Source organism: Puntigrus tetrazona, chromosome 3, assembly GCF_018831695.1.
Source record: "Puntigrus tetrazona isolate hp1 chromosome 3, ASM1883169v1, whole genome shotgun sequence".
NCBI classification, from domain to species: Eukaryota; Metazoa; Chordata; class Actinopteri; order Cypriniformes; family Cyprinidae; genus Puntigrus; species Puntigrus tetrazona.
In genome coordinates, this window is record NC_056701.1 from 13017994 (window position 1) to 13162172 (window position 144179).

At 36.5% G+C, this 144179-nt stretch overlaps 8 protein-coding genes, 2 long non-coding RNA genes and 6 gene segments (V, D, J or C); 6 read left to right on the plus strand and 10 right to left on the minus strand.

The window, feature by feature from the left end:
- Positions 1-32292: 32292 nt before the first annotated feature.
- On the minus strand, positions 32293-32868 carry LOC122332129. The segment is given in 2 exon segments: positions 32293-32649; positions 32757-32868. Coding segments are annotated over 2 exon segments (387 nt in total).
- Positions 32869-54566: 21698 nt separating this feature from the next.
- Positions 54567-54835, minus strand: LOC122332187. The gene is made up of 2 exons (XR_006248461.1): positions 54717-54835; positions 54567-54605 (listed from the first exon to the last, which is right to left on the minus strand). It is a non-coding gene; the product is annotated as an uncharacterized LOC122332187 (long non-coding RNA).
- A 7241-nt stretch (positions 54836-62076) lies between these two features.
- Positions 62077-62628, minus strand: LOC122332138. The segment is given in 2 exon segments: positions 62077-62457; positions 62571-62628. Coding segments are annotated over 2 exon segments (366 nt in total).
- Positions 62629-65215: 2587 nt separating this feature from the next.
- On the minus strand, positions 65216-65741 carry LOC122332149 (Ig heavy chain V region 914). The gene is made up of 2 exons (XM_043229457.1): positions 65616-65741; positions 65216-65532 (listed from the first exon to the last, which is right to left on the minus strand). Exons 1-2 carry the CDS (start codon positions 65659-65661, stop codon positions 65216-65218), a joined length of 363 nt encoding a protein of 120 aa, XP_043085392.1. The 5' UTR covers positions 65662-65741.
- A 291-nt stretch (positions 65742-66032) lies between these two features.
- LOC122341303 lies at positions 66033-66973 on the minus strand. The segment is given in 3 exon segments: positions 66033-66050; positions 66421-66746; positions 66849-66973. Coding segments are annotated over 3 exon segments (387 nt in total).
- A 1408-nt stretch (positions 66974-68381) lies between these two features.
- LOC122332140 lies at positions 68382-69274 on the minus strand. The segment is given in 2 exon segments: positions 68382-69101; positions 69219-69274. Coding segments are annotated over 2 exon segments (366 nt in total).
- A 4942-nt stretch (positions 69275-74216) lies between these two features.
- Positions 74217-74853, minus strand: LOC122341304. The segment is given in 2 exon segments: positions 74217-74581; positions 74702-74853. Coding segments are annotated over 2 exon segments (408 nt in total).
- A 4282-nt stretch (positions 74854-79135) lies between these two features.
- Positions 79136-82651, minus strand: LOC122341774. The segment is given in 2 exon segments: positions 79136-79732; positions 82507-82651. Coding segments are annotated over 2 exon segments (408 nt in total).
- A 2631-nt stretch (positions 82652-85282) lies between these two features.
- On the plus strand, positions 85283-89854 carry aldh3b1 (aldehyde dehydrogenase 3 family, member B1). Its single transcript, XM_043234624.1, has 10 exons — positions 85283-85417; positions 86303-86475; positions 86562-86672; positions 86866-86986; positions 87440-87525; positions 87657-87738; positions 87822-88214; positions 88694-88860; positions 88966-89065; positions 89147-89854. Exons 2-10 carry the CDS (start codon positions 86314-86316, stop codon positions 89344-89346), a joined length of 1422 nt encoding a protein of 473 aa, XP_043090559.1. The 5' UTR covers positions 85283-85417; positions 86303-86313; the 3' UTR covers positions 89347-89854.
- Positions 89838-93386, minus strand: LOC122341259 (caseinolytic mitochondrial matrix peptidase proteolytic subunit). Its single transcript, XM_043234627.1, has 7 exons — positions 93275-93386; positions 92817-92918; positions 92594-92665; positions 92417-92513; positions 91426-91613; positions 91244-91349; positions 89838-91137 (listed from the first exon to the last, which is right to left on the minus strand). The coding sequence occupies exons 1-7, from the start codon at positions 93284-93286 to the stop codon at positions 90911-90913; spliced, it is 804 nt and encodes a 267-aa protein (XP_043090562.1). The 5' UTR covers positions 93287-93386; the 3' UTR covers positions 89838-90910.
- A 1097-nt stretch (positions 93387-94483) lies between these two features.
- si:dkey-204f11.64 (uncharacterized protein LOC100537752 homolog) lies at positions 94484-96863 on the plus strand. The gene is made up of 3 exons (XM_043234628.1): positions 94484-94660; positions 95502-95628; positions 95732-96863. Exons 1-2 carry the CDS (start codon positions 94574-94576, stop codon positions 95625-95627), a joined length of 213 nt encoding a protein of 70 aa, XP_043090563.1. The 5' UTR covers positions 94484-94573; the 3' UTR covers position 95628; positions 95732-96863.
- A 1174-nt stretch (positions 96864-98037) lies between these two features.
- On the plus strand, positions 98038-111615 carry carm1 (coactivator-associated arginine methyltransferase 1). Of its 2 annotated transcripts, none has more exons than XM_043234772.1 (16): positions 98038-98290; positions 100389-100514; positions 100778-100884; positions 101062-101166; positions 101518-101628; positions 102210-102387; positions 102492-102582; positions 102777-102858; positions 103860-103945; positions 104068-104157; positions 105773-105910; positions 105998-106087; positions 106167-106279; positions 106407-106487; positions 107972-108040; positions 109874-111615. In XM_043234772.1, exons 1-16 carry the CDS (start codon positions 98149-98151, stop codon positions 110011-110013), a joined length of 1749 nt encoding a protein of 582 aa, XP_043090707.1. In that variant the 5' UTR covers positions 98038-98148; the 3' UTR covers positions 110014-111615. The 2 variants fall into 2 exon arrangements, with proteins under 2 accessions (XP_043090707.1, XP_043090706.1); XM_043234771.1 differs by having other exon boundaries at positions 98040-98290; positions 106407-106505.
- A 1327-nt stretch (positions 111616-112942) lies between these two features.
- On the minus strand, positions 112943-116645 carry yipf2 (Yip1 domain family, member 2). 2 transcript variants are annotated; one of them, XM_043234774.1, is made up of 9 exons: positions 116504-116645; positions 116344-116416; positions 116127-116269; positions 115935-116015; positions 114830-114917; positions 114578-114694; positions 114164-114330; positions 113900-114082; positions 112943-113544 (listed from the first exon to the last, which is right to left on the minus strand). In XM_043234774.1, exons 2-9 carry the CDS (start codon positions 116372-116374, stop codon positions 113431-113433), a joined length of 924 nt encoding a protein of 307 aa, XP_043090709.1. In that variant the 5' UTR covers positions 116375-116416; positions 116504-116645; the 3' UTR covers positions 112943-113430. The 2 variants fall into 2 exon arrangements, with proteins under 2 accessions (XP_043090709.1, XP_043090708.1); XM_043234773.1 differs by having other exon boundaries at positions 116344-116420.
- A 31-nt stretch (positions 116646-116676) lies between these two features.
- timm29 (translocase of inner mitochondrial membrane 29) lies at positions 116677-118757 on the plus strand. Of its 2 annotated transcripts, XM_043234775.1 has the most exons (3): positions 116677-116811; positions 117303-117526; positions 117861-118757. In XM_043234775.1, exons 2-3 carry the CDS (start codon positions 117430-117432, stop codon positions 118535-118537), a joined length of 774 nt encoding a protein of 257 aa, XP_043090710.1. In that variant the 5' UTR covers positions 116677-116811; positions 117303-117429; the 3' UTR covers positions 118538-118757. The 2 variants fall into 2 exon arrangements, with proteins under 2 accessions (XP_043090710.1, XP_043090711.1); XM_043234776.1 differs by lacking the exon at positions 116677-116811 and having other exon boundaries at positions 116887-117526.
- A 3531-nt stretch (positions 118758-122288) lies between these two features.
- On the plus strand, positions 122289-134326 carry LOC122330830. The gene is made up of 4 exons (XR_006248092.1): positions 122289-122489; positions 130180-130296; positions 131667-131735; positions 134105-134326. It is a non-coding gene; the product is annotated as an uncharacterized LOC122330830 (long non-coding RNA).
- Positions 134327-136513: 2187 nt separating this feature from the next.
- Positions 136514-144179, plus strand: part of slc25a23b (solute carrier family 25 member 23b) — a 7801-nt gene continuing 135 nt past the window's right edge. Inside the window, exons 1-11 of one of the 2 annotated variants that reach the window (XM_043229869.1) lie at positions 136514-137013; positions 137182-137391; positions 139048-139171; positions 139790-139877; positions 140083-140194; positions 140302-140460; positions 140598-140744; positions 140842-140955; positions 141873-142040; positions 142901-143051; positions 143202-144179. The exon at positions 143202-144179 is cut by the window's right edge and continues 135 nt beyond it. In XM_043229869.1, coding sequence (XP_043085804.1) covers positions 137191-137391; positions 139048-139171; positions 139790-139877; positions 140083-140194; positions 140302-140460; positions 140598-140744; positions 140842-140955; positions 141873-142040; positions 142901-143051; positions 143202-143383 — 1446 coding nt within the window. In that variant the 5' untranslated portion in view covers positions 136514-137013; positions 137182-137190 and the 3' untranslated portion in view covers positions 143384-144179. Of the gene's footprint in view, positions 137392-139047; positions 139172-139789; positions 139878-140082; positions 140195-140301; positions 140461-140597; positions 140745-140841; positions 140956-141872; positions 142041-142900; positions 143052-143201 lie in introns of both variants that reach the window. The other variant, XM_043229861.1, reaches the window with a different exon arrangement.

A 144179-nucleotide genomic window follows, 5' to 3' on the forward strand; every position in this document is an offset into this window, starting at 1 on the left:
AATTTTGGTGCAATTCTTCAGGAGGAAGTAATATATCAATCAGCTCAGCTGCCTGGATTATTCAAAGCTGTAATAGCTGCTAATGGTGGATATTTTGCTTAATTGAAAATGTAAGTATTTTCTATGTATAAACTATTTATGGAATAAAATATGTTTTTGTAGTTTGTGTTGCCCCTCAGTGCAAAATTATCACGAATTATAAAATAAGATAAAACGATTGAGTCACATTACACGGTTTTTACACAAGAATAAAGACACTGCTGACGATTCATTTTGCCATGAAGTCCCAGTCATCCAGACAAACAGACTTAGTACGAGTGGTCATCTCAGCAGCCTATGCTGTGCTGCACACAAGCTATTTAACATAATAAGTATCTGCTACATGTATATTAAAAATTGATTTGAAATTGTGAGGACCGGAGAGACAGAACACAAGCACAGCTATTTTAAAACAGGATGGATCCACCTAGCGTTGCCTTGGATATGTTGTTTTATTACTTTATTTATTTAAAACAGCTTATTAGTAATAAGCGGTGTAATTTATTATTTTAGAAATTGCCAAGTGATGGCCGTATCAGTTTAGAAAGTTTAAACAAACAAGACACATTGCAGTCTAGTTATTTAGTCTTATATTTTGTCTTTTAAGTGTCTATTGGAGTAGATTAAGACAACATGCATGACAAAAAATTAACAACGCATATATACATCATAACAATATTATAAAATGATGTAAAGTTTTTTAAAAATCAAATTACTCATTTGACAACATTTGGAATTTTCTATGAATATATTCATTTTTGTCATATTTTACAGTACAACTGTGCATTGGATAATAAAAGAAATTCAGTTTGATACAGTGACTTTGGGGCTGTTTCCTCAGTAGACTTAGACTGTTACAATGAACACATGCAGTCTGAGAAAATGAGAAAATGCAGTCTGTTACATGACTTAAAGCCAACCTGATGTTTTATTTGAATAAAATTATTTTCAATGTAATTATTTGTAATCAATGTTCATTTTCAATGTTTTTTTAGCAATGTCAGTTGTGCTGACTTTCTTTGTCCAAATCATAGAATCATAGAATCATTAATCACCAATGAAGTGTTAAATGCAAAAACAACTTTTTGACAAATTGCCAAAAAAATCCTAACCTTTTTTTACTTAATCATATTATGTTTAGTAGGTTTTTCTTACCTAAAGAGATTGTGACTATAGTTCCTTTCCCAAGTAGTCAAAGGCATTGTCAAACTGACAGTTTTAACAAAAATAGTTAGCCAATGAATGACTAGTTTCTTAATTTATTATCCTACCTCACAAATTTGACCAGTTTCGATAATAAGCGGTCTATAAATTTAGCATGCCTTTATATTTATTTCATGCCAACATTTATGAAAAACATGAATTTTACTTCTTACCCGATGTCACTTTGACGTGCCTGTTCCCCAGTAATTAAAGGTAACGTAGTCACAGTGGTAATTTTCATTTTAGTGCACAAAAAGTAGCTAAATGTATTATTGTTCATTTTCTTTTTTCTTCTTTTTTTTTCTATTGGACTAAAACGTAAATATGCTTTTTCTGGATGATTTATACCTACATAAAAATAGCACTTCTTCTTACTAACTCCGCAGGAATATGGAGCACAGCATAACTCTATAGTATAGACTACATTATCAAAACTAATGCTTTTGAGTGCACACTTTCTGTAATCTGAGAGTTTAACGTGACAGTATTCATTACTGACGCCCACTTTCCACAAGCCAAAATTAAAACCAAAAAAAAAGTACGAACATCTGCATGTTATTCTGTCACAAAAGGTACCTGATATTTACAAATGGAATAAAAGGAAATAGTATCAATATCTTACCTGAGGTAACGGTGACTTTGGTTCCTTTCCCCCAGTAGTCGAAGTAACACAGTGACTGGTGCCTATGAGTTACTGGCCAAAAACCCACGAGAAGCAGCAACGTTCATGTGATCAAAACTCAAACCTTGCATTTGTTATTTTACCTTTCTTTTAGATTCAGTGAAAACGTCTCTTCAGCATGCTTTTCTCTAGCTGCTCTTGAGATTAGAGCAGAAATAGGATGTGCGGTAAAGTTTTGTCACTAGTGTTCTATAATATCTAAACATGAGGACAATGATAGAAGGAGTTTTTAGAAGGTTATGGCAAAGCAAGTTTGTTTATATTGCACAAATGTGCTTTACTTAAAATATTTACAACAGTAAAAGCAGAGAATACATATTTTAAAATATGGAGATAAAAGACTTTATCTGCAGCCAGTACTAACTCAGTTAAAAAAATCTTTAGTTTTACTTTAAAGTTCTTTAATGAAATCTATGTGGTGTCCTGATTTATCTACATGTTTTTTCTGCACTTGCGTCATAGGAGAAAACATGTAAGAAGTTTGAAACCATGCTTTATCTTGCTTTATCTTGAATACCATGCTTGGTATTGAATGCTGACATACTTATCCAAGTGCACATAAAAACGTATCCTATATAACATATGCATGTTTTATTGATTAAAAGCTCAATAGAATTAAATAAATGTCTTTACTAGAGACAGAGACAAAAAAAGACAAAAACAGAAGAAGAAAAAAACAGGAGCAGAAAGTGAAGCACAGAAAGTTTCTGATTAGGAAAACCACATGAAAGCTGGACTAAATCATGCAAACACAAATATTTATTGCTTCTAAAACAACACAAAATGCCATGTTATATTAAAGAGGAGAGATAAGACTAACAGCAATACAGTAGGCACATAACAAAACACGAACAAGTTCTATGATAATGTTCTGGCAATGTTTCATGTGAATATAATGACTTGCATGCACATGTAAGTAAATATCAAATTAAACAAATAGTACTGAGTGTAATCTGACTTTGATGTTTGACCAATGCAGTAAAGTGATACAGACGTCCAGACAAACATATGCACAAAAAACAACACACAAAGATACATAATCAACTATATATATATATATATATGTATGTATATATGCATATGTATATGTATAAATTACTTTACCTTTCTTTTTTAAAATGAATTTAGTAAAAACCTCTCTTCAGTCTGCCTTTCTTCAGCTGCCCACCAGTTTAGGTCAGAAATACGATTTGCATTAAAGATATATCACATGTTCTCTATAATATCCAAAACATGAGAATGCAAATATTAGAAGGCATTTTTAGTAGGCTTGGCAAGGCAAGTTTATTTATATAACACATTATATACACAATGGTACATCATTTTAAGTGCTTTACTCAAAAGAATGCTGAAGCGTGAAACCTGCAGGATTTAAGATCTCCTGGAGATACCTGTTCTAGCTGCTCAACATATTAAGGTCTACATGGTGGTGCGAAACTCTGTTCCTGTTTGCCGTTAAAAGGCAAACCTGCAACCTATAGCTAAAAAATGCTTCCGCTTCAGTTGTATACAGGGAAGGAGACCAGAGGTTGTTCTGTTTAAAAGATATCAATGGAGGAGAGGCTTCACTAACCTGAATAAACAGCTTTTGTGAGAAAACAGCTTATTATATAATGGATCGACCGCTTAAACCTTTTCTTTTACACTAAACAATATATTTTTTATTTCTTTTTATTTAATTTTACACCAAAAACATTTTGTTTTACAAAAGAAAAATCACAGACTTGTGGTATTCAACTTATGGCATTTCTCATCAATTTCTATGTTTTATGGTAAACAACAATTCAGTGTTGCACAACTTTGACTCAAATTCAGTGAAATCAAGGCTGCTATGTGATTGGCTTGAATGCACGTGATCCAAGTTGTCCGTTATGCTTTCTCCAGTGGTAAGTATACAGACCCTCTCATCTCCCAATAGCAAGACAATCTCTGGTTAAGCTTCAATCCTGTATAACAAACTTGATCCAACTAATCTAGGCTCATCAGGCGTATTTGAAAACGACATGGTATGGATGCATCTCAGTCAGCTCCCTAGTTCAGCAGTCAAGGCACCGATTAGGTAGCCAGTCATTTTAAGAGATTTTTCAATCGCAAAATCCTTCCAGCGCACTGGAACTTTCACTCCCTAAAAAAATCCTACAGAGTACTGGAAACACCATGAGCATTGATGCTCACTATGCTTCCTTTCCAGAAATTACATCACATTTCTGAATTTGTAATAAAACATACATCATGTCAATTTAATAATTACTGTTGAAATGTAAAGTCATCCAGGTTTCTTACCAGTGCCTGGTTTAATGAATGATATTTTGATTCACAAGCTTTGGAGCTGATCGGCACAAACCTGTGTGTTAAAACAGGGATGGAACCAGACTCTGCAGAGCAGTGGCCCTCAAGTAACAGAGCTTTGCACCACAGCATATACTTTGGTTCATCACTGTCCATGACTAAATCAAGTCATAGTTTTATTAGTTATTATTATTAATTAAAATGAATAAATAAATAGTTGTATCTTGGCCAAATATTGTCCTATCCTAACAAACAATGCAATAACAGAAAGCATGTTTATTCAGCTTAATTTTGAAAAACTGACAGTTATTATGACTGGTTTAATGGTCCATAGTCACATAAGTTAGTTAAACGAAAAATTTGGTATATTTTACAGATCGTCTGTAAATAGATAGCAGTTTTCTGTTTTCAGACCACTAAATTTGTAATACAGAATCGTACTGTAAATGCATTGCATTGATTGTCTTTCGTGCTCAATTTAGATGTTGTGTGATGTAATGTAAACATACGCTAGTGTTAGTGTAATGAGGAGTCAGAGACGATCGAATCCATTTGCATGCTCTTTAATAGGGGTAGTCAAACAGGCAAAGACAGAATCATAAGTCAGGCAGCAGTTCGAGGCAGGCGGACAGAATCAGAGTCGGGGTACACAGGCAAAGGGACAACAGGTAGGCAGCAAACAATCAAGATGAACGAGGAACAGATAAGGGTCGCAACAGAAAGACAATGAAACATAAGTGAGAGTACGACGGATCTCTTGTAGCAGTAGGTCGAGAGAATTTGTTGCTGACCAACAGAAAATTACTGGGTTTGAAAGTGGGTTGATCACACACAGATCTGAGCTTCGTTAAACTTTGTTTTTAAACTGTAGCTGTCCATGTGAATGGACAAAGCTGAGAAGACATATTTTCCATTCATATACACTATATTGCCCAAAGGATTGGGTCACCTCCTTTCGATGAACAGATCTGACTGCTTTAGTCATTTTCATAAGTGCAAGCCTTAATATTTATGAATATAATGATATTCTAGGGAATTGAATGCCTCTAATTTTATAGCAACAGTCTTGACAGGATCCTTTTCCATTCTAACATGACAATGCCTCTGTGTATAAGCAAAAGAAATGATTAATTCAGTTAGTGTGGAGGAACTTGACTTTTCTGCAAAGAGCAAAAAGTCATAATGTCGGCTAGACACCTGGTGTGACTTTAAATACAGACCATGAGCCAAAAACTCATCACCAAACACCAATGACTTGTATATACACTACATGGACAAAAGAATTGGGACACCTCCTTCTTTAGAACAGAAAAAAGCACATCCAAAACTGTGGCAACTAAGATGGAAACATAATTTGTGACCCATTACTTACAATAATGTTAGAGTTACAATAATGTTAGAGTCAGTTTATGTTAGAGTGAATTGTCTCACTAACCTTGTATTGACAGTATTTATAAAGAACTTCACAAATAATTTATACAATTGATTGTAGCCCTAAAATATATACTACATATATGAAGTTTCATATAATGTAGGCATGTAAGCACACTGTGTTTACACAAGTGTTACAATTAAATGAATGTATGATAGCCACAAAGGTTTGGACTAAATACAGAATATTCTTTGTGAGAAGCGCAATGTGTATTGATATTGCATTTCTATTGTTACTGTGATCTGACCTGATTCATGGGTGACAAAGAAACAATATTGTTCTTAAATTATGTGATAAGCAGAAAACAAAGATGTAAAACTTTAAATCTGGCAACTCCACTTCCAAAAAAAAATGCATTTAAAATACATAATGATACCATAATGACATATTTGGTTGGTTTTCAACTGTAAATTGCATTTTAGGTTTCTTTTTGTTTATTATAAAAATAGAAATTCTAAACTACTTCAGTATCTGGGTCACTTTAACAATGCAGTCTTATAACACTGCGGTTTAACAAACAATTAATGATAGGATTTTTTTTCTTCAGAAATATATTTTCATGAAGAGCTGTTTGTTAACTGTTGAATGCATTTTACAAGTTTTAGATACAGATGGCATTTCGGCTCATATGTTCACATTAAGCAATTTTCTTGTGTTTGCTTAAAGAAAAAAAAACCTAAAAAGAAGAATGATGTATTGTTGTGACCACCGTTAGAGATGAAAGTAAAATATTTTGAATGTACATTATTAAGTTTAAGAGAATAAAAAGCACTACTTACAGTATTTCTGTACTGTAGGAAGATAACAGGTACATAACAGTTTTCTGTAAAACAAAAAAGATGTATATGTATATATATATATATATATATATGTGTGTGTGTATGTATAACAGTAGGATACTGTATTTGGTAATTACAATAATAGACTGTAAATGCTGTTTACAGTAGTAGTCCTGTAAAAACATAGTAAGTGGCTGGCAACCCAGCTGCCAGTTTTTACTGTAAATTTACAATGAAAAGTTTTACAGTGTATTTTTAACGTGCTTTTTGATCATTTTATTATTTCAAACATTATGTCGAAGAAAAATATATTTAGATTGCATAATATTAATTCACTTTTCATATACAGGTCCTTCTGACCTTTTTGTAATGGGTTGAAATACTGTGCCCCACCCGATATAATACACAGACAGACAGTCCATAACAAAAAGACACACACATTTATCTGACTTCACAATCAGTGATCACAGTTTCATAAAAACATCTTAATGCCACTATTTAGTAATATGCCTAAAAACAATGTGATTATCATTTTTAAATAAAACTAAACAAAATATACACCATTCATTATATTCTGCACTGTTTGAGGACTGCTTTAAGATTTCAGTGTTATAAGCCTTGACAAAGTACAAAAGAAAGAAAGAAAGCTGTTGTACTGAATTTTCTAAAATAAGAAAAATTAATTATTTAAATCAGACACACAGACATTTGTCAAATGGCATTTATTATACATGAACATTTGAATGCTCTTTAAGTTACTTCATTAAAACAACTAATTGAACACAATTCTACCTTTAAATTGTGACAAATGTTTTGTGAAGTTTTGTGCTATTATTATTAATTTGCTATCATCTAGTTAACAAATATTTTATGATAGGATGCTCACAACCTTCATGAATAGCAGTAAAACCCAGGTTTATTGAAAATATGTGTTCTCTCCATACATTTCTGCCACCCCATAATTATGTACTTTACTGCATGTTTCACAAAAACTCACCCTTCATCTCATTGTGCACACTATTCATCCTATCTGCTTTAAACAGCTTTGAATATTATAACTACCGCACAGAATTCAGAAAGGATTTGGACATTGGGACGCAGGCCAACTGAATTAGAAAACTCATATAAGTTCATAAACCATGTCGGATGTTACAATAGTTTTCAAATCATAACATAAAATTAATCTTTATATAAAAACTGCAAGAGTTTTACTGCATTTAGTGTTCATTTCAACTGAAACTGCAGCGATTTATTATATATATATATATATATATATATATATATATATATATATATATATATATATATATATAGGGATGCACCGATACCGATATCGGTATCTGGTATCGGCCTCGATACCACATTTTCTAAAGTACTCGTACTCGTTAAAAGTCCCCCGATACCGGGGACCGATACCACAGTCTGAGAATTGTCTATGTTTGAGCGGCGTGTATGTTAATCACAGGCGCCGAGTGCCCCGCCCCCAGGCCCCGGCTGCAGCTCAGAGCGGGTAGAAGGCGAGGCGAAACATGTCAGCCGTGTGGAACTATTTCAAAGTGAATGAAGACGACAAAACAAAGGCGGACTGCAAATTGTGCTCAGCGAAATTGTCCAGAGGAGGCTCAAAAGGTAGCGCATTTAACAATTATCGAGTACATTGCACTGAGTGACCAGCCACTCTCGGAGGTAGAAAATGTGGGATTCCTGCGTCTCCTTCATGTTCTGGAGCCGCCGCTACATGACTGACACGGAGCTGCCTAAACTACACGACTCCGTGAAAAAAAACATATCCACAGCCTACTGCAAACCTCCTCTGCGTTTAGTTTCACCACGGATATTTGGACAAGCAGTGTTAGCCCCGTGTCGCTAATTAGCCTAACCTCCCAGTGGATAGACGAGAGTTTCACGCCGCAACGAGCCATATTACATGCGAAACAATTCCGCGGCTCGCACACCAGCCAGGCTATAGCGCATGTGTTTGAGGAAATGCTCCAGACATGGGGTATACCTAAAACATCAGTACATGTTGTACATGTACATATATTAATTCCTACCGCAGTTGCACTGACTGCCACAGTTCTATGTGGCATACAACATGCTTTTCATTTTAAATAAATGTTCTTAATTTCAAACTAGTCCCTTGTTTTTTTTTGTTTTTTTTTTTTTGTTAAATTATATGACTAAAGCTGTTACCTGTAAATTTAAATCATGTTTTTATTAAGTACTGAATGCAAGTACTCGTACTGTACTCGTTTTCCAAAAAAGTGGTATCGGTGCATCCCTAATATATATATATATATATATATATATATATATATATATATATATATATATATATATTTTTTTTTTTTTTTTTTTTTTCAATTTTGCATAAATGTATGAAGAGGCAGATATTTCCAACAAGCCTAAAATGCTTAAAATGGTTATTTGATCCTGGAGTGCCAAAGTGCTGCAGAGTTTAGTTCCATGTCAAATTAAATATCTAAAACAGCTGCCCAGAATGTTTTAGATGTTGCACTAATTGAAATATCTGATTAAACTCGGATTTAAATCAGCTTATAATGTGTTAAACAAATTGTGGGATGATGGGGGTCCCGAAGATTGGAGATGAGAAACACTGATGGGTCTTTTTTATACTATTTTTTAAAAGCTGATTGTTTTATTGAAAATAAAATAGAACAATAACAGCCTAAAGTATTAAAACTGAACAAAGATAATGATGAAAAGAAAGTAGAATGCATACAAATAACACAAATTTAGCATGTTTCAAAAAAGTTAACTTGACTGAAATGTATTTTTAAAACCTATGGGCTACTTTTTACTTAATTAAAAATATATGATTAACACAAAATACTTAATTTAAACTATGTGTTACTGAGAAAAGGGTAGTGTGCAGATATACATAGTATACAGAACCAGTGGTGAGAATTTAATTCAATAACAACAACAACAATGTTTCCATGTTTTATGGAGGTTTATAAAGTGAACTGTTTCACTGTGGCCATCCCAGTCACAGTGATACATGCTTCCTCAAATATTATAACAGGCTTCACAAACTTTTGATAGACACACAGCACATTTTCCTTTCTGCTCCAAGTTTGTGTAGAACAATTAAAATGTAAATAATAATAATATATATGGATTTTAGCTGCACAGTTTCATGAATTAACTTATAACAATGGCAAATGAAATATTTTTAAATATGTTTTTTTCCCTATTGAACAAAAGAATGGAGCGACAAAGAATATAGATCTGGAACAATGTAATGAGGGTGAGTAAATGAACATTTGTTATTTATTTATTTGTACATTTTAAAAGTCTTTATTGTTAGCATTCATAATTTGGATGATATGGTCAAAATTTGCCTAAATGGGCATGTATGTAGTTTAAGGTGAGTTTGTTTCTTCCATTATAAGGACTTTTAGCATGCTGGCTTTACTCCCACTACTTGTGACCCTGGACCACAAAAACTTGGGGTGTATTTGTAGCAATAGCCACAAATAAAAAAAAACATTGTATGGGTTAAAAATAATAGATTTTTCTTATGCCAAAATGTATGTATTTTTCTTTATTTTTACCTTTATTCCAAAGTAAAGATCGTGTTACATTAAAATATTTGTACAAATTTCCAATAAGAAATTTTCATGTATAAAAACATTTATTCCACTTTCAGGTAATGTATAAATCTCAATTTTGAAAAATTAACACTTCTTTCTTTGGTCCAGGGTCACAATTTATATAGTTTTGTTTAGATAGTAATTTATAATAATAAACAACTTTGCAAACAATAATATTAAACAACTTTGCAAACATCAAAAATATTTTTGTCAGATGACACACAAACCTAATAAATACACACATTTCCTTCCTATATAGATACATCTAGTGTGATCAATTTAAAACAATATCTATTTGGAAAACAGGGGACCTTTAGCAAGTCAATGTATGTTCCAGTATAAATAGAAGGGAGCTACAGTAAAATTCCAAAAAAAAAGCAGGAAAAACAACGTACAAAAAAATCAAACATCACTGCATCACTCCATCGATCTGTGCTTTATGACAACGTGGCAAAACTCAATCGTCTCCTTAGTGAATACACCTGAAAACATTATAAAAAAAGCACCTAAAGAACCCTCAGACTTTGAGAAACAATATTATCAGGTTAGATGAACCTCAATTTTAAGCATTGTGTTAAGGAAGGAAACCTCTGCTGGTAGTGCCTCATGCTGTGGGGCTTTCTTCAGTGGCATGGACACTTCAAAGCAGAAGAAAAGCTCAATGCACCAAAATACTGAAATAGCATTGATGATCAGAATTAATATTAGAACCTCAGACTGTGCAGAAATTTCATCTTCCAACAGGACAATGTAGCATTTAATCAGAAAAACTTTATAACCTAAAAGTGTGTGGAGATATTAGTGCTCTAAGAATTTACTAGTTGTCTATCAACCTCTAATCCAGAGCATATGCAAATTACCATACTTAGAGACAAAGTGCCATAAAACTCTCTCTCCAAAAGTTCAAGATGATTGGCTCTTTGACCCACAAGAGGTGTGACCTTAACAGTCTTCAAAAGGCCTCCTCTGCCCCAATATTCTATTTTTCTTGTCTCCTGAAACTGGTGCCCTCCGCTCCTGCCGGGCCTGGGGACAGCACAGCTGCTGTTCTGTTGGACAAGATGAGAAAATGTGAATTTGAGCACCTATGCAACTCTTACGTTTTTGGACCAGGCCATGTGACCTTGACTTTTTATTCAACCAAAGATCCTCAGATCTCAGCAGATCACTCACTTTGCTCTGTTCACCTTCTACCTGGGAAGAAACTTCTAATCATCAGAGTCAGGACATCTTTGGAATTCATCACTCTTCAAAACCAGTAGAAAAACTGAAACAATTGAAACATCAAGACTTTCATCCGAGACTGCATCTGGACCCTCACAAACAAGGCAACACAAGTATCGTACATTTAACTAAATGAAACAGTGGTTTAGTAATAGTATTAACACCTGTTATAAATGGTGCTGATGGCTGACAACTTCACTCCTTGCTTTTCCTGATGTTTTATCATCATGCTTTCTTTGCACTTTCCCCATGTACAGCATGGGTGTATTTATGTTTGTGTGTTCAGTGATGGGAGTTAGCATTTACTTTTGTGCACAAATTACATGAATCTTTACGATTTTGACTCTTGCTACGTGTGTTGATACTGTAAGTAGGCATTTTCTGTGGCCACAAAGATCTTTCCTTAGAGTTTATATGAACATATAAAGTATATATTAAAGAATAGTAACAAAAGTACTAAAAAAACCCCAAAAAACAATACCAGCAAAACAAACAAACAAACAGATATTTATGAGAATAGAACAAAAAAAAAGTCTATAAAATGTTCCAGTACACTTCCCAAGTTACAGTACATATCCCAAGTACACTTTCATAGAAGGCCATGTGTCTATCCAGCCTTCTCACAAGAAGTTCCTGAGGTTGAAGTGTACTCAATTATACCAACGACTGGCTGATTCTAGCACAGTCAATGAGCGAAACGACCAAGATGTCATGTTCACTTATGACACATTTGGGGTTGAGACTGAATGCCAAAAATAGTGTGCTTTCTCTAGCTTAGAGAACCACACGGTGTGGGATTCGACTATAATGCAGGGTGGTATGACCCCCCTTCTCGGATTGTGTCCTCTCTGGTTTTCTGTAGTTCATCTAGCGCTACTGAGACTGGATGTCATTTGACCAAGGATGTATGCATTTACCCTGATCGCTCTGTTCCCCAAAGTTCTAGAGAGATTGCGCTGGGACTCAGTCAGTCTACTGATTGTAGCAGCCTCCAAGGCCTTGCTATGTGGGGTCTCAATGGTCGAGATCTGTGACGCTGCAGGATGGTGATTTAGAAACACAAGCCTTCAATATTGTTCAATCAAGTCTGCAAGGTTCAATTAGTACAGAATTAACCAGGTGATACATTAGGAGTCAAAATTGATCACACGCTAATCAGAACTTTTAATGGAAAGATGAAAGTGACAAAATCAGCTTATAGTTTTTCCTCAGTGGCTTAGGTGCATTTTTCAGATCAGATCTGCACAGTTCTATTAGATTTTGCCATAAATTGTCCAAGTAAATCTTAACTTTCACCAATGACAATAATATAGATAAACCAATTTTTTTGGCTTTTCTGTCTTCTGCATCCTCAACACTTGCACCCCATAGCTTCATTGTATAGCTCATCAATTTTATCCCCATATAGTTGTAGCAACTCTACACATCAACCTTATTCATAAAGATCTGCACTAATTCACTTCTCCATTCCTCAGGCAACTTCTCATTCTCTTAAACCCTGTTGAAAAATCTAGTTAAAATTCTATTGCTGCCTGTGAATTATATACAGCAACTGTATTCAGGTTTGAGACAATGGATCCAGAGAGACATGAAGGAAGAAGTCAAGGACGCCACAGAGGAGGAGGAATAAGAAGGAAGACAAAGATTGGGAGGAGGAGAGGGATTACAGATAGGAAATAGAGGAAGAGAAGAACGAGAAAGGGGAAGATAAGGGAGGAGAGAAAGGACAAGAAGGAGAAGGAGATCGTCAAAATTAAAAGAAGCGTTTATGTATGTTTTTCTGAGATTTTCTGTGTTCACAGTCAGGACTCTGCATAAAAATCTTGTTGTGTGTGGTGTGCTTTCTTGTCACAATACGGCACACCACATACCATAGAATAAATTTTCTGTCCTCATGTTTGTGGTCTCTCACATTTTTTAAATCTTAAAAACATTTTTAGTGTGTATCCCAATTTTGACCTAAATATAGTTTGGGCAACAAAGTTATGGATTTTTGTTTAGAGTTGCTAAAGAGGCATTATTTCAAGAAATGTGTTTAAGCCAGGGGTGGCCAGTCCTTCTTCTGGTGATCAACTTTCCTGCAAAGTCCAACTATGACTTGACGTATGATGCAAATTATGTCATACATCAAGTCAGAAGTCAGCCTAGAAGCTGCAACTCAGTGCTCTCAAGAAAGAAAGTCATATACAACTATGGCTTGGGGGTGAGTAAAATATGCCGTAATTTTCGTTTTGGGGTAAACTATTACTTTAATAAAATAATTATTTAATTGTGGCAGACTTTGGTTTTAAACTGGAACATTACAACCTTTCTAAGAATTGTTAGTCATTAACATGATTACGGCTTCACTTCAAGCAGGTGTGAGAAAAATACCTAAGAAAGTAAGGACTGTCAGACCACAGCAAGTTGTTTTGAATTCTTTACAGCTCATCATGCTTGACTGAAGCTTAGCATTGAATGTTCAGTTTATTACGGTTTAGCTATTGTAGAAAAAAACAAATCCCTGAGTGCTCAACAAGTTGCAGCTGTTGAATGCGATTTGCTCATCTGCACCGGTGCATCCCAGGAGATGAAAACAGAGAAAAATACACAGTGAAACATGACATACTCTTTCTCTACTTTTTACTTTTACATAACCTTTATTTTTTTCTGAGGATACACAGCAGTTTAAAAGGAGCCTAACTCAGAAGGAAAAAATGTCAGATTTGACTGATCACGGGTAAAAAGGTCTGTTAAAAAGAACAGACATTCCTCTGGTTGATAGCTTAGCAGCAGATCGAGTAAGAGCTTGATGGGGTGACGCAGAATGAAAGCGCTTTCCAGGATTCACTGCAGTAGAGGTGGCATAACTATAACTACATGCGAGAATACCGTAAACTCGAATCTCAAATCTCCATTTTCTGTCAAAGATACTAGAAAAGGTTGCATCCTATATTCCTTCTTAGAGAAAATTGGTATCTGTGAGGATTTCCAATCAGGATTTAGAACATACCATAGTACTTAGACTGCTCTTACAAATCACTAGCTTCTATCATCTGATCATGGTTGTATCTTGATATTAGTGCTACTGGATCTCAGTGTTGCGTTTGACACTATCAACCACAGCATTCTCTTGAATAGACTAAGAAACTACGTTGGCATTAGTGGAAGTGCCTTAGCAAGGTTCAAATTGTATTTTGTATCTGACTGCCATCAGTTTGTAGCACTATATAGGGAGGTATCATATCGTTCACAAATCAATTAAGGAGTACCTCAAGCCTTAGTACTAAGGCCATTACTTTTCACACTTTACATGCTACCTCTAGGAGATAAAACCATGTTTCTAGCATCTGTAAAACTGCATTGTTCCATCTCAAATGTCGAATGTAGAAATGTTAATTAATGCGTTTATTACCTTGATGTTAGACTATTGCAAAGCTTTATTGGGTAGTTGTTCTGCAAGCTTGATAAACTTCAGCTGTCTTCACTTGTCTGCCTGCAGTATTATTGTTTTGCTCTTTAGTAGAAGATTAAAACTGTTAAAGTTACATTCTCGTCAAGTGCTCCTCTCCTGAACCACAGTTTCTCAGTTCGTATCCAGATCAGATAGTGGATGAGCACGAAGAGATGAGCTTCATCGGAGACCAGAACACCTAGATGAGTCCTGTCTGACAAATCACCAGAACCAGACGCACACACACACACACTCTATAAGTCTTTTGAACAATCTGACATGAGCTTAAAATTTAACTGGAAATTAAGTGCTGGAGAGGAGAACCGGTCCCAACTAAGCCTGGTTTCTCCCAAGGCTTTTTTTCTCCATTCTATCACGGATGGGGTTCTGGTTCCTTGAAACTGTTGCCTCTGACTTGCTTAGCTAATAGTGAATATCACAAATTTGATTACAAAGACTGTCTCTGCATTTAATTTAAAAAAAAAAAAAAAAAAAAATGAAGTGTTTAATCTTGTCATTATATTTTACTATCACTCTTTTTTCCTGTTTTATATTGTCTGTATTGTTAAAAGTACTATATAAATAAAAGTGATTGACTGTGCTGCAACCAGATTTCATAATTGGTTAGGATTTTAAAACTCCTGTGGAATGAGCCGAGCTTTTTTGCCTTAATATTGGAGTTAAATTAAAATTAATAATACACAACAACCTACAAACTAACTGAAGTATGGCAATGTCTTTCACTCTTTTACTGTTAACAGCATATTAACATTTTTGTTAGACCTTAAGGATTTAAAAAAAAAAAAAAAAACAATAGAGCCCCAGGAATAGACAATATTGACTTACAGCGACAGGAAGTAGTGTAAATCTGTGAATGAATGTTCAATGTTAGTCAGAGCAGTGTATTCATGGCGAGATTATGACATGCAAAACGTGGGACAGGTTATCAGGCCAGGAGTTGAGAACAGCTTATTGATTATTGACATGTAGGGTTTTAAACCTACGCTTCAATTTTAACAGAACTTCACAAAAATGTTTATTTTAGTCATTTTATCTTTCAGGGAAGACTAGAGAAGCACGCATCTTGGTTGACGGGAACACAGGAGACACAGAGAATTGGAAGGAGCACAGAAGACAGGGACCGACACTTGGAACAGGACAGACACAGGAGGTAAGTATAGCATGCTTAGCAATGCTAGGTTAGAGAGTACACTTTCATATTCATAACACCAGACAAAGACTGAAGTTGAGGTGCTTAAGTAGTTAGAGTTTGATTGCTGATTGGATTGATAACAGGTGCAGGTGCTCAGTACTCAGGTGATGGTGCTCGCTGTGATTGGGTGTTGGTGGAGTATAACTGATCCCTGACATAAGTATGGCATGTGCCCATTTCAAACCCTGCAGTACTTTTCAAAAACTTGACATTTCCACATGTCTACCAGAGATGTCCATCAATTGGATTTATTTGGGAAAAACGTTCAGGGGGTGTATCAGCTGCATGTTCTTGAGCTGGAATAGAATTAAACTTTTATTAATAAAACAACTAAATATATATAGATTAATAAATATAAATAATAAATCAACACATCTTCATGCATAAGCTGTACGAGAGACTGCTCCTGCTCTGCTTTACCGGAGGCTGGCAGATGCATCGGGCAAATGCAGATATTATGCGCAAATACTTTTCGAGTATGTGCGCATAATATCTTCGAGGTTTCCCTCATTTTGGCGATCGGCTATTCACTACTTGAATGAAGTGTCCAATTGCTTTCAATGTTCAGTAGACGACTGTTGGCGCCCCAGACCTCTCATCCTTATGCCCTCCGTCACCCTTTTCCCCTACTAACGACGCCCCTGGGTGGGTGAGTATCATATGCATGGCAGCAAATTTCTTATCATATGCACATGAGAACTGCGTATTATATGCATGCCAAACACATGCGTCTCGTATATAAGCAAAAGTCCATTTAACATTTTGTTTTTATTTGGCATACTATTTATATACTATTTATATGAGATCAGGTTTGTTAATACATCATTAAAACGTACCATATCTTTTTTGTGTGAGGAAGCGGCCAATAAAGCTGACAGAATCCTCAAAGAGAGCATCTCTTTAATTCCCCAGTGGTATGAATGTTCTGGTCACGTCTGACTGACTTCACAAACACCATCCATGCAGGTTTTTGATGAGTGCTGCAGTCTTTTGTGTAACTGTGACTCTTTTGCGCAGTAATAAACAGCTGTGTCTTCAGTTTTCAAACTTTTTATTTCCAAGTACACCATGTTTTTGCTGGTGTCTTTTGTGATGGAAAACTGGCCTTGTAGAGACTGAGCAAAAATAGTGCCAGTGCCACTGTCAATACGCCCAATCCACTCCAGTCCTTTCCCTGGTTTCTGACGGATCCAGTGCAACCAGCTAAGAGAGAGTCCAGAAACCACACAAGACAGTGTGACTGATTCTTCAGGGTTCTTTACCTCAGAGCCAGAGGAGGTCAGTGATTGACCATGTGTATCTAGAACAGAAACAGAGTATGTTCGTGTAATTACAAATTTTAATAGAAATATTCACATTCAAAAGCTTTTAAATAACATTTTGATACATGATTCGATAATATTTTAAAACAGTTATAATAGTAAACAGTTTTCAACTTACATGAAACGAGTACGAGCAGAGTAAAACAACTCAGATTCATCTTTAGATCAATGCAGTTCCATGTAAAAATGATGCTGATGGTGTTTGACAAAGCTTTTAAATGCAAGTATTCATTAGAGAGAACTGACTCTACTGTATATTTTAGAATTAATTTGAATATGGGAGGGTCTTTAAACAATATATGCTGCTCTGCCCCCAGGCTCAAGCACAAAATTTCACCATATGTATATGTATAACCCTGACTATTTTATTTCCATCATTTAATCTTCACTAAATCTCAAACAGTACGATTAGATATTGTTGATACAATGTGCATTTTCTGTACCTAGCTGACCACTTTGCACATTTTTCTAAATTATACAGAAGGTTTCAGTCTTATGAAATATGATAATTTTTAAAGGACAGACTAAAGATCATAAACATCACGTTTTGTGGTCAAAAAATTAAAAGAATCTATGCAGTGTTATATGGACAGGGGAAAGTGAAATTCTTGCCCCTAAAATAGACTTTGTTCAATATTTTAACTGTACAAAAACATTTCCCATATGAACAAACCACTATACATGAAAATCATGAATTAGTTGTGAAGTAATTTAATGTTTTTCAACTGTCCATATGTTTAAACTGCAGTCATTCCCTTTAATGACTAATAATGTCATAACAATACAGTTGCTTTACTAGTGTGTGACGTGTCTGAATATGATCATGAACAATAAGCAGCTCATTCACTGTGTGTTCAAAACTGTATTGATGAGCAACATATGTGTTTTTGTCAGTTTCTCACACTGAACTGAGACACTGTGGTATGTCTTTGCACAGTAATACACAGCTGTGTCTTCAGTCTGCAGGATGCTGATGTCTAAGTACAGCTCATTTCTGCCCGTGTCTCTGGAAATAGTGAAGCGACTCTCGAAGGAATTCCCAGAGTCTATCGATCCACCACCCCATATGATCCCGATCTACTCCAAGGCTTTTCCAGGAGGCTGCCTGATCCAAGCTGTGCCCCAGTCTGTCAGTTTATATCCAGAGATCTGACAGGACAACCTCACCGACTCACCAGGAGCTTTAGTCTGTGCAGGAGACGAGGTCAAGGAGATGCCAGAAACATCTGTAAAAGAGAACAACACACCGAGAGTCACTTTGTTCCTAACTATATATACATTTAGATAAATACAGTCAAATACAGTCTTTCTAATACAATTAAAAGATTCACACTGATGTAACTAAATGAATTCACTCACATGGCAGAAAGACAAATAAAATGAGCAGAATATGACTCATAATTGATTTGAGAATCAGAGAGTGATTACAAACAGCTTTATCCTCGTGTTCATGGACTGCCCCTCTGACTCTTATTCTCTCATGTGGAGGTGAACATTTGCATGTCATTTACATGAGTTAAATAAAGATGTGGTTTTGATGCTTGAATTTCAGTGAGCTAAAATGCTTTCAATCAGGGTTTGCATCTTTGCTTTTCATAGGTCATTCTGAGGAATTTACAAATACATTAAAGTGCTAAAATGACACATATTCAGGCAATAACTTATTGCATAAATCCTAATAGTAATCTAGTTTATATGCATCTTGATTTATGTCTTTTGTTTATGGCTTAAAATGCTAAAAAAAGAACTGGACAAGTTCACTCATAACATTTTAGGCATCATTAAAGGGACAGTACACAAAATGATGTCCTTCCCATCATGTATAACTTTTTTCTTCTGAGAAACACAAAATTATTTGCTTAAAAGAATAAAAACAAGTATAAATACTTCATAATAACAACTTGTCTGTTTCTATAGGGAGATGTTTCATAAAAGTTAGTCCAACTTATTTTGAACCAAGTCAACTGACAGTTAATCAGGCTAACTAAAATGAACATGACTTGTTTGGTAAATTTGTTTTTATGAAACAGGCACCAGGTCATACAGTTTTGGTAAGATGTTTCTACACACAGTGGCAGTTCATGTACAGAGCTTGTGCTGTTTTCTCATGTTGTTGTCGTCTGGCACAGTAATACACGGCTGTGTCTTCAATCTGTAGAGCTTGTCCTTTAAGTGTCACTGTGTTGCTGGAGTCACTTTTGGAGATGCTGAACTTTTTTGACAGTGAGTCTTTTTTTGTTATGCCTCCACCTCCCCAGATGTGCACAATCCACTCCAGAGCTTTTCCCGCAGGATGTCGTATCCAGGCTGTTGCGTAGCTATCATCAGTAACAGAGTATCCAGACACTTCACATGTGAGAGTGAGAGAGTCTCCCGGCTGCAGAACTACAGAGTTTATCTGCGTCAGGACAATATTACACTCCACACCTATTAAAGAGAAAATACATAACATGATTTGTGTTGGTTTCTCTCAGCTCTACTGGGATTTAAACAATTCAAACAGCTCTCTTTAAAACACCCTGAGAGGCAGAATCTCTGAGCAGTTTTGCATAGAGTAAAATGAGCGTGTATAAAATGCTCATTGTCGGTCACTCAAAATAATAAGCTTTTGTATTGTTCAGCTTTCTAAACAGAATTTTATGTTTATTTGTTTCTTGTTCTTATATTAACACTCTTGTAGGTTTTGTTAACATTTACAACACTCCTTATAAAGAATAAATATATTTAATAAATTAATTAATTAAAATATATAAAATAAATAAATATAAAGATATAATTTTTTATTGGCTGTTTGATATTTGTTAGATTTAGCTTTATTTGCTGAGCAGTAGTTTGGGTTGCTTGCCAATGTACTGGATTTCTCTAAGATAAGAAAGCTTGACCAAAGTTCTTGTGGGAGGAAGAATGTATTGATACACTACAATGATAGTGTAACCTTATGATGACCTGATACGATCTCTTCCATGGAGAGCCCATGATGCACTGACCTAATTCTGACCTAATGGGCAAAATTATACGGGTCATTCGGGCCACACTTTTTCAGATGATCTGAGGCACAGTCACAATGTAAATGCATCTGAATTGAAATACACAATCGTTCATAGTCCATAACAATAATATTTAATTATGCAACAATATGTAAAAAGTTATTTGTGAATTGTAAGATAAAATTGAATATGTAAAGTTGTAGAGCTTCAGTGGGTTGTATTTTGGTAAAAACAGGCACATACAAAGAGTTATTTTGTGCAGTACCGTAGCTGTATTCATCACTGTGTCTCTCTTGCACAATAATATACAGCAGAGTCTTCGTTCTTCATGTTATTCATCTGCAGATACATCTGTTTCTTGCTGTTGTCTCTGGAGATGGTGAAGCGTCCCCTGAACAGACTGAGAGTAGTGTATAGAACCACTACCAGATGAGATGTATGCCAGCCACTCCAGACCTCCTCCTGCAGGCTGTCTAATCCAAGCTAAGTGTGGGTCACCACTAAACCCAGAGAATGTACAGGTGAGTCTGTGAGATCCTCCAGGTTTAATGACAACTGACTCGGACTCAGTCAGTGTTTGACACCAACAGACTGAAAACAAACAGTTTAACGTTAACATTTACAACAGTACACATAAATAGGTCTGAATAAGAACAGGTAAGAGTTCTTCTTACATTCTGTGAAAGCAAACATGAAAATAAAACCCAGTTTAAACACATTATTCGTTGCCATGTTATGAAAAGAGCAAGCTGGTGCATCAAAGTCACAAACAAGTTTTCTTTCTGAAGATTAATAGCATGGAGACTTTTGAGGAAGACAAAAAGTTGGTTTGCATAGGGTGCCCTCTAAAGGTACATTTGCATTTCTGTGCCTTTATTAACCTCTGTAACCATGTCTGCCTTTAAATGTATTGCTTGTTTCTTCTTGCCTATGATAGCAAATGAATTGCACATATTTGAATCCAAAATATACAAATTTGTCCTCAAAATATATGATATATACTGTTTCACAGACAAAGGTAAACATAGAGGATCCTTTATTTGTATTGATATGTTTTGAGATTGAACTGTAATGAGTTGGAGTATTTCTACATGCTTGATATATGTCACGTACATGTCATATCTTGTTTTATACTACGCTTTTATACTATGCTTGAATCTGATTGGCTGATGAACGTTTTAAGGTGTGCAATTATTTTTTGAAGGGAACTGCACAACGAACACAGTTCCTAGCCGTTCTTTGCCCGCATTACAGTTCCATATTACTTTGCCAAATTATTTTTTATTATTTCAAAGGTCTTACAACAGCAAAATAACCAAAACTGAACATCAACTTAAACATTAACAAATTGATTTCTCACAAGTGGGGTAACAATGGCGCTGTAAGTGAAAAAAATTAACGTAAAGTTTTACTTTTTAGCCCGAACACTTTTGAGAGATGCACAGATTCAGAGGTAATTTACATACACGCATGCTTGCTCGCTCTCTCTCTCTCTCTCTCTCTCTCTCCTCAAACACACACACATACACACTCATAACTTAGCTATTAACTGCATTAGTCTGTTATCAAGGTGGCACTGGATGAGATGCAAAACAATCCTACTTACAATAGTACAAAAAACAGATGTATACATTGAAATATATCATCTGATCAATGTCTTGCCTCATCAGGTGTGCATTATTTTTCTGATAATTCAAAGGCCAATTCAATTATTCAATTATCATTTACATATATTTCATTCAATGTTTTTGATCATATCTGGCATAAGCAGTGCATACTTTCTCCAAGGGATTAAGTTTATGTACTGCATAGGAGTCTCTTGTGTTACTGTGTTTTTCGGGCACAGTAATATACAGCAGTGTCTTCAGTCTGCAGATTTTCCATGTGCAGATACACCTGCAGTTTGCTGTTGTCTCTGGAGATGGTGAATCGTCCTTCAACAGTTTTAGAGTAATACTTGCTACTGCCACTTGGAGCAGAAATATGTGAGATCCATTCGAGAGCTTTTCCTTCAGCCTGTCTTATCCATGAAATATCTGCAGCTCCAACATCAATCCCAGAGAAGGTACAGGTCAGTTTATGATTGTTCCCAGGTTTGATGACAGCTGACTCAGACTCAGTCAGTATTTGACCTTTGCACTCTGTTAAAATAAAAGATTTTTGTTTACATTAGTCAATAACAATGTAGCATAAAAGTGTATTCTTAAATCATGCTTACCATCCATAAATATGATTATTGCTATTAAAAATATATTTCTGAGGATCATGTTTGCAGTTATGTTTTTTTCTTCACTGATAAAATACTGAGGAGTTAATTATGGAGGGTTTATAAGACAGAAGGTAGGATTAATTTGCATAGTCCATCCCCAGATGACTTTACATCAGTATAAAGCAAGTCAGCCCAAAATTAAAAATAAAACCACAAGCATGGCATTATATTGCTTATTTTGTTTGCAAACTTGTAAATATTAGCGTATTACTGTAACTTTATTTTATGTATTTATTTTATTTCTTCTTGCTCATGATCATGTTCACAGTAAAACTGTAAATTAAAAAAAAAAAAAAAAAAAAAAAAAATATATATATATATATATATATATATATATATACACTGTATACAGGTTCATAATTAATGTGAATTATGCATAATAAACAGTTAAGATAATGGTAACCTACTTGTAATGACTCAAGTATGCAAGTATGACCAAATCCTTCTAAAGAAACTATTAATTACTTGGATCAGTGAAAGTCATTATAACTCCCTGATATCAGCTGACGTCATTGTAAGCTTTTGAGATGTATGTAAGGTTTTGAATAGTAATAACTCTAAGTGTTGCTACATCCTTCTGAAGAAGCTACTAGTTATATGGATCTGTATTATAAAGTGAAGATCATGGTAACCCACTACTAATGATTTAAATCTAGCAAAGTTAATTACTGACCAGAACCTTACAAAAACCTCAAAAGTTTACAATGACTTCAGTAATTACTAGAGAGATATCACAGTACTCACTTTAGAATCCTGATCCAAATAATCAGTGAGTACTATTACTTACTAATTCACTAATCAGAGTGTCTTTTTAGTTAATAGTAGGTACTAAAGTGCTAATATTGCATTACTCATGTGTTATTGTGTAGATATTCATTAACGATTGATCCGTATTGTAAAGTGTAACCACTTTCCTTTTTGGGGATGTTTGCGGAACATCTGTAGAACAGCCGTCATTGTCTGATGTATGAGCATGTGCATGTAGTACCTGCTTTTATTTCCCTTTCTTTCTTTCTTTTTATATCTTTATTGCTTTAAAATTTGACAAAATGTGGTTCCACAGGGATAGTGACACTAATTATTTTATCTATGATACTCTTCACATATTGTAGTAATTTCATTCTTTTGTTAACTTGTGTCTTGGCTTCTCTCTGGCCTCTCTCCAATCATCTAATGAAATTTCCTTCATTTTTCTAAATGAGAGTTTGCTGACTCCTGCGATTCTTCTACAAACATGCTATATAGAAGGGATATCAGCCCCTTATTAGAACAGTTTTTAGTGACTTCCTTTTCCAGACTGGGTAAAAGTGGTATAGTTGTAGACTTGACATCATAAAATTTCATATTTGCAAATACCTATAAAAGTGGTTTCTGGGTATGTCAAACTTATTATTCAATTCTTGAACCAAAGAATAACCAAATATTTCTATATCTCATGCCACACCCTTACTACTTTAACAGAAGCAGACTCACACAGGAGGTAGGTAAAGTGATAGCGGAGTTTATTTATTCAGAATGAGCATGGAAAGTCTATGGCAGAGGAATCGGGTGAGTATATAATCCTTTGAAAGTCTTTAACTGGAACACAGCGATGCCGAGCACAGTTCTTATCTTTTCCAGGAACTCAGAATACGGGGAAGACGAAGGGAGACTCTTTCCCCTGACATTGCAAAATATATAGTACCTTTCTAACATTGTGGCATCCTTGTCTGTTCAACAGGTTTAGGCAGTAAAATTATTATAGCCTCACAATCTTAATGATCTAAACTATTCGTTATTTTGTTACTCAGTGTTTGACACCAACAATCTGCAAAAATAAAACATTATCACTGTACATTTATGTACATTTAGATTCAGCCATTTATTTTTATTTATTCATTTACTTAATTAGTTTATTAGTGGTAAATGGATAAACCATATTAACAATATTTTTAGTATAATTTATAATTAAGTAAATTAATTGAACCATTTAATTGTCACATTTTGTTCTCAATAATAAATGTACATTTTTAAATCTTATTGTGTTGATGCGGTCAATATCCAAACTAAGTCATGCATGTTAAAATTAGACCAAAGTGTTTGTGCACATGGTTTTGCACAAGCATTAAACTGCTGTTCATCACAGTGGCTGTATACCGAACACAATAATACACAGCCGTGTCCTCAACTTGCAGATTTTGTCCTTTAAGATATACTGTGCTTGTAGATGTGTCTCTGGAGATGGTGAACTTATTTTTAATGAATCCTTGTAGTCTATTCCACCACTAGCATGGATCATGCCAATTAACTCAAGGATCTTCCCTGAGTGTGTCTAATCCTTAGAGCCATCACTGAGAGCGTAACCAGATATTTTACAGGAAATTGTAAAAGATTCTCCAGGTTTTACCAAAAGGCTGCTTGGCTGGTTGTGTTCTACACTGCTGTACACAGCTTCAAATTAACGCACACACACACACACACACACACACACACACACACACACACACAAAAGAAGGTCACTTTAAAGCAGTCTTTTTGTGGTTATTAATGATTTGTACTCACAAGGTGTGACTGACATCAACAGAAGTGCAAAAAGATAAAACATGATTTTATGAGTGGTTCTTCTCAGCTTTGTGGCAACACAAGCAGTGGTGGGGTTGGCTATATAAACACTGGAGAATTTGCATTGAGTATTGGTAATGTGTTTGTACAGCCTGAATACTGAAGGGTGGTTCACCAAGAAATATACATCATAGGTCTGAAGATTTGGTCAAAACTAAAATTTTGGAATAAATGTTGATCCATGGGCATTAAAATATGTTGACTTAGCACCTCGACCAAAATCAGGACGTGTATATACACCCTCACATTTCAGCAATCATTTTAGTATATATGTTCTCAAAGGACAATAATATGGAAATTATACTTGGATATGTTTTATATTGGCTAACTCGACATATGACCATTATTGTGAAAAATCTGCCAACCAAACTGAGGTTACACTCTAATTGATAACAGCTAGGGTGTAACAATTTGACTAAATAGTGACACGCACATGCTCTTCTCATTCAAGTTTCCACTAACGAGGGGATAGGAATGATCACTATGATTTGGAAAATGACCATGAATCATATGATACTGAATTGTTACACCCCTATAACAGCTGTACTTCATTTAACCATGTAAAGCCTCTTATTCCTTGAGTTATGCTGAGTAAATTGGACACCAACATTTTAGGTTTACTAAAAGGTTTAGATTTTTTTAGCTGTTTTTAATTGTTAAGTAAAAACCTACTTTTTCAAACTTGTACTAGACCGTTCCAACAATTGTCCCAAAAATTTCATCAGATCATCTTCAGACAATACTAGCAAAAAGTTATGGAATTCAAGCTGATTCCTTCAACCTTTCTCCAGTAAAATGTGAAAAATTCTACAAAAAGAATGCAAAACTCAATGTGAGGCTATATCTCCGCTGCGGTTTGGGGCGTATTGACACCAGACTTGGTGTGTGTTATAGCAAGCATGACCTGAGGTGACCTGCAGTGTGTCAGCACTGTAGCCCTCGAGTGGTCAGGCAATACAAAAAATGGCAATTTTTGCTTATAACTTCTGAAAGGTTTGTCAAAAATAACACAACTTTAGTCAAACCATATCCATTTTGGGTGTCGGACATTTTTAATTTTGTCTTAAAATTATATTTTTAATTATATTTTTGTTATATTTTATGAACACATTGACTTTTCCTTACAAAACTAAGAACATTTCTTGGGCACCATGTGCTGATGGTACTAAACTGTTTTGTAGCAGCGCCACCTTGTAGTCAAGAGTTGTAATGAAATTTCCAAAAATGCTAATAACTTTTGTTTGCATTTGCTTATTGTAATGAAATTGGTAATGAAAGATGTCATCATGAAACTGAAGGTAAGGGTGATGGAGTGGCAAAACGTCTCCAGACCTGAACCCTACTGAGCACCTGTGGGTCATCCTCAAGCAGAAGAGAAGCACCGTGCATCCAGCTGTTTCAGAGAGGTGGAGGAGGATGCCAACTACAACCTGTGTAGCTCTGGTAAATGCCATGCTCAGGAGTACTAGTGCTAAATAAAAATGGTGCCCCTAAAAAATATTGACATTTTGGACACAATTTTGACATGTTCACATAGGGTTTACTTATTTTCAGGGACTCAAAATAAGCAGGTTATTAACTGTGTGTTTGTAACTGTGATGTAGATATGTTTTTGTCAGTTTCTCACACTGAAGTGAGACACTGTGGTATGTCTTTGCACAGTAATACACAGCTGTGTCTTCAGTCTGCAGGATGCTGATGTCTAAGTACAGCTCATTTCTGCCCGTGTCTCTGGAAATAGTGAAGCGACTCTTGAAGGAATTCCCAGAGACTATCGATCCACCACCCCATATGATCCCGATCCACTCCAAGGCTTTTCCAGGAGGCTGCCTGTGCCCAAGTCTGTCAGTCTATATCCAGAGATCTGACAGGACAACCTCACCGACTCACCAGGAGCTTTAGTCTGTGCAGGAGACGAGGTCAAGGAGATGCCAGAAACATCTGTAAAAGAGAACAACACACCGAGAGTCACTTTGTTCCTAACTATATAGACACTTTGATAAATACAGTCAGCAACAAGAAGATTCACACTGATGTAACTGAATGAATTCACTCACATGGCAGAAAGACAAATAAAATGAGCAGAATGCGACTCATGATTGATTTGAGAATCAGAGAGTGATTACAAACAGCTTTATCCTCGTGTTCATGGACTGCCCCTCTGATACTCTTATTCTCTCATGTGGAGGTGAACATTTGCATGTCATTACCTTAATGCTATGCAAATGTTAAATAAATAAATTAAATAGTTAAATAAAGAAGCTTGAATTTCAGTGAGCTGAAATGCTTTCATACATTGCTTTCATACATTTAATTTACAAATTAAAATATGTGAATGATTCATTCCTCAATTAAACGCTAGGCATTGTGTTATAGTAATAATTATTAATTTACAGAAATAAAACAAAATATGTTCAATTCAAAAATCCAGTCAGTATAATCAAAGCTTAATGGCATTTGGAAAATTATGTAAAGATGTCAAAATGAAAGGGGAAAAAACAAATATAAAAATATATTTATAATAATGATGATGATGAATACAAATATTACAAAAAAAAAGAAGATCAGTTTGTCACGTATTTGGACTCCTTGTTGTTGTTTATTTGTCCCATGTGCTCTGTGTGCCCTACTTTCTGTTGATTGTCTCATTGTGTTCAGGTGTGTTTATTTAATTTAGTAACTTCCTGTGTGTTTATAAGTTCCAGTTTGTTTCAGTTCTGATGGTCCGGTGTCGTCTATGTATGTGTGTGGTTCTAGTCAACCTGCCTGCCCGTCAGTAGTGCTATTTACTCTTTTGTGGAAGTTTTAATCTCGTTGAGTGCTCCTTCCCGCAAACGCACTGTGAGACAGTTAATGGACACACACAACTAGCAAGACTGTGGGATGGATAAAATGTTTTCTTGTAGGTCTATTTTATTTACATTATGTAACATTTATCCGGTAGGCTACAGATATAATAATTTAATTTATAAAACAATGAAGTGAAACAAATGATGTCATAATTATAATTTATTAATTCAAAATAATCAAGAATAAAACTCTGATAATCACAGATTGGCCACGAGAGAAAAACATGTCATTCCTTCAACATAAGAAGTCCTGGCCATGAGAATAGATGTTGTTAACTCAGCCTATCAAACAGATCTCATAGCAACATCATAATATCACTTTCCCACGAGTTAATATGTCGTGGCCATGGCGAAACTAAGTGAACCAGCGTGATTGTAAGGCAAAACGTGTTTGGTTGGAACGAGAACATATAAAGATTGGTCAGGACCACATTGCTGGTATCTGATTGGCTTAAGTAAAACGTGGGTGGAGTCCATCCATTTGTGGATTAGTGTGCATCTTGATGCTTGAAATGTTTTACAAATGCACATAGAGATGAAATCAACAAATACACAGGACACGATTTACATATAAATGCCAGGCAAAGTTGTTATTGTTATTAGTGAATATGTTTTTATTTTATTTTATTTTTATTAAGTCTAATTTTACTTATTTGTGAATTTATTTATTTGTAGAACACTGAGATTTATTTCTGGATCTTATTCTATTTAGTTTGTTAATACGCTTGGTTTTGTCAATCTTTTTACATTTATTTGTGGATCATAATTTTGCAATTCTATCTCCGTAATAGGCCATTTTCGGATATTCAGGCAATATCAGGATAAGATTACAGAAGTCCAAATAATAATGCAATTTATATCCATCTTGTTTTATCATTATGCATCATTAAAGGGATAGTTCATTAAAAGAAAATGTCATTCCAATCATGTATACATTTTTTTTTTTCAAATCAACTGACAGTTAATCAGGCTAACTGAAATAAACATGACTTGTTTGGTAAATTTGTTTTTATGAAACAGGCACCAGGTCATACAGTTTTAGTAAGATGTTTCTACACACAGTGGCAGTTCATGTACAGAGCTTGTGCTGTTTTCTCATGTTGTTGTCGTCTGGCACAGTAATACACGGCTGTGTCTTCAATCTGTAGAGCTTGTCCTTTAAGTGTCACTGTGTTGCTGGAGTCACTTTTGGAGATGCTGAACTTTTTTGACAGTGAGTCTTTTTTTGTTATGCCTCCACCTCCCCAGATGTGCACAATCCACTCCAGAGCTTTTCCCGCAGGATGTCGTATCCAGGCTGTTGCGTAGCTATCATCAGTAACAGAGTATCCAGACACTTCACATGTGAGAGTGAGAGAGTCTCCCGGCTGCAGAACTACAGAGTTTATCTGCGTCAGGACAATATTACACTCCACACCTATTAAAGAGAAAATAACAATACACACAGTGAGGAAATGACACAGTTCTGTCCACATATCTGCTTCGTATTACTTGCTGATAAAAACACTCACAGGTCATTGCTGATAAAAACAGCAGTAAAGATGTCGGTAACATGATTTGTGTTGGTTTCTCTCAGCTCTACTGGGATTTAAACAATTCAAACAGCTCTCTTTAAAACACCCTGAGAGGCAGAATCTCTGAGCAGTTTTGCATAGAGTAAAATGAACAAGTATGAAATGCTCATTATCGGTCACTCAAAATACTGAGCTATTTATTTTTGTTTATTGTGGTTAGAAGGAAATAAAACACTGAATACAAATATAAATTCATTTGGTCTCTAAACACAATTATTTTCAGTTTATTTGTTTCTTGTTCTTATGTTAACACTCTTGAAGGGTTTTTTGTTTTCTTGTTTATTTGTTTTTTAAAATTTACAATATTCATTATAAGGAGGGTAGCCTGTTTGGTCATTAATGTATATAAATGTTTATTTTATTGGCTTATTGATATTTGTTAGATTTTGCTATATTTGGCTGAGCGGTAGTTCGGGTGGCTTGCCAATGTACTGGATTTGTCTAATATGTAAAATAAGTAAGCTTGACCAAAGTTCTTGTGGGAGGAAGAATTTATTGAAGGAAGCAGTGATGTTAGCCTGTCAGTTGCTGTCTGTGAGATCAGACCTTTTATAAATGGCAACTCAACCCATGGAGAGCCAGTTAACCTCATGAAGACCTGATAGGATTTGTTTTATGGAGAGCCCATGATGCATTGAACTAATGCTGACCTGATGGGCTAATTATATCGGCCATTTGGGCCCCCCTTTTGTAAAATTATCTTTTTGTAACTATTTTCAAGTATTTTCAGTTGATCTGAGGCACAATCGCAACGTAAATGCATCTTAATTTAAGTACACAATCTTTAATAGTCCATTACAATGATATGTAATTATGTAAATAATATGTAATATGAAGTTAGACTTTTAAGGAAGACAGATAAAATTAAGGAAGACGGTGCCCTCTAAAGGTTAATTTGCTTTTCTGTGCTCCAGTTAACCCTTGTAACCATGTCTGCCTTTAAATATATTGTTTGTTACTTCTTCTATGCTAGGCTATTATAGTTGATAACCAATTAATTGCATATGTTATTATTTAATCCCAGTTTTATCAAATCATACAAAACATAAAAATTGTTTAACAAATATATATAGTTTAAACTAATCAGAAATTAACTCAGTTTGAAGCCTAAATTAGTTATTACTTAATGACTAGTTATTTTTGTTTCCAGAGTAGTTAGTAGTTGAAGTGTTTCTGTATTACGACTCATTTGCCCTGAATTTTCTCCTGCATATTTGCCTGTTAATGATGGACAATTATTTTTAAAAGTGACCAAATAATTGCCTAGGTGTGTAAATAACATCTTAAAACAAGTAATTTTTTTCATTATTATTACTTTGGAGCTGTTTGCAGTAAAACTACTATTGTGATCTGACGCATTAGAAGTTTTTGTTGGGTCCTGCTATCTTTTGTGTGACTGTGACCCTCTAGCACAGTAATAAACAGCTGTGTCTTCAGTCTTCAGGTTATTCACTGCTAAATACAGCATGTTTTTACTGGTGTCTTTTGTGATGGAGAACTGTCCCTGTAGAGACTGAGCATAATATACAGTTGTGCCAGTATCTATAAATCCAATCCACTCCAGTCCTTTCCCTGGTTTCTGACGGATCCAGTGCATCCAGTAGCTGCTCATTGAGAATCCAGACACAGAGCAGGACAGAGTCACTGAATCTCTAGGCTTTTTCACCACAGAGTCTGAGGAGGTCAAAGACTGACCACTAACAGCTGAAAAACATGGAGTAATGTTAAAAACATTTAGAACAGTGGGATGTTCTCAACAATTCAGAAAAATTTAGTTTCTCACATGAAATGATCAACAGCGAAACTAAATGCAGTAACAATTCCATCATCACAATAAAACTATGAACCGTAGAGTAAAATATTTAGCTTCACTGCAGCTGGAGACAAACACCGCTGGGACTTTTGAAGTCTTTTGACTCACTGACCCTCCCGACTACATCAGAACATTTGCATATATTGAGCAAAACAAGGCAACTCTGATTAACTCTTTTAATTCTGATATAATACATAATTCATATTATTTTGTTTTGAGGGCAGTACATGGTTTTGCCAGCATACAATTTTTGTATGTTTAGAAAAATACATTTCAAATTCCATTAACTCATCAAATGAACTTAAACATATATAAATAATTATGGCAAAACAATGTACCCTTTTGTTATTTCGCAGCAGTGCTTCAAATTGTACCCCTCTAATTATTAATTCTGGCATAGTGAAGAAATCAAACTGTCACTGTATATGTTTTTATTATTGGTGTTTTGGTAGTAGTCTGTTTACAGTGATTTTAAAGGATTGATGGTTTAATAATAAAATAATCCAACACAAGAAAAAACAAAAAGAAAAACCAAGAATCACAAACACAGGGTGAATTCAACCATACAGACAGATAACCATGGACTGAAACATTGGTGTTTAAATAGGCAGGATGTCAGGTATCAGGAGGGAGGAGCTAATCAATTACCAGGGAAACAAGATGGGCAAAAGAAGAAGGGAAAACTAAGATACGAATAATAGTCCAAAAAAACAAAATAGGGGAACATAGACCGGAATCATGACAGTTCTTTAGGTTGGAATCTCATCTGCTATGCTAGAAACAATTTATAATAGTTAAAAAATGGGAGAATAATAAAGAAAATAATTTAGTAATTTATAATTAGAAAGCAGAAGACCACTTAAATCAAGGTTAAACTCTTAGTGATATGATGTACATGTGGATTTTGAGTGTGAATGGTATCAAGCTAATAATACACATCCTCTCACTTCAGTTACTGTGAGTTCTTGTAGAGCTGCTTCATCAGATGGAGTCAGTGTGTCTGTCGAGCACAGTAATATACAGCAGAGTCCTCTTCTCTCAGACGTTCAGCTTGAAGATACTGAATACTTTGAGACACATCCTCACTCATAGTGAAGTGATTTTTCATGGAGTCTGCATAAATAAGATAATTAGAGCTAGAACTACTGCCAGAGTTAACTCTCCCAATCCACTCCAGAGCTTTCCCTGGTTTCTGTCGTATCCAGTGCATGTAGTAGCTTGTCATTGTAAAACCAGATATTTTACAGGAGATCTTCACTGTTTCTCCAAGTTTCTTTATCTCAGCAGATGACTGATCCAACCGGATTTCATCACCACTGATACCTGTGGAACAGGAATAAATAAATTACACTGATGTAAGAGCCATTAGTTTATCAAATACACAGAAAAAACAACAACAACAACAACAACAAAAAAACAGAAAACCTCACCTTGTTGAGTTAAAATCACTACAATAATCAACAGCCAAATGCTTTTCAACCCCATTGTTAAAAAGCTGTCTCACAATATGGGTGTATTTTTAATTATTATGTTATGTTTGATGATTGTTGAACTGAATTATGTGTGTGGTAACATTATATACAGGTGAAGTGAAGAGTGAATTTGCATAGGGCACATTTTTGGGCTATAAAGTAATGTGGGTGGAAAAAGTGAGGAGGTGTTACTGAAATGGCACTGTTGAAGAATTACACATGGACTGCAGTTTAACCACATTTAAGTGATTTAAATATCTCTTTTCATTTGAAGTTAGGGGCTCCCTCTTGTGGAAGCAATGAATTATTGCTGCAGTGTACTAAACAATATTTAATATTGTACTCATTATAACATAGCAAAAAAAAGCATATATATGTTTTTTTTGCTATGTTAGTTTAGAGCTACTTTAGAGCTTGTAATTCAAACATGACCTCATTTCCCATGATGAGTTATTTGTGCTTTCACAGTATCACTTGCACAGTAATACACGGCAGTGTCTTCAGGCTTTAACTGATTCATGTGCAGATAGAGATTAGAGCTGCCTTTAGATGCTGTGAATCTGTCCTGCACCGACTGAGCTGAGCTCTTATCAGAATCTAAATAATAAAAAATAATCCATTCCAGTCCTTTTCCAGGTGCCTGACGGATCCAGAACATGCTAGTGCTACTAACAGTAAACCCACTGCAGGCACAGGTCAGTTTGTAGGAAGAACCCGGAGACACAACCACTGACTGTTTAGACTGTGTGAGCACAACCTGACAGTCTATACCTGTGGAAAAACACTAAATTTAGAATTATGAAAATTAATATTTACACTTTGTTCAATTCTGGGAATTTACAACTGTGGAAGTAAACATGGTTTATATGAAGACTGAACTGATGATAAGTCGTCCTCTCAACAGTGTAGCTGTTTAAATACGAAACAGACATTAGTTCATTTGCATCATTTGCAGCTTGACATTGAGGTGCATTGTATGGACAATTGTATCACCTTGATTTGGAAATAATATTAAACTGATGAATGGTGAATAAATTAGATTATTTTTCATAGCATATGCAGTACAGTTTTTGTCTTCATTGCGATGCATTATATATCAATATTTAGCCATATATTATATTTTTATTATATTTAGTGCATATTTCAGGGTATTGAAATATATAAAGAAATGTGGGTAACACTTTATTTTAAGGTGTCCATATACAAAGTAATTACCTAGTAAGTACCTAGTATTTATTTACATATCAATCACTTTTATTTATATAGCACTTTTAACGGATTTTGTCAAAGCAATGAACAGTATTAAGTGATGGTGATGGATCATGATGAGATTAACACTTAATTATTTTATTAGTTATTCAAATCGACAATAATCGCTAGAAATGAAGTGTCCCCAACTAAGCAAGCCAAAGGTGACAGTGGCAAGGAACCAAATCCCCATCCTTGACAGAATGGAGAAAAAAAATAACCAGGAAACCAGGCTCAGTTGGGGTCCAGTTCTCCTTACGCCATACGCCCAGCAATTAATTTCCAGTTCAAATTTAAATGCAGCTAGGTCAGTTTGTGCAAAGGACTTAATCAATAATCTGTCCACGCAGCTCATCTAGGTGTTCTGGTCTCCAATAAAGGTCATCTGATCTGGGTACAAACTGATAAACAAAAGAAATAAAAAAATAAAATACAATAAAATAAACTAATATCAGCATGGATGCCATTCTTTTTAGAATGTAAACGAGTACATTGTGTGTTACGGGGAGTGTTCCCGGTTCTGGATGATCTAATTAAAGCAGCCTAACAATCCATAGAACCAACAGGAACTTATATAGCACAACAGTCCAAACACGTGACAGACACATCAAAGTAGTGTCATTTAAAATAGACTGCATTATATCTTCTGATATATTTCCGTATTTTTGTTTCATAATGTTATGTATAGATAATGTAAAAGCTTTGTATCTTGCTGATTGATCAACCTTCCAGGCTTTGAATCTATGACCTTTATGATGTACCTGAATTAGTCCAGGCCATTATTCACTAATTTAGTATATAATATATAGAAGCTGTTTATGAGAACGTTCTTAAATTTTTCAAATATATTTCTAAACAAGTATTTGTTGAATTGTGGAGAAGTTTGCAATTGCTACAGTGATTTTATGCATGAATAGTTTTTGTTCAGCTCTTGTATCTTTTGTGTGACTGTGACCCTCTAGCACAGTAATAAACAGCTGTGTCTTCAGTCTTCAGGCTTTTCACCTCTAAATACAGCATGTTTCTGCTGGTGTCCACGGTAATGGAGAACTGTGCCTGTAGAGACTGAGCATAATATACAGTTGAGCCAGATATCTGTCCAATCCACTCCAGTCCTTTCTCTGGTTTCTGACGGATCCAGCCCATCCAGTAGCTGCTCATTGAGAATCCAGACCCAGAGCAGGACAGAGTCACTGAATCTGCAGGCTTTTTCACCACAGAGTCTGAGGAGGTCAAAGATTGACCACTGACAGCTGAAAAACATGGAACAAAACATGTTAGATGATATAGATCAGCGATTACCAACAGACGGACCCAGAAACCATCCCATATGGACCCAGAGCAAACACACAGAGTTGTAAATGTGAACGTGTGATTGATTGACTAGATGATAAAGTGTTAACATGTAAACAATAAAGGCAGTGAAATATAAAAATATAGTTATTTAATGAATATAATACTTGATTGTTTTTGTGAAAACCTGCAATTTGCTTCTTACGAAATCATGCTTTTTATGGTCTTTTTACAAAAAAAGTGAAATCATTCTCACCTGACATAATCATCAGCAGAACTCCATACTGTAACATTTTCATTGACACCCTAAAACTGTCATAGGAAGAAAATCTAAAAAATATTTGTCTGCTCGGCAGCAAAACAGACCAGTTCAATATATATCACAGTCTTTAAAGAGTTTGAGTGCCGCTGATCCTCTCGACTAAATCATGTCATTTGCATACACTGTATCTGCCCTATAAAAACACAAAATGTAGTAAGTACTGAATCACTGGCTACGGGAAAATGAAAACATTCTTGAATTCTGATCAATCTGTAGCAATATTCTCTTTGAATGCCACTTATAGAGATTGTATGATTTTATTTGCAATATACATTTTATTACAAATGACCTTAAATCACCCTAACAGATTAAAAAAAAAAAAAAAAAGTATACTTTTGTAGCATTTCTCTGCAATGTTGCTTTTTTCTTTTCAACTGTCCTATTCCTATTGGGCATGGTTAAAGTTCAACATACAATGGCATACACACAGACAATTTATATGTATTTACTCTTTCTGAAAAGCAATTATTAATCAGTTTAGAGAAAAATTTGATATATAAATGGTGACAGAAAAAAAAAAACCCTTAAGAACAAAATTATTTTTATTCTCAGTTCCAAATAACATTAGGTAGCTTTATGTTAGTTTGTTTTTGGTTATGTTTTTTTTTTTTTTTTTGATATTTTTGATATACAACTGACGAATATGAAATCATCTGAAGATGGAAGACATTAAATCTCTCAAGATCTGATTAAATTAAATTGACAGAGGTTTAGATGCTTTATTGTTTCACCATCAAAGAGATGAGTGTGATTTTCTTTTTTTTTTCAGGTTTATATGGCTGTTGTATTATTAAAATTGTGTTTTTTATTTATTATTCAAAAACACCCAGCAGTGTCATGCCAGTTAAATGTGTAGGGTTCTAAAAACACTTTACAGAAATACTTTATCTACAGTATCAGCAGACACTACACACTCAAACATTGAGAATCAGTGTATGACTCTCAACAGTGAGGACATAAAAAACAATATTCTGATAAAACTCTGAGCATTACAAAACAAGCTACTAAAAATTCACAGCAAAACCAGCAAACGTAAAAAGCTATGTAATGTAGTGCCGTGGCCTATATTAAGTTTTTTCTCTGTTACACTGTAAAAAACGCTGTCTTATCTTTTTAAGCCAGTGTATTTGTTACTCTAGTCCCCAAAGTTTTGACCCAGTCACTACAAAGCGCTCTTGTATATACTAGCATTGTCTCCTAGACCTGTCTCGTTTCCCATTCGTTGTTTCTGTGTTCCGACCTCTGCCTTGTTTTTGGATTTGTTCTCTGTCTCGCCCTTTTTTGGATTTTGTTTGCTTCTCGACCGACCCTCGCTTGCTTTCAGACTATTCCTGTGGTTTTCACCTCCGATGTACCAGTGAAAGATCCACTCCAGTCCTTTTATAGGTGCCTGACAGATGCAGTGCATCCTATAGCTACTAAAAGTGAATCCACTGCAGGCACAGGTCAGTTTGTAGGAAGCACCTGGAAACACAATTACTGACTGTTCAGACTGTGTGAGCACAACCTGACAGTAAACACCTAAACAGAGAGACAAAACACACACACACACACACACACACACATTTAAAGAATCATAGTACATATGAAATCGGATTTGGTGTTATATTATTACTCCCTAAAACTGCATAAACTTCTCCTCTTCAGATCAAATACTCATTTACTAGGTTATATAAGAATTATAGCATTTGGGTTTGCATTATTTGGTCATACATGGGACACACATAATGTTCAAAATCTAGTGTTTTGTTTTTTTTCATTTATTATGGAAGGGTGACCTCTTCTGGCATCTAAATTATTCTTACAATGGGTCAGCTGAACATTCAAGGTTATTACATGCATTTTTTTAAAATGAATTTGATCAAAAATATTTACAAATATTAAACATCAAGCTAAAACAAGTGACTCGTGCGGTGTTGTATATTTATGTATTTTCCTATTACCTTTCAATACTTTGAGTATGGTGTGAAAATATGTACTTTATATTATGAAAAGGGATTGTTTATTAAAAATGTGTTGAGTTGAGTTTAGTTTTTGTACAGGTCCTGTGGCAGTTTGTGGCATAGTGCATTGCGGGCACAGTAATACACAGCTGTGTCCTCAGTGATAAAGTCTTTTCCTGTTAAAATAACTGCATTGCTGGAGGATTCAGAAGAGAAACTGATCTTATTTTTCAGAGAATCTGCGACACCATTGCTACTAGAAGTGTGGAACCAGCCGATCCATTCCATCGCTTTTCCACTCGAATGTCTGATCCAGTTTGTGTAGCCTCCTCCTGAGGCTGAATATCCAGTGATTTTACAGGCGATGCTAAATGTTTCCCCTGGTTTTACTACCTTTACAGGAGGCTGATCCAGCTCAATGCAGAAAAGACCTATACAAACAATCATTAAAACACTTAATTCATCTGTGGTTTTCTACACATTTAACACATTTATTTTTCTCGAAATGTTTATTATTGGGCTGAAGATACTCACAGTGTGCAGATGCCAAAATCAGTAGTACTGAAATGCAATGCATGATGCTGGATGTCTTTTCATTCTGCTCTGTAAAAGTAAGAGCATTTATTGTTCATGTGTGCTTGTTTACATGAGGGATGGGCAGAGATTTGCATTGACGTAACCATCTATCAAACTGTAGTTCTTATGATATTTACTAACGATAATGCAAAAATTGCCCAATTTTATATTCTTGATTTATAAAAAAATATTCACATTTTGTGTAAATATGATGATGATGATGAGTCATCCACTTAACAGTGTAGCTGTTAAAATACGAAAGAGACATCATATCATTTGCATTAAAACCTTGAGAGAGAGAAAAAAATACATGGAATTCATGGTTAAATTCATGGACAATAGCACAGTTTTTGTATTGCTATAAATATGGACACTTTAGGCGATGCTAAACGTTTCCCCTGGTTTTACTACCTTTACAGGAGGCTGATCCAGCCCAATGCAGAAAAGACCTACAATCAAAAAAGTTGTTTTCAGTAATGTTTGACATTCAGTAATGCAAACTAACTCAACATCAGTTTTTTTTTGTCTTCTAGGAATATTTATTTGCTTATATAGTGCCGGGAGGAGCCAACGACAGACACAGTGGGTGTGGTCAGGCCTCGGGGAGGCTTTTTATTAACAAAATAAAGTGTCCAGGGGAAAAATTGTCCAAATAACAAGCTGGTCCGGGGCGCGAGGGGCGGCGGCTTCTTCCTGCGGGTTCTCCGTCGCTTCTAACTCCTGTCAGCGGATTTGAAGGGATAAAAAGACCCGGCCTCCTGGCCCGTCAACGGTACAGGTGTGCAGTCATCGCCTCGACTACGGAGTCCAACAGCACGCTTCTCTGGCGGCCTGTGGAGTCCCTTCACGCGCCCTCACTGGACCCACGAGGACACCCGCGTGCATGCACCGAGGAGAGGCGCGCTCGGTATTTAACGGCGGCGGTGATACACTTCAGGTGTGCCTCGTCACACGCCGCCAGACCTGTCCAATACCACGCCCCTCCTCTCGGACACGCCCACTCCCGTCGAGTATATATATATATATATATATATATATATATATATATATATATATATATATATATATATATATATATATTGCAGCTGCTAATATTACCAGTGCTGCTATAACGTACATGATGCTGGTTGTATATGTGGACTGTGCTGGCCACAAAGAGCTTTGATTAAAGAGCTTTTATTACTCCTGTTAAAGGCGGAGATTTGCACTGATGCAAACATCTGATATTAGTTGTTATGGCAATTATTAATTATAATGCAATGTTATTTGTCTGAATTTGTATGCTGCTTTATTTATTAAAAGAAAGTCTTGAAAGCCTGTCAGTGATTTTGGGATAATAATGGTTAAATCATGTTTCAGTGGAAAACTGTTTAAGGTGTAGTATAAGGTGTTGCATAAATTAATAAGATGGTAAGTACATTTTGTTTTATGTAAGCACAATGGCTTCTACAAAGTACTTACTAGGTAACTAATCTCCATTATGGACACCTTAAAGTGTTACTGAATTATTTATATCTGATCTTAACCATAAAAAATATGTCTGTTGGTATAGTCATGTTTTCAGTAATGGTAAATAATATTTTGAGTTGAATAAAAACACTGATGTACATTTGTTTAACGTGGTTAGCCTTGTTTTTGTACGGAGCTGTGGTTTGTTTAGTCACTGTGACTGTCTCGCACAGTAATACACAGCTGAGTCCTCGGTCTGAAAATTGTTCCCCTGTAGAAACACTGTGTTTTTGGACGTGTCCTGGGTGAAACTGATCTTGTTTTTTACGGAGTCTGCTGTTTCAGTGCTACCACTGCTACAAAGATATCCTAGCCATTCCAGTGCTTTTCCAGTGGGTTGACGGATCCAGTGAATGCAATAGCTAGATTCTGAAATCCTGCAGGAGATGGAGAAGGATTCTTGAGGTTTCACAACCATAGAGGAAGGCTGATCGAGTTCAACACAGAAAACACCACCTGAAAATAAATGATGTATTATTATTATGTCTCAAAACTTCTGTTAACAGTTATAAAGCTTATTGCAATGCTTTAGAGTCTAAATGAAGCGTCAGTGAATCTCACAGGATGCAGCTGCTGCCAGCAGGAGTAGAGATGATGAGAAGATCATGATAAGAAATGAATGCAGCTTTTTTACTCCTACTGACCCACAAACCAGACAGTCCTCTTTTGTACAAAGAGCGAGTGGAGATTTGCATACAGCTCTTCAGTTGTTGTTTATTTGGTATAGTACAATAAGGCAGGATCTGTGATCAAATAAACATGAAGAAAACAGAAATAAACAGATCTTTAACTCTCTGTCAGGTCCATCTGATTTCGGTGTTTCATAGAAATACTTTTTTGCTGACATGTCTTTTTATTTAGTTGACATTTAATTTCACTTGAAATTATTTGCTTGATATTTGCTTCTTATTCTTTTCACTGGTGGATTTAATTATCAGGACTCTGTCACTCACAGCTGTTCACCTGTGCAGCCATACAAGGGCACAACTACACCAACACTGAGAAGAAGAAAATCCATGCAGCTTTTGATGTTGTGATACATTTTCTATATAAATGTTAAACGGTCAGCCACATGCTTTGCGAGTGCAAATTCCATGTGATGCCAGATGACTCTTGCAGTGATAAAAAGGTGAAAAGTATAAAGATTTATAAACCTTTTGCCTGTTTGATTAAATAATTTATACTGTTTAGTGAGGTAAAATACATAAAAATAAACGAAAGATCAAATAAATCGAAGAAGCCAATAAATAATGGAGCAGTCATACAACAGTAATAATACAATGTTAATAAATTCAATTCTAGGCACTTTTTATATGTCTAAAATACTTTTGCATTGTGCTTCTGTCGCAGTCTCAGTCACCAGCCCAAAACTACATCTCCCAGCAGCCTGTCTGATTCACACCTGCACCCTGTTCTCAGTCAGCACACCTGTGAAACTGTGCATTGTGTGTAAAATTATACACAGCTATGTTTTCAGTTTGAAAACTTTGACCTCCATATGAAAACGGTGTTGCTGGAGGTTTCAGCTCTGAAACTGCTCTAATTCATTTGTGTCGCTGGTGTCTCCTGAGGCTGAATATCCAGTAGTCTTACAGCCGATAGAAAATGATTCCCCAGGTTTTATCACTATCAGGGCAGGCTGATTCAGCTCAGTAAAACTAACACCTGAAAACACTGCCATTGACTGAAATGATTCATGCACATTATAAACCTCTGAAAATTAGAATGAACTATGTTAAAAGTAGCAGCAGTTACAAAACCAGCTAATAAACTCATATTATAGCCTAGTGTTGGTTCTGTCTCTCACGTGGGACTTCCTCCACCTCAAGATGCATTTCAGGATATAAAGAGCACTTTAATGTGAGATTTGCTTTTTTTTTTTTTTTTTTTTTTAGCAAACCAATAAAATCAAATGACAATTACACAAAATTAAATGTCCCTAAATTAAAATAGCAACACTGAAATCTTTGCTTTTTGTAAATATGCCATTAAAAATCAATATCTTCAGTTTGTTTCTTCTTTACTATTTTGCTAAAAATCTAATTATTTTAAAGTCTTTATAGTGATTGCATGAAAAATGTAGACATCTCAAAGCAGCACAATACAGAAATATGTTGTTTCTCACATTAAATGTACTTGGGCGTATTCATGATCTTTTTTCCTTCTTAAATGAAATGTATACTATTGCACATCAAAACTGATAATTTATGTATGTTTAACAAAACTAAACAACTAAACAAAAAATATTTTTTTGCAAACATGAGAATGTAATTTATGATGAAGTTAGGCTTATTTGTGTTTCTTCCGAAATTCAAAATTACATTCTATTTCTCTGTCAAGAAAACAAACATTCACAGAAGACTGCCTGACAAGAACGCCACCTTTTGAAATGGAACAGTGCGTAAATGAAAGAATAAATGAATTCCACAGTAAAAGTGTTGTTTTTGTATTGCTTTGACATTGAACTCATTCACTGTGACTCTAGCACAGTAATACACAGCAGTGTCTTCAGTCTTCAGGCTGTTCATCTGAAGGTACAGTTGACTGCTGGAATCATCTCTGGACACGGTGAACCTGTCCTGGACTGACTGGGAATAGAGGATTGGAGAACTGGATGTGCCGATAGTTGTAACCCACTCCAGTCCTTTACCAGGTGCCTGTCTTACTACAGCAGCATTCCTGCTTCTGAAAGAGAATCCAGAGGCAGTACAGACCAGACGAAAAGATTCACTTGGTTTTTTTACCACATCTTGAGACTGAGTGTAGGTCTGACAGTGAATATCTGTGGAAGAGAACTGAAAAGTCAGTAAACATATTACAAACAAAAAGCTGTTGCAGTGTTCTTGATAAATGTATTTATGCTGTAATTTTGTTGTTATTATTATTTAAAAATGAACAAACCATGTAAAAATAGTAATATCAGGACTAAATTAATCATTGTCATTGCTGATGAAGCTCTTCTGCAAGAACCACATGAAACACAGGTACCTTTCAGTAACAATGTAACTTATTAGACAGGAACATCACAGTTTTGCATGAACTCCTCCTCCAGCTTGTCAATTCTTGTTTCTACTTATGAGTATGAAAAACAGAAATGAGTAAACAAATTAATAATACACTAAAATATTACATTTATGGAATGGTGAAGAGCATAAATGCCCTAGAAAAGAACTCAAAATAACCATAATAATTTGTTTATGTGAAATAATTAAAAATTAACGTATTTCAGTGACTATGTAGTATTTTTAAAGTATTTTTGGTTAGATGAACAGTGAGGATGGATAGAAGTGTGTACAACAGCTTCATCATAAAATTTGTTTGTTTTTGTACAAAACATTTTTGCTAAAAAAAAAAAAAATGATAAAAATATTTTCAATTAAAGAGAAATTCAGAAACGCATGCATTTTACATACAAAATAACACATTTCATGTTTCTTCAGGCTTACAAATGTGCACTATTGATTTCTTTGTCAAGAAAACAAACATTTATGAGGTGAATCAGTCTAAGACTGCTTGGCAAGAGCACCACCTCTTGGTAATAGAAGAGTACATCTGGAGCATAATTAAATTAAAGTAAAGGTGGTGTTTTTGTATTGTTTTGACACTGAACTCATTCACTGTGACTCTACAGCACAGTAATACACAGCAGTGTCTTCAGTCTTCAGGCTGTTCATCTGAAGGTACAGTTTACTGCTGGAATCATCTCTGGACACGGTGAACCTGCCCTGGACTGACTGGGAATAGTATGGTGTATTGAATGTGGTGATAGTTGTAACCCACTCCAGTCCTTTACCAGGTGCCTGTCTTACTACAGCTGCCCAGTAGCTGCTGAAAGAGAATCCAGAGGCAGTACAGACCAGACGAAAAGATTCACTTGGTTTTTACCTCATCTTGAGACTGAGTGAAGGTCTGACAGTGAATATCTGTGGAAGAGAAACAAATATAATAAATTGGGAAATCAGCAAAATAGTAGTAAACTCAATCAATAAATCATTAATATTTTTTAATAATGAGTTACACACCATGTAAAAATAGTAATAACAGGAATAAATTGCTAATTATTTTCATTGCTGGTTTATTCTCTTCTACAAGAAACATAGTCAGTGAATACGCTTATGGAACAATGCAACTTAAGGCAATTCAACATAACAGTTTTGCATGAACTCCTCCTCCAATCTGTCATTTCTCTTTTCTACGTGTGTATAGAAAAAAATGGATACAATTTTTTTTTTTTTGATTGATGGGTGTATATGATGAGAGATGGTAGTATGTATGATTCATGTGTTCAGGTGTTTGTACAGAGCTGTGTTTTGATTGGTCACTGTGAAAACACTGTTATCAGTTGTGTAACTGATCTTGGTTTTAGGATAATTTTTCTATGGTTAGAAACATAGATGGAAGCTGACTGAGCTCAATAAACACAACCTGAAAATAACAATAAATGAAAGTATTATCGTTAGTTATGTCTCAAAACTTCTGCTAACAGTTATGAAGATTATTTCTGATGGTGACTGAGGTGTGTGCAAATCTGTTTCACTTACCACCTGTGTCACACCACTTCTGTTACAGTTTTATTGCTTAGTTTAAATAAAGCATCGGTGAATCTCACAGGAAGCAGCTGCTGCCAGCACTAGTGGAGATGATGAGAAGGTCAGGATTTGGTGCTGAAGTGAGTTTTATTTCTCCTACTGATCCTCAGACTCCAGTTTGGGGAAGATTTAAATAAAGAAAAATAATATGTTTGTCATTATAGATTTGGGAAAGCATTTCTACTCCTTTAAAAACTTTCTGGCAGAGAAAATCTCACTAGATAGTAACTGGTTAGTTGGCCAGATAATAATTGTAGGCTTTGAATTAGATTATTCAACATGTTGCAGTGCCATTTCTCTCTTTCTCTCTCTCTCTTTCTTCCTAAAGAAAAATGTAACTAAAATCAACTAATGGTGGTAAAAGACAGACCAAGTAACTGGCCATTGAAGTGTAAGTACCCTAATAGTGTTGTTCACAGTTGCAGTATTCTTGTTTGTTTGAATATCAGCATCATTGTCCAGCAAATAATTATCTGCTCACTCATGAGGTATTGCTTAAATGAATCACATTATTCAAGAAATAATTGATCTTAACATTGATTATCTATCATTAATTTTAATAATACTTTAAAAATGTCCTTCAGGCACAAAATAATAACTGTTTGTAAAATATGATATAATATAATATATTTTTTACCAGCTTATAATTTATTCATTTTTACCAAGTTTGATGCTGATGTTTAAGCACCAAACACTGACTGTAAGCCTAAATTTCACAAAAACTATAAACTTCAAATCTGAATGCAGACACAACTGGAAGAAACATTAATAGAAGCCCTTAGTTTTATTGAAATGTCATAATAATGTCATAAGTTTAGTTTGATTAGCATAATTTGAAATTTTAACTTTTACTAAAATCTAAAAATACTCTAAAATTAAATTAGAGTCATCAGAGTTAGTATTTTATATATGCTTTAAGTCGTTTGAAATAATCCATTCATATTCACTTATTTTTTTATAGGCAATAATGAAACAGATGTTTCCTAAAGCTCACATATCAGTAAACATTTAACTTTTTTTCTAGACACTCTCTCGTCTCCATGTCTGCTGCTTCAATAATGTTATAGTTATGAATGTTTTTTATTAGTCTTGCTAATAAATCACTTTGGTAAGGCATAGAATGTGAATGAGAATGGATCTACAAATAAAGGATTCAATCATGAGCTTATCAGCAATGATGTATTCTGCGGTATTCATTTTATCTAATATGTCGTAACCATTTATTTTTTTGTCCCGAAATTATATTACAGCAATCATAGACTTCAAAGATAGCTTTTTTATCTGAGGCTGATATTTCACTTTTTTTTTTTTTTTGGTTTTGTTTTTAATTTTTCTTTCAGTGTAAGGCTGAGAATGTCCTAAACTGTGCACCGTATCAGTATCTTATCAAATGTGCCAGGAATACACTTGTATTTATTTTTAAAGGTTTTTGTATTAATTTTATATTTGTGTGCTGAGTGGTAATCTGGTTTTTGATCAAGAGAGTATCTGCTCTGTGTCACTGTGACTCTCTGGCACAGTAATACACAGCTGTGTCCTCAGTCTGCATTTTCTGTCCTTGAAGAGTCACTGTGTTTCTGGAAGAGTCTCTGGTAACTTGAAATCTACTTTTCAGTTTATCACTGTAATATGTGTCACCGCGACCACATATCTCTCCAACCCATTCCAGAGCTTTTCCTGCAGGCTGCCGAATGAAGTGAGTGCAGTAGCTGCTGTCAGTCACTGAATATCCAGAGATTGTACAGGATAGAGTCAAAACCTGACCAGGACTTAAGACAAGAGAATCAGTCTGGGTCAGTTCAACACAGTGGACACCTGAGGAGAAAAATATGGTCAGACATGTTAGAGACATGACAGCATTACATATAACTATATGTGTTTTTCATATGGATCTCAATAAAATGAATATGTAGTTAATGAAGACTTACGAGGAACAGCTGCCAGCAGCAGCAACAACCAGAGAGACGAGGAGTTCATGGTTTGAGACGTGTGAAAACAAGCTGCTTCTTTTCATCTTTATACTCAAATATTAAGTGGTAGGAGGAAGAATATTTGCATAATTCATTACATCCGATTACATTTACATTATCACAATGCTTATTTAAAAATATTTTTTATGAACTGCAAAATTTGATTGTTTAGTTTTATTTATTTTGATGAAAATTGTATTTGTTATATTATGCATTTAAATGTATTAGGCATAACTTGTTTCCTTTAGTTTTACCAGCTGAATGAATGCTTATAATTTTTTGATAACTTCAAACAATTTCTGTGCATCTGTATGAGTCAGACTTAGACTCATCAAATCAAAAAATGAACACCTAGGTTGACCTTGGAACAACATTGTGATTATTCAATCAGATTTGAATAACCAGTTTATAGTTTTTGTGAAATTTAGGCTTACAATCAGTGTTTTTGTATGTAAATCAATGTCATTCATCTATCATTCTCTCTGATTTTAGGCATTACTCAAAAAAATATGTTGACTCAGGAACATATAGAACTCAGCAATATCAGGATATGTGTGTATGCATTGTGTCGTGTGTTTTTTTTCTTTTCTCTTGCATACTTTCACTTTCTTAGTTACTGGTCATTGGTTCCTGTCACCTGTACATCTTCATCAGTGCAGCCTGAGCAGACAGGTAATAACGTAACGTGACATACACTACACCACGTAGGATATGCCGTTATATAGTGCATTAGGTTAGTGCCACCGCTTTACTCCTCTACTCTAGTTAGTTATGGTGTTTTGAAAGTCCTTTTTCTTTTCATTTTTTCTAGATAGATTTTCCCGTTCCCTCTGTCTTGTGTAATTGTTAGTCTCACAGCGGTCCTCTCGTTTCGGATGGTGCACCGAGGGAGGACCAGATGTCAACGGCAGCATCGGGAGATGGGCTATCATCATCATGTGGGATTTAAAGTGTTGAGTTTTGAATTTGTTTCCACAAAGAGTTTCCCTTGTCTTTTGCCTAGCCCTCTGTTCATAGTTTTTGTATTTAGTCTACCCCGTGTACCTCCACCTTGTTTTTTGGATTGTTGCTCTGTCTTTCCCTAATTGGACTCTGTTTACCAATCGCTCGACCCTTGCTCATTTTGTGGACCATCACCCGACCCTGCCTGTTCTGACTATGTGTCTACTAATAAAGCCTTGCACATGGACGCCTCAGACCTTTTTGTCACAGCGGGGGTGTCAGAATTTTTGGAAATAGTATACCGTCTCTCAGCCTTTTAGAACTTTTTCCCCTCAAACGAAGAATGAAAATTAACTTTGTTTGAAGTATATCCGGGCCTTAAGTCTAAAAATACATGAAAAAGTGAAGAAAATGAGGCATGTCACTTTTCTTTATGACTTTTATATTTAAACACACCTGATTCATCTTATCGTCTCATTAGTAAAGATTCAAAGACCTAAAATGTTTGGGTCTCAGGGACTCTTCAGGACCAGGAGCTCAGCGTTATAATTCTGCCAGACAAACTCAAAAAGAGTTGAACATTTACATGCTACTTATTCCGGAAAAAGATATACCAGGTGGTAGCGAGCTACAATGATTCATGTCTAGCTGTATGGAAAAGTTGTTATTGGGCATATGCCCTGTGCTTAGTTTAAATCCTAGGGAAACAGATTCTGCTGGTCCTGTCTGAAGATGAAACATGTATATCATATTGCTGCTGGTTAATATTTTGCTTTTAGTTTCTGTTATCTGCTAGTTTATAGATGGTTATTGAAAGACTGGTGCTGGAATGTTCAACATTACACCCGTAGGGTTACATCATTCCCTCCACTCAATTATTGTTTTAGAAATGAGAAATGCAATGGAGAGATTTTTGATCTTAGATTTTGTGCAGTACCATAGCTGTATTCATCACTGTGTTTCTCTTGCACAATAATATACAGCAGAGTCTTCGTTCTTCATGTTATTCATCTGCAGATACATCTGTTTCTTGCTGTTGTCTCTGGAGATGGTGAAGCGTCCCTGAACAGACTGAGAGTAGTGTATATAACTACTACCAGATGAGATGTATGCCAGCCACTCCAGACCTCCTCCTGCAGGCTGTCTGATCCAAGCTAAGGGTGGGTCACCACTAAACCCAGAGAATGTACAGGTGAGTCTGTGAGATCCTCCAGGTTTAATGACAACTGACTCGGACTCAGTCAGTGTTTGACACCAACAGACTGAAAACAAACAGGTTAACGTTAACATTTACAACAGTACACATAAATAAGTCTGAATAAGAACAGGTTTTTAAGAGGAGTTCTTACATTCTGTGAAAGCAAGCATGAAAATAAAACCCAGTTTAGACATAATATCCATGTCATGTAAAAAGAGGAAGCACATGCATCAGAGTCACAAAAATGTTTGTCTGGAGATGAATAGCATGGAGACTTTTTAAAGAAGTGCGTTTGCATAGGGTGCCCTCTAATGGTATATTTGCATTTCTCTGCCCTCATAAACCTCTGTAAAAAAATATTCAGCATAGTGTTTGTTTTTCATTTTTATTGACACCTTGTATCACTGCCATTGTATTAATCTATGTGTTGTCCACAGTGACACCTTTAAAAAAATTGTAGAAACTCTTTGGTCCCACTTTATATTAAAATTATATTAACTACTATGCACTTACATTTAAATTTAAGTTTAGTACAACGCACTTATTGTTAATATTCAAGTTTTTACATTTTACTTATATTTTTAAACATTTGTGCATGTAATTACATCTGCAATTAATTTTAGTATTACATTTATAATTACACTGTTGATTCATCCCTTAACCCTTGACCCTCCCTCAAAGCCAATTTTTTTCATTTTTTAAAGGTTCTTTGGGGTTATTTGTGGTGAAAAAAAAGGTTATTTTTGGTGAAAAAAGGTTCAAGTACATTGTACTTATTTAATTTGTAAGTAGTAGTTAAGGCCACTTAATATAAAGTGTGACAAACTTTGGCAGATATGCATTAAAACTATTTAATCCACAGGATTAATTTTATGCCAAGTCAATTTAATCCTTGTTCTTTATTAATCTGCTGCTTTATGCACACAAACCCAGCACGTCCCGATATTGCTGAGTTCTACGTGTTCCTGGGTCAGCATGTTTTGTTGACGATGGAACAACATTTTAATCCCAAAGTAAAAATTTGACCATACAGATGAATGACAATGATGTACAAACTGCAAACCCTGATTGTAAGCCTAAACTTCACAAAAACTAAAAACTTCATATTCTTTAAATCTGATCAGTTAATCACAATGTTGTTCCAGGGTCAACAAAGATGTCTGAACTCAACAAAATCAGGTTCTGACACAAACCCACACACATCACTCATACATAGACAGAGAGCGAAAGAAGGAGAGAGAGAGTCGGAGATGACAGACTGTGTATGATATATACCAGTACAAACGTTTTTTGTTCAGCCCTGCTATCTTTTGTGTGACTGTGACCCTCTAGCACAGTAATAAACAGCTGTGTCTTCAGTCTTCAGGTTATTCACCTCTAAATACAGCATGTTTTTACTGGTGTCTTTTGTGATGGAGAACTGTCCTTGTAGAGACTGAGCATAATATGCAGTTGTGCCAGTATCTATATATCCAATCCACTCCAGTCCTTTCCCTGGTTTCTGACGGATCCAGTGCATCCAGTAGCTGCTCATTGAGAATCCAGACACAGAGCAGGACAGAGTCACTGAATCTCTAGGCTTTTTCACCACAGAGTCTGAGGAGGTCAAAGACTGACCACTGACAGCTGAAAAACATGGAACAAAACATGTTAAATGATTTTGAACATTGTAATCACAACTGTAATTACAACAGTATTAATGGGAATTTCTCACATGAAATAATCATAAGTAGGAATCCATAGAGTAGCTTCTCCATGACCACAGTAAAATACTTTTAATCACTGACACACACTGACCGAAAGTTCAGCTTATAACAAAGTCTTTCAGTAGTCTGGGAGACACTGACCCTTCCCACAAAATCATTTGCATCTTTGCAGGTTTGCATACAGTGATCAGAAAACTATTAGAGTAGGCGACAGGAAAATCTTTACTTTTGGTTTGATAACTGTGCAAAGCTTTTCTCATGGTGTATCAACTGACAAAAGATTAGCAGTCACTTTTCTTAGAGTTTTTAGCAGGGACGTTTTTTTTCTTCCTTGATTAATCCTTTTTTTCTTTTTCTTTGTGGTGAAAGAATGCTCTACAGATTATGAAAAGGTGATTTTTTAAAGAACCTTTGACCGAGTTCGTTGTGGAACCAAAAAGAGTTATTTTACATACCATAGTTTACTGTGCTCCTAGCTCAACATATTTTGTTATCCCTGGAACATTTTGAAATGTAGTCTTGACCATATCTCTACACTTAAACCTAACCCTACCCATGAGTAATGCCTAAAATCAGAGGAAATGATAAATGATTGACACTGTTGTACAAACACCAAATACTGATTAACTCCACAAAACCATAAACAAGACGATGACCTAAGGAACACGTTAAAAACTCTTTAAGGCTCATTTCATTGACAATAGTACCAACTATTGATATGAAAACGTTACCTCAGTTTAATAAAAAAAATACTCAAGTACAGAAATGATGTTAGCTAGTTTCCAGTCTTGTCAGTTTTTGTGTATAGCACTGCTGTCATTTCAGACACTGTGTCTCTCTTGCACAATAATACACAGCAGTGTCTTCATTCTTCAGGCTGTTCATCTGAAGATACACCTGTTTCCTGCTGTTGTCTCTGGAGATGGTGAACCGTCCCTGGACAGACTGAGAGTAATATATTTCTTGACTATCATATCTGATCAATGCCAGCCATTCCAGCTCTTTTCCCTGCTTCTGTCTGATCCAAGCCATCCAGTCGCTAGCAATATCTAAACCAGAGGCAGTACATGTAAGTTTATGGGATTCTCCAGGTTTCAGGACTACAGCCTCAGACTCGATCAGTGTTTGACACCAACAATCTGCAAAAATAAAACAAGATCACTGTAAATTTATATAAAAACACACCATTATTTTCTGAACAATAAAGACTAGAATCATACATTGAGAAGCAAGTAACAGCATCGAAAATACCAATATTTTATGATCCATGTTTATCCACTGAATATTGAGCTATACAGTGATGGAGAAATGATTATGAAGAGTTCAAGAGAATTATGAATTTGCATAATCTAAAATTTAAATAATTAAATATTCAGTCAGGGATATCTTGTGTTTAGATAGGAGCATCATATTAAAAGGTCACATACATATGCATGTTATGGGTCGATACAAGGCATGCAAAGTAATGAATTCAAATCTTTGTATACTGAACCTTTTGGTGTTTTTAATGTACTTAATGTAAATTAAAATAAATAATTACCAGTTCTCTAAGAAATGGACATAGTAATTAACTACTAATTTCTTATTGTTTCAAACCCATATGACAAAATCAAATATTCTGGCTGCTTTTTTTCTTTTTAAAATAAAACAGTTTGAGTCTGTCAAAATCCAAAATTATAAATCAAATGTATCATTATTTTAGTAATTTAACTACTGCACTTCACCTATTGTTTTTTAGAAATACAATCATACAGGTTTGGAAATTTTCAACAGGTTTGGTTTGTTTTGTTATTGTTTTCGTTATGGGAATTATTGGTGTTACCTTTTGAGAACTCCATCATTAAAAGAATAGTTCACCCAAAAAATTACTACACAGATTACAAACATCCAACATTTTTAATGTAAATTGATGGGCTAGCGTTGTGTTGTGGATTACATGTGATTATTGTGATTGTGATTATCTACATTTTGGGTGAGTGTGACTACATGTTTAGCTAATTGCAATTGTTAGGTAACATATTCCTTTAAAAAAAATATAGAGTCAGCTGCAGTTGTTGTTTTAGCCTGAATTAGAAAAGCAGTTCAAAATGGTATAGTAATTTATTATTTTACATTTAAAAAATGAAAATAATTATTACATATAAAAAGTAAAATACAGGTATCTGCATGAAAATGAATAAAATGAATCTTTTGCACAGTAATACGCTCCAGTGTCTTCAGTCTTTTACTGACTTGTGTGTAGAAAGAATCATGGAGAATGATTCTAGAGGTTCACAACCATAGATGAAGGCTGATCGAGCTCAACACAGAAAACACCACCTGGAAATAACAATAAAAGGATGTATTATTATTATTATGTCTCAAAACTTCTGTTAACAGTTATAAAGCTTATTGCAATGCTTTAGAGTCTAAATGAAGCGTCAGTGAATCTCACAGGATGCAGCTGCTGCCAGCAGGAGTAGAGATGATGAGTAGAGATGATGAGAAGATCATGATAAGAAATGAATGCAGCTTTTTTACTCCTACTGACCCACAAACCAGACAGTCCTCTTTTGTACAAAGAGCGAGTGGAGATTTGCATACAGCTCTTCAGTTGTTGTTTATTTGGTATAGTACAATAAGGCAGGATCTGTGATCAAATAAACATGAAGAAAACAGAAATAAACAGATCTTTAACTGTCTGTCAGGTCCATCTGATTTCGGTGTTTCATAGAAGTATTGATATAAATACTTTTTTGCTTTTATATGCTTTTTTTAGGACTTTCAGTGACTTACAGCTGTTCACCTGTGCAGCCATACAAGGGCACAACTACACCAACACTGAGAAGAAGAAAATCCAGATGAGTGCAGTTAAAACTGTCTGCAACCTTAGATGTTGTGTTAAAAATGGGAAATAACATAGACTTTGTTCTTGGTTTTTCTTAGAAGAAAAATATATTAACACATGCAGTTCTGTCAGCACTGATGCCTTTACACTGCTTTTTTTTTAACACAATTTTTGCAGTATACTTTAGACTGCACTGCCTGTGTGTATTTTATATTGTATAAGTGGGTAGGTTTAGGAAGGGTGGAGTTAGGTGCCAATGAAAGTATTAAATTATCTAAAATTATGTAGCAGTGTGGGATGGGTTTTCCTTCTCAGTGTGATTTTTTTTTTTTTTAAACAAACGCACACACATCATTAAATTAACACAAACAATTTAAAACAACCTTTATGTCGAAAAATGTCAAATAGTGAAGAAAAAGGATCCTGATCAAGCAGCAGTATGTGATGACTTGGGAATGAGCATGTGTATGTCTTGAGGACTGGAGTTAAGTTTGAGTGTCTCTCATATGGGACTTAATGAACTCTTTATTGTGTCTGTATATGTACCTGTTTATATAAGGAATGGGATTTGCATTAAAAACTTTTATGCAAACAAATGAAATTTAAATGAAATGTTGTGTTTTCTTCCCCAGTGTGTCCTCTTTGCCCTTATTTGGTCCTTCTTGTTCCTGTTCTTGTTATGTGATTATTAGTTAGTTTAGATCCACCTGTGTTTTGTCTTTAGTTCATTCCCTACACCTGTCAGTCCTCATCATTTTATGTGTATTTAAGTCTTGTCTGCCCCATTCACGTTTGCATATTGTGATGTGCATTTCTGTCAAGTTTATATGTGGTTTAAACTCTTGCAATCAATAAAACTCCCTAATTAGTATTCGTCACCTCTGTCTCGTTTTGCAAGACACGACACGTTACACCGCTTATACAAAATGAAATTTTCCTAAATTAAAAATAACAACACTGAAGTCTTTGCTTTTGTCAATGGGCCATTAAAGTCATTAATATCTTGTTTGTTTCTTCTTGACACCTGTTTTACAGCAATGATAGAAAGAAAAATCTAATTTTACAGAGTGAATGAAAAGTGGACAGATTCCAAAGCAGAAAAAAAGACATCCAGACAAAAATAAAAATACATTTTTATAAACAATCAAACTTGAGAATGTAATTAATGATGAAGTTAGGCTTATTTGTGTTTCTTCCGAAATTCTAAATTGCAGTCTATTTCTCTGTCGAGAAAACAAACATTCATAAGGTGAATCAGTCTAAGACTGCGTGACAAGAGCACCACCTCTTGGAAATGGAACAGTACATCTGGAGCATAAATAAATTAAAGTAAAAGTGTTGTTTCTGTATTGCTTTGAAATTGAACTCATTCACTGTGGCTCTGCAGCGCAGTAATACACAGCAGTGTCTTCAGTCTTCAGGCTGTTCATCTGAAGGTACAGTTGACTGCTGGAATCATCTCTGGACACGGTGAACCTGCCCTGGACTGACTGGGAATAGAAGATTGGAGAACTGGATGTGCCGATAGTTGTAACCCACTCCAGTCCTTTACCAGGTGCCTGTCTTACTACAGCTGCATACCAGCTGCTGAAAGAGAATCCAGAGGCAGTACAGACCAGACGAAAAGATTCACTTGGTTTTTTTACCACATCTTCAGACTGAGTGAAGGTCTGACAGTGAATATCTGTGGAAAAGAGAGAGAAATAAACTAAAAAGTCAGAAGAAGAAAAAAACACAACTATGTGCTTACTAAAAGCATTTATACAGTAGTATTATTTTTTAGTAAATGACAAACCATTTAAAAATAGTAATATCAAGATTGAATTAATTAATGTTGTCATTGCTGCTCTTCAATATACAGTCAGTGAATAAAAACAGTTTACTGGCACAACAGCTTATGAAAGATAAGCATCACAGTTTTGCATGAACTCCTCCTTCAACCTCAGTTCTTCTTTGTACCTATGTGTACGAAAATGTTATATTTGTACGTAAATAAATTCATATGTAACATTAAACTTGCGACAATAGATATGAATACGTGGCATTTATGAGAACATATTTTGTATTTTTAAAGCATTTTCAGTTTGGATGAAAAGTGTGAATGAATCAATAAATCCAACCCAGGCTAACTGGAAATATGTGCCTCTACATGCATTTCTGAAACCTTGTAATTATGTACTTTACTGCACGTTTTCAAGTGAAATATCTGGAGAGTGGCTTTAAAATGCATGTTTAATACGTGATCATTGAAAGCTTTTATTACGTGGGTACAGGTACCTATTGCATCGTTTTACTCTGCTGCTTGAGTTACGTTTTGTGGCCATTCAGGATTCAAACCTCCAGTGATTGTTGCTAAAGATTAATGTTCTATCGTGTGTTGGAAATATATATACACCAAACCCAAAACTAAACTTACCCCACCAATAGAGTTAACAATGGGAAAAGTCATTTTAAAACATAATTGCTGATGCAGCCGTGTTTTTTTTTTACTTCCTTATGCAGATTTTTGCTGTTTTGTTGAACTGTAGTTTCCCTGATAGCACACGTACCTCTAGGAGACATCTTTTTGATGTCTGCATTGACATTTGCAAGATGTATTATTTAGGTTGTTTGCTCATCTGCAATACGTTTATTGGACATCTTCCTTTTCTGAATTAGAATGCATGTAAAACTGACATCTGTCTGCCAGATGTTTGTAGACAGCAGATGCTTTCCAGATCAAGAGATCTTTAACAGACATCTTGCAGACGCACGTGTGCTATCTGGGTTCACAAGTTACAACCAATGCAGTATCACGTAAGCCCTACCGAGTAAACCTAATGGACTGGAAAACACATACATGACACTGTATATACAACAACAACACTCAAAAGTATCACTTTTCAAATCATGTTAAAATAGTTTTGAATCCATAACTAAGGCCGGATTTACACCATAGGCATTCTAGGGAGGGACGTGCCTATGTTTGCTCGTCCAGGTTCTCTCTCTCTCTCTCTCTCTCTCTCTCTCTCTCTCTAATAACTGCGTTAGCCTGCATATCCATAGTTTAAGCATTTGTTATTAGATATGGAAACATGATAAATGATGTCTTGAAATAAATCATCAGCACAACTGATGTGTAATTGTGAGAATGCACTCCCGAAGTGGCAATGTGGATACAAGGCCGCGTGGAAGGTTTTTTTTTTTTTGCAGTTTTCAAACAAATTAATACATTTGATCTTTACTGACTAAACACAAGTGCTTATTGCGATAGAAAAAGGCTGTAACGGTTTCCACTGATTAAAAAGTATTTTTGTTTGATTGGGTGGTAATATTAGGCCTGTTATATTAATAGGGAATGGGGACCCAAAAATAGTTTTGCCTGTGTCACAAAAAGAGGAAAATCCGGCCCTGGTCATAACATAACTTTCTGCAAGTCATCGTGGTGGTAAGTGCTGATGAAAGGCTAATAATTCTCCAGGTGTTGTGCATCTCTGATTCGTGTGTTTAGGTTTTTGTACGGAGCTGTGGTTTGTTTAGTCACTGTGACTGTCTCGCACAGTAATACACAGCTGAGTCCTCGGTCTGAAAATTGTTCCCCTGTAGAAACACTGTGTTTTTGGACTTGTCCTGGGTGAAACTGATCTTGTTTTTCACAGAGTCTTTAGTGTTAGTGCTACCATCGCTACAAAGATATCCGAGCCATTCCAGTGCTTTTCCAGTGGGTTGACGGATCCAGTGAATGCAATAGCTTGATACTGAAATCCTGCAGGAGATGGAGAAGGATTCTTGAGGTTTCACAACCATAGATGACGGCTGATCGAGTTCAACACAGAAAACACCACCTGGAAATAACAATAAAATAATGTGTTAGTAATTTTGTCTCAAAACAGTTATAAAGCTTATTTTATTGCTTTAGAGTTTAAATGAAGCGTCAGTGATCTCACAAGATGCAGCTGCTGCCAGCAGGAGTAGAGATGATGAGAAGATCATGATTAGAAATTATGTGAATATTACCTTCTGACCCCAAGACACTTCCCTTTAGTACACGCAGCAGATGGAGCATTTGCATACAGCATTGTCATGTTGTTGCTCAATGTGCAAAAAAAATCTGTACTTTTTCCATTTCATCTTTAATTTGATATCTGGAGCAATTGCTTTCTAGAGAAAAGGGACAATGTAAAATCCTTAATGTAAAGATAAAAGTTTTATGTTTTTGGCCTATTTAGAGATTCTTCTTGGCCATGCAATGTTTTTATTTTTAAAGAAATAAAATGAAGTAAAATTTTTGATAATTACAAACACTGCACTTTTATAGCAATTTGTAGCAAAAATTGAAAAATCTCAAAACACATACACACACACAAAAAAATTGTGGCAAATAAATGCAAACACCAAAAAACATCAATAAATACAACAGCTACTCTTGGTGTGCATGAGCACAACTATGATTTTGATGACAGATACATGGATGCACTCCATTCCAGTGCTTTTCCAGGGATTTCTCCCACAACAGCTACAGTGTGGCTACTAAATGAAAATGCAGAGGATGTACAGACCAGCCAAACCAGATTCATCAGGTTTTTTTTTTCACGGCTTGAGATTGAGTGAATATCTGACAATGAAGAAGCCTATCTAAGAAGCAGAAACAAAATAAAAACACTTAAACAGAATCTAATGTTAACTGTAGTAAAAAAAATTCTGCCTAATTTAGCAGATGTCATGTAAAAAAATATATTAACAAGAGTGAATTGAGTTTTATCTGTACACAAGAAAACATATTGCCGTTTAGCATGAACTGATACTCACTGGGCACTGTAGATAAAATCAATAGCAACATGATTCATTCCGTCTCTCTCAACTGCAGATGTAAAAAAAAATGTCCATATTTATATAAGGAAGGTCATTTGCAGCAATTTTTTTAGTGAACAAATTAAATGAGCAATGAAATAACTTATATATTTTATCTCCTATTAAATATATTCTATTTGTTTCCTCTTGACACCCATTTTACTAAAAATGAAAGATGAAAAATTGTATTTAAATCTTTATTCTCTACAGTGAGCTCATAAGCAATTTACAGATTGCAAAAAAAAAAAAAAAAAACACTACAGAAATGTTATTTCTTGTCAAATTTATTTGAATGTTCTCATGGACGTTTTTCCTTCTTCAGTGAATTGACTTAAATGTATACTGTGGCACATATTGCATTGATCAAAGCTGTTAATTTACAGATATTTAACAAAAAACATTAAGACAAATAAAACATAATACATTTTTACAAACATGCAAAGGCTAGAATATTTGTGTTTCCTTAGAATTACAAAACGGTACAGTCCATTTCTTTGTCGAGAAAACAAACATTCATAAGGTGAATCAGTCTAAGACTGCTTGGCAAGAGCACCACCTCTTGGTAATAGAAGAGTACATCTAGAGCATAAATAAATTAAAGTAAAGGTGGTGTTTTTGTATTGTTTTGACACTGAACTCATTCACTGTGGCTCTAGCACAGTAATACACAGCAGTGTCTTCAGTCTTCAGGCTGTTCATCTGAAGGTACAGTTGACTGCTGGAATCATCTCTGGACACGGTGAACCTGTCCTGGACTGACTGGGAATAGTACTTGTCAGAACTGGATGTGCCGATAGTTGTAACCCACTCCAGTCCTTTTCCAGGTGCCTGTCTTACTACAGCTGCCCAGTAGCTGCTGAAAGTGAATCCAGAAGCAGTACAGACCAGACGAAAAGATTCACTTGGTTTTTTTACCTCATCTTCAGACTGAGTGAAGGTCTGACAGTGAATATCTGTGGAAGAGAAACAAATATAATAAATTGAGTCAGCAAAACGAAAGTTTATGCTAAAAAAGTATGCAATAATAAATCATTAATATTTGTAATAATTGGTTACCAACCATGTAAAAATAGTAATAACAGGAATAAATTGATAATTATTTTCATTGCTGGTTTATTCTCTTCTACAAGAAACATAGTCAATGAATATGCTTATGGAACAATGCAACTTAAGGCAATTCAACATAACAGTTTTGCATGAACTCCTCCTCCAATCTGTCATTTTTACATGTCTACAGAAAAACAATTTGATACAAAAATTGTTAAAGGCAGTGAAAAATAACACAGCGGGCCCTAATAAATTCATGACATAAACACAACCTGAAAATAACAATGAATGAAAGCATTATCGTTAGTTATGTCTCAAAACTTCTGCTAACAGTTATGAAGATTATTTCTGATGGTGACTGAGGTGTGCGCAAATCTGTTTCACTTACCACCTGTGTCACACCACTTCTGTTACAGTTTTATTGCTAAGTTTAAATAAAGCATCGGTGAATCTCACAGGAAGCAGCTGCTGCCAGCACTAGTGGAGATGATGAGAAGGTCAGGATTTGGTGCTGAAGTGAGTTTTATTTCTCCTACTGATCCTCAGACCCTCAGCTGGCTAAACACAACGTTGTTCCAGTGTTAACAAAATTGTTGATCTAGGAACATATCAAACTCTGAAGGCTCAGAAGTAAAGTCAATGTGCATATAGGACCAACACAAGGGCTGTGATTGTTAGTAGTGTTGCTATGTGTTCCTAGGCTTCTACTTTGTTGGCGTCTTTAATAATCTTGCTTACATGTATCATTTACCTCGGGTTTCTTACCAAGCTCCTCTGACACATCTTTTTTCCTCTGAAAGGCAAAAATTAAAACTTAAAATTATGATGAGGATCAAAGTAGACACAACTCTTATCCATCATTAATCCAACATTAACAGAAGCCCTCAGAGGCCCTGATACAGTGACGGAATATGGTAAGGATGAAGACAGAATGACATAAAGCATAATTTTGATTAGAAACCCTTACTTAAATTCTTAAAGTCCTCCCAAATTATATTAGTCATCAGAGGCACATAATTTTAGTGGTTAATATATTCTTTGTAGCTACAGAATTAAAGTATGTCTTTTGAAACTATCCTTGCATATACACTTATTATTTTAGAGGCAATACTGAGAGGGCCACTCATCAGTAAATATATCGCTTTTTTTGTCACTATGATGGTGTTTTTGTACAGGAATCTTGTTAGCGTCTATCACTGTGTGTCTGGCACAATAATACACAGCTGTGTCTTCAGCTCTCATATTCTGTCCTTTCAGTGTTATTGTGTTACTGGAAGTGTCTCTGCTGATACTGAACTTGCTTTTCAGGGAATCCTTGTAGTCTAAGCTTCCATCACTCCAGATAACTCCAATCCACTCCAGAGCTTTTCCTGCAGGTTGACGAATCCAGGCTGTATGCTCACTTGTAACTGAATAGGAGACTTTACAGTTGATAGTGAGAGCGGCATCAGGACGAACAGTCAGAGACTCAGGCTGAGTGAGTTCTTCTGAATCAATACCTGTATCAAATCAAATAATATCAGCTCATAAGAGATCATGATGTTTAAAACTCTTAACAAACATTTTTAGCAGCAAAATTGTATCACACAGAAAGTAGAGTAAACTTACAGGATATGACTGCCAGAAACAACACTAAAGATGAAGAGATCATGGTTTGTTTCACAGTTTGAAAGAACTGAAGTGATTCTTCACTCTCTCTAGTGATCAGATGAATGTATAAACTGACTCATGACTGCTGTTTAAATATTCAACAGGAAATTTACATCAAAGTCATGTTTCATATTATTTATAGAAATTTTATGATATGTTTAGATCATTTTCTTCATTGGATATGGATAGATTTTGCATAATTTGCATAAAAACTATTCTTTTGACGGCTTAATATAACCAGTATACTGCACTGATAAAGAACTTTTGACATGAGCAGTAGCAGTACTTCATTCGGTAAGAATGTTGCTGTTGGACCGGCATTAGAAGGCTTAAAAGCCTCTAATAATGTTGTAAATTGTATGCTGAGAAAATGTTCTTCAAAAAATGAATGAATGAATAAATAAATTGAAATATGATTAATTTGTACTTTTATATTCCTATTTAAGTCTCTGTGTTCACCCTCATGCATTATTCACAAGTTCACCCTTACATATGATCTGATTAAGCAAATATTAAGCATTTTTTAGTATGTTGGCGGTAGTATGGACAACAAAAAAGAGAACCCCCCTATCCCAAGCATGGGATGAAAAATGGATTGAGAGTGTGGAGTTGGTGTGAATAATTAAAAACATTATCTAAAATCATATTACAGCCATCAATTTCCCGATTGTATTGTCTTCTATTTATGTTTGAATGAGCATGTTATTAACTTTAACGTAATGTATTTTACTAATTTCTATGTGCTTTGTAGTTACATAATTGAAATTAAACTGTACATGCATATTCAATCTTTTTTTTTTTTTTTTTTTTTTTTTTATGAAATGCAGTAATGAAACGCAGGTGTTTGCTGAAAGTCACACATCAGTAAATGTTGCTTTTTTTTGCAGACACCCCTCGTCTCCATATATGTCTGTCGCTTTAATAATAGTATTGTTTTGAATGTTTTTATTAGTCTTACTAATTCATCATTTTGGTTAAGACATAGAATGAGAACGGATCAAATAATAAACAAATCAGTCATGACCTCTTCAGCAATTATGTGTATTCTGTTATATCTATTATATATATTAAGTCTTATCCACGTTTTTGACTGAAATGACAGCAAACAAAGACTTTAAAGATAGCATTTTGTCTGATGCTGTTTCACCCCAATGCCTAATCATATAAGACCTGATGCTTGACATAGATTTTCCTGAAAGCTCAATCACAGACTTTTAGTTTGAGATACAATGCCTTTTAGTCATACAGGTCTGAGGATGTCCTAAATTGTGTACCATATCTTATCTTGTGAAATGTTCCAAGAATGCACTTGTAATACAGTTACTGTATCAGGAGGCAGGATTATGTCAGTGCAATGATCTTGTGGGTGGCAAATGAAGACAGATATGAATTAAAAGCTTGAAAGTTCCATTCTCTACTTAATTTTTTGCTAGTCGACTTAAGTAGGTTATAACAGAGAGGTAATAGTTTTGACTCGTAATACATAGGCCTGCCTGTGATACTATTTTATAACTAGAAGGCATTGTGCTTCAATTTTATGTTAAAACATTCTGATGATTTACTTCAACCATAATTTCTGTGAACACTAAATATAACTGAAATTGGATCAGAAATATTGTATTTTAGTGCAAAGCTGTGTATTGTGTGCTGAGTGGTAATCTGGTTTTTGATCAAGAGAGTATCTGCTCTGTGTCACTGTGACTCTCTGGCACAGTAATACACAGCTGTGTCCTCAGTCTGCATTTTCTGTCCTTGAAGAGTCACTGTGTTTCTGGAAGAGTCTCTGGTAACTTGAAATCTACTTTTCAGTTTATCACTGTAATATGTGTTACCGCTACCACATATCTCTCCAACCCATTCAAGAGCTTTTCCTGCAGGCTGCCGAATGAAACCACTGCAGTAGTTTCTGTCAGTCACTGAATATCCAGAGATTGTACAGGATAGAGTCAAAACCTGACCAGGACTTAAGACAAGAGAATCAGTCTGGGTCAGTTCAACACAGTGGACACCTGAGGAGAAAAATATGGTCAGACATGTTAGAGACATGACAGCATTACATATAACTATATGTGTTTTTAATATGGATCTCAATAAAATTAATATGTAGTTAATGAAGACTTACGAGGAACAGCTGCCAGCAGCAACAACAACCAGAGAGACAAGGAGTTCATGGTTTGAGACATGTGAAAACAAGCTGCTTCTTTTCATCTTAATACTCAAATAAAGAGGAAGATGAATATTTGCATACAGTTCTGCATAAATTATATCACCCAGTAAGAGAAGAAGATAGTAGTTATACTGATTCATTATGTTTGAATCTTTTAACTAATAAAACTATAAAATCAATACTTCACTCATGAAAGTAAGAATTAAACATTGTTTGATTTATGATTTTACCTTCATTTTAGTCGATGATGAGTCGGTAAAGTAGCCTCATAGTATAATCTATAGGCACATACTTCGGCTAAGTACCAGATATAGGTCTCATCCCATAAAATATATTTAGTAGGCCATGACTGACTTTGAATTTCATGTGAATCTAATAAAAGCATTGTAATTAATGAAAACTTTCATTAAATATTACATTATAAAGATACAAAGATAATATAAAACATTGTCATTAAGTCTAGACAGAGTTCAAGGACACTCAAAAACTCCCAATAAAATAATTGAAGCGGTTTACCTGTGAAATGAATATCTTACATTCATACACACATCTGCACTTTGTCTTCAGTTTGAATGGGCAGGACTCATCTGTTAACAGTTATCAGTGTCATTCAACAACACTGGCGTAACCTTTCAAATTCAGTTTTCTTGTTAATGTGTTTGTTTGCATTTTTTCACTCTGCTTAGAGATTTCTTGTTTGCTCTTGCAGATGAAGTTCTCGACTAATTATCAATATATATGAAAATACAGGTGCATCTAAAACAATTTGAATGTGGTGAAAAAGTAATGTTTTGTCAATTTCTTTTTTATTTCTTGTTTGTTTGTTTTCATTTCATTTTCATTCATGATTAGAGCTTACAGCTCATAAAAGTCAAAAACCAGGACTCACATCACTCAGAAAAAGCACTTCAGTTCACTGACTGACAAAGATCTGTTGATCGAACCCTTAATACTGATCAAACACTGCTGAAAACCTTGATATTACTTCTGAGACAACAATAAAACAGGGTCACAGCTATCAAAATACAGATGCATTGACAAACAGACTTACTGATTATTTTGTAATTGTTGATTTTCCATCTGATAGATGCATTATAATTTTTTAACATTAATATCATAAAATGATTGTCAGCTGTGATGAACAGTGAATATCAGTTGTGAATATTTTTAAGCAAAAAACATGATAATACTGTAATGTAGCTATGATGGTGTTTTTGTACAGGAATCTTATTAGAGTCTGTCACTGTGTGTCTGGCACAATAATACACAGCTGTGTCTTCAGCTCTCATATTCTGTCCTTTCAGTGTTATTGTGTTACTGGAAGTGTCTCTGCTGATACTGAACTTGCTTTTCAGGGAATCCTTGTAGTATAAGCTTCCACCACTCCAGATAACTCCAATCCACTCCAGAGCTTTTCCTGCAGGTTGACGAATCCAGCCTGTACCATAGCTTGTAACTGAATAGGAGACTTTACAGTTGATAGTGAGAGCGGCATCAGGACGAACAGTCAGAGACTCAGGCTGAGTGAGTTCTTCTGAATCAATACCTGTATCAAATCAAATAATATCTGTTAATAAGAAAGCACAATGTTTAAAGACTGCAAGCATTTTAGCAACAAAATGGTGTATCACAGAGAAACTTACAGGATATGACTGCCAGAAACAACACTAAAGATGAAGAGATCATGGTTTGTTTCACAGTTTGAAAGAACTGAAGTGATTCTTCACTCTCTCTAGTGATCAGATGAATGTATAAACTGACTCATGACTGCTGTTTAAATATTCAACAGGAGATTTACATAATCATACAAAGCTACTGATAAAATCTACATGCTACAAAAAATATTCATGTTAGTGTTTATATTTATGGCTCTCAGAGACCTTATGACATGTTTTATTTATTTATTTTCTTTCGTGGACATTTTTACGTAATTTTATTCTTTGTTTTGAGTCCTTTAAGAACTTTAATAGCACTATAATAGTGCTGAAAAAATCTCTTGAAAAATTGTATGTCTCAAATAATAGCAGAGACAAATTCAAATTCAAATTTTATTTGTCACATACACTTACATACATGGTACGACCTGCAGTGAAAAGTTTTGACAACAGGTAATTGAATCATCAAAAGCAGATTTAGAGGAGCAGTGAACAGTCCAAAAGGTTCTTGGCTGTCTACTGTGATGGGGTCTCTTTGCAGATTCATTGAAGAACCGGGACCATGAACAGAGAAGAGCAAGATAGGAGCGCTGTAGGAGGACAAGAATCGACAGACTGACAGACACAGGTAAGTAATATACAAAGAGTCAGCAGGTACAGGTGAACTCTAGGTGATTGTGAATAAAAACAGGTGCGCAGTTTGTCACCGTAACATGTATAACCACTACCAAACATCTACAAATAAAAAGTGCTTTGATACAATCTTTGTTATTAAAACCGCTATATAAATAAAAGTGATTGAAAAGATGTCATGTTTTGAGATCATATCATCTCATTAGGCTGCATTTTATAGATGTTTTATTCTCTGCTGCCACCTGTTGACTTTGAGTAACAAGAAATAAAACAGCCAGTGTGGTTTTTGTTTAGTCGTTCAAGACCTTTGTGTCACTGTGCTTGCTTTGCACAAAAATACACGGCTGAGTCTTCTGCTGTCAGGCCTGATAGTTTCAGATAAACCATATTCTTTGAATTATCTCTGGTGATTTCAATTCGTCTGTTGAAAGAGTCAGAGTAGTCATTGCCGCTGCCACCACTATGAACACGTCCCATCCACACAAGGGGTTTTCCAGCTTGTTGTCTGATCCAGTGCATGCTACAGCAGCTAAAGCTGAACCCAGATCCTCTACAGGACAGAGCCAGAGTTTCTCCAGGCTTTTTCACTACTGTGCTTTCAATGGACTCCATACTTTGACATTTTGTACCTGAAAAGAAGTTTTAAAAGCATGATTTCATTTGGAATCTGTTTACTCCAGAACTGATAATAGAGAAATGTAGAAAAACTCACGTTGTAAGCTGAATGAGAGCAGCAGTAAACAGAGTGCACTCTTCATCTTGAAAGTGGTGATGTAACACTTCAGATCCAGTCAGCGGCACATAAATACTAAACACACATTCACGGTTTTGATTTGCATTGGGAGGGTCACAAGGTGCAATCATGACTGAAGGGCCAGACTAAAAGATCCATTACCATGAAAAACCATTAGCAGTGTCAGTGATGAAAAATCTGTTAATTATATTCTGAATATGTGTCTGTCATTCGGAATATATGTCATTTAGTGTTATGTGTAATACAACATTCTTTGTAATTAGGAAAGAAATTAAGAAAATTATTTTGAGAATATTTGTTGTTGTTGTTGTTTACTTTTGTTCTTGTACTTGTTGTTGCATCCAAACATATGCTTATTGTGTTTGCAGTATCATCTCAATATGTGTCATGCCACTTAATGATTGAATCAAACAGAACAGATCACAGTAAGAAAAGAGAAACTCAAATAATACATATTCTCATCTGGGAACTAGTCCTTTAGTTACAGTAATGCTGTATTTGTGTTTTGTCTTGATTAAAAAATAGTCAGTTCACACACTCTGTTAATATTTTATGCACATAAATTCACTTCAATTAATTCTTTTAATTCAGCAAATAACCAAATGTCATACAATTTTGTTTAAGCAAAATATTCAGCTCTGCTTTTGTACATAAATGTCTGATTGGTTGAAAAGAGTTGCATTACTCAGTAAATAAGATAATGATTTTGTAAAATAACGTTTAGTAATATGCTCTCATTTGTAATATGATGGTGTTTTTGTACAGGATTCTTATTAGCGTCTGTCACTGTGTGTCTGGCACAATAATACACAGCTGTGTCTTCAGCTCTCATATTCTGTCCTTTCAGTGTTATTGTGTCACTGGAAGTGTCTCTGCTGATACTGAACTTGCTTTTCAGGGAATCCTTGTAGGCTGTGCTTCCATCACTCCAGATCCATCCAATCCACTCCAGAGCTTTTCCTGCAGGTTGACGAATCCAGGCTGTATAATAGCTTGTAACTGAATAGGAGACTTTACAGTTGATAGTGAGAGTGGCATCAGGACGAACAGTCAGAGACTCAGGTTGAGTGAGTTCTTCTGAATCAATACCTGTTGGGAAAAATATAAGGGAAATACAAAAGCACATTCAGATGAGTGATTATTAAAAATGCAAGAACATTTAAAAAATGTATGTTCTGAAACATATCTTACAGTTTACACTTGCCAGGAGCAAAACCAAAACTGCAGAGAACATGATGTAGTTTTCAGGACAGAATGACGGAGCAGTTCAAGCCTCCCTCTAGTGATCTTTTAAAATGGTTATTCCCACTGGTTAAATAAGAAGCCTAAAATTTACATAATCACATACATTAGCTGCTGGTTTGCCTTTAGATTAATGACGTCAACCCCATAATTAATGAACAAAATTCAGTAGGCTAGAGCATTTCATGTGTTAAAAGGACACCCTGTTTTTTTATTTGTTAAAATAGCCTTTCATTTTTTTCAGGTATTACTATAAATAGATTAATTTTTAAAATGTATAATTTTTAAAAGAAATGTTTTTAAACCGCCTTGTTGGCAGTGGCTATTTACACTAACTCTGTTTCAGTGGTGCAGATGGAAAAATGTATGGTGATTACATTTTGACACGATCAAAGTAGGTTTGACTCCGCCTTCTGACAAAAATTTTTCTCCCTTTTATAAATTTCAAACCACATCATAAAAGCATTTATGTTTAATAATAATGAAGGAAATAATCAAAAAGTTGAAAATAAAGTGTTCTACTAACTATAAGTAACTTTGTAGCGACATTTCAACTAATTATCATTAATTTATAACTACATGCCAAGTAACTCTCAGAATAAACTGTTAGGGTAGGTTTAGAGTTAATAGAATAAGTTGATCTATACTTTCAAACTTTCTGATAGTATTCATTAGTTTTGTATCAGCTTCAGATCAGCGGCAAAAAGAAATAGGCCTTGTGTGTGCATTATGTTCTATATACACATACATAGTGTTTATATAGAAAAATTAATAAACTGAGTTAAAGTGTTTGTAAAGTGAAAATTAATCATATAAATGCATTTTTATTGTGAATAGAGTGTCTCATAAAGCACTGAGAGTGTAGTTTCTGTGATTTTATTGTATTCCTCTAAACCCTATGGCACAGGAGAATTCTTGTCACTTTGCTTGTCTTGCAAAGAAATACACGGTCGAGTCCTCTTATGTCAGTCCAGACAGTTTCAGATACACCATTTTTTTTGGATTGTTTCTAGTAATTTCTATTCATCCCTCAAAACTTTTGGCACAGTCTTGTACTTGTCCGCTGCACCAAACGCAACCCATCCATACCAGCTCTTTTCCAGGTTTCTGACTGTCTGAGGTTTCTGTATGTCGTAGCTTTCGAAAGTAAATCCTGATCCTCTACAGAAGAGGCTTTACCTCCGACACAGAAGAAATGGACTCCAAATTTTGACCTTTTATTCCCATTGAAAAATAAAATAGAAATAAGAACATAACATCAGATAACATCAGACTTCTGTTGTAGTTGCTATTTCGACATTTCTAAAATTCCTTTTATATACTAAATATATATATTTATGAATAATAACAAAATTATTTCACATTTTAGATTTTTATGCATTTGTTTATTTATTCAAGCTTAATATTGTAGACATATCGTTAGATTAGTAGACTTTCTTAAAATTTCAGGACTACATCTATCTGTAGATGCTGTGGTACAAATTTAACCTTTAATCCGATGTGATTTCAGTAATTTACTCATTTATCATGGACGTTCTGTTGGGTTTTCTTTCCCTGTGTGCTCAGTGTTTTTTTCTCTCTTGTCTAGTCAATGTATACGTGCACATTAAGCCTTTCTTTTTTGGATGACCTTGTTTGGATAAGAAAGACTTACTTTTATGCACAGCACAATGACAGTCATGAACTTCATAAGAATAAATCAATAAATAAACAGCACAATAATGATGGTGTTCATAATATAGACTGTCTGAAAGATTTTAAAGCAATAAAAATAGACTTCACTATCATGAAATAATGAAAAAGAATGACATAACTCGAAAGCAATATGGTACGGTTTTTATAAAGTAAGTGTGTGGTTTTTGATCAAGAGAGTATCTGCTCTGTGTCACTGTGACTCTCTGGCACAGTAATACACAGCTGTGTCCTCAGTCTGCATTTTCTGTCCTTGAAGAGTCACTGTGTTTCTGGAAGAGTCTCTGGTAACTTGAAATCTACTTTTCAGTTTATCACTGTAATATGTGTCACCGCTACCACATATCTCTCCAACCCATTCCAGAGCTTTTCCTGCAGGCTGCCGAATGAAGTGAGTGCAGTAGCTGCTGTCAGTCACTGAATATCCAGAGATTGTACAGGACAGAGTCAAAACCTGACCAGGACTTAAGACAAGAGAATCAGTCTGGGTCAGTTCAACACAGTGGACACCTGAGGAGAAAAATATGGCCAGACATTTAAGAGACATGACATCATTACATACATATAACTATGTGTGTTTTTAATACGGATCTCAATAAAATTAATATGTAGTTAATGAAGACTTACGAGGAACAGCTGCCAGCAGCAGCAACAACCAGAGAGACGAGGAGTTCATGGTTTGAGACGTGTGAAAACAAGCTGCTTCTTTTCATCTTAATACTCAAATAAAGAGGAAGGACACTATTTGCATACAATACTGCATATGTAACCCAGTAAATGAGTATCTATGTATCTTTTTTTTTTCTTTCAGAAGACAGCATTGACAGTGATGGATATGTGACTAACAATAGAACAATAGAACACATTTAATTCCCCTTTATATATTCACTTAAGATCACCATTTGTGGTATTAGCAAACATGGCATATGGGCTAGTATATCATCCATTTGGGTAAGATGTCTTCAGTCTGTTTATTCGGCTCATATTTATACTGTGCTGCAGCGCCATCTGCAGGTTCTTTTTACTAATTTTTCAGTTTCTCCAGGCTTTTTTGAGACAGGACTTGATGGGATGGACTCCAGGCTTTGACTATAAACACCTAAAGAAAGAAGTTACAATGACCTGTCAGCATTTATCATATACAGTATATCTATTAATCTATTAGTAAAATCCAGAATTAGGAGCCAGAAATAAATATTAATAAACAGGAAAAACAAATTGTGTATACATACTAGCAAAGCACATCAGAAGAAAAAATAAGAATGAAATGTCAGCCAAATGATGCAGAAAAATCAGCTGCTACAGTGTCATTGAAAACTGCTGATAGAAATACTGTACATAATGTCATTTACATTTGGGCGGAGCTTTAAAATCTAATTTATTAAAGATTGTGATACAGGTATAGAATATTTTTCTTAATTTGAATAATAATAATGATTTAGTATGAGTTCAGTAGTTCTGGAACTTTTCCCTGTACTGTAATTTTCATGTGCTGTTCTTTTTTCTTTTTCTTGTTTTACTCTTATTGCATTCAATTATTATGTGTGTTTGCTATGATTCTGAAACAATTTTGTGTTTCTAGGACTACTGTTAAATAACAATATGATCTAAATCATATCTTCCACATATGAGGCTTGGGTAAAATTATTTGTAATTTGTAATGCGATGATGTTTTTGTACAGGGAGGCTGTTAGCGTCTGTCACTGTGTCTCTGGCACAATAATACACAGCTGTGTCTTCAGCTCTCATATTCTGTCCTTTCAGTGTTATTGTGTTACTGGAAGTGTCTCTGCTGATACTGAACTTGCTTTTCAGGGAATCCTTGTAGTATAAGCTTCCACCACTCCAGATAACTCCAATCCACTCCAGAGCTTTTCCTGCAGGTTGACGAATCCAGCCTGTACCATAGCTTGTAACTGAATAGGAGACTTTACAGTTGATAGTGAGAGCGGCATCAGGACGAACAGTCAGAGACTCAGGCTGAGTGAGTTCTTCTGAATCAATACCTGTATCAAATCAAATAATATCAGCTCATAAGAGATCATGATGTTTAAAACTCTTAACAAACATTTTTAGCAGCAAGATTGTATCACACAGAAAGTAGACTAAACTTACAGGATATGACTGCCAGAAACAACACTAAAGATGAAGAGATCATGGTTTGTTTCACAGTTTGAAAGAACTGAAGTGATTCTTCACTCTCTCTAGTGATCAGATGAATGTATAAACTGACTCATGACTGCTGTTTAAATATTCATCAGGAGATTTACATAATCATACAAAGATGTTAATGAACTGCAACAAACTGTCCTGAACTTTATTTTAAAGCATTAGTTTTGAATTTAAAGAGGTCATTAAGTTCATTATACATGAATAGAGTTGAAGAGTCGAAAGTATTTTTTTAACATCAGCTAAACAACTTGAAGGAGCAAAAATATAATTTAATGCTTACATTAAAACATGTATAGCAAAAATTAAAAATTCAGAGATAAGAGATAAGAGTTGACATTTTATTTTACCATGGTTAAAATGTTTTGGGTTTTTTAGTAATAATGTGACAGTAAGAAATAATGTTTATTATTTTTACTATTAATATTATTTTAATTAAAGTGTGGAGACAGAGTTTTCGGTCTGAGAAATACGTTCCTCTGTCTGCGTTAATCTTCCAAAACACTGATATCTTGTACAGCTGAGAGGTGGATGTAACTTCTTTTGTTTATACTTTTTTCGTGTTTTGCTTTGCTGGCTTGAGTGACATCTTGAAGAGTTGTAAACAGTCTGAGTTTGAGCACTGAATGAAACTGGGATATATTTTGGAATTCTTTATATAAATTCTGGGGACCCCAGAAATTCTCTTCAGAAAGGCACATGTGAACGAGAAGTCATTATTATTATTTTATTTACTTTAATAACACTGATTCTGAAAGTTCTGTTGAACCTACATCAGAAAGACTATAAATCAACCATGTTAGCAATTTGTTTGTTTAACAATTTTAATAATTTAATCTGATCAAACCCAGCCGATTGTACTATTAGGTTGCATCAATAAAGTGAAGTTTATGGTCATTTCTCAGACGTTTGTTGGTCTGTTAAAACACTGTTAAAACATTAAATTAAAAAGTTAAGTTAAAAAAACTAAATGCAACAAATTAACATTTACTCAAGATATCAAAGTAATACAAAAGAAAATTAAGAAAAGAAAACAATCCAGGACTGGAGAAGGAGACGAACGGCCACAGCCCAGAACCTCTCTCTGGTCTCTGAACCTCCGTCACAGCTAACGATCCACACCTGGACAAGGCTTTCACTTTGAAACACTACCTAGTGGACAAATATAAAAACACGTAACAACTTTATAATAACTTCAGTTGCAAGGCATTCATAAGTGATCAGTCAGTGATAACCTAATCATTCAAAAAACATCCATAAGCAATTAACAAGTGATATGCTAACAATTTTTGTATGTTTTGTTAATTAATTTACAAGTCCTTTACAAGCGATTAGTTATTGATGAACTAATCATTTGCAAAAACATGATTATTCTTTCAAAGGATTAATTTTCAAAGGTTAATATTTTTAGCAATGTTTTGTGGATGAAGTTATGAATAATTTACACGTGATTAGACAATGATTAATGAATCTTTTACAAAACATGAATCTACAACTACAGCAATAACTAACAGCAGTAATTCAGCAGAGCTTTTAGACTAAAACCAAATAACATTGTCATATCGATTGCCATGCTAAAATCATCATGATTGAAATATGATCATTATATTTTCTCACCAAGTTATACAGTATTGTGTTTGTTTTCTTTTGTTTTGTTTTTGTCTTTGATTTGTATGTTTTCTTGTTCCAGAATGAGAATTTTGCAGTGACTCTGTCTGCATGCAGGGTAAATCGTTACATCAGAAAGTGACCGTGAATCTTCAAATAATTAATTAAACCAATTTATTAAAACCCTCCTGAATTATTCAGTATTCAGAAAGTAAACACTACTTTGTTGGATAGTCAACATGCATCATCTATATTATGTGAATGAGGAAGTAGTTTTTGTATAGCATTAACACTGAACTCAATCACTGTGACTCTAGCACAGTAATACACAGCAGTGTCTTCAGTCTTCAGGCTGTTCATCTGAAGGTACAGTTGACTGCTGGAATCATCTCTGGACACGGTGAACCTGTCCTGGACTGACTGGGAATAGTAGATTGGAGAACTAGCTGTGCTGATGTATGCAATCCACTCCAGTCCTTTTCCAGGGCTCTGTCTGATCCAGTTCAGATAGAGACCACTGAAAGTAAATCCAGTTATTGTACATGTAAGTTTGTGAGACTCTCCTGGTTTTTTAACCACTGCTTCAGATTGAGTGAATGTCTGGCATTCAGTACCTGTGGAAAAAGAAACAATATTACATGTAATGAAGTATAGTATTACATTTTTGTATTATTGTTGTATATATGGGGACTTACGTGGTACATTCAGAAGCACAAATATAAGAAGCTTTTTTTAACATGGTGTATATTAAGTTTAAACCAGAAAGATAGCCTTTGTTTCCAGAGTTCAGATGTCTGTTTAAATTACAAAGATGCACCGCCACATTTAAAAAAGTAAGCTGATTTGCATATTCAAATCTGAAAACACACATATGGTCGAAATTAAGATGTTTATGGTTAATGTTTGAGCTATATAAACTTGCCATTATTTTGCTGTTATAGAGATAAATACCATATTTGTGTTGCAAAACTTTACATTTTATGTATGGATCTGTATGGACCATTAATGGATCTTAATATAGTTTTTAGCAATATTATTAGCATTAAACATTAAACATTAAAAATATGTGAAATTGTGGAAAATTATGTCTTCACATACAGTTTGGAATAGTGCAACCTGGTGTTTAGCAAAATTCTGAACAGGCCTACAAGATGATAAATTGAAGTAATGGTTTACTGCCATCCACACTGGTGTTTCAGCAGGCAGCTCACATCTCTTATAGACCTCCTGGACTCACATCACAGACAGTTAGAAGCCAATCCAGAATTAAATTCATATCAATGCAAAACGTCAAATTCTCAAAGATAAATCTAGAAGATGGATGCATACCTGACTTTTAGAATATACATAGTGTGAAGTATAGAGACACACACCACACTACCGTCTGATCTGGCTACAGAATCCCTCCCGTCATGTTTTGTCAATTACATATTTCCTTATATATCTTAGTCAGTTGTAAAACTGATAAAAAGGTCAGTTGTAAAACTGATAAAAAGGATGTTGGTTTTGGGATGTTGTTTGCTCTCCTGTGGTTTCTTTGAAGAATCCTTTCTTAGATAGATTCTTAGATTAGCATGGCAGGTTTTTGGCTTGCAAGAAATTAATTTCATGAATAAATAAATTTGCTCCTTACAAGAGCAATATGATAAAAATAAATCATTTAGAATTATTATTTATAACATTATCAGTTTCACTTTATTTTGATGGTCACATTCTGTTCACAATAATTAACTTTACACCTACAAATTATAGTATTTAGATAATTTCTTTTTGTGGTTTTTTTTAATAGGTAATTGTTGATTTGATCAGTGAATTGGTGATTGGTTTAAGGGCAAATCATGATAAGTATCAATATGATAAATTTGTCAGTTTGATGATATTTTTGTACAGGAGGCTGTTAGAGTCTGTCACTGTGTGTCTGGCACAATAATACACAGCTGTGTCTTCAGCTCTCATATTCTGTCCTTTCAGTGTTATTGTGTTACTGGAAGTGTCTCTGCTGATACTGAACTTGCTTTTCAGGGAATCCTTGTAGTCTGTGCTTCCACCGCTCCAGATAACTCCAATCCACTCCAGAGCTTTTCCTGCAGGTTGACGAATCCAGGCTGTAGCATAGCTTGTAACTGAATAGGAGACTTTACAGTTGATAGTGAGAGCGGCATCAGGATGAACAGTCAGAGACTCAGGCTGAGTGAGTTCTTCTGAATCAATACCTGTATCAAATCAAATAATATCTGTTAACAAGAGAGCACTGCGTTTAAAGACAGAATATGTTTTTGACAAGTTTTTTAGCAACAAAATGGTGTATCACACAGAAAGTAGACTAAACTTACAGGATATGACTGCCAGAAACAACACTAAAGATGAAGAGATCATGGTTTGTTTCACAGTTTGAAAGAACTGAAGTGATTCTTCACTCTCTCTAGTGATCAGATGAATGTATAAACTGACTCATGACTGCTGTTTAAATATTCAACAGGAGATTTACATAATCATACAGTGCTACTAATCAAATCTACATGCTACAAAAATATTAATGTTAAGGCTCATATCATTTATTGAGACTTTATGAAATTATTTGTTTAGTTTCTCCATGGACATTAATTGATTTTTACATAATTCTTTCCATCTTTTCTAATTCTTTTTGAGGTATTGATATAAATGATATACTGTATTGATAAGGACCCTTTGACAGCAACAATAGCAGTAGTGCAGTAAGCATGTTTCTGTTGTAACTGCATGATTAATATTGCAACTTGTGCACAGAAGAAAAAAATAAAATACAATAAAAAGTTTATTTTGAGAAAATTGTCTCTAAAATTTGTACAAAATTAAGTTCAGTTAAAAACTGGGTGGTGTATGTATAATATAGTGCACATTTAACAATGCATTAATTATTTTCAGTAAAGTGTGATATGCTCTTCCCTAAAGTTCTTTTTTGAGCTGTGGACACTGATAAATGTAAGCGTAACTTCAAATGGTATAGTGCTGAAACAATGACTGAGCAAATTACATCAGAGATATACATTTCAATAAGCTCCACTACATATTTCAGCATAACATCTGATTTTATTCTATATAAAATGACTCCATGCTGCTGTTTATGCTAAAGCAGCTACAGCAATCTGACACAACACATTAAAGAACATAAAAACGAAATGCTTGAAATTTGTTATTCAAAAATATTATAAGCATTTGATCGTGTTTCTACTCATATGAACTGAATTAGATTTACAATTCATTTAATGGAGTGCATCACATGTCACGACTTTGTATTGATGACATTACATGTTCCCATTAAATACATTTTTTTTGCAATGATATTGTGATATAGATTTTTTTTTATCCTTTCTTACACAAATAATAACTGTCTACAGCTGTCTTCCTCTCACTCTGGATATTTTTGTGCAAGCCTCTTGTTGTTTTGTGTCACTGTGACTCTCGTGCACAGTAATACACAGCTGTGTCTTCAGTCTGCATGTTTTGGCCTGTTATCGTCACAGTGTTGCTGGACGTGTCTCTGGAGATACTGAACTTGTTTTTTAGTCTTTCACTATAGTATGTGTCTCCGCTGCAACAAACTCTTCCAATCCACTCCAGTCCTCCAGAAACGTGTCGTATCCAGTTTGTGCAGTAGCTACAGCTAGACAGTGAGTAGCCTGAAACCGTACAGGACAGACTCAAAGGATGGCCAGGCTTTAGTTGTTTAGAGTCCGGCTGAGTGAGTTCAACACTGCAGACACCTGGAGAAAAAATCATTTGAGCTTAAAACAGTGCTACATATGAGAATTAGTAACAAAATTCCAGCATTTATTGATAACGTACTTGGTGTTGCGGAAAACAGCAGTAACAGTATCCACACAATCATGATGTTTAATTTTTGCTCTTAACTGCACTCTAAAAATGCAGCATAATTAGCCTGTGTATGTACACATCCATAAGTAAGGAGGAGCCGTTAGATATTTGCATCAGGAAAATCCTCTCTCTTCACAAGCAAATGCATGTGCTCTAATTTAATCTTTTGCTTCATGCATTCATATTCATCCCTGCAGAAAACCGCAGCATAAAGAAACCTGCACTGCGCAGAAAAAGGCTGCATGTTTTTTGAGAGCTAATTTGAGTTCTACCTATCATTTCCTGCTATTAGCAATATAACGTGCTAGAAAATATACACACACCACAGATGTGAGGTTATGTATGAGGTTTACATGTTTTGTCTTTATGTAGGACATCCATAATAACAAGCACACAATATTTTACCATATTATAGGAGCATGACGTACTTTCTCACAATGCTGATTAAATGTCAGTAAAAGTAAAGTGCCATATTTCAGTCTGATAAATAAATATATTTATAGTTTATAGACTTAGGCTTTGAAAAATAAATATTACAAACTTATTGCCAAGTCTTGTGGAATGAATGTGTTTCTGGAAGAGACAATGGTGACTTTAAATCTGCTTTTCAGTATGTCGCCTCTACCGTACAACCATCTAACACAGCATTATAGAACAGCTTGTCATGTCCAGTGAACACAAAAAAGGTGATTTTAATGGCAGTAATTATCTTAGAGTTACAGAGTCTTAAGTCATAAGAGGTATTGTATAACAAATGTCTGTATGTCATCAAACTGTACTTATTTACTCACCCTCACTGTCTGTACATATATATGTTTGCATATATTGTTTACAGTAGTTGTTTTCATATGTTTCTGCCCATATAATGAAATTAAGTAGATCCAAAGCAATATTGGATGTCAGTGACCTAAATAAACAAATATAGACATTTTAACAATATATTACTTTGTTTATGTTTCAAACTTGTATTACTTTCGTTATTCTGATCATTTAGTATTAGTAAATGTTATGGACATGTAATGTCTAAAAACAATGAAAATGTCTCCAAAACCTTAATTTCAAATCATCAAACATTATTTGAGTTACTGCCTGCCTGTAGCTGCCTGTTTCTGGCCACGGCTGCATTGATATTCTCCTTCAAGGTAAGGAGTTTTACTATAATTACTAACACATGTTTGCCATAGTGCCATATTTTTGATCAAATTGCAATTATTACTATAATTGCTGTTGTCACTGCAATTGTTAAGAATCAGCCTGCTTGTAAAAACCATGCAACATGTTGAAACAACACTTTACACAAAAGTGAAACTTGTATATTATATTCTTTCATTACACACAGACTGATGTATTTCAAATGTTTATTTCTTTTAATTTTGATGATTATAACTGACAACTAATGAAAATTCCAAATTCAATATCTCAGAAAATTAGAATTCTAAACCGTACTGACAAAGAAGAGAACTGCACAAAAATAAACAGCCGGGTCCTCTTCTGTCTGTCAGTCCAGTTGTGTCCTCTTCAATCACTGTAGCCCGGACCCATCCACACAAGGGGTTTTCCAGCTTGTTGTCTGATCCAGTGCATGCTACAGCAGCTAAAGCTGAACCCAGATCCTCTACAGGACAGAGCCAGAGTTTCTCCAGAGCTTTTCACAACTGTGCTTTCAATGGATTCCATTTTCTGACATTTATAGTAACTAGTAAAACATGACCCATGATAATACAAAACCATGTTCAGTGTTAAGATTTTTTTGTAAAGATGTATTCAAGACTAGCTATTATTGTACTTATTTTGACATTTAGGCAAGATAAAACAATAACACGTGATTCTAATATTTTTTTCTAAAATAAATGTATAATATGTGCACACAAATTACAATCAGATGGTTGTTTTGTAACAATGAGGAACATCCTAGGGGTTTAAACCTTTTTCAGAATTGTTGTTGATGTATGAAATGGCCTGGATGAGTGTGAGATAACAGCCTAGATAGATTCTGACTCTGTATGTACACATCATCCATTTGAAAAAGATGTCTTAGGTCTTAGGTTTATTTGGCTCATAGTTATACTGTGCTGCAGCGCCATCTCCAGGTTCTTGTTTTTCTCATTATTCCTCCCCTGTTTTTGTACAGTTCATTACGTTTTTTGCATCATTGTGTCTCTTGCACAGTAATATACAGCTGTATCTTCTGTTGTCAGACCAGAGAGTTTCAGGTACACCATGCTGTTTGAATTATCTCTAGTGATTTCTATTCGTCCCTCTACACTTTTAGCATACACTGTTTTACTGGCATCATACCAGATAACCCCCATCCAGATCAGTGCTTTCTCTGCTGGCTGTCTGATCCAGTGCATGCCATACTGTCCAAAATTAAATCCAGATCCTTTACAAGAGAGACTCAAAGTTTCTCCAGGCTTTTTTGAGACAGGACTTGATGGGATGGACTCCAGGCTTTGACTATAAACACCTAAAGCAAGAAGTTACAATGACCTGTCAGCATTTATCATATACAGTAGATCTATTAATCTATTAGTAAAATCCAGAATTAGGAGGCAGAAATAAATACACATAATACACAGAAAAACAAATTGTGTATACATACTAGCAAAGCACATCAGAAGAAAAAATAAGAATGAAATGTCAGCCATTTCAAATGATGCAGAAAAATCAGCTGCTACAGTGTCATTGAAAACTGCTGATAGAAATACTGTACATAATGTCATTTACATTTGGGCGGAGCTTTAAAATCTAATTGATAAAAGATGGCGAGACACACGGAACCTCTTTTTAATATACATTTTTAATATTATTATTAATACTGATTGTTATAAATAATATAGCAATATAAATAAAAATATACATTATGAATTTATATATATTTTGTTGTTGTTGTTGTTGCTTTCTTTTGTTTTATTTTGTTTTTTACTTTCGTTGCATCCAATTATTATTGTGATGCTTATGAAGCAATATTGTGTTTCTGACTACTATTGTTTAACAACAATATCAACAATAAATCATAAATCTCACACATATAAAAAATAGCAAATAAGGGTGAAGTACTGCAAAAATTGATGATTGGTAATTTTTTTATTGATTTATTTATTTTGGTGTAAATTATTTTTAGTGATTAGGTACAATTATCTGAAAGACATAATTTGTAATGCGATGATGGTGTTTTTGTACAGGAATCTTGTTAGCGTCTGTCACTGTGTGTCTGGCACAATAATACACAGCTGTGTCTTCAGCTCTCATATTCTGTCCTTTCAGTGTTATTGTGTTACTGGAAGTGTCTCTGCTGATACTGAACTTGCTTTTCAGGGAATCCTTGTAGTATAAGTCTCCATCATAGTCGATCAATCCAATCCACTCCAGAGCTTTTCCTGCAGGTTGACGAATCCAGGCTGTAGCATAGCTTGTAACTGAATAGGAGACTTTACAGTTGATAGTGAGAGCGGCATCAGGACGAACAGTCAGAGACTCAGGCTGAGTGAGTTCTTCTGAATCAATACCTGTATCAAATCAAATAATATCTGTTAACAAGAGAGCACTGCGTTTAAAGACAGAAGTTTTTAGCAACAAAATGGTGTATCACACAGAAAGTAGACTAAACTTACAGGATATGACTGCCAGAAACAACACTAAAGATGAAGAGATCATGGTTTGTTTCACAGTTTGAAAGAACTGAAGTGATTCTTCACTCTCTCTAGTGATCAGATGAATGTATAAACTGACTCATGACTGCTGTTTAAATATTCAACAGGAGATTTACATAATCATACAGTGCTACTAATCAAATCTACATGCTACAAAAATATTAATGTTAAGGCTCATATAATTTATTGAGACTTTATGAAATTATTTGTTTAGTTTCTCCATTAATTGATTTTTACATAATTATTCCCATCTTTTCTTATTCTTTTTGAGGTATTGATGACAGAAGTTAGACAGAAAAATAATACAAAACACGTGGGTCAGAAAATGGCAAATAGAATTCAGGGGGCAAGACTAAAGGGTAAATCTAGATACAAGAGCAGAGATCCGATGAGGTACGAACAGGGTCCAAACGGTAGAGAAAAGGGGTAATCCATACACAGTAGCAAAAATCCAAACATGGGCCAAATGGGATATTAAACAAGACTAGAGTAACACAGGCTTGTACTGTAGCTATCTCTAGAAGAGCGATACACACTAAACAATACTCAGCATTTAACTGAGGTTAGAATTGCTATTTATGATGTGTGTGTGTGTGTGTGTAACGTCCATCAGTTGAGTGTGTGATTGGTGACAGCTGTGTGTATACAATCAGTGCAATGGCTGATGGGAAATGCAGCAGTCTGTGGAGTGAGATTGAGAAATAATGGGAAAGTGAGCAAAAGTCAATGGACTGAGTTCATGACAGCTGCACTGAATTTTTCAACATAATATATGGTTTCATGCTATAAAATGATTGTTTGATATTGCCATATGTTTTTACACATATGGCCCACTGCACATCGTGATTTTGCTGAGTTTGACGTGTTCCCTCTAACAACATTTTAATCCAAAAATGTAGTCTTGACCATATCTCTACATTGAAACCTAACCTTACCCATGAGTAATCCCTAAAATCAGAGGAAATGATAGATGAAGGACACTGATGTACAAACACTGAATGTAAGCCTTTGTGTGGCCGACTGCAACTGAATCAGATTTGTAACTCATTTTATGGAGTGCATCAGGTATGTCACAACTTATAACTGATAACATTATATGTTGCCATTGATCTAAAATCACACTTTTAATTTTTTTTATTACATATTGTGTTATTGATTTTTTTTAGACTTTCTTATACAAATAATAACCGTCAACAGCTGTATTTCTCTCTTGTTGTTTTGTGTCACTGTGACTCTCGTGCACAGTAATACACGGCTGTGTCTTCAGTCTGCATGTTTTGGCCTGTTATAGTCAAAGTGCAGCTGGACGTGTCTCAGCATATACTGAACATGTTCTTTAGTCTTGTACTATAATATGCAATTTTTTTCCAGTCCACTCCAGTCCCTCAGAAACGTATTGTATCCATCACTGCAAAGACAAAGGCTGCATGTTGTTTCAGATTTAGTATGGGTTCATATTAAATCTATCATTTTCTGATATTACCGATATAATATGCTAGGACATATGCATACACCACAGATGTGAGGTTATGTATGAGGTTTATGTTTTGCCTTGTCTTTATGTAGGACATGTATAAAAACAAACACATAATGGTTTACCACATTAGGTGCATTTGCAGCAATGCTGATTTAATATCAGTAATGGTCTAACAAAGTGCTCACAGTCCTATATTTCAGTTTAGTAAATAAATATGATAAATATTTACAGTTTATAGACTTGAGCTTTGAAAATAATTAATATTACAAACGTATTGTGTGGTCTGGTAGAGTGTAAGTGTTTCTGGAATAGACCATGGTCATTTTAATTCTGATTTTAGTATGTATGTCTACCTTATAACCTTCCAGCACAGCATCATTTTATAGGTTAAAGTCTTAGGTTAAAGAGATGCTGAATAACAAATGTATGTATGAGCCATTTAAAGGGATAGTGAATTGTAAACATCATAAATTCTGTCCTCATTTAGGCTACTCACCTTCATTTTCTTTGTGTGTACATATAAATGTATTTTTCAAATGTTTCTGTCCGTATAATAAAAGAATAAAAGTCAGTAGATCCAAAAACAACAATGGATATCACTGACCTGACCTAACAAGAATATTCATATTTTAACAATAACCAAAACACAAAACTTACATTACAAATCTTCAAACACTATTTGAGTTTTGTTATCAAACACATAACAGGTTTTATTGTAGACCACGGCTGTGGCTTTTCTGCTTATTGGCCCTTATGTAGGTTTCCTGCTCTTTGGGTTTTATGTAAGTGATTTATCAGATTGTATGAGCTATATGTGGTATCATCTATCTTCTGTCACTAAAACTGAGGAACATTTCTGGAAGAATGGAACATTTTCAGCTCGAAATTCCAAATATTATAATTCCAGAAATTGAAGTTCCAGAAGGGGACTTTTGTGATGTTGAGATGGAAATGGATTATGAATTAGAGATGGATGATGATAATGGGGAGGTCACAGAAGACGAAGAACATGAGACTAAAAGACGATCTCATCCAAAAGCTGGAAATCTAAAACACCAAATCAAGTACAACCGCCAAATGCAGCAAAACCGTCAGCTCTAGTACAAGCTCCAAGGTCCTCGAAAAGTTCAAGTAAAAGATAAAGACTACTTACGCCTCTCTGTGTTCACCATCACTTTCTGCAACTGCCTGTTTCTGGGCACGGCTGCATTAGTATTCTCCTTGAATGTAAAGAGATTTGCTGCAGTTACAACACATTGTGAGCAATGGCTCAAGTTTATGATGTATAGTGATGTTGACAGAATGTCTGCTTAAATGTGTAGTGGATGACTTTAGCCGTGGATTCTACTGCAGCCTACTGTCACAGATGAGAACTGCCGTATAGTCGTATTTGTACAAACCTGTTTTTGTGTCATTTGTACACAGGTTAGTGTCACTGTCACTGTGCTCATCAGTCAGTCGAGACAGTTTCAAATACACCATGTTTTTTGGGATTGTCTCTACTAATATTCTATTCCAATATTCTTCTATTCATCTCTCAAAAATGTTGGTATAGTATTGTCCTTGTCCGCTGCGCCAAACACGGCCCATCCACACCAGCGCTGTTCCAGACCCAGTTCATGTTCAGTGCAGCTTCCAAACGTAAATCCTGATCCTCTACAGGAAAGTTGCTCCAGGCTTTACGTTCACATCAGATACAGTGATGCTTTTCCATCATAGTTTGAGATGGTGTATGGTTTACATTATGACACACTTGTCAGTAAAGCGCAGTAAAAACAGAAGATTTCAAAGCAGGTTGTTGGACATCTTTATTTTTTCAATTGACGTCATGCATATTTAAGACAAAAAGGATGCTTCATAATATTCATACAGGCTAATTTGTCGAACTATGTCAAAGTTGAGAGTATGTACAGATAAAATTAAGACATCTGTTGTAGTTCTTGGTTATCGGCCTGCTTTTCTATAACTCTATTTACAATTGAAACACTCATTTATGAGTAATAACAATATGATTTCACGTGGTATAATTTTTAATACAGTAGCTGTTCAAATTCATTCATATTTGGCCACTCTAAGTGGATGTCACTTTTACACCAGATTATTACAATAACATAGGATGTAAAAGTACTAATTTTTAATAATGTAGACTTAAGTATATAATTTAAAAAGATTGCATCAATCTGGTCAAATGTGGTAGATGTTGTAAACTTTAACAAGATTTGGTTAAATGATTTACTCATTAATCATATAAACTTATAACATTCAGCCTATGAAAATATCAAGTTAAAAGGACTTTATTGCACTTACGGGAGACCATATCCTTTCATTAACAAAGAGACAGCTGTATGACCATGCAAAGAGAAAGAAAGAAAGAAATATCAGCCCTCTCAGAGTATAAAAAATTAATTCCCTGGGGCAGGTCCTGAAACCATTTACACCCAAGAGAATATATAGCCAAAGCTTATTTCAGCTCACTGAAACACCCTTAAAACCAGTGAACCTATCAAGCTTAAAACCGTCTTGTTTTGTTAGTCAAAACATTAACAGCTGTGCCATGCACCTGTGCGTTAGCTTTTTTCCCATCAACATTGTATTTTGGGTTTATTTTAATGACTTTTTTATGACTTTTAATATACATTAAAATATACATATACATAATATACATACAAATCATAAATTGTGTAAAAATAAGTAACTAATTAACATAAAGAAACAATTTATACACATATATATATATATATATATATATATATATATATATATATATATATATATATATATATATACATACATATATATATATATATATATATATATATATATATATATATATATATATATATATATATATATATATATATATATATACATACATACATACATATATACATATATATATATACACACACTCAGAAATGTTTTTATTTTAATACAATGTGATGCATTAGGACATTTAGCCACTAAACAATGTAGCTTGTATACCTGAAAAATATTTCAAGAATCATCTAAACAACCTTTTTGATATTTATATTCACCAGGCAGATCAAAATTCACAGAAAGCAGAAGTAAAATAACATTAATCACTTCCTTTCAGGAATCATAAGATCACATCCCTGCAGACAATAAATTAATGCTACTTACATTTTACTTAATTGTACATCCATATATCAGGGTTTTGCATATCTTAAAATGGCTTTTAAAAATCTTCATTCATCTTCCATATTTAAAGCCATATAAAGGTGTAAATTCAGGGCATGCATTGCAAAAATATGTTCCCCAGTATTGTTTTTTTCTTTCAAATACAAATATCTAGACATCATTTAATCAAGATATATTTAATTAAACAAAATCAAAAGAATTTCTGCTCAAAACAAGAACAATGGGGTGCACTAAAACATCCCTCTTTATCAAGCTGACATTACATGTTTGTTATTTTTTCACTTTGTCATTATTATTATTATTATTATTATTATTATTATCATCATCATCATAAATTCCACACTAATTAAATACCACATTGATTGGCTTAAGACTTTTACACTGATTTTTTTTTTTTGTAAATGTAAAGGTAAAAGTAAACGCCCGGTTTGACAGGTTTAGGTTAAGATATTTAAGCAGCTTTTATTCTGACTTGGACGAAAACGTTACATCTTGAGACAAAACAATGGAACTGAAATATATCAATGTGTCTGAGACACTAGTCTTGCTTTAATCAAATTATTCTAATAATAAAGAAGTTTCAGAGCCTGATAATGCATTATTATGTGCGAATGTAATATAAGCTAGGAAAACATTTCGCTATATTACAATATTATTTAAAAATACACAAATGTGCTGTGTCGTTTTCATAGGCTATAACTAAATAAATATATATATATATTTTTTAAACCATATATCTTTTTCTTGTTCCTGTTGCAATATACTAAGCAGCCGGTTTTTCGGGCTGCAGTACGACTTAAAGATACCAAACTCGACAAACTTGAATTTTCTGAATGAAACGCGAAAACCCGGAACTCATCTTCACTCTTCACGTGTTACAGTGAAAAAAACATTGGGCTGTTCAAGTAAGTGATGCTTTTTCATTAAAAAGGTACGCTTATAAGATTATTCTCATTATGTAAAGTTCGTCGCGCTTGTGTAATCTTGCAAAGAGCTTCTGATTTATCATGGGCGTTTTGTGAAAGACAACGACAGCAGCGTTTTGTTGTTTATTTGCGGTTGTTGTCTAGTTCGTACGTTATGCTGGATTGCTGTGTCTTGGCAATAAGCAAAAAGTAGGCTAAATACAACAGCGTTGTGAGATCTAATATCAGAGCTGAGAGAACAGTGGCATGCACGCAACAAAAAAACTCTTATCTCATCCTGTGTGTCTGGTTCTCGTAAAGAAAGAGAAATGGGATTTAGATTTTTTTTTTTTTTATCCTGTTATATGAGTAGGCATGTGCCCAAAGAATCATGAAAAGAATAAATAATGTAAATGGGCGAGGCTTCGTGATCTGGAAGCTGAGGTGCGAAGTAACTTAAATAATAATTATACTTATCTATCCACCGTGTATTTTCGATTAGTAATCCAATAGAGTATGTTAGTGTCTTTTCGTTCATTGTTTTATTTTCCAGACATGCAACCGCTGGATATCAACGGTGTTGTTTGATTCGTGTTACTTTTCTCAGCGCTGGTCAATATGGACTAATCACAGTGGTTTTTGATTGCTGTGTAATCGTGTGTTTTGTAGTTTTGTAGACGGAGGTTGCCGCCTTGTGGGGACACAGCACATTTAAATGATTTCTAGGCGACTTTAAGTACAATGAGTACAAATGTGGGAGAAGGATTTAATTTTCAGGACTACATGCATCAAACCACGGAGCATTGAACCAAGCATATCTCTAAGACGTTATCTGAAGTGCTTCACCTTTTTTAAATCTTGACCTTCTCTGCAACACCAACACAGGTATTCTTGCTATGGAGGGCCAGAAACAGGTGCTGGAGAGGCTGCGGGGCTCTTTCCGCTCGGGTGTGACCCTTCCTGTCCACTTCCGGTTGACTCAGCTGCAGGCCATGATGTCGCTGTTTGAAGACAATGAAACCCAGATTTTGCAGGCAATGCATGACGACCTTGCTAAGGTATGAATATGCACAGGTTGACACACAAGTAGGCCTACTTTTAAAACCAACGCACAAGTGAAGCTTCATTCTCATCTGTCCTGTAGCCCAAGTTTGAGGCAGTGCTGTCAGAGATTGATATAGTGGTGAATGACCTTTGCTACACCATCAGCAACCTGCAAACCTGGATGCAGCCCACTTATGTGGGCACGAACTTGGTGAGATGCACAGCAATATATAGCCTAATTATATCAGTTGTGCTGCAATTAACACCGGCTGTAATATGAACTACTGTAAATACTCCAGTGATATTTTTTAACAGATACCCTTCAAGGTTCTGGTGAATGCAGATGTAAGATTGACCTCCTTGAAAATGCTTTCATTTGGTCCCTCATTTCATCTGTATTCCAGGCAACAAAGCTGGATGACTGTTTTGTACGCAGGGAGCCATTAGGTGTTGTTTTGATTATTGGAGCATGGAACTATCCTCTTCAGCTAATTTTGGCACCTTTGATTGGTGCGATTGCTGCAGGTACTATCTGCATTTTTTCCTGTTAAATTTCCTTACATCAAGGGAATCATTGAACCTAGTTTTGTTTTTTTTTAAGGGGCACTAGTGACAGTTTAGCACTTCTTCATACGACTCGGCATCATGAGGTCTAGTGGTGTAATTTTATAGTAAACGATAAACATTTTATAATAAACCAAGCAAGATTGCAACTGAACTTGACTGCCAGTGAGCTCCCTGCAGTTTCATACATGGAAAACAGAGCAACTGAGTTTTTTGATTAAAAAAACCAAACCCAAATGAGATAATTTTGTTATAATAAAAATTTACTTAAGTTTTCACTACTTCATCTACTTTGAGAAACTATTAATTTTGTTCACCTTTCAACTTAAACTGTAAAGAGTGTCTTTTGGAGATCGGCTCAAAGATTTGAGGAGGCGTATATGCAATATGTTTAACATCTTCTTTTTTTATCAGGTAACTGTGCTATTCTGAAGCCATCGGAAATAAGTCGAGCAACCGAAAAGCTTCTTGCTGAACTCATTCCTAAGTACCTGTCCCAGGTAACCCGTGGGAAAGAGCCATCTAACCTAGAATTTCTTAGTCTCGTGGTGCTACTGTGTTCGCGGTAAGCTCTGTAAACCTTTTCTCGTGCTGCAAATGCTTTGTTTGTGTGGTGTGTTTTGTTTCGCAGGACTGTTATGCAGTCATTTGCGGTGGAGCAGAAGAGACCAAGACATTGCTGGAGAATAGATTTGATCATATCTTCTACACAGGTTAGAGCCTGCATTGATATCAGTGACAGAAAGTTGTCACCTTTCCTTATCTGTTTTAACATCCTATGTCTAACGTCCTGCAGGATCGCAGTCGGTGGCTCGTTGCATCCTGCAGGCCGCAGCGGTGCACCTCACCCCAGTTACTCTGGAGCTGGGCGGAAAGTGCCCCTGTTTGATATATGGCCGGCTAGACATGAGAGCTGCTGCAAAGAGGCTGGTGTGGGCCAAGTTTTTCAATGCCGGGCAGAGCTGTGTAGCTCCAGATTATGTTTTATGCACTGCTGAGACGAGAGACATGCTGCTACCTCTTATAAAAGAGGCTCTAGAGGGTTTCTACGGATCCGAGCCCCAGCAAAGCCAAGACATGGGTCGTATTGTGACAGACAGGCACTGGGACCGACTGGTTGAGCTGCTAAAAAAGTCTAAGGGAAAGATAGTGATAGGAGGAGAGAGTGACAAAAAGGCCAAGTACATTGGTAAGCAAGCATGGTTACATATTCAGAATCTGTAATCAAAGATCGGGGTCAGTAAGACTTTTTACATTTATTTTAAGAAATATTTTTGTTAGCAAAGACACATTAAACTGATCAAAACTGTAAATGGAAATCTCTCTTCAGTTAGTTTTGGCAGTTTGAAGCGGCTGACCAATGCAATGATAACTGTATTTTCTATCAAATAAATACAGCCTTGGTGATTGAGACTTTTTTTTCGAAAAATTTAAAAAACCTCGCCAACACCACACTTTTGAAACAGTTGTTTCATCATACTAATATCCAACTTTTACTGTTGCTGCAGTATGCAGAATGCATTTTCAGATGACAAGTTTCTGCATGACCTCCTGAATTTCCTTAAATGTGTGGTATATATTTATATAAAAAAAAAAAAAGTAGTAGGCAGTCGAAGTAGTATTGCATTCTGAACTTTCTCTCTTGTGCTTTTTCATGGACCATCTCAGCCCCCACTGTGCTCGTTGATGTCAAGGAGTCAGACGCTTTAATGCAGGAGGAGATTTTTGGCCCCATCCTCCCCATTCTGACCATCAAGTCTCTCGATGAAGGAATCGATTTCATGAACGAGAGGGAAAAGCCGCTGGCGCTCTACGCTTTCTCTGATGAGTCTCAGGTAAAAAAATGAAAAGGCCAAAGTTCTAAACACGAGTAAAGCGAGAAGTAAGCAATGAAGCAGTGCGTATCTCTATTAGAATAAGGTTTATATATATTTGTTAAGGTTGTCACTACAGTTCTTGAGAGGACCAGCAGCGGAGGCTTCTGTTCAAATGATGGAATAGTTCACATGACCCTCTCTGGATTACCCTTCGGAGGAGTTGGTAAGGTTGAATGCATTCCCTTAATGCAACAACTGTAATGCTTTTTCCCCTCAGGTGAGTGAAATGTGATTTTTAACCCAGGTGCCAGTGGGATGGGTAACTACCACGGTCGCTGGGGCTTTGAGACGTTCAGTCACAAGCGTGGCTGCATGCTGAGGGGCTGGGCTCTGGAGCGCGTCAACGTGCTGCGCTACCCCCCCTATAAAGAAAGCAATCTCAGCTGGCTGCGCTGGGCCACCACCGCCAAGAAGAAGGGGTGGGCAGGATGTTCTGTTATGTGACGCTCGCATTGAGGATGGCCAATTTTTTTTTTTTTTTTTTTCAATTGCGATATCATGCAAAACACCACCAGAGGTCAGTATTGAGAAAGGTTGCTTCTTCTGGATACTTCTGTTGTGAGAGAAAAGAGGCCATTTACTAGCAAAATTATTTTAACTACCATTGTTCAAATACACTACTCATGGGCTTATTTGCATCTGAATTAAAAAAAATCCAGTCTTTCATAAAACAAATTATCCATACTTGTTATTGAACACTAAGGTGAAAAGCATTACATTATTTAGTAAGGTAATGTAGCATCTTTACTGTTACAATTGAATTACTGCTACCATAAACATGTTTTTCTATAGCAGTAGCTCGTACTATTTGAGGGTTATTCTATTGAAATATGAAATATATCGAAAAATCTCAAGTACCATTTCTAGTTTGAGTTGTATACTTGTCTGATTTTTATCTTCAGAGTTGAGTACAAAAATAAAATGAGACAAACATGTTTGCCCCCGCAGAAAACAAGTGTTTGATTATTTATTTATATTATTATAAATGCATTTTTTTTTTTGGTTTAAGAAACAGCTCAAAAACACACAATCTGGTTTCCATACCAACCATGGACTATGGGGAAATAGCATCACATACATCATATTGTGTAAATTATTTTGGCATACATTACTGTTTTAATAGCTTGGGGTTTGTAGAAATATTTTCAAAAGGTATCCTATGCTCATAAAGCGTGGATTAATTTGGTCAAAAATACAGTAAAATAGTATGATTATTACAACTGTTTTTGTTTTCTATTTGAGTATATGTTAAAATCTAATTCATTCTATTGCTCTAGGCTGCAGCGTCACATGATCCTTCAGAAATCCTTCTAATACACAGATATTAATATACAGATAATAAGCATGTTAAGCTGTGCTGTTTTATACTTGCAGAACTCATGGTCCATTTTTTTAATGATTCTTGTTGAATAGAAAGCTCCAAAGAACACTGTTTATTTGAAATAGACATTTTGGAACTGCTTATCAAATCAATGCGTACTTGTGAATTTTTTTTTTATATTATTTCATGCAGTCCCAAGTGTTTTTGACTTTTGGGAAATTATTTAGATTGAAAAGTTAAAAAGACAGGAAAACCACCCTTAATTAGCCAATTATTTATTTGAATATTTATCTATAAAATCTCTGGATTTAAATTGTTTTGACCTGGATTATATTAAACAACGGGCACATTTATAACACACACTCCATCAAAATAATAGGCTTCAAACCCGGTGTTCTCATGTTCCCATGAACCTAATTCTTGCTAAAGATACCTATATTTGTACAGTATACAAATATAAGGCCTAGACTGAGTATCTTTACATTTGCATCTTTAAAGCCCAGATTCCATTAGTGTCTCAGGACTAAGCTTAGATTTAAAAAAAAAAAAAAAAAAAAAAAGGTACAAAAAGAAGGTCACAAGGTTCAGATATGACGTGTGAGCTGGTGACCGTCCCTTCAAACACCTGCCAAAACAGACACTGAACCAGTGATGCAGTAGTTCACTCGCTCCTGCTGGGAGTCTATTTCAGGGCTCGGGCTTGTATGAGGAGGCAAGGTTGTTTCCGGATTGACCCGGCTCAGAGGCTTGAGGTTGAGGGGAGGTGGATGCGCTTGCAGGGCTTGTGGGCTCTTTCTGAATAAGTTCTGGCTCATCCTGCCCAGCCTGTGGTGGATGAACCAGGACTTTGTCAATGATCCCGAAATCCTGCGCTTCCATTGGGCTCATGTAGCGGTCTCTCTCCATCACGCTCTCTAATTGAGGACAACAGAACACAGTAAATTGATGACGTCCAGAAGTTAATCACCAAATGTATAAAAGAAAATACAGTATTTGTAGATTAGTACAAGAAAAAAGTACCTATAGTCTCCAAAAGCTGCCCCGTGTGTTTACAATAGATGTTGTTGATCTGTCTTTTAAGCTTGAGAATCTCCTCAGCCTGTATGGCAATATCTGTTGCTTGCCCCTGAAATGACAAATATCGGTGTTCATTTGAAAAAGCACTTCCCCTGTTTTTGTCTTCGTTTGTCCCCTAATCTTACCCTTGCTCCACCAGAGGGCTGGTGCACCATGATTCGGGCATTGGGCAGGGAATGCCTCATGCCTGCGGTTCCTGCGGCCAGAAGCAGGCTGCCCATACTGGCGGCCTGACCCACACACCACGTAGATATGGGATTTAAGATGTACTGCATAGTGTCATAGATCGCGAGTCCAGCCGTGACCACACCCCCTGCAAGACAAAAAAACATGAGGATTGCATGCTCCAAAACATCTCTGTCTGGAATATCAAACAGAAAAAAAAACGTACTTATTCGCTTTTTCATACTACTTATTCTACATGCCAAAGCAGCTGTTAGAGCCTGTAAAACCTGACTTATTTTAGACGTAAATAAAATCAAATTTTCTGGAAAAGGAGTTTACTGCACCTGTAAGCAAAATCTTGTTTGTATATAGTGGTTTTTGTTATTTTCTGTGTGTATCGTATTTGAAAGCCTTTCTGACCCAGGACCACAAAACCAGTCATAAGTGTTCTTGTTTTTGTTTTTTATTGAAATTTATACATATGAATGGAGAATAAATAATCTTTCCATTGATGTATGGCTTGTTAGGATAGGACGACATTTGGCCTAAGTACAACTATTTAAATATATCTGGAATCTGAGGAAAATCAGCTTTAAAGTGGTCCAAATGAAGTTCTTAGAAATGCATATTACTAATCAAAAAGCGAATCAAGGCTGGTTTTGTGGTCCAGAGAAACATCAGATAACACTTGAATAGAAAAGAAAAAAAACACTAAAACTTCATTTAGAAAGCCAACTGAGCAGAAATATTAAATGTGGTCCAGCTTAAGATATTTATATGGCCAGCATATGATCTAATGGATTACCATACAGGTATCAAGCGATATCATAATAGCAGAAAATGTAAAACTGCACAGATTAAGACCATGAACTGGCAACTGAATAAACGTAATGATCACAATACAAAGCTCCTACAATCTTTTTTTCCTGTTGATGCAGTTGTTTTTCTCACCAGGACTGTTGATGTACATGTGTATGGGCTTGTTGTTGCTCTCAGACTGGAGAAAGAGCAGCTGAGCGATAACTAGGGAAGCTACAGAGTCATCGATCTAGATTTGGAGAAGAGCAGAGAAACAGATAAAGGGCTTTCTGAAGATCATTCTGTGTCTTTCCTTGCATTTTAACTTACTGGACCCATAACACAAATGATTCTCTCTCGAAGCAGCCTTGAGTAGATGTCGTACGCACGCTCTCCTCTGCCCTGAAACGGAAAAGAAACTTTTTAAATAGCTTTCAAGCCCCCGCAACACTAAATAGCTGCATCTTTAACAAGTAAACTTTTGAAGTTACCATTAAAGGTTACAAGTGAATTTTTATAATAGATGATCAGCAATGGAGAAGAGTGCTCTTACCGTCTGCTCCACAACTATTGGTATAAGTGGACTTCTCCATGGCGCGCTCTGATGAATGGACCGACTGACTTTGAGTGCAGGAACTCCACATTGTAAGACTCTCTATAAAAACAACAGTCACGAGAATTATGATCAGTGGTCAAAAAGACAGACTGCATTGTGTATGCAAGGTCGTTTTAGTGGCGAGCTTGACATTACAGCATTCAACAGAAACAAATCACAGAGTGATGACATTAGTTTCGCTGAAAACGAGCGAAACCTATATAACATTAGCTAAATTAAATGTAGATGAACATAACCTAACTTAACATAAAGCACTCCTGTTAGCAAAACAATAGCGTGTGTATCATAAGTGACATTGCTGCTATACTACTGAGTTGTTTCACATATAGAGACGTATTAATTTTAATTATTTTAGAATTCATTTTTAATATAGAAAGGATTATTTTAATACTTACACGCAACAACATGTTTCTGTTGAGCAACCCTCACGCGACCCCTACTAACCCGGATGTGATATTCAGCAGCTTGATAGGGAAGCCAGAGAGCCTCTAATGAAGAAAGAGATGGTGAAGTCGAGAACGACGTTTGCAGGTCCAAGTGTCGTAAAATGGTCAGTAAAAAACCGCTGTTAATATAAAATACATAAATAAAACTGTTATTATTATCGTTGTTGAAAACACATCATTGTTTTAGATTATTTCGAAATCATGGTAATGTTCCCCTGATTCTTTGGTGAATAGAAAGCATTTATTTGAAATAGACATTTTTGAACACTGTGAAAGTCTTTACTGTCAGTTATGTTAATTATTGCTGAATGCACATAGCCTATTTCTTTCTTTTTTAAAAACTACGTTTTAAACTGTAGTGTACCTTTGGTAAACTTTTCTGATTTAATAAGCTTGAAACATGCAGTTAGTAACTTTTTACAGTTTAAGTTTGTCTTTAGTAGTACAGTACTTTAGGTAGTAGTACTGTTAATCAATTAGCAATGTTTAAAAAAGACAGGAAAATTGCTTCAATCATTTAAATGAAAAGAAAAACAAGACATTGATACGTTTGTAGTTAATGGCAGGTCTGGCGGCTCAGTAAAATAAATAAACTTACACATTGACTTTCATTCAAAACAGAACAGAAATATTCCGGAACCTTTATTTGACTTTGGAGTCTCCACTTACGGAGAGGCTCTGGTGAAGCACATCCACTGTCATATAATAAAACAACGCTAGATGGCGCTTTATCGCACTCAACTAGAACCCTTTGTGAAAGTAATGAAATAAAAAATACACCAACTGTGTCTTATTAGCATGAATATTAAGTTGAAGTTGAATATTAAGTCAACAATAATGCATTATCTCACCCACCTAATCCACAATAACATACACGTTTTATTTCAATAAAAAATGGCGTAATAAGCGTACTGATTATGTTAGTAAATGTTAAATGAAAATCTTAAATGTAGAAAGGTCCCCTTGTGAGGGTTATAGAAAATATGATAAGCTCATTATAAAACAACACAGTGTAAAGGGGTTCTTTCTGGAGTTATGTATGTATGTACGGTTGTCTGTTTATTGCTTGCTTGCTTCCTTTTAAACCCCATTCATTCACAGGTGAAGAAACCGGTCAGGTGTCCTCCTGCGCCGTCGCAGTGTGAAACCAATCGTCGGTTTCGACTACAGGGGCGCAATTGAGCCGGTTGCAGCCGAAGTCAGTCTCGTCTCAACATTGTTACGAACTTTCTCGATCTGTCAGGAGTCATGTCGAATAACAGCGCCGGCGGTCTGGTCAGCCTGCAAAAAAGCGTCAAGCAGCTGCGATTTGAAGCAGGAATCCGCAGAATCAAGGTGAGCGTGAGAAAATAAAACCCTTAAAGATTGGAAATCTTTGCTAACAGGGTGTGCCTGGGCAAACTTGTTGATCCTGTCCGAACATCCTGCTACTTTGTGTGATTGCTTTACTGTTTTTAACGTTTCTCGATTTCTCTCACAACATTTCTCGTGCAACTGAAGCGTAACAAAGTTATCTGTTTGCCAGCTTTTACCGAGGCGGGTTGCGATTGTTTTCGCTCGGAGCAGATGACAGCTCGCTTTTAATCGATTGCGAAGCCGCGTTATCGTCCGGTATCTCTCGTATACGTGCGTGAGGTGCGTGATAACGTTCGACGTAAACGCGTCCAAACTTTCGCTCGCGCACAGCCGCGTTTAAAGTGAAACTCCGCAGGCAGCGGCGCACAGAGCAGCTCTTTGTTGATTGTGAGTGTGTGACACAGTGTCACATTTGTTGGCCGGGAAAATCCAAATCTATATTAGGTCCCACTGGCTCCAAACACGCTATTTTAAAAACAACCCAAGGCTTTGTGCGTTATTATTGAGTTTATCGTGGATCGTATAAACTCCGTATCTTCTGACCGCGTGAGCGCTATGAAGCCAATAGAGGCTTTATTGCTCCACAAACCCCTTTTATCCGTAAATTCATACGTAGCCCATGGCCTACCTGAAGAGATAAGGAGGCAAAAGCCTTATGCTGTTCAAAATATGTTTTTAAAACGAGCGTTTTATCAGGCTCCTGTCACTTTAACGGCAATAATTAGGTTGTTTTCATTGCGTTGATGTGAAAAAAAACTAAACAAACATTGGAGCCTGAGAAAAATGCTCACTGAGAAGACACTTTTATCTGCTTCCCTAGGTTTCTCAAGCTGCGGCAGAGCTGAAAGCATTTTGCATGCAAAATGCCCACAAGGACCCTCTCCTCATGGGAGTCCCATCAAGCGACAACCCCTTTCGGCCCCCCAAATCATGTGCGCTCTTCTGAGGTACCAACAGTCAGCCCAGTGTCACCGTTTTCTTTCTGAAATGTCCCGTTAACCGGCAATGTAAAGAGAAATGTAAACCTCTGTCTGTCTGTTCCCTCTGAAGGAGCGGTGAAGAACACGGAGAAACTTCTGAACATTCCTCTTTCACTCAAACGTTTTCACTACACAACCTTCAGACCCCCTTTACATTACAGCGGAGCTGGTCATCACCGTTACCGTTACGCTACATCGTTCCATTTGTAAGCTGCGTTTGTGACTTGAAGTCTTTCACGTTCAGTGACGTGAGTTATGAAGAAAACCTGTGAGAAGTGATTTTAAAAGTGTTTGCATATTGTTAAATAAGGGCATCGTAGAGCGAAGTTAAACTAGCAGGAAAGAATTCAAGCGTTTAGTTGGTACACTGAAAAAATTGACAAATTTGCAGAAATATTATATTATCTTTTTTTTTTTTTTTTGCTGTGTAGCGAAGTCCGTTTGAATACCAGCCTTACACAAAAAAAAACCTGCAAAATGCTTTCTTGTCGTAATATGTTTTAGTTTAGGAAGAAACGCAGAATTAATTTGTTTATTGATGCAATTAGGCTTACATACATAGACTTGTGTTGCCACGAAACTTTAATTGTATTAACCACATAGCTCTATTGAAGGAGAGAGATGTCTTGAATCTCAGGTTCTTTTTGTTGAAGATCGATGCTGTGTTTCTGATATAAATTCACTGTTCTGAATACTGAATGAATGAGGTACTACTTTTTATTCGGATGCATTTTCCCTAATCTTGTGAGGTTTCTGCATAACTCTGACATTTCCTAAATGTTCTAGTGTTAACACTCGAGTGCAGAGTTTTAGTAATATTTGCTGGTGAAAGGGTGCTGCCTACCTGTTACGCTTTTACTCTAAGAATTTGAACACCAAATGACCGTGAGCGTACCAGCTGGCCTGTTTTTGCATATACTCTCGGCTTACTGATCTCATCTTATACCTGTACTGTATCTTCATCAGTCAACCACTAGACGTTCATGCAAATGTCATTTTTACTGCTGTCACTGCATTGTTAACTTTTTCAGTCTGTTTACCTCGTGTATGTCTTGCATTTTAAGATTGAACGTGCCTAGGAGAGCAACGTCTGATTTATTTGAGAGACGCCAATATAATTTTCCTTATTAAACTGAATCAAGATGTTGTCGGTAAATAAGGTGCCATTGATAAATAAATTAAAATGACTGAGCCTAAAAAAAGCTTCTTGCATTTTTTTGAACGAGACCTTAAATAAATTTTTTGTGATTTAGACGGTAAGAGAAACAACGATGCTAGAAACCCTTATAGTTTGTATAGTTTTGTTGTTGTAACTTAAACAAAGCTGTATAAGTGTTAGATGGAGAAACTTAAACGAGAAATGTTGAAAAGTTCAAGTACTGGCTGAAAATATAAAAAAACTGAGCTAAAAGTTCCCTGAAAACTCTAGTAGTCTACAAATGCTAGAATTAAAATAAAAATATGTATATACATATAATCAAACATGCAAAGCTATTAATTTCCTCTTTATATCAAGGTATTTATATATAATTATATAACATTTTGTTCCTTTTCCACTTCACTGTTGAATGTTTTTTTTCTTATTTACAAAAGAAGTATACAAAATGGCTTTAATACATCAGCAAAAAAATTATAATTTTATACAGTATTTCGATTTTTGTTCTGGACAAGTATGTAAATCGGCGTACATTTAATTACATAATGCCTTATCTGCATATTTAAACATTTCAGAAATCTTTCAATTGTGTTACTGTACCGTTACAAATCATTTGTGACCCTGGAGCACAGAACTAGTCATAATGCAATTATGCAATTGCCAACAATGCATTGTATGGGTCAAAATGATAAATTTTTCTTTTATGCCAAAAATCATTATAAAGTAAACATCATAATTTGTAAATGTGTTCTATAAATATATCAAAATAGTCAAGAATATATATATATATATATATATATATATATATATATATATATATATATATATATATATATATTTTTTTTTTTTTTTATATATATATATTTTATATATATTTAAATATATATATATATATATATATATATATATATATATATATATATATATATATATATATATATATATATATATATATATATTCACAAATGAAAATAAATAATAATTGTATCTCGTCAAGTCATGTCATATCTATTATTTAGTTTCATAAAATCAACCCTTACACTGTGGTTTTGTGGGTAAATTTTTACCCCGTTCACTCATGCCGTCTCTTCTCCTTCACACTGCCTCCTGTACAATATTCTCACCCACACTTTTAATCAATTGCATTAGTTTGCTCAACACACACCTGCCTTTTCCTCGCAGCCCCTGCCATCCCCTGAAATTAAACTACAGCTGGGGAAAACGCGAGATGTGGCCATGTGGAGGCAGTAGTAAGTCAGGCCTAGCTTGACCACTGACTGCAGGGGAGATCTGAGCCGCTGAGCTGCTGTCTGACTCTGCCCAGATCGAAGATGGCGGTGTCGGTGTTCTCAGGCGTGCGCCTCCTCTCCATCGGAGACGCCAACGGAGACATACAGCGGCATTCAGAGCAGCAGCCTCTGCGGCTAGAAATCAAAATCAACCAGGACGTGGCTCTCATAAGCCTCTCGAACAGTGAGTAGACGCTGGCTTTTAAGCACTTTGCATCCGGCCTCAGTTGAGCGGCGTATCCTAGCTTAGCCGAGTGAGGGGTCTGTGCGTGCGGCATGTGCGTGCGTCGCGCCGCCCGATCGCCGGGACGCTGGCGGCTTTCGGCTTACCGTCCCAAACGCGCCTCTTGCGCCCACGCGTGCTTTCTAAAAGACGCAAAATGACCGGAGCGAGGGGTTTTGTTTCAACGCGCATGCCAGCAAAAACCACGTTGATCGTAGCATGTTAGCATCCGTAAACACTTTGTGTTAAGCTGCTTATAGTTAGCTATCGTTGCCGTGCAGTTTAAACGCACGGCGGTCCAACACCTAACGCGCTTCCACCGACAGAAATATGCACGCGTGCCTTTGCACGCGTGAGGTTTCTTTTAAGGTTTATTAAGACTTTTCGCAGGAGAGCAAAGAAGGGCTTTGGTTATAATGTGGATTGGCGCCTATAAAGTTAGCCGCAGTCTGAGCCTCCAGTCATACTACTGAGCTTTAGAAAGTGTTAGCAGACGCGTTTGTTTATGTTCTGCACTGGGTGCTATTTGTGGAAACATTTGATATGTTTGTTGAAGTGGTTTTATCCTGGTCGGTTGACGGTCTGAATGGATGCTGCTTAGTTTACTTGACGGATTGCGCACATCCCAGGCTCGCAGTTCTGCGCCACCTCTCCACTTTTATCGTACTATACCGGTTCGTTTTTTCTCAAAGTGCTGTAAACATTGCTAAAGTAAGGTGAAATTACGCAGAGCTTTCTTGTGGCAACTCCGTTTGGGGCATTCATCTTTGTTCTGCGGGGAACAATAGCGGGTCCCCCGCCTCCTTTTCTCCAGTGTCCCGCCTGTTCATTCAGCGCTCAGGGCTTTTGTTTGGAGCCTCATGCTGCCGATGTCCCGTGGATGAGATGAACGTCTTACTGAAACAGATGCGTCGGAGAAGTTTTTTTATTGCTCGAGCCGCGAATGCCGCATCGTTTGTCTTTATTAATGAGTCGAAAGTCCGAGTTTATTGATTGGAGTTCGTTAGTGTAACGTTACGTGCTATATTTGGCACCTTTTTGGTAAACTCGTGCGAGAGAGCGCTGTTTATTATTGCGCGAACATTAAGGTGGAGGGAGTAAGGGTGCAGAAAGTTTATTGTCATTATTTTGCTAATGAATGGACGGTATTGAAAGGTTTTGCACTTGTGTGTGAGTAATATTGGCTGCCTGTGTGCGTCCTGCAGTGTTGACGTCACATGGACGACCTTGTTGTGTAGATGACAAGGTTGCTAATGATAGAAATAAAACAAAATAACAGTAATAACTGTCTTCACTGCATGCAGTGCCTTAAACCAGGGTTCAATGTGACAAGAAGTCAACAAAAAACACGTACTGGCGTGAAATTCATTTCTCCAAACAATCGATAACTTCTATTACACTTCACGCTAGTCGCTAAAAACATACTTAGTTTACTTGTGTTTTAGGAGAGCAAAGCCTTCAGTTGTGAGCAGGGGGTGCCAAGCATCTCTCTAAAGCTCAGATTTTCGTGGCCTCGTTCCCTCGTTTAAGAGGTACTTTCTTGAGCTTCTGTAGAGACTGTGCTTGTTTTCAGATCAATTATATAAATGAATACCAGCCTAATCTGTCTGCGGAACGCTTGACTTAATCCTACAACAGCTGGGCAAATAGATGACAAAATCCCTCATCCTGGCTTCGCTATTACTGTTGCAATGTTTAGAAGGCCAACTTAATGTTTATGAACAGGTCTAGCTTAGTTTGATACGCTTGATTTATGTTTAGGCGGTAGTACCCTTTAGGACCTTGCATAATTCATAGTAAAGCTGAAATGCAGCTTTAAGTTAAATATAATTTCTCATGTACCGTCTTAAAGCAGTGGATTACCTAAAAATACATTTTTCATTTTGAACCTGCATGACTTAATTTTGTCCTGTGTTGCTTTGCACCCCGCTGACTTTCAATGCATTGACAAAAACTGTTGAAACATTCTTCAAAAGAAAAATTGCATACAATGGGATGATACAAAAGCGCTGATTTGTTTTAGGCTTATTAACATCTATGCATTCGCTTTCCCCCACAGATGAGGAAACGTGTGTCTTCAAGTGTTCAGTATCACGAGAGACCGAATGCAGTCGTGTTGGGAAGCAGTCCTTCATCATTACTCTGGGCTGTAACAGTGTCCTTCTGCAGTTTGCATCTCCAGCAGGTAATACCTCATTTTACGGGCACATCAGCCTTTGAATGTCTTAGCGAACTGCTAAATTACCACAGACAAGCAAAGCATCTGATGCACTTTGATGTCCATTAGGACTCTTTTCAGTTTCACTCTTTAACTTTTTAGTTGCCTCTAGCAAAAAAAATAAAATAATTTTTTTCCCCTTCTCATTCAGATAAACACAGATCCGTTGTGTACTAACTTTTAGTTTAACTGTAATCTCTTAATGCACTTGCATGTGTTGTGTTTGCCAGATTTCTCGTCGTTCTATAACCTCCTGAAGAATTGCCGTGGACATGGGGGTGAACACTCTGTCTTCAGTGAGAGGACGGAGGAGTCCTCAGCTGTACAGTATTTTCAGGTGTGTTTTTCTTCTAATTAACATGCTTCAACAAAACGCATTGTTATTTTATGAACCAGTTTTATCCTGGTCTTAGAACCTTTTCAAGGGTATCCAGACTGCCTTTATTTCCAGTGAAGACATTTGTCATCAGGTGGCTTAAAATTAATGCCCTCTTTCTTTCTTTCTTTTCTCCAGTTTTATGGCTACCTCTCTCAGCAACAAAACATGATGCAGGATTACGTGCGAACTGGAACATATCAACGGGCCATCCTCCAGAATCATACTGACTTCAAGGATAAAGTATTTGTCTTGTTGATTCATCTGTTGCTATATAGATTGAGGGTTGTGTATTTGTAGATGGCATGGAGTTGAGTAGTTTCAGAAATGCTTATTGAAGCATTTCTTGTTCTCCATTTAAAAAAAAAAAAAAAAAAAAAGTAATTGGTCAGGCTTTTGACTGTCATGACCTTGACTTTTAGCTTTGATGTTGTCCAGACCACAATATCTGAAACTGAAAAAGTCCAAATCATTTAATAAGATTATTCTTCATGAGTGCTTCTATTATGAATTGCTCTTAAATGAAATCTGCTGTTTTACTCGGTTGTGTCATATGACGTGATTCTTGTTCTCAATCGTCCGTGTCTGTTTTAGGTGGTGCTGGATGTTGGCTGTGGCTCTGGGATTCTGTCATTTTTCGCAGCTCAGGCTGGTGCTCGTAAAGTGTATGCTGTGGAGGCCAGCACCATGGCTCAACATGCAGAGGTATAACAGAGTCCTCAATCACTAACATGCACTGCTGTTCTAACGTTTGGTTCGGTTAGATTTTTAAAAGAGGTCTCTTATGCTCAACCAAAGCTGCATTTGTTTTCTCAAACAAACAGTAAAGTTGTTAATTTTTAGAAATTTAAATAACTTTTTTATGTACTGAAATGTCATTTATTCTTCAGTGTCAAGTCATTACTCTTCAGTGTCACGTGATCCTTCAGAAATGATTCTAATATACTGATTTGTAGCTTTTCTTACTATCAGTCTTGTGAAAAGTTATGCACCTTGTATTTTGTGGAATGTGGAATTTTGGGATTCTTCAAATAGAAACTTAACATTTGGAACATGCCGTCTTTACAGTGACTTTTAATGAAATTCATTGCATTCTTGCTATTAATTTATTTTATTAATAAATTATGCTTTACACATAGTACTGGTATTGATGCCAAAAAGCTGCTATTGTGTTTTTTTTTTTTGGGGGGTTTGGTAATAAGATGTAATAACATGGCTTTTGGCTAATTGAATTTCATGCTAGGCGGTAGTAGTAGTAGTAATAATGCTCATAATTGTGTCCACAGGTTCTCGTAAATAGTAACAGGCTCTCAGAGCGTGTTGTGGTGATTCCTGGGAAAGTAGAGGAAGTGTCCCTACCCGAGCAGGTGGACATAATCATCTCTGAACCCATGGGCTATATGCTGTTCAACGAAAGGATGCTGGAGAGCTACCTGCATGCCAAAAAATTCCTCAAGCCCAACGGTACAAAGATTTTTTTTCAGTAAAAGCAACCAAACAACAACAACAGACTAATGTACACTTGCAGTGTATCAATATCTTTACATATCGCACCTCTGTTCTCTCAGGCAAAATGTTTCCCACAATCGGAGATGTGCACCTCGCCCCTTTCACAGATGAGCAGCTTTACATGGAGCAGTTTACAAAGGCCAATTTCTGGTGAGTTTGTTAAAAAGAGGTGTGGTTGGGAGAGAATGAAAATGTAGAATGAGTGCGATTTTTTTTTTTTTTTTTTTTTTTTTTTTTTTTTTTTTTTTTTTTTTTTTTTTAAATACGCCGGCAGTCATTTGATTAGAAGAATATGTAACTGGGTCATTTCTTTGTGCTCGTGCTTACAAAACCGAATCTTTCAGGTACCAGCCGTCTTTCCATGGGGTGGATCTGTCTGCGCTGAGAGGAGCCGCAGTAGACGAATACTTCAGACAGCCGATTGTGGTGAGAAATGGGAGGGAATGACCGGCGGATTGGGTGTGCGCAAGTTAATTCATAAGTACATGCTGGCTTTTTAGAGTTAGCCACAGATCGGAAAGTTCTTAAGTCAGAAAGCCGTAAACACATGGGCTTGTGCCTTCATAGGAAAGAGTACACTGAAAAATAGTGTGTGAAGTATGAAGGTAATTGGAGATTTGTCTCCTCGCCGGTTGTAGATGAGCGGCGAGGGCTTGGGGGTAAATACGGTCAGGATTGGGTTACGAACTTGAGCCCGAATGAGAACGGCGAGGACGTTTCTGGGAAATGGAGAAAGCCAGCAAAGTTCATGGATTAGTAAAATGGATTCAGTGGCAGTTTCATATAGGAGACTCGAGTGAAGTATGTATGCTCGCCTTTGTGCCTGTGATGAAAGGCTTTAGTTCGTGGTCTGGGTTTCTGAGCTCAGTTTGTGTGTGGTCAAAGGGTATGCTATGAATTTAGATCTATAAGGAAGGTTTATGAAGCGCAACTTTGTGCACTCTCTACGTGGGAAATTTTGGTTGTTGATTTTCGTTTAGGATCCAGTTTTTGAAATCCGTCAGCTGCTATTTCTACTTTTGTTTACACGCAGCCAATTAAGTTGTCGATTGTGTGCTTGGTTTTCAGTCCACTGATTTCCAGACATCATAATTGTAGTTTACAGTCCGTGCGTGTTTAGTTTATGTCCAGCAATAGTCAGCTGTTCAGGCATTGGCTTTGCCTGTAATGGTGTTACACTGCTGGGACAGCGACCTGCTGTGGTCTGGCTCCAGGGGGCGCTGTTGTAGCACCCCTCAGAGTTCAGCCTGAAGCAGGAGAGCCCTCTGAGCTATGACTGAGTCTGACTTACTGTGGCTCAGCCCTTGACGAGAGGCCTCACAGCGCATCAGTTTGTTTTATTCAGATTCCGCCTCATCCTCTGCCGCACGTAGGACTGAGCTTTGATATCCTTCTGTCTCTCATTTATTCTGTGATTTTGTTTTTAGGACACGTTCGATATCAGGATCCTGATGGCCAAATCGGTGAAATATACAGTCAACTTTTTAGAAGCTAAAGAAGAGGATCTTTACAAGTAGGTTTCCACCGCATTCTTCATCTTGCAGTATTTAACACAGGCTTTGGTATATGGGAAAAGTACTAAAGAAGTCTGTTAGATGGTCACATTTTTGTATGTTCTTGTCTTGCTTTTTCCAGGATAGAAATCCCTTTCAAATTCCACATGATGCATTCAGGGCTTGTACATGGGCTAGCTTTTTGGTTTGATGTCGCATTCATTGGATCAGTGTAAGTCTCGACATATTCTCTTTTAAAGTGTTTTCGTACTTGAGTCCTCTCTCACAGAACCAAGTTCAGACCATTTTAAATAAACTAAAACGTTAACTAAGTGAAAGTGGTTTTCTGTACTTGTACTGTCATTAGCAAGGTTTCCATCCAAGGAAAAATTAATTAGCGCTTAAAAAGATTTTTTTTGTACTAATATAGCTTTTAGAAATGCCAAAATTCTCATGTCAACACGTTTAACTTTAGCACACGAATTCTATTTTGATACTTTCCTTTAAATGTTGCAAAAATTAGTTTGGAAACATCTTTTGTCAAGAACACAAACAAATGGGCCACATGACAGAATTAGCCTATAGACATTTTCTGTACTTTAATTTGATGTAATCTATTATTAAACAAGTATTAATGCAACATTTATTTGGCCTAATATTTTTCTGAAGATGAAAGTTGTCCAATTAGTAATGTGTAACTGCGTGCAGATTTTTTTTTCCCCTTTATAAAAATGTAAAAATGGTCATCCAAGAATAAGACCCCATTCAAAAGGATTCTAAATATTATTTTATTTGCCTTTGTAAATAAAGGAAACAAATTGAAGGCACATCACACAAATTAAGTAAAATTTTCTTTTGTTTTGTTAATTTATTCTTTTGTTAGAAAAAAAAAAGTTTTTCTGTGTTTGCTCAGGCTCTGCTCGTGATGCGATTCTCATGTCCTGATGTTTATGCTGCTTTTTGCATCTATACAATTAATAGGCCTACTTGGAAACAAATTTAGGTATTTTTCCAACCACATAGTAGTTCAGATTTAATTTAATTGCAATTAGTAACCGATAAGATTAATGTTTAATGGCTTAACAACTTTCAAGCATTCGCGAAATAAAATAACCAAAATTAACATTCCTGTTTTCAATACAATCTAGTAAAAGTTAATGAGGGAAAAAAATTATAATAAAACAACTCCACCTGCTTTTGAAAAGCCTATCACCTGATAATGAAGTAGCTAAATAGTCTATAACAAAGTACAAAAAACATGAAAACTCACAAAACTTGTTAGAAATATTTTTAAGTAGGCCTAGACCTACAATTTAATGTTGTTGTTGCTACTGTTTTTTTTTCCCTACAGCTTTACCTTCTAGCATAGCCTACTATTTGAGCAATATGTGAAATTATGTATGAAAACAGCTGAAGGACAAACTTTTTGTGCAGTAGACCAAAACTTATATGACAATTCATTTTTTTGGTTTGTTTGTTGTCATTTGTTTTTTGTTGATTTAAATTTTATGACATTGCAAATTAGAAGTTGACTTTTGGTTTGTTTTGAGGGTTTCAGTTCCTGAATTTGGACCACTGTAATAAGTTTCATTTATTTTGTTCAAATTTTATTGTTACTTTTTAAAAATCCCTTTAAACGATACTGGAGTGATGAGTCTTATTGCAGAATTGGTATGTGGACTGTAAGCATACATAAATTCAGATTTTAGTAGTAGATGTAAGCATTTGAACGTTTGGGAATATGGCCATGATGTTAAAATCATTTGAGTACTTAGACATGAGGGAGCTATTTAGTTGTTTTTGTTAATCCGGAGATTTTGACAGATGTGCTGTGTCTTTCTGAACAGGATGACGGTGTGGCTATCCACGGCCCCCACAGAACCCCTCACCCACTGGTACCAGGTGCGCTGTCTGCTGCAGTCTCCCCTCTTTGCCAAGGCAGGGGACACGATGTCAGGCACTGCACTTTTAATCGCCAACAAGAGGTGAGGACTTGCTTTGACCCTCAGGCTGCTTCGCTTTGTACATCTTGTCCATCTGGTGGTCTCATTTGTTCCCACTTCCTCTCACAGACAAAGCTATGACATTAGTATTGTTGCTCAAGTGGACCAGACAGGCTCCAAGTCCAGCAATCTACTTGACCTCAAGAACCCCTTCTTCCGGTGAGTGGATGCATTGCTTTGGAAAGCAGTAAGAGGGTGTCTGAGACACGCGTAGCTGAGGCCGTGCTGTGTTCTGCAGGTACACGGGCACGACACCGGCCCCTCCTCCAGGCTCACACTATTCTTCTCCGTCAGAGAACATGTGGAACACTGGAGGAACCTACAGCATGAGCCAGGGCATGTCTGTGTCAGGTACATCGCCAGGAAGCCTCTGATAAAACCGTCCCGGAACACTTTTCAGATGTGTGTGAGTTGGCTGAAGTGTGATGCGTAACTGGAGCGCCGCCGCTGATGTTTGGCTCTGTCTGTGTTTTGTCAGGGATGCCTGCAGCCTATGATCTCAGTACTGTCATTGGTGGCAGTGGGACTACGGTGTCCCACAACAATCTCATCCCCATTGGTACAGACACGCATGCACGTATGGATATTTACACACACGCTCACAAATACACACATATATGAGGAGTGAATTTAGCTCTGTGCTGTTGAAGTGATTTTTTTTTTTTTCACCCAAAAATGAAAATTGGTTCCCGATCTTTGTGTCTTTCCAAATCCATAATAATAATATTTTTGTCCATTCTTTGAAAGTTCACACTTTAAACGTATACATACTTCAAAAAGGCATGAAAAGACTTTTAAGGGTTAAATCATTCCAAAATGAAAATTGTCATTAATTATGCATGTTGTTCCCAACCATAAGATCTTCATTCATCTTCCAAACGCAAGTACAGGTATTTTTGGTGAAATCGGAGAGCCATCTGACCCTTTCAAAGCCAGCAACACAATTGAAACGATCCAGCTACAGAAACATAGCAAACACATAAATGGTCAAACAGGATGTGACATCAGTAGCTCAACTTTTTGAGCAAAGAAAACAATAACATAATTTACTCGACCATTCTTCACCCCGGAGTTATGTCTTCCGCCATTTTCGAGATTATTATTATTATGCTTTGCATTGTGATGCTCTCCAGAATGTATGTAACTCGGGGAAAAAGAATAGTTGAATAAATAGTTTTTTAGTTTTCTTTACGCAAAGTATTCTCATAGCATCGCAAAACTGAACTTTTGCTACTGATGTTATATTGACTGTTCTGCCAAAGTGTTTGCTGTTTCTGTAGCTGGATCACTTAATAATGTCTTTAATTTGTGTTCCAAAGATCGAAAGGTCTTACTAGTATAAAACGACATGAGGGTAATTAATGGGTTAGTTCAACCCAAAATGAAAATTCTGTCATTGAGTAATCCAAAAGCTCAAACCTCATTGGCTGAAACACATCAAGTAAGCACGTTTGAGTTTCAGTGTTTTAGCTTTTACGTGTGTGATTATCAGCGTTTCTGTATTCTCACACAACCAAAACCTTGATGCTTCAATTGATGGACAAAATTGATGTAAGAATATAATTTTTTTTTCTAATGAATGGAAATCATACAGATTTCGAATCAAGGTTTTTTTTTTGTTTGTTTTTGGGTGAACAATCATGCTAAGAACCAAAGGGTTAAGTTAATAAAAAATTAAATAATTGTTACAAGTACTCAACATAAAGAATCAAATCTTTAACTTGATTCTTTGGGATAAGAGATTAATGTTATGAAAGCATCAGTCCACAGTCCAAATAGTCAAAACAATGACTACTTGGTGCAAAAAAACTAAAATTATAATTGTAACCTCAGGAGAAAATGGTGTATAGCATGATCCTTTTAATATTAATTAAATAGTACAATTAATAATTGCTTTGTTTTTTTAATAGAACAGTACTAGTTTAAGATGATCTATATCACAGCCTTTCATTCCTTTAGTTTTGTGACAAATATTCCTGTGCTTCATGTATATCACATTTTGCTCTTGTGTAAATTGAAAAGCGATGTCTTTTTCCCCTCCAGTGAACACAGGGATTGTGAATCACACTCACTCCAGAATGGGTTCTATAATGAGCACCGGAATCGTCCAGGGTGAGCGCCTGTGTAAAACGAGACCTGCACTCCAACATATGAACTGATAGTTCTCCCAAAAATGTGAATTCTGTTATTATATGTTGCATCAAATAGAAAAACACGACACTTGTTTATCTTCCGAACACAAATGAATTTTTTTTTTTTTTATTCTCTCATCATTTTTATCCAGACATTGAAATTCCTCACTTTCATGTTTTTCAAAAAAGTAACACTTTATATTATTACTTGTCAGGCTACAGAAGAATACCATAATTCATCCGTTCAGTTGGGCCTAAGACATCGTAGTCATGCAGACCTTTCACAACCCAGCCACGACACATTGTGAATAACATGCCTTACCGTAACACAGAATCAACCACAGAGGCCAGGTGTCGGCTTCCTTTTCTTAAACTTACGGTGTGCTCAATTTATGTTGAGTGCATCATATTTAGGAGTTGAACACGCATGAATGCCACCATTAAGTCATTATCAGGGAAACTCAAAGTTTTCGAGTTGAACGGGTACAATGTACAGTGGAAGCAGCCAAAGACTAAAAATATGCAGCGTCGATAAAATTGTTCAAATGAATGCAATTATTTTTTTTTTTGTGATATATAATAAAACTATAAAAATTACATATTCAATGTTATATTATTGTATAATTATAATACAGAATATAATTTTTCATTTTAATTAAATTCAAATATGAAAGGACATGAAGGACTTGAATACAGCATCGGTTCATGGCCTCCGATGTTTATATTTTTCTTACAAATCTTTTAGTAAACATGTACTAAATATGAGTAGAATTTGCACTGCAGCATCCCCAGACCTTGATGCTTGTGACGAGAGTAATTAGCGTATAGTTCTCTTTATTGAAGTGAATTAAGTTTGATTCTTCGTCATGCAAGAATGAATTATATTTTTGCAATTTTACACACAATAATCCACGACGATCACATTACACAACACCGAAATTGTACATCAAAATAACAGTGTCAAAATTGCACAAACTTTTTCAAGGAGCCCGTGGCTTTTTAAAGGGAGACGAGCTCACATTGGGTATTGGATGGGATTAGGGATGTAGAATATGGTCATTCAGGATATGTACTCTATAAGTGCTAACATACAGCTAGTGTGTTAATAATAGGCATGCTAATAAACCGTTAATACCAAGAATTGGAGTGTTACCAAAATTACATTGAGAAAGCTTTTGTTTTTGTATAAATCCTAATCGTTGCTCAATAACCAGTGGCTTAAATGTGCTCGGTCGATGTGCAAGAACAAGAACTTAATTGGTTCTCGTGTGTCAAGCAAGTCCAAGTTTCTGTGGTAATGATGGTGATGAAAGAATATTAAAAGCATATTCATTTGTGTTGTGAAGATGACTCTGTAATTTTAAGTGTGACAGTGTCCATTGTTTAATATAGCTTTGCACTGAACATATGTGTTCATTGTGATATGAATGTGCCTTTACACTTTCAGACTTTCAAAATATACACCCTTTGTATGTAAACACAGGCAGCGTTACATTTGAAGCTGAAGCTGATCAGGTTGAACCTGAAACTAGGATAATTATGTCTTTGACTGCTGTTTTTAACATCCACAGTGTTGATTGTATACTTTAGTCACACAAAAAAAAAACCTGAGTACACATAAAGCCTTTCAAAACATACTCCATTTGATTTATGTGTAAACACAGGCACTCAACACATGCACACTATGAAGTTTCCACCTAGAAAACAAACTTATTAGTCCCAAAACACACACAAAAACCAGAGCAAACTGAACATCTCAGAAACCACACGCTCATAAATGCAAAAGATATAATGTTGTTTTCTCTCCTCTCAGGGGCCACAACTGCCCAGCAGGGTCCCAGCAGCAGCAGTCCCTATTACCCCGTCACCAACCAGTTCACCATGGGCGGCCCGGCTATCTCCATGGCATCCCCTATGGCCATCCCCAGCAACACCATGCACTACGGGAGCTAAGGCCAAAGGACGGCCTTTGCATGTCCAGTTACCCCCTCCCTCCTCTAACCACCCTACCCCCCCACCCCCAGCCCCTGCAAACTGACCGCAGCCAAATTCAGAATACCAAAACCAATGCACCAGTCTCTGACCATCACTTTATAGCCTCTCTCTCTATATATAAATATACATGTATACGTATGTATATATATATTCTAAACTGTTTCTCTCACTGGTGTTTTATTCTTACATATCCGTCCCGCGACCCAATAGCGTTAACATGTGCAGGCATTCGGCCGGTTCAACACGCCTGAGGTGTATCATTGTTAACCCTCACCCCCCCTTTCCCACCTCAATCACAGCGCCTGCTCCACAACCAGCCACTGGGAGGCAGCACTTGTCTGTAAGCATGCTGAAAAAGCACAAACCAGAGACTCAATGAAAAGGACTCTTTCGGAAGAACGCTGACAACGGGACTTTTTTTTTTTTTTTTTTTATAAATGCTTTACAAATGTGCACATGTTTGCCCTTACTTTATGAACTCCCACTTCTTTCTTTTTTTTTTTTTTTTAGCCACATAAATGCCATCATTGACTATTGATATGAATTGGAGATCTATTGCAGGATCTTTCCACTGTTCCTAACAGCTCCGACTCTGTTAAACTTTTTTTTTTTTTTTTTTCGTTTTCGGTGAGATCGACCGGCTGTCGCATCTCCATTCTCTCAGCATGGGCTTCTGCCGGGCCATCTCCATGTTCACAAACCTCTCATCGCTGGCCAGAAGAAACGGACACATGCTCACAAAGCTCATCACGACTACTAGCGCAGCGCCGCTGGATCCTGCCTGTAGACAACCATAGTGTAGATAGAGATCGTCTTACTTTCATTCCAGTGACTGTGTGTTTTAATGTAGTGCAGTCCCAGATTTATGTGTCGCTTGGTGTTCTCTGAGGTGAATTCTGAGCATGGATTATCCAGACTGCTTCTGTCGGCCTCCGACTCCATATCGGCGCTGATCTGACTTGTAAATTTGGAGGATTCATTGTTAGTCAATTATAAGGACACAGAGGTTTTAGGAATAAGAATATCAGCACCAAAACCCTCCTTTATCAGGCAAGGAGGACGGCGGAGTGCTGGGAAGGACAGTCTGCACTGGGGGGAGGAAGACCGATGGATGAACGACATAAACAGTGAGGTCCGCACTGGACACGCACTGACCACTGCAGCAGGAATTGCAGTATCCTAGTTTACACCCCCCTCCAGAACCCTTATCTTGTCAAGTTCTGTGTTTTGAGACCTGTTGAGGAAAGGAGGAGATCAAGTGATGCCAGACTAGCTATAATTTTCCTCCCCCCTCTCTCTCTCTCTCTCTCTCTCTCTCTCTCCTCCTCTCCTTCACCGGGGATATGATAATAGCCCCATCAAAGACTATGAAGTCGTATGCACCGCTTCCAGTCACCTTTTTTCTTCGGTTAATTCAGTTTGATTTAGCAACGATCATGAGATGAAAACAACCATGTCTGCTAGTTTGTAGAATTAACTTTTTTTTTTTTTTTTTTTTCACAAAAAAAAGCAACAGACAAAAAAAAGGAGCAAATTAAATGTTGATGGAGAAGTCCCTAAGTGTGGCTGCTTACAGTAGCATTTGTTTTTGTTTGTTTGACATTTTGGGGGGTTTGATGGTTGAAAAGTCATATGATGGATGGGTTATAGATGGCAAAGTTGATGTGTCTTAAATGCATAGTTCACCCAAAAAGGAAAATGTTGTCATTTACTCACCCTCATGTCATTCCAAACCTGTTTGTGTTCCTTTTATGTTGAACATAAAATAATTATATTTTGAAGAAAGCTGGTCATTAAACAGTCGACGGTCCCCATTGACTTCCATAGGGTTACTTTCTCCATAATGGGGACTAACAACTGGTTGTTCAGAATATTTTTTTGTGCTCAACATATGAAAGAAACTTTTGGAAAGAAATGAGGGTGAGCAAATGATAAAATTTTTTGGGGGAGTGTACTGTCCCTTTAAACAGGGAAAGAAATTCCAGTAACACTTTACATTGGGATCCATTTGTTTTCATGCAATTTGGTATTTTTACAGCCTTTATTGTGGTTAATTTCAGTTCATGAAGATAACTTTATTAAATATTGTTTTGAATATAATAGTGTTAGTTTATACAACTTAAATGAAAAATTATGTACCAATGAACATTTAACCAAGATAAAAGCTGCAAAAATATTAACATTATTGTAAAGTGTTAAAGATAATTCTTTTTTCATTTTAACACCCATGTGACTTTTATCTTTCATGAAACAAGAGATTTTGCAACCTAAGCTGCTCTTTTCCATATTATTAAAGTGGCCAGTGTGCGGTTTCAATAATTACTTTTGTCTTTTTCTAATACAAAGCTGTTGTATTGTTTAAGAATTCTACTTTTAATCATGGGGATGGGGTTTTTTTAGGTCCCGTTATGTTATTTCCGGTTGCCAGCCACTGGGCACTGTCCAGTTTTCTTTATGGAAAAGCTCGGGTTGAACTGGATTGGTGGAAGAATAAAAGTCATATAGGTGTAACGTGAGGATTGAGAATAAGAATTTTTTTTGGGAAGTATTTTTAAATGGGAAAACGCTAAACTAAAAATACATTTACTCACCCTCATAATTACAAAAGCATGTTTCTTTTGTGGAACAAAATAGATTTACAAAAAGTGTCGGTTCATAGAGTCACGGGGCACCAAATTATTCTGTGGAACATTTTATGTTCCACAGAATAAAATGTCTGGACTGGCATGAGGGTGAGTAAATGATGACACAAGTTTCATTTTTGGTTGAACCACACCTAAAACATTACATTAATCTTAGTGCAAAGCATACCTTCTTTACAATTTTTGCCCCGAGTATTGGCGCTGCATCTGTCCACATTCATAAAAAACAAGCTCGAAAAGACGAGTTTGTCCCTGACAAAAATGATTTTAATCCACAGTGTCGAGCAGAAAACTGTCCAGGAAAGCAACATTAAATACTTGATACAGGCACTTCCTCTCAACGTACAGAATGAGAAAAAGTAGCCTAAAAGGAAAGAAAGCAGTCAGGGGTTATAAGGCAAACCTCAAATCAGTTCACAGTAATACAAGATCACTCTTTATAAATTACTCTATTTTCATTTAAAGAAACAAACAAAAAAAGTGACCATAACACTAAAAATATCAGGTCACTTTTCATATTAAAGAAAAGCATTAGAAACTAAAGTCCTTGTGATCTGAGGGAGGTTATCTGCTGGATAAGTTACAAACTGGAAACACTTTTTCAGCGTGTTTGCTGGGAATGCTTGTGTGCATGAAGCATCGGCGCACTAATCTGAACTCCTTCTTTGCTCATTTATCATAATTCCTACACGCCTTTCGTGTCCTTTGAATATAAAGACTCGTAGGTTCCCGTTCAGTTGGTCGCTGAGGGCTTGCCCACAGCAAGCGTCGTGTGATTTGCGGCTGGGGTGGTGTGTTGTCCCGGGTGCGATGATCCTGTGTGTGTTGGCGTTTTGAAGAAGTAGAGCTAAAATGAGAGATAGAGGTGTATTAAACACTAAAGCTAAACGTTTGTTGTAAAGGATGCTGTCATTTTACAAGAAATGAGCATTTGGAAGCAGAGGAAATGCTTATGATATTTATTTTAGTCCTTTGTACAGGATATTCAGATATTTGAAGTCAACAATAATTAGAATAATACAGTATTATTGTGAAACATTGCCATTTTAAAATGTTTTCTATTAATATTTTAAAATGTAATTTATTCCTGTTATGACAAAGGAGACGTTTCACTCAAAGGTCTCGAGTGTTACAAGATCTTGTGGATTAAAGATAAAATATGTGTCCGATTTTGGAAGATTCCTTCGAAGAGTTTCTCTCACCTTAAAGCCAACAGCCAGAAGGGCATGAAGTGCCACTATTACAGCCATGGTAGCGAATGCTGTTAGTCTCGTGTCATCGCGAACGGCCGGCCAGAATGTCATGACCAACACTGAGCCCGAGATCACCATGGCGATGACAATCAATAGCCACTCGATCCAGTAGACGGGAATGGTCCATAATATCTGAAAACGGAGACTGAGCATGACCTATCCGGTCTAACATCATGAAGTCTGACCACGTCGTGAACATCGTCGCAAACTTACCGAGGTAGGGATATAAATGAACAGAGAATAACCATAGACACACACGGTCTCTAAGAACGTGTAACCGCTGATTTGTCTCTCAACGCTTTGACGCCACGTTAGGAAGCCCCAGAGTCCTAGAGGCACCAGCCAAGCGTAGAGGAACACGGTGACGGCTGCAATCGAGACTAAAACAGAACAAAATCTGCATTTAGCACATTCATAAGGGACTGACATAAACATGTTTTTGTGGCGAAATTAAATCTTGAAGCTTGAATGTTAAACTCACCGAACCTCAAAGCTGATTGGTTGTTCATATAATAACAAATGCATAACCAAAAAAGCTGTGTTCTTTTATATTTGTAAAGTATATTTTTAGGTCAAGTTATTAAAAGAAACGTTCTCCACGAATGTCCATGCCTACTGCGCTCTCACCTTTGTTGAACTGCGGTCTGTAGTGAAACTCTGGGTCTCCCTTATTAATCAGAAATGTGTAGAGGTCTCCGCTGATGGCCACTGAGAACACTAGAGTCACACAGATCCAGAAAGGACCTGACAAGAGGAAAGATAGCAAAAAAAACTAAACTGTGACAGTTCTTTGATAATCCAGATTCGTTCAAATACAAAAGGCATTGATTGGCTGTGTTAAAAGTGCTCTGCAAGATTAAAAATAAAAATCTACATTACCATAGAGATCAGGGTTGTTTCGAATGTGGTGTTTGACGAAATTCCGTCCTGGCAAAGGCATGACTGAGCCCTTTATCCTATCCAGCACCTACAATAACAAAGATATATAAATGACCGAGCAACCAGGATCTCTCTTTAAAAGATTTGTAATTACTTTCAATTTACCAAGACGCGAGATAAAAGGTTAAAAGTTACATTTTCTATTATTATTATTATTGTTATATACTCGATGTGAAAAATACTGGTTAGCCTGTTTTGTTTTTGCGTTTTTTTTCTCATTTAAAAACTTCTCATCAAAGGTTTCTACTATGCGGCTCAATCTGCAGACTATGCAATATTCTGCAATATCAAAAAAAAGCAATATTTTGCAATTTCGTCAGGTCAGTTTCTCAAATACTCCCGAATAGTATTTACATTTGTGAGTCTGGTGTGGTCGCCACTCCAAAAAACTAATTTTTAAGAAAATCACCTTTAAAGTTGTCCAGTTATTAGCCGTGCACATTACTAATCAAAAATCATGTTTTGATATATTTAAGGTAGGAAATTTACAAAATATCTTCATGGAATGTGATCTTTACTTAATATAATGATTTTTTTTAATAAAATGAAAAAAAATATAATTTTGAACCATACAATGTATTTTAGGCTATTGCTAAAAAATAAACCCATGCTACCTGTGACTGATTTGTGGTCCAGGGTGATATGCTTTTATCTTTAATAATATTAAATAGACATTTAGACAACAGAACACATTTGAGTCGTCAGCATACATTTTTGACAATTCAGTGGAAACTTATATTTTGTTTACAAACTTATTCTGTTTTAAAATGTTTAAATGCTTCTTTATTTATCTACATTTCATAAAATGTACAGTTCTAATGTTCAGGGTTTTTTTATCAGGTATATTTTTGAGAATTTGTGGGAACTACTAGTTTATCGTTTTTACCAACTTTTTTGTTTGTTTTTCATTGTGTGGTTTTGATCAATCAGGCCTGTGCCAAATATCCAATTAGAGTATTTCTGACCCACACATAGTGATTGAGCCACGATTTGTAACATAAAAAGGGGGTTATAAAGAATACCACAAGTAAGAAAACAAATGTACCTGCGTTGTATCTACATTGAAGAATGACTGATAGTACTCAAACGTCCAAAAACCACCAGTTTGTTTTTCACCTCCAAGCAACTGTGGGAAAATTCAGAGTAAACGGTTCATAGCAGTGACCCATAAACGACGGTGCATGTGAAATAATCAGCTTTTTGTATCTTCATTTGCCTGTTTGGTGTCGCAGCTCACCTCTGAACTCTCTTGCTGATTGTCTTCATCGTCTGACAGATCCACTCTGACATCTCCGGGGGAGGCTGCGGCGCCGGGGCTGGAGATGCTGAGGGTTGAGGCTCCAGGATTTGAAGACAGGAGATCTGCGGCTTCCTCAAACTCTGGAAACGTTCAGAGTGAAGATTACAGCAGAAAGACAAAGCAAGAAAGAACACCTAAAACGCGTAAACCTCACCCTGAAACTTTAAATCATCTGGACTAGCCATGACTGGAGATCACAGAATACTCAGAGAGCTCTCATAAGAATACTATCTGCGCGAAAAAAAGACAATAAACATAATGTAATCAAACGACAGCTGTCACCACCAAAATCACGTTTAGGCTGATTCGCTCACCTGGCAGCTGCTACAATACGATAATCCTGCGTCAATCCTGACTCCTTCAACAATCAAACTCGTTTCGAGCTAGCAGGTAGGCTACAAAAATAATTGCTTCCGTCAGGCCGGCTGGTATTTAATAGTATCTTTTGACTAACCGAGATTTTAAACAACAATTAGCCTAATCGACTGTAGCTTGAATAGGTTTGATATTGTCTCAATACACATGGATTTATCCTTATCGTCCCCATATTCCACGTCACCTGCAGGGTTCCGATGCGTCAAAACACAACCACGTGACCGGAACAAATCCGGAACTAAAACCGGTAGGTTTTAATCTGTTTTACCTCGTTTTTATACTATAGCCATTACTTAAAGTTAAGTATCAGCTAGGCGGGTTGTGTTATATCTAAGACAAAAACATTTTTTCTCTTTGTAAATAAAAGACCCTTTGTATCGTTCTTATTTTTAGTTGTTGTAAGTACGTTTCTTTGGTAAAACAATTTATTGACCGTTATCTAATAGTTTAATATATTTGACATCATATTCATGAATACATACGCGTTTAATATTTAAGAATATAAGAAAATTTGCTTGCCGCATATCACATTCACCGATCTAAATATTTGATACAAATAATTACAAACCTCTCTTTTTTTGATTAAAATAGAAACGTTAAAAACATTGTTTCCTGTGTCATTTCCTGTTTTAGTAACTTACTGTTTTAGTATGAATGCATGGTGGAACCGACAATTGAGTATTTTGTTTCCCCACCGGACTAATAACATTACACGTGCTGTGCTCTTCGCCATTTTAGCTCAGCAGTTTCACCAGCCTCCGCTGTAACGTTGAGCCGATGTTGGTAACTGTCGACCGGAAGCTCTTCCTGTCCTATATTCACCGTGAACTGTGAACTCTTACCGTTCGTGAGTTCATTTGTTAACATGGCCGCCTCGTGGCTGCTGAAGAGATGGTGCTCCACAGCAGCTACAGAGACAACCAAGGGCACAAGGTGGCAAAGACTGATAAAGAGTCGCGCAGGTAGGTCTAAGCAACGGTTAATCCTTTTCTTTCTGGCATAAGTATGAAAACACTGTTTGTATTACGATTAAGAGGTCAATCACGTGAGTCAAGTGTGCATTTAGTTACTACCTCTGCATGGAGGGAGTGTTATTATTATTTTTTTTGTTTTGGGGAAATACAGATGTATTAGTTTGCTAACTGGTTTATATATACGTTATGGTGGCATTGAATATATAATATCGTATTTATAATATTGTATTTTTTCTTACTGCAAAATTTCTTATACAGTGAGTAGCAATCGGAAAGTTGTATTAGCTGAACATGAATCAAGATAAATCTTCACTGTTTTCAGGTGTATGGTGCCGAAGTCTTTTAACTGATTATAAGGAGGCTTGTCGTGAGACCGTGCTGGGGGCCCGAGAGCGACCCCTTAAAGCCACAGTCTACTTGGGTCTTCTGGGAGGAGTGTACGCCTGCTATTACACCAACCCTGATGATGCCTCCTTTGAGACCAGCCTTCTAGAAACTTCCAACCGCCTGGCTCTGCTGTCACCATGGATACGCAGTGGCACCTCAGATGGACACGTCCAGACCCTTGTGAAACTGCGAAACGAGGGCAGGCTGCGCTATGCCAGCCTGGGCATCGTATCTTTGACTTATTACACGGACTATGACCCCAAGTCCAGCCTGTATGAGGCACGGTGCTCGGCCATCTCTGTGCCCTGGGCAGAATTTCCAGAACGCGTCCTGGATGTGGGTTTTGCAGGACGCTGGTGGGTGCTTGATCGTAAAATGAAGGATTTTGATATAAATGAGGAGGAGTTCAAATATCTTCCACCTGCTTTAGTGGCAACGGTCCCACCGTCATCCCAGATAACGGAAAGGAACGAAAAGCTGCATGAGGAATCATGGAAAGCTGTGGTCATGGAAGACGAGAGCAATGAATTAGATGGTATACAAAAAGATCTGGACACACCCGTTAAAGAAATAGAGAGCAACACGTCATACAAAGTACAGACTTCAACATAGCTCAAATATAGATGACTCTAAAAAAAAAAAAAAAAAACATGCTTGCAATCAGCAGTCAGCTGTTGATAAGAAATAAAAAGTAAAAAAATATGTACAGCATTATTATATTGTGATCATGGAAATAAGCAACATGATAATGTAGTCTGTTATTTTTACTGAAAATAAATTGTGCGAATAAGTGTTATTGGTTGACTGTAAATATTAAAACCTCTGTAGCATACGCTTACCTTGTTGTTCAATGTGATAGCACTACATTAACACTACATGAACAGTTAAAAATGGAGCTTATTAACTATACTTAAAAAATTTCCCAATATTACAGGTTTTACAGAATAAAGAAAAATGTTTTGGTTTATTTTGGTAGATTATAATGCGCACAATGCGTCACGCTAATACATTATAATAATATGAGTAAATTATAAAAGGAACTAAAATAAAAAAATGTGGAACTTCAAAATAAATGTTGCTCTTCTGAACTTTCTATTCATCAGAGAATCCAGAAAAAAAATTATTTACAGTTTTCACTAAAATTGTGAATTGTAATAAAATGTCAGAATATTTCTGTTTTACCAGTATTTTGTATTGTATTATGGTGAAAAAATGCCCAGGCGAGCACAGCTTCTTGATAACTAACCAAATGATATTTTTGCTGCCTTTCAAAAAGAGTTAATTTTAAGACGAGTTGAGTTAATTATGTCCATTAATCCCATTACCTTTGACCTTCTGTTTCACTGGCCCGCTTTGATTCATTTTCAGGGGAAATCCTCTTTTACATTAATCTCTTTACTCTTCCACTCTCTGGCTTGTCTTCCTCCATTAGTCTTTCGCTCGCTCCCCCATGCCGTCCTTTCTAAGATGGTTGGTATTGATTCGTTGGCTCCTAGAGCTGCATTCTGCTCTTTTTTTTTCTGATTGGTATCTCGGCTCCCGGAGAGGACAGTTCATTCTGATCGTGCAGTTCTTCTGCAATAAAGCACGCGAATGCTGTGCTGACCCGTTCGTGTCAAGCTAGACCAGATCGTGTTCCCAGTAAAAGGCCAAATAATGAAAGTAAAGCATAGTACGCACTTAATGATGAAAAGCACTTAAGATGCGCTAATGAAAGTGCGGGAGCCCGTTCAAAGACGTTTGTAACGGTGGCAGACTGCAGAGGATTATCTGTGTGTAACTTAACCCCGTTGCAGTCAATGTTGAAATAATAATGCCATTAGGGTGCATTTACAAACTGCCTAACAGAAATATTGCATGTCACTCGAGACGTGTATTAATGAGAGAAGACCCGTGGCTTGCTTCAGGCGAGGGCTGGAGCATCTGAAATCCTAATGATCCCCTTTTAACTTCTCTGCTGTTATAAACGACTCTTACGGTTGTATATTGAAATGGTCACTTAGCATTATCACGCCGCTGTTATCCAATCACTAAAGATTTTCAGCCGGCAGGAGGATGTAGCTTTAGCCTCGAGCAGCGCTATCTGATGTGCCTCGAACCTCATAATGTACTGAAGCACTCTGTCTGTCCATCAGGGCGTCCGCAGGGACTTGCTAAAATGGAGGAGCTTTTCTAACAGTGTGTAGCGCTCTCTGCAAGACACTCCCAGCTCAGACACACCACCCAGTGCTTTTAAAGTGCTGTCCCTGGCCTGTCGTATTGCCTTCAAGCTCACTGATCTGAGATAACTAGGCAGTGGGAAGCAATGGAGTGGAAGCCCACCATGTTTTTAAGGTAGCGTCTCTGCTGTCTTGTTTGCTTTTTACTCGGCTAAATGATCATGGGAGATGGAAAACTGGTACTCATTCATTTTTTAATTTGTTTCACCTGTATATTTTACAGATCGTGGGGTCTCCACCTTTTTCCCATAACCCCATGAAACTGAAATACAGTCTGTAAGGGATAGATAAAGACTTTATTTTTTGATGCTCTGTTTTGATATTCCTTTATGTGTTCCACAGAAGTCAGTCATACAATGTTTGAAGGTGATTAAATGATGGCAGAACTGTAATTTTTTTGGTGAACTGCTACAGTCTCGCTCCTCTCGATCCTCCCCCACCCTCCACAACCTGTCCTGTATTGACTATTGACTGTCACTCTATCCATCCTCAGCTGCCAATGTCAGATGGATTCGGTGGCTGGGGCTGATCGCTGGTCAGTCTGGAAAGGGGGAGCTTGGGGTCAGCGGGGACATGCCGGGAGAGGGGTGGGGGTCATGTGCAGGGGTGAGGGAGTCTAGCCACGGCACTGACCCCAGTGACCACATCTCCTCCACCCCCTCCCATTATGTCTGATCAATATGTCACTATGAAGGGAGAGAATATGGAGAGCGTGAGGGGGAGGAAAAAAGCTTGTCGACTCGACCAGACACTGGATCCGTTAATGCAGCGCCTGAAAGTAGAGTGTCTGTGGGGAAAATACTTTCTTGATACCACATGTATACGTCATTCAGACGCCTTTGTGAAGGCAAAGCGTCACGTGTGTCCCACCCTTAGATTTTAGTATCAAGTAAGATTTTAAAACTTTGTGATTAATGTAGGTAGAAAGGTCTTTGAATGGGACACTAGAAATCTCATTAGTGATTGTGGTTCTACACTGCAGCAAAAAAAAATAAAAAAAATAGCTAAATTGTAAAGAAATGTTTATATCTTTAAAACAAATATTGTCTGCATGTTACACTTTTAGGGTAAGGGCTCTTAATAAAATATAACTACAAAATAATTATAATAGTTATGAATCTTATGTAAATGTTTTAAAGTTAAAAAAATAGCTTATAAATCAGTAAATTTCTTTATTCAGTTGCTTATTTTTTTAAGTTTAAATGGGCTTTTTTAATAAAGCAAGCAATTATAAAAATGTATTTTTATATATAAATTTAGCATGTAAAAATAAACATTCTAAATTCAAATTTTGTTATTAAAAATCAAAGCAGTCCCCCATTTGTGTGCATGTGTTTACAACTAATTATTAAAAAAAATCATAACAGAATGTTTTTTCCCCAAAATTAGGCATACCTGAAACAGTTAAATGTAAGTTTCAATTACTAAAGAATTTGTTTTTTAAAAAAATTACTAAAGAAATTAGTCGAAACCTAAAATATGGATAATATGTGACAATAATCAAAACACGCATGTGAAAATCCAAACACTGAATAAACACTGAGAGTGTCCGACACCAAGATACATAAACTATTTTTAGGGTAGTGGCTCACAGAACATGAAGGGTTAAGTGTCTGGCACTCAGCGAGGAAAGCATGAATGTGTGTGCATGTGTTTAAATGTGCAGGAGAGAGAGAGTGAGTGAGTGATGAGAGAGAAAAAGAGGGGAAGGGGGTAAGTATAAAAATATAAATGTCTGTCTGGAGTGTGAAAATGTTTGAAGATGGGAGGGAATTCAGACAGAGCAGGCACCCAAAACAGGGTGAGAGGGAAAAAAAAGAGTGCGCAAGAGAGTAGGGTGGGGAAGAAGGGGGAGGGAAGGAAACGAAGAGAGAGAGAAAGAGAGAGAGAGGGAGAGGGAGAGGGAGAGGGGGAGGAGAAGGAAGCGGAGCGCATTCACAATTTTCATTCAAACTGACACAGCCTGTGTGTCCCGGTTTGCACTCCCCACTCCCTCTCTCTCTCTACACACACACACACACACACACACACAGAGCCAGAAACACCAGACCGTCTGCAGTTAAGTTAACAGCGGCTAGAGGACGGCTTCAAGAAGAGTGAGAGACCGGGACGAGAAAACCTGAGGAGACCGGCGGAAGGGGTGAGAATAGAAAGAGGAGGTATGGAATTCACAAAGAGATGTCAGGGTGGAAGGTGAGTAGGGAGAGGACGAAGAGTTTTTAAATAGAAGAGAGAAAAAGGGAGGTGGAGGAATGCAGGGGTGGAACGGCCGAGCTCGACGTATGGAGGGGGGCAGAGATCGACTGGAGCCAGACTGGGTGTATGCATCTGAGAGAGTCACTGTGGTAAGTGTGTTTTTCTTCTCGAACCCCTGCCACCTCCCTAAATCAAGAGCCTGTGATCCACTGTGACTGTGAGCGCATACGAGAGGACTTTTGCATCAGGATGCATTGTCATGCTATTAGAATGTGATACAAATTTGATTTGACAAATGTGACAAGTGTTGCTTATGCGGTCAGACATCACTGCAGGACATTTTAATGTGATGTTATCCACCAAGGCATGCATGAGTGTTGTGTTTGCATGTGTTTGTATGCTAGTTAAGGCTTTGGGACATGTTCGGGGCTTGTATTTTTACATTTTTGCTTGCTTAAGAAACATGAATATCTTTTTGATTCATTTTCAACTGCTAACTTTGACTAATTGTTGGTTGTAAACACTACTTTGGAGTGTGTGTCACTATGTGTTGGACATAATGGTCTCCTAACGGTGTGTGTGTATGTTTGTGTATGCATGCGAGGTGATATCAATCCCTATGGAAGTGAATGGAAATTGGATTAAACTATTGATTTAGTCTGGAGCAGGTAGACATACACCCAGTCGGCCAGACGAGGGGGAAGGGCCATCCACATTACTGCAGACATCTTCATCAATAATCCTCTTGCACCCAAAACTAAACCAACAGCAGTGACCGGCACATTAATGGCATGTCAATGCATGGAGTTGCTTGAACAGACCAGCTTTTGCACATACAGACTAGCATGTGAACTTCGCAATGTGCTACTTCTGCTAACTTTGAAATGTGAGGTCAGTGCCTTTGTGTGTTACGACTTTTTTTTGCATGCCTTGATGTCAGTTTTCCTTTTTAAAGCACTTTTATATTGTTGGAAAAGACTGGATTCTCGTAAAAAACGCTTTTATAAGTTTGTCCGCTATGCTAGAGTTTCCCAATTATGTGTTTTGCACCCCAAAATCCAGTTTGAAAAGTTTCCCAGTAAACATGCTGGGTTCTCAAAACTGGCTGTGACGCCTATGAACTCATTCACCAGAGGGTCATGAGTTCAAGTCCCAAGTGGGGGATGGTGGGGTGGGGGGGCTGTCATGGTAGCCTTATTTTTTCTCGCAGACCCTTCCCCCACTTCTTTTCCGCATCTCACGCGGCCGTCATTTCGACGGCTGGACAAATGCAAAAACGAGGCCTGTTACTTTTGCCTGCTTAAAAGTTCGACCTTCACCTCATGGGCCAGTAGCTGGTCACACTTTGTAAAGATGTAGGCCTTGAGAACAGTTTTAAGGCCAAATAGTTGCTATATAAAACCCAACTCACTCCAACAGTCCTTTCAAACTTGCTTTCACGTTTGAAATTGCGTTCACGCCACACGGTCTGTTTGCACGAGTGTACGTGAGCGTGTTCCAAACACATTGAGTCGACAAACGGACGAGGCGCGTTTCAGACAGCCCCTCTTTCATAGGAAATGAGACCCTTTGACCTTTGCCATTCAGTCTGTCTGGAAATGCAGAGCCTGGAATCGATCAACACCCCCTTGCCCAGACATGCACTCACCACCTCCACTCTTCTGCCCGCTCCCTCGATTCCTCCTTCCCCCTTCCATTTTTCTCTTTTTCTCCAATCGGCAGTCCCCTGTTCCCGCTCACTCTCAGCTCCTGCTCCCTTCCCCCCACCATCAGATAATAGACCCCACAGAGCTCATGCTATACTGTGCCCACTTTCCTGTGCATATGACCAGATCTCCGCTGGCCCCACAGCTCACACAAAAATTCCCCTCAGAGACTGCAAGTGCACAGTACTGTTTGGCCAACAAATATTTAAAATTTGCTAAAATGTAGACTGGCAAAAGCATGGCTGTTTTTGCACAAACCTTCAAATATATATTACATATATTTTGCAACACGTACCGCAAGAGGCAATACTGTTGAATTATATATCTGCATTAATATCGTTAACACACGAACACATACACACGTATATATGTATACATGTATAAATATGTGTGTGTGTGTGGCTGTATATACTATATATATACACGTACCTAGCATATACAGTGTGTATCTATCTGTGTGTGGGTGAAGAGTTTTAAATGTAAAATGTTATCATGTTTTAGTTTTTTTTGGTCCTTTTTAAACTTAATCAAAATAACCCAACTGTAGTTTGATTGAGGTTATCCATTTTGCTAATTAACTTTATTAATTAAAATTTAACAAATTACTTTTTTTTATATATATGTATATGCATACATACAGTTGTGTACATATAAACATATACATTTTTATTTTGTGTATCTGCAAAAACTATATTTTCGCTGTATGGGATGGATCTTTCTAATTTGTTGATGTCCATTAACAAGGTTAATATAACAAAAAATGTGTCTAAAATATATTTTAAAACATACATTTAGCATTTAGATTAAAATATATAGGCTACAAATGGCCAAAAATATAGGAGACAATGTAATTAACTGTACTGTAACTTACTGAATACATTTGTATCAATACAGTTGTGTAAATGTTTTGTATACATATCCCTTTTTTTTCTTTTTTATATATATGTCTGCCATATTTTTTTGCTTTATGGCATGGGTCATTGATTTATTGATCATAATATGGCTAGCATTTTGAAAACTAGTTGGGATGGGAATGTAATATTACTTGGGGTACATAAATGTGTTGATGTCAGTTTTCAGCAGTATGTGAAGTGTGTGTCAGTCCCAGACGAGTCACGGTGAACATTCAACGCTGTCGGTGAGTTTGCAAGTGAGAGAAACCATCGAGTGTTGAGTGTACCCTGCCTCTCGAACGTACTCCGGCCACACGGACCTTCAGAGTGCCAGCGACTACATGTGTGAGTCCATTTTGTTGCTGAGCTGGCCAAGATGGCTGCTGTAGCGTCTCTGAAGCTGTCCCAGCTGATCAGTCAAGCGAGAGACTGTATTCTGCATCTACTGTCACAGCTCTGGGTCCTGATTCACATTCATTGCTGTCGGTGGGTTTTTATCTCTTCGACTCGCCGGACAATGAATGAGAACTATGGCCCCTTCTGCACTAAAGCGAAACTAAGGGTTGCGAAAACAAGGACTGTTAATCTTGTTCATTATTAGAGGTGTCACTCAACACATGTACGTCATAGAAGGTCAATAAACAGGATGTGAAATGAGACTTGGGGATGTGTTGTTCTTTTAAATGAAGCAAAAACTAATCATCCAATCATCCTCATGTTCCAAATTTGTATGGAACACTGTTTTATTCAAAACATGTTCTATCAGAGAGAGTCATACAGGTCTGAAATAGCATGGGAGTGAAAAACATGGCAGAAATGTTATCTTTGAATATGACTTGCGTGTTCATGGTGCCAGTGATTTGGAAGCCACAGAGTCAAAGGAAAACCCTAGAGCCAGCAAACCGGCTCACTGACCAATGTGACCCGCGCAGACAAAGACAGAGTCAACATTACTCACAGCACAGTGTTCTTCCTCGGGCACAGCGTGCATGTAGCTAAAAATGGTCTGGCGAATCCAAGAGGTGGATCACCAGGGAAACTGTCATGCCTCTACAGAGGATATACAAGAGTACTGAACTCCTCAAAAGACAAGGCTTTAAATTTTTAGACTAAATAAAGGAGCTCTTGAGGAACTGTGTGCTATTATTAGGATCCTTGAGTGCGCAGGATTTAATGAATGAACCCATATGTTTTGGGGTTCTGTGCAGAGCTGTTCCCACACTGTGAACAAGAGCTTCACTTTACCTCCCAGCAGCAAGTCATTAGAGAACTACAGCTATGAGCAAGAAGGAATCACAATCTTCAACCAATTACCACCACAATGGCCCTACCCAAACAATAATACATTTATGCCGCATGCTGTGTTATATCAGTACATAACGACATATAGCTGTGAGTTTTTGACCCAGTGCATTGTGCCGGCCAGTGGGGTCGGCGGCCAATTAGAGTGTGACTCCAGTAATTGGGTTGGCTGGATTGGTCCAAAGGCAGGGTGAGGGAGACTGATTGGAGCAGTCAGCTGTCTGATCTGATTGAAGACTCCACTGTAATCAGAAGCGCTGGACTCTCCACTGCTCTCTCAAGAGACTGTTCTCTGCCAGTCAGCAATACATGAAACTTACACTACTTAGTTTACTATACAGATCTATGTATTGTTGTTCCCTCTGAAATTCGTTCTATCAATTATTACAAATTTATTACAAACATTTGCATTTATATGTATAATTACAAATGGTTTTTTTGGAACAAATATATCTGTGTGTGTGTGTGTGTGTGAGAGAGAGAGAGAGAGAGAGAGAGAGACCCTCGAGCACAAAACCAGTATAACCAATAAGTAAATAGTACACTAGCAAGATAGTCATAGCCATTTTTAGAGTCAGAGTAAAATTACATACATTTTACTTTTACATTTACATTTGACTGCTGGCTCACATTTGTTTTCAGGTGCTATGCCCGCATCACAAAATCCAGTCAACAACCATGTGATTGAACCAAGTCTTACTTTTTTTTCCTTCAAAAACTGTTCCACTTTATGTACGTCAACAATACGGAACAAAAGATCCGTTGCTACTTTTGTTTCATTACATCTTTAAAGCTGCTCCAAAATCACATCGCAAATGTTTGATCAGTTGAAATTCCCGGAATGCACTGGTAAAAACAGGATAAAAACAAAAGAAAGAAGTCAGAGCCTCTAAAAAAGCCTTTAAAAGATATTTTGTTTGTACAAAAAAAACCCCATGGCTAATGTCCATGAAACATATAAGCATGGATTTCAAAAATGTAAATCAATGTTTTATTTGCTTTTATTTTTTTGTACATTATGCAATTAATTTCCTGCCGATGCCATAATATGTATTGTACAATATAATTTTTGTTTAACTAAAAGAATGCACCATAAGCATATTTCATATTTAATGTGTGCAAAATGTTTAGTATATACCAGTTATGCTTTAATATACAACCTCATCAACAATGTTTAGTAGATCTGAGCCATTGCTAGTGCCTAAATTAATATTAACTGTATTCCTACTCATAATAGAGGGAGCAGAATGAACTGTATTCTCTCTGGCAATACAGGTCTTTTGTTACCTCTGTTTTCCCTCACATTTCCCAGGTCAATGCCGCTATCATCCTGCAAGCATTAGACACTTGGAAGAGAGGTGAATGAAGTTCAGAAACACTTTGTCTTGTCATCACGCGCGTCCGTATCTCACACAGCGTCGAAAAGCACTCCTGTCAGTAAACACTTTAGAGGTGTGCCACTTTTTAGTAGCAGCTGAACATAGACAATAAAGAAAAAGAACAATAAAAAAGTATTTAAAAAATGTAAGGAAACTTCACTCCAGAGTCTATGAGTCTATGAAGTCTGAACTTTGCTGCACAGAGATATAATCTACAGTCCCAACACAATGAGAGCACACAGTCTATGGGCTGTGACTGGGTTTCAACTGCACTGAAGGTACAGGGCTGGAGGAATCTGAGCCTCCTGTGAATTCTAGACGCAAATCCTTTCGGCCACCCCATATAGAAACATATGTCAACAACAAGGGACTGTCTAAAATCGGAGCCACCATTTCAACTTAGCACGGGGTGAGAGTAAAGCCAGAAAACAATAAACATTCATAAGATGGTTTCAAAGTGACCGAGCACCACATGAAAGCCTAAGTGAGAGCGAGAGAGAGGACAAAAAGCGGGTCACTCTTTAAACTGAGCGAACACAAAAACCAGTTTTTGAAAAGGCGATTGGAAACGTTTCAAGAGGCTGTGCTGCTCTGACACAAAGCTTGTGCAATTTTGAGCAATACACTGAGGCACAATCGCGCACGGTTGGATGATAGATTTGTATTCATTATCATGGCAACAGAGTCCTGGCGAAGGGAGAGAGAAATTGAGACGGCGATCTGGGCAGGCCTGCAGGGCTCTTACTTCTGTCTGTGCTGATGATGAACAGTCACTCGGTCATCCCTAGTCTGCACACGCACCAGAGACCTGCATCACAACACGGTGCGGGCATCCGTCGCAGGCACGCAGTCATAATTCATCCCGCTGGCAGCTTGCAGGGGTCATCGTAACGCAAAGCGCCGCACATGAGATCCGCACAAAGGAAACATTTTGTGATGGCTGGAAGATGCGCATTAGAAACTAATTCCTTCAGAAGGGCTGCTCTCTCTTCACTCCTGAGGGAGCACCAATTTGTCTTGCGGTCAAAAGATAAGAACCGCTCACTGCTTTAAAATACAGGTGTATGGGCAGAGCGGGTGAAAATATAGCAGGTATTTCATCACAGAGATAAGGTAGGGACCTTCACGGGCATAAACAAATAAACGGCTTTTATGAAAATCAGTATATTAATCAATAAACGCCTCTAAATTGGTTTGAGGAAGATCTAAGTGGCACTTTATTTAGTGAAGTGGTGCAGAGGCAAAGAAAAAATGTGGCCTGTATATAACTTAACGCCAATCTTTTTGACTGGTCTGTTGTCAGATATTACTTTCTAAACTATCTAGTTTTTTTAACTTTAAAAGGCGAGCTCCTAAATGCAAAATCCAACCCAAAAGAACGAGAAAATACAATTTCACCTTTTGGCAAAATTAGTAATTTTTAATGTGTATGAAATTTAGATTTAGTCATTTAGCAGATGCTTTTATCCAAAGCGACTTACAAATGAGGATAATGGAAGCTATTAAAATCAACAAAAGAGCAATGATATGCAAGTGCTATAACGAATCTCAATTTGTTTAAAGCAGTAGACGTGGAAAAGGTTTTTTTTTAATTATATAATGAATAAAAAGAGATTGAGACATAAGCAGATTGTGCAAACCATACAAACGAGTTTATCATTTCATATCAATTCAGCTCCTGTCTGACGCAATGCATAATAGTGAGGAATTTTCAAGAGAGTATGTTGAGAGCATACCCTAGTTTGTATATATTCTAGTACAACTTATGTAAATGAATTGTAATTATAATAATTTAGTACAATGAGTACAATGCTGAGAAGGACTTAAGTATTTACTGTGAACTACTTACATTTATATTTTCTGTAAGCCAAGGGATTTGCCTGTATATACAGTTTTTATAATTTTAACAACAATAATATCAGATGCTCAAGCTATGATTTGTCTTGTTATAGGTTACACTAGCTCAGTCTTTATCTCCGTTTCAAAAGCGCTTAGTATGATTAACCAGCCTTGAAGAGCTCCTGCAGGTGTTTACCTATAGACAATTAGTCTCAAGCTGAATGTCTTCACAAACGCTTCTGTCAGGAGCGTCACTGTTTTTGCGTCACCTTTCCCTATCATTACAGAGGAAATTAAAGCCTCTGTGACATGTGCAGTGGGGGAGAGGGGCCCTGAATGCTGAAAAGCAAGTATTTATCTCCTTGAGAGAAAATTACATGTTTGCCGCTTCCCTCTTGTTGGAAAAAAAAGCCTGAGTATTTAGGGTTTAGATCTCAATACATTTTATTCCCAGTCTCCGTTGTACTTTTTAAGGTGCAATGTGATCATGATGATAATAATGGGCTAGATTTTCAGGTGGAGATGTTTAAAGGGATGAAAAAAAAGAGAAAAATAAAAGACTGGGGCTTGAACAAAATACTCACGTATGGTAATACAAGAAACCTCCAATAAAAAAACGGTCTGAATTTCTCATAAAGTGCATATTGAACCATGACATTTCAGCTCATTTTAATAAATGTTTCTAAGCATTGCAGTCTAATTATGTATTTCTGTCCTCAGGCGGGATACAATAAAAAAAGAGAGGGCAAGACTTCATTCACTAAACAGATGTAAACCAGCTATCTCAGCCACCCACATCCACCAAATCTTACGGGGCTGTGGTTTGATAGATTCACAGTAAGCTCTCTTATTAGTCTTCATTGTGCTATTGGTTTGATAATGCTGTATTATGCTGTACACCTTATATATGAAGTTATATATGAATGCATTATGTAAAGTAGTGTATGCGTATGCATCAAGATTTACACTTAAATTAATATATGAAGTCATTTTATTTTCATAACTAAGACACAAGATGGCTGTTGGATTTGTATGAAACTTCAGTGTGATACTAGAAATATTAAAGTGTCTGTTTTAAGAGTCTGAATGCGCAGATACATTTACTGTTGTTCAGAAGAGTAAAAAAATCTACAATGCAGATTTCTGCAATGGGTTGACCACCACAGGGTTGCTTGGTTTGAAAGCTACTTAAAGTGGTCTGTGCTTTACACATCACTACACTATTGCCAATAGACAATAAATAATTTGGTCTACTTTCGCATTAACGTGGCTGCATCCACAGCCTTTCTCGACATTGCACACCGTGATATAGCTACAGCATCATCATGGGGTAGATATACTGAATATTTGAAATATTTGCCAAGTTTTGTAATGTAGGATAAAACAAGCTGCTAAAAACTCAATTTAAACAACGAAGCCATCAGTCAATTGTAACTGATTATACCTGATGAAAAACAACGTCGAACATTCACCCCGGGAAAGCCTTGGAAATTGCTTACTTGGCACAGGAACACAGATCTCTAATCGGAAGGGAAAGATAATTGCTACCGTGGCGCTATTATAAATATGTGTTTCTATTATGTTTTTTTTCTTACCCGTTCTGAAAAGAGAAAATAATAAGCCAGCGAAGAGGATATTCATCTTACTGAAAATGAATAAGCCATTCCAGCATTAAACAACACATCCACCAGGCACAAGCCAATCTGATTGTGAGCTTAGTCAACCCTGACAACACCCCGCCAACCACAGTCTGTTTGTGTTGGTTGCGCTTTCACGAAGACTCGGTTTCTAACCCGAAGAAATGTCACAAATGTCATTTGAGCTGACACCACTCATTCACGTCATAACTCAGTGTGATCTATTACATTAACACAATGCCATTCTTGATGAAAGGCGCTCAGCCACTTTATAAATTTGATGTCTCTCGGTCAGGTTTGATTTATAGTTGCTATAGATTAAACATTTCCAAAGACTGGAAGTGAATTAGCTATTGATCCCTCACTGGGCCGGGTCACATATAGTGCAAGCGGTGATTTGTGAAGTGTGAAGTTTTAGCTGGTTAAAGAAATGGAATAACAGTATCCTATTAAGGTTAATAAGGGAATGATGTAGATGACTTTGCTTGGATTTCTCGTTGGCTTTCGTGATATGACAGGCATTTTGTTCTTCCTGTTTTATGTACCTCGTATTTGGATGCCTCGCTAAAGGAGAATTTAAACTGGCTGCAGTCCAAACTAAACAGACTGGAGACACGGCACTACTACCTGACAGCCAAGGTACCACCTGTTTGTCACGGCCAGCACACATTCTCCCACCCCTTTCATCCTCTCGTTCTCTCTCTTTTCCTCTCTATCTCTCCCCGAGCTTTTGGCATGCGTTCTGGATGGGCATCTTGGAGCATCTGTGCCTGCCTGAGGCACTGGACTGTGGTAGATGTGGGTCAGAGCTGTAAATCCTGTGTGGTCTTGTACCAAACAGCCATTGTAACTTCAGGAGACGCGGCAAAGCCAGATGCCAAGCGCTGCTGATGGATCGCAGGAGCAGCATGCAAAATAATAAAGTCAATAATGAAGGTCATAAGTCAACGTAATGGTTTGTCTCGTGCTCGGCCCTCCCTTTCATAACAGAAATCCACAGAGGACGCATCCGAGTGAGGAAATTCCAGTTTATTACCGCCACCTCCTGGTCATTTTTAGACACTCTATATCACAATACACATACGTGTTACGGAGTCGTACTTTTACCTCATAAAAAACATAAGATCAAGCGGCTTCCTCCGTCGCCAAAACTTGTAATCCACGAGCACTGGATCTCTGTTTAAGCTATTATGGGTGCACTTGGCATAATAAAAAGTGAAGGCTGTGAGAACAGAGCGTGGAGAGCCTGCAGTTGAAACAGTATCTCACCCACTCACACTGAGGAGCTTTGAGGGCCGAGGGCTGTTAAATGAGGAGGGAGATAATGAGAGAGAGGCAGCAGCATGGTAATCAGCAGGCCTCAATTTCCTCACTGATGCTCCAGATTAGCCCAGCCTCACAGGCTCCCTTAGGCATGTTTCATCTTCTCTCTCCCCTCAGAGAACACTTTGGATGAAAGGCAGAACTTCTCCATCCAGTCTGCTGACGAACCCCATGCTGAGGCCACTGCGCAACACACTGTTGATAATCAAGAGGGTTTTTTTCTCTCTTCTCAATTCATTATCTTTTCCATTGCTCTCTGGTCCATTAGCCACACTTTATGCTCTAAAATAATTGTTTATGTAGCGTGTTCCCTGTGTTTTATGTCTTCAAATACACACCATTGATTTTAACTTCTACTGTTTCCACAGTCTTACTAAAAGCAGATGAAAACCAGGTTTTATTACCGTATGTGTCCTTGAAGGGTCTGTGTTGAATATGATCAACCTCAAGTTGGCAGGCATCTTCAGTCAAAAGGCTGTCAACTAACAATGACCATATTATACTGTTTAAAGCTTTGAGGTTGGGAAAAAAAGAAAAGAAGAAGTACCTTATGCTTGCCAAGGCCAAGGTTGCATTTATCTGATCAAAAAAGTGATTAAGGTAATAATGTTTAATTACATATATATATATATATATATATATATATATATATATATATATATATATATATATATATATATATATATATATATATATATATATATATATATATATATATATGTATGTATGCACATAGATACATAGATACATAGATGCTACAGTTGAATTTTCAGCATCATTACTTCAGTCTTCAGTTTCACATGATCCTTCAGAAATCATTATAATAGGATGTTAATGTTGAAAATTGTACTACTTAATATTTTGTGGAAACAGTATATATATATATATATATATATATATATATATATATATATATATATATATATATATATATATATATATATATATATAATTCTTTGATGAATGGAAAATGAATGAAAATATTTTTATAAAGCGTCACATTATACTTAATGTTCGTTAATGAAAAATTGCTTAAGCTTTCCAGCCTTTTTTCAACGTCTCTAGTGTCTATAGCTTCTGAGCTTTTACTTCGATCGAGAAAATTGAACGTTTGGATCCCCCTTGTGGCCTCTTGTGCAATAACTACTATGCTAGAAAAAATTAAACGCACATTATGAAGTGCAGACATCTACTGATAACCACTTTTAGTTTGGCGACAATGTTTTTAATTTAGAGGCATTATGAAGCAGCAAACTGATCTGTGGGCCCTGAGAGCTGGATGTGAGGCATGCAAAGCAGCCATTATTTTCATTTCATCCTGTTTTGAATGTGGCCAAGGATGTGTGGCAGTGACGTGACCTCATTTTGACCAGCAGTAATTCGTCTCATAAACGGCAATAAGCCATAGGCTGAGCAATCATTTTAAACAACTCTCAGGATCCCTGAACTGTTACATATTAACAACATTTAAGAAATATATATTATGTAAATGGATTACTTGTACCTGGAAATCTGTACCATATTAGCCCTAGACAGTTCCAGTAAACATTAACTTAACTTTTGTTTGCTAAATGGGAAATTCATTTTTATAGCTATCATACATAAATTGACTATGAATGATTAACACACATTTATGAATGCTGATATGCTTTGTTTATTCCGTCTGTGTGTGTCTCCGCTCACAGGTGGTGGTGTTCAGTGCCCGAGGAGGTTGCCCTGGATACATGCTAAAAGGAACGGACAAAATGATCTCTGCATGCTTGCCTGCAAATCACAATGGGACACTCCGTGTTTCTTGTCCCTCTGTCTGTTAATGTGACCTGAAGTGTGGAGAGCTCTGGCTGGTTTGCCTTAGATGGCTGCGATGGTGCAACCATGACCAATCAGAAAATACTGGACAGGAGAATAAAGTGCTTTAGATGGTTTTATGCGAGAGTCAGGAGTGTAATTGAGAAAATTTTTTTCCTTTGTTTGGTCTGTGCCAAGAATGACCATCTGGGATTGTCTACCTTTGTACTTTCTCTTTTCAACACCAATCAAATAAGCGTTTATAAATGGGAGCTTAGTATGGCTCAGAAACACACAGCGCAAAAACACCCCCTTCTTTTGTTTTGTACCAAAGCACTGCTGCTGGTGACAGGTTCATCGCTCCTGCCAAAGACTTGAAGTTCGGTTCTCTGATGTGTTTTTTTTAAACCATGAGTAGGCTGTATTTTGGAGTTTTCTGTTGTAGTCTAGTGGCCTAAACTATACTTTAATACTCGATACTTTACTCAGAGCTGCAATACGACAGCTATTGACTCATTTACATTCAAACTGCGCTGTTAATTATGACAGGAATTTATGTTGGATGGGCTAAAACCCTTGTTCTATATTGCACATATGATAAGTAACGATAAAGTAAAGATATTTACTATTAATAAAAAAAAGCAGTATATTAACACGAATTCCATACCATCAATACATATAATTAAATTCCTTTTATATCAATCTGTTTCTTTGTTTGAGGCTGACCTTAAATTCAATGCAACCCATGAGGCATCTTTATCGTCATAACAAAATCCTTCAATGGGTTCCCTCTAATCTTGCACTATCCTGCAAGTGTTGACTCAGTAGTTTCCATTCATCCCACAGCATCACACCACAGAGGGTGTACGTCACCTGCACCCGAAGCACGCTCTGTTCAGCAAAGTGTAGTGCTTCTAAATTATCAAAACCCGTTTGCCTGATAAAAGACAATGAATAAGTATAACTGTAGACTTGTTTGTTTTGTGTGTGATTATGCATTTAGTTGAGGTTATTGAACGCTGTTATTGAACTTGAAATACCTGGATGATGCTCTCAGTCAGTTCCCTTATAAAAACTATGCATGGTTTTATTATAGTAAAAGTGTAGTAACCAGGTTTTTGGTGAATTGATTACCATTAGTATAACCACAGTTTCCCCTTATAAAAAATAACCATGCTTTTATAGTGTAGTAGAAATTCTCAGTGCTAATCTGACCACAGATAACTCAGTGTATGCTGTTACCTCAGCCCTGGGACGGCTTTATAGTCTTCCTACACTATCTAGAGTCTTTAGTACTCCTATTCCTCAGCTGAGCATATACCAGAAAAAGTTGCTCTTCGCAGGAATGAAATCTTATTCACGACCGAGAGCCCACTGGTCAAAACAACCAAGAGAGACCCCCTGAACAGAAAGATATGTGTACATTTATATCTTGTAGTTGAGTAAAAATCAATATCAATCAAGTCTTCTTCACTGTAATTGGTTATAGTGACCTGGTCATCGGTTTGTCATATGACCGTTCTACTGTTTTAAGCACTTTTTGGGTAAGTACAGATTATTTAATCATAAAGACATGGCCTTTGATCCGAGCATCCTTAGTCTGCGTTTTTCTAAACCTTCTGTGTTGAATATACCCTTCTGACTCCTGTGGCCATTACATGAAATACTTCCATCACAACAGTAGCCATGGCTTAACTGTGGTTTTTTTTATAGTAAAACCAATGTAACCATAAAAGTAATCTCAAAAGCATTTCAAGTAAAATCATGGTAACTACCAAATTAACCACGGAGATACTACGAGAAACATGCTCTATATCGCTTAGTAAGATCATAGTAACTACAAAATGAATAACCATGGTTTTACTACAGTAAAATTATAACCATAACCTTACAGCTTAACTGTGTTTTCAAGTGAAACGCAAAATTTTATTGTACTGTAATAAGTGTGCTGACACTTTTGTCACAGTCAACCAATGGATGAATGTAAAGAGGGGCTTTTTGCATATATTTGATGCAGGTATAGTATTTTAGCGTTGTAACTGGGTTTAATCCAAGGTTTTAAGAAAATCATAAAAGTAGCCTAATAAAGATTGAAAGTTAATAATCTCAGCGCGCTCCCGAGACCGCTTTCACTTGAGGAGGTTACTATAGCAACAAGCTGACGAAGCACTTTTCGTTTCGGTAAAACAAGATATCCTATTGTAATTATCTATGACTTTGTTGTAGCTTTACATATCAGGAAAAAATCTAAACAGACCGTCTGCAGAATGTGCGAGGGTACAACAAGCACCCATAAAAAACAGACCTACGTAAAAGCCGGTGAATAATTTGCACGCTGCTGGTAAATAGCAGGCAATCCGTGAAACGATATCGCACCTCAGGGCGCTTTAACAGAGTTGGGACACCCAGCCCTTCCCTTAAACTCTGTGCAGCGGAGACGGCACTCATCCTGCGCGCCGCGATCAAATGAGCAAAAGACGCGACTCGTAAACCTACTGCGAGCGACAGCTGAGCGTTCGGTAGCGGAGATCTCCGTCGCGCTACGATGCGGTAACCGGTGCAGGCGGCGCTTGCTCTTCGTGCGATCTGAACCCAGACCAGGACGATTGTATAGGAATGAATTGATGGAGCTGGGTTCGAGAGAACCGGCGGAACAGACACGGGGATTATTATTCTAGCCAGAGGGGCAGAGGTTTAATACTTCCTGGATTAACTCTGCAGTAATCGGCGCAGGCTACAGTGGAGCAACGCCGGTGCACCCGCTTAAACGCCGTTTTTACCCTACGCTGTGGTGGGACTCTGACAGGTGAACGAGGCTACATATCAGAATTTAGTAGTTTTTTTAATTTACTCAATCCACACATCTTCAGTGGTTATTGCCGAAGAAGTAGGCTACCTGTATTTTGGGAGGTAGGATGCAGTTCTTCTGCCTAACACTGCTCTGACTCTCAATCTGCCCCGTATTCACCGAGAGCCGTTTCATATGGGCGAAGCGAGGAGTCGGTTCCCTTCGTGTTGGACATGGGCTCGCTGTCAGGATAACGGGGTCTCCGATCCAGAGCGGGAGAAACGATGGGCCGAGCTGTTCGATCAGATGGATCTAAATAAAGACGGGAGGATCGACGCGAACGAGCTGCGCGCCGGACTGACGCCCTGGGGAATCGTTCGCAGCGAGGTGGACGAGGTGGGTCGCTTACTTTGGGAAGTTAATAGTTGCTCACCATGAATTTATTGGAAATGAGCTGTACGATGCGTTGAATTGCAAACACGTGCAACCCCGGCATACCGGGTGTAGTTTTGGGAAGTAACGTAAATCGTGTCCGTGCGGTTTTTGAAATACATGCTTGCTCTTAGAAAGAGTGAAACTTACCCGGCAGATTAGGACAAGTGATCCCGTGTAATTTATTTAGGAGTTAGACTTGTCTTTCCACGCTGCAATATTGACAAACCTGCAGACTAATTTCGTTGCTTGGACAGGGACACTGGAAAGGGCTGTAGCTCAGGGTGAGATGCCCAGTGCCTTGTACTGAAAACTGGATATAACTTCTGAAATCGCAAAAGATCCATATTTAATCAATATATTAAATTAATGAATCGCTTTATGGAAATATATTACCAGCAAACAAGCTGCTTTGTCATACACTTTATTTAAAGGTCTAATTCTCGCTAATAAACCTTTAATTACGACTTTAACTCCTAACATTGCCCAAAATAAAACATGCACTTTGTCTGTTATGTTTTTCGAGATTATTATCGTATATAAAAACGATTATTTGTGAAATAAACCGTAACATCCATGTTGGTCTTTTGTGTGGAAGGCCCGGCACAGCATCTTTTGCATGCAGTAACTGCAACAGCTTATTGTTTAGATGTAGAGTGTACATCTATTCCAAAATACTTTACTATGTACCGTGTGGGATTGTTTTATCAAAGTTTGAGGCACGTAGAGCAAAATAACTGTGATACAGATGCTGGAACAAAATGTGTTACAACGCTCCCCAGTCTCCCCCGCTATTTTAGAAAGCGATGTCACAGGTGCTGCAATCATAAACTGCAGAAATAAACCTGCACTCCTAGTTTAAACCTCTTGAGTGGAGGACTGGAAGTGCTACTGAGAAACTGTGTACTTGATCTGCAATTTGTTCGTATAGTTGGTTCCACTTAAAACATCTTTACAAAACTGCATTAAGGCCTCATACAGAATGATTGAGACCTTATCTTATTGAATGCGTTATTCTATAATGGAATATAAGAGACTTTTATTTTCAATTTCAGCCTAGCACACTTTCAGTTAGCACACTTAAAAAAACTGTTTAATTACCTTTACATTTTCAGTCAGTCAGGTTGTCAGCAGACTCCTTCCTGCCGAAGCGACTTACAAGACAGTGCATGTGTTGTGTTGTGACGATTACTTCAGCAGGTAGCTAAGGATGCTAAGATGAAACCATGAAAGTGCCATTATGAACTTAACTCGGAGACTCCAAGTTTCCTTGGGGAGGGCGACACTATGTGCCAGTGGTATGTCTGTGCTGTCGGGTTGTGTGACTGTTAGTCATGTGCTGTGATGCAAGAGGAGAGATTAGCTCTAGTTCACAATGTGTTTGCGATTGGAGTTGCCAGACTGCTGGAGGGGCTTTGCACACAAACAGAAACCTTGCATCTGTAAGCTTAGAGCAATGCCTGCTCTCTCTCCTTTTTGTTTTCTGTTAGTTTTTTTCTTTTTTCTTTTGCTCCTTGTTCTACATAGGCATGGCTACAGTTAAATAAAGTTCACTATAACTCCTCCAACCTTCACATCCGTGCCCTTAAACATGCCCTTTTCACTTCCTCCACCCCTTAGATTGTACGTGTGAGTGACACCAATCATGACGGCCAGCTGGACTTTGAGGAGTTCACACAGTATCTGCGCACTCACGAGAAAGAGCTCAAACTCATGTTCCGCAGCCTGGATCGCAACAATGATGGTCTGGATGATCTTTTCAAACATTAGAATCTTACCACTGCAACTGTAACCTCACAATACCTCACCGAAAATACACATTTACACTTTGCATGATTGCAAGTCTTTGTGAAATGACACCTTTGGTGTGTTTCTCTGCTTTACGTACGTTTTATGTAAGTTTGCAGTCAGGAGGTTTACTTTTGCTCGAGAAATTATTATTTGTATTGAGCAAGCATGCATGATCGAAGTGATCAAAAAAAGACATTTATAATTTTACAATGTTACAAAAGACGTCTATTTGAAAATAAATGCTGTTCTTTTGAATTTTTTTATTCATCGTTGAATTAATTCCACAAAAATATCAAGCAGCACAACTGTTTTCCACATTGATAGTAATAAGAAATGTCTCTTTAGCGTCAAATCAGCACATAAGAATGATTTCTGGAGGATAATGTGACATAAATACAGTTGTTTTTAATAGTAACACTATTTTACGTTTACATTCAGCAAATGCAAACATGGTGAGCATAAGAGATGTCTGTCTAAAACATTAAACAACGTAGTGATCCTAAACTTTTGAACAATAGCGTATTCTCTACTGCCTATTTAATTAATTATTGAGCGTTTTATGATTTTTTAGGTCGCATAGATGTTGGAGAAATTCAGCTCTCTTTGCGCAGTCTTGGAGTGAATGTATCCACAGAGCAGGCCTCCAGGATCCTGCAGAGGTTAGAGCACTTTAGCTTTTCACAAAACACTGTTTTTTTTTCAGTGCTTAATCAATGTCATGTACACGTTTACCTCCCACTCTGGCTGTGCTTTCAAAAGAGTTTGAGATGTTGCTGTGAAGCACCCACATGTTGAGTCACACACAGTTTCAATTGGCATAGAAAAAGCTTGTTTTAACTATTTATTATTCTTATTGTTTGTCAGCATAGACAGAGATGGCACTATGACCATTGACTGGAACGAGTGGCGGGACCACTTCCTGTTTAACCCTTTGCACAACATGGAGGACATCGCCCACTACTGGAAACACTCTCTGGTCTACATCCAGCTCTTTTCAGAAATTAGACTGTAGGCCTGATATTTATTGAAATTTAGGAATGTAAACTGTAGCTGTCGTTTGAATCAACAATAAATGCGTTTCAGATGTTGGACATTGGCGAGCAGCTGACTGTGCCGGATGAGTTCTCAGAGAAAGAGCGGCGTTCAGGTGTTGTGTGGAGACAGCTCGTGGCCGGGGCAATGGCGGGAGCCGTGTCGCGAACGGGAACTGCTCCTCTCGACCGTCTTAAAGTTTTCCTTCAGGTTCGGTCGACTCTTAAAAGTATTTCCTTGAAGCTTTGCTGTTTCTATCTGTTAATGTTGCATCAAACAAACTCAATAAATCTTATGTTTGCTACGAAAAAGTACAATGCTCATAATAAGAAGTGGATTTTCAACAGGTCCATGGCTCCAGTGGTGTGAGTTTGTTTGGTGGCTTGCGTGGAATGGTGCAGGAAGGAGGACTGCGGTCCCTTTGGAGAGGCAACGGCATCAATGTTCTCAAAATTGCGCCGGAGTCAGCTATTAAATTCATGGCTTACGAGCAGGTAAGCAAACCAGAATCCAGTAGCCACTCTTGTTTTTAACTGGGCCTGAGTGGCAGACTGTCTAATACAAGATAACTGTAATAAATGTCTTGTGTAGATCAAATGGCTGATCAGAGGCAGTAAGGAGGGTGGCTCCCTGAGAGTTCAGGAACGCTTCATCGCTGGATCACTGGCAGGAGCTACAGCTCAGACTATCATCTACCCCATGGAGGTGAGAGAGGAGGCTCGATATAGTGTAACCACAGAGCTTATTCTATTCATGCTGTAAACTCGAAAAACTGGCTTTCTAAAAGCCCATTAGAAATCCCGGAGGGAATCCATGGCAAATTAGCCTTCTGGGTTGGCCTACAAATTGACGTCATTACTAAATAGCTCTTTAAAGATAAGAGCTGAAGAATTCAGTTGCCTCAGTTCTGTATGCTTATCGTCTTTTTATCATAAGCACTTCTACAGATATTGTATAAAGTAGCTGAATATAAACAAAAAGATCTGTGCCAGTGTTGGAAAATGGACATGGTAAATTTCAGAATAAGCTGTCAAGCTGACATCTGTAAATTATCATTTTAATTACAGATCGACATTAGTACAGTAAACTAGGTGTTTGTAATGTTACAAAGGATTCTTACAAAGTATTAAATAATAAAATAAACACTACTTATAAAAAGTATATCTACAAAACATAAATAATTGGAATGTTGCTTTACTGATCTCATGCTCATGTAATGTCTGACTGTAAAAGTATCTCAAGTAATGCTCATAGCTAACTTAAAGTATAAATACCAGAGAATCATGTAACTGGGGAAGTTGTTTAACAAAATTTGTTCCTAATTGCTGTTTGCGTGTTAACACATAATACATTGTTCAAAATCCATTTAAAAAAGTGAAAAATGAACTGGGCACATACAAATTGTCTTTCTATTCCTGGTAGGTTTAAATGCAGAAAGCAAGCTTCTTTTCTGGCTTCTAATATGTATTTAATGAGGCAGATCGGCTTCAAATTTTGAACGCCAAGTCCAACTCCATTTTTTAATGCTGGAAGGAGCTGCTGCAGCTTGAAGTTACAGTGACCTCCGAACGCATATATATTTATCTACTTTTAATTTTAAAAAATCTCTCCTTGCTTCCAAGGTGTTGAAGACACGTCTGACCCTGCGAAAGACAGGACAATATTCTGGCATGGCAGACTGTGCCAAACAGATACTGCGTAAAGAAGGAGTACGTGCGTTCTACAAAGGCTATGTGCCCAACACACTTGGCATCATTCCTTATGCTGGCATTGATCTGGCTGTATATGAGGTAGGTTGTATATGTGTTTTAACACATTTAAGTGTTTATGAATCCCTGCTGTCACTGTCAAGCTCTGGGAATTCATCTTTCCAGTTGCTATGGTTGGTTTCATAATATGTTGTGTATTTATGTTTTTTTGTGTTCATTGGTCTCCTCCTACAGCTCACAGATCTTTTCACTTGATGGTCTTGACAAACCTCCTAACCCCATTTTATTCTTTCCCATGTAAAAGAAATATTTTGGTAACACTCTATTGATTAAAAAAATCTGTACAAGTGGTTTCCACAAAAGTATTAAGCAGCACAAGGCAGTGAATTACAGTGAATTTTTAAAGAGTCACGTGATGCAGAATTCAGTGCAATTAAATAAAATAAATTATACTAAATAAATAATATACTAAATTATATTACTTTAAAATAAACAAAAAATTTATAATATAAAATTGTAATAATAGGTCACAATATATATATGTTTATTTATTTATTCTTTAAATATCAAATTACTTTAATATAGCCTTTTGAAAACAATAAAAATATTGTTAGCCTGTTTTCAAAGATAGCATTGTCTTCTGATAGCGTGATTTCTAGACCTTATATATATATATATATATATATATATATATATATATATATATATATATATATATATATATATGTACTCAAAATGTATTATATATATATATATATATATATATATATATATATATATATATATATATACTTTATTTTATTAAGTTTTTATTAAACAATTTATACAATTTATTAAAAATGTATTAAAATATTTTTTTTCTTTAAAATTGCCAACACAAAAAACTAGATCTAAATCTAAAATACATCTATATTTCCCTTTTCTGCCTATTTTTTGAACAGACTCTAAAGAACGCTTGGCTTCAGCGGTACTGCATGGGCTCAGCTGATCCTGGCGTTCTGGTGCTTCTTGGATGTGGCACTGTGTCCAGCACATGTGGGCAGCTGGCTAGTTACCCGCTGGCTTTAATCCGCACACGCATGCAGGCTCAGGGTGAGCGACACCAAACAGATTCACAGAATTTTTCTTACGTATCATTCTGCTTATTTTGTGATTCTTTATGAAGCACAATATGTTAACATCAATAAAAACACACACACAAAATGATTAAAACCTCACTCCTCCTTCCTCTCTTCCTAAAAGCCTCAGCAGATGGCGCTCCCCAGCTGTCAATGGTTGGCCAGTTCAAGCACATTGTGTCACACGAAGGCGTTCCTGGACTTTACCGTGGCATTGCCCCCAATTTCCTCAAAGTCATTCCTGCTGTTAGCATCTCTTACGTGGTTTATGAGCATATGAAGAAAGCACTGGGAGTGGGATCTTAAACTAAGACCAAATTTTTGAAAAAAAGACCAGATTGAAAAAAAAGAGAGAACCCGTATTAAAAAAAAGAGGACGCTGAAACTTCCGAACCTGGTAAAAAGAGCCTTAGGGAGGCGCAGAGGACCCCTAGAGAACAGAATAAGGAAGACATAGTCAATGAATGACCTAAAAAAACTCTACATTGTACGCAATCACATTCCCATGGCAATTTATACTTTAATAGGATGGAAAGAGCGTTTTGAGCTGAGCTTGTGTTCAGAGTGGTTCTCTGTCACTGGCAGCTTGGAGATCTCAGGTTTATTGTGTTACATATCTCCATAACACCATTTAATAGTAATTCATTTTACAAGGTGATAAATGTGGGGTAGTTGTGCAAAGAAAGATACCTAAAGACAGGAAGTGATGGGGATATATTGGGTCTATTGCAGTAATTGTAGGAGGATTAACAAAGTTATTTTTTTTAATGACTACCAAAGTTTCCCTCCTAAAATTGACCAAAATGTTGAAGAATGTGCATTAATGTACAGATGGAAATGGAATATTTTAATTAGCCTGTTCTGACTGATGTTTCATAAGATTCCCGAATGATTTATAAAGCATGTTTCAGCAGGGATTTACATCGTTGTACAGCTCATATATTTTTGTAAAGGTCAGAGAGAGGTAAGCATGTATTTGCTACACTTTAATGATCAAAGGATTTGCACACTTTAAATGATTGTTGAATTATATTGAATTATAACTCGTGATGCTCTTTTATGACATCTCTGCTGCTTTGCTACCTTTTTACAATTTTAGCCT

Coding starts and splice junctions, on each gene's coding strand:
- LOC122332149 (XM_043229457.1), bottom strand. CDS start 65,661: ATGAAGAGTGCACTCTGTTTACTGCTGCTCTCATTCAGCTTACAAC. Junction 65,533..65,615: donor GCTCTCATTCAGCTTACAAC/GTGAGTTTTTCT, acceptor ACTTCTTTTCAG/GTACAAAATGTCAAAGTATG.
- aldh3b1 (XM_043234624.1), top strand. CDS start 86,314: ATGGAGGGCCAGAAACAGGTGCTGGAGAGGCTGCGGGGCTCTTTCCGC. Junction 86,673..86,865: donor CTTATGTGGGCACGAACTTG/GTGAGATGCACA, acceptor TCTGTATTCCAG/GCAACAAAGCTGGATGACTG. Junction 88,861..88,965: donor CTTTCTCTGATGAGTCTCAG/GTAAAAAAATGA, acceptor ATATTTGTTAAG/GTTGTCACTACAGTTCTTGA.
- LOC122341259 (XM_043234627.1), bottom strand. Junction 92,666..92,816: donor CAATAGTTGTGGAGCAGACG/GTAAGAGCACTC, acceptor TTTCCGTTTCAG/GGCAGAGGAGAGCGTGCGTA. Junction 91,350..91,425: donor AGCCCTCTGGTGGAGCAAGG/GTAAGATTAGGG, acceptor TTGTCATTTCAG/GGGCAAGCAACAGATATTGC.
- si:dkey-204f11.64 (XM_043234628.1), top strand. CDS start 94,574: ATGTCGAATAACAGCGCCGGCGGTCTGGTCAGCCTGCAAAAAAGCGTC. Junction 94,661..95,501: donor CAGGAATCCGCAGAATCAAG/GTGAGCGTGAGA, acceptor CTGCTTCCCTAG/GTTTCTCAAGCTGCGGCAGA.
- carm1 (XM_043234771.1), top strand. CDS start 98,149: ATGGCGGTGTCGGTGTTCTCAGGCGTGCGCCTCCTCTCCATCGGAGAC. Junction 102,388..102,491: donor AAAATTCCTCAAGCCCAACG/GTACAAAGATTT, acceptor CTGTTCTCTCAG/GCAAAATGTTTCCCACAATC. Junction 106,280..106,406: donor CCAGGGCATGTCTGTGTCAG/GTACATCGCCAG, acceptor GTGTTTTGTCAG/GGATGCCTGCAGCCTATGAT.
- yipf2 (XM_043234774.1), bottom strand. CDS start 116,374: ATGGCTAGTCCAGATGATTTAAAGTTTCAGG. Junction 116,016..116,126: donor ATCAGCAAGAGAGTTCAGAG/GTGAGCTGCGAC, acceptor ATTTTCCCACAG/TTGCTTGGAGGTGAAAAACA. Junction 114,695..114,829: donor AAACAACCCTGATCTCTATG/GTAATGTAGATT, acceptor TCCTCTTGTCAG/GTCCTTTCTGGATCTGTGTG.
- timm29 (XM_043234775.1), top strand. CDS start 117,430: ATGGCCGCCTCGTGGCTGCTGAAGAGATGGTGCTCCACAGCAGCTACA. Junction 117,527..117,860: donor ACTGATAAAGAGTCGCGCAG/GTAGGTCTAAGC, acceptor CACTGTTTTCAG/GTGTATGGTGCCGAAGTCTT.